Source organism: Erinaceus europaeus, chromosome X (assembly GCF_950295315.1).
Source record: "Erinaceus europaeus chromosome X, mEriEur2.1, whole genome shotgun sequence".
NCBI classification, from domain to species: Eukaryota; Metazoa; Chordata; class Mammalia; order Eulipotyphla; family Erinaceidae; genus Erinaceus; species Erinaceus europaeus.
This window is the reverse complement of record NC_080185.1, coordinates 1,727,082-1,863,401: the sequence shown is the minus strand read 5'-3', so window position 1 is coordinate 1,863,401 and position 136,320 is coordinate 1,727,082. Positions and strand designations below refer to the sequence as shown.

Sequence of the window (136,320 nt, the reverse complement as noted above, 5' to 3'; positions counted from 1 at the left end):
AGAGGGCAGAGAGAATAGAATCTATGAGGCTGAAAACAGAATTAGCAAGATTGAGGATGAATTAGAGACAACTTAAAAAGAAGTAAGAGATCTCAAAAAGAGATTAAGAGATGCTGAAAACAACAACAGAGTCCTATGGGATGACTTCAAAAGAAACAATATACGCATTATTGGCATACCAGAGGAAGAAAGAGAAGGAGAGGAAGAAAGCATTCTCCAGGCCATAATAGCTGAAAATTTCTCTAGTCTAGACAACACCAAAGACATACAGATTCAAGAAGCCAAGAGGGTCCCAAACAGAATTAACACAGACCTAAAGACACCAAGACATGTCATACTTAGATTGGAAAGGAATAAGGATAAAGAAAGGATCTTCAAGGCTGCAAGAGAAAAACAAAGAGTCACCTACAAAGGAAAACCCATAAGATTAGCAGCAGACTTCTCCATACAAACACTACAGGCCAGAAGAGAATGGCAAGATATCTATCAAGTGCTCAATGAGAAAGGCTTTCAGCCAAGAATACTATATCCTGCTAGACTGTCATTCAGACTAGATGGAAGCATCAAAACCTTCTCAGACAAGCAACAGTTGAAGGAAGCAACCATCACCAAGCCTGCCCTGAAAGAAGTTCTGAAAGGTCTCCTATAAACAACCAGACCACCACAAATAGGACATATATCAAAACACTCTAAAACTCTACAAGAATGGCGTTAAAATATCTTCAATCTTTGATATCAATAAATGTCAATGACCTGAATTCACCTATTAAAAGACACAGAGTAGGAAGATGGATCAGAAAACACAACCCAACAATATGTTGTCTACAGGAAACTCACATAACTCAACAAGACAAACACAGACTTAAAGTGAAAGGATGGAAAACTATCATACAAGCCAATGGCCCACAAAAAAGGGCAGGGACAGCTATTCTCATATCTGACACGATAGACTTTAAAATAGATAAGATTTAAAAAGATAGGGATGGACACTACTTAATGCTCAGAGGATCAATCAATCAAGAGGATTTAACAATTATTAATATCTATGCACCCAATGAGAAGCCATCTAAATACATCAAACTTCTACGGAAAGAGCTACAACAATATATTAACAGTAACACAATCATAGTAGGGGACTTCAACACCCCACCCTCTCAACTAGACAGATTATCCAGGAAGAAAATCAGTAAAGGCATAGGGAGCTAAATGAAGAGATAGATAAACTAGAATTATTGGACATTTTCAGAGTCATTCATCCCAAGAAACTGGAATACACATTGTACTCAAATCCACATGGGTCATTCTCAAGGATACACCATATGTTAGGCCACAAAGACAACATCAGCCAATTCAAGAGCACTGAAATCATCCCAAGCATCTTCTCAGACCGCAGTGGAATTAAACTAACACTTAACAATCAACAAAAGATTAGTAACAGTGCCAAAATGTGGAAGCTCAACAGTACACTTCTTAACAACTTCTGGGTCAAAGAGGAAATCAAGGAAGAAATCAAAATGTTTCGAGAGTTCAATGAAAATGAAGACACAAGCTATCAAAATATTTGGGACACAGCTAAAGCAGTCCTAAGAGGGAAGTTCATAGCTATACAAGCACACATTAGGAAACAAGAAAAAGCACAAATAAACAGCCTGATTGCACATCTTAGAGACCTAGAACAAGAACAACAAAGGAATCCTAAAGCAACCAGAAGGACAGAAATCACTAAAGTTAGGGCAGAAATAAATAACATTGAGAATAGGAAAACCATACAAAAAATCAGTGAAAGTAAATGTTGGTTCTTCGAAAGAGTAAACAAAATGGACCCACCTTTAGCCAGACTCACAAAAAAAAAAGGGAGAAGACCCAAATAAATCGGATAGTAAATGAAAGAGGAGATATCACAACAGACATTGCAGAAATTCAACATATCATGCGAGGCTTCTATGAACAACTATATGCCACCAAGCTAGAGAACCTGGAAGAAATGAATGATTTCCTAGATACCTACCAACTTCCAAAACTAAGTCAAGAGGAAGTGGATAACATGAACAGGCCCATCACAGCTAATGAAATTGAAACAGTTATCAAAAATCTCCCCCAAAATAAAAGTCCTGGACCAGATGGTTTTACAAATGAATTCTACAAAACTTTCAAAGAAGAACTAATACCTCTACTTTTAAAAGTCTTCCAGAAGATTGAAGACACTGGAATACTCCCTGCCAGCTTCTATGAAGACAACATCACCCTGATACCAAAAGCAGACAGGGACACAACCAAAAAGAAAACTACAGACCAATATCTCTGATGAACATAGATGCAAAAATATTGAACAAAATTCTAGCCAACCGGATACAGCAGTCTTCTTCTAGCTTTTGCCCGGCTAGGGAGGATCGTCAGTTTCCCCAAACAATGGGTACTCACGAGATGCACCACGGGAAGGTCGATCCAATGCATCCCGATACAGCAGTATATCAAAAAGTTTGTTCATCACGACCAAGTGGGGTTTATCCCAGGCATGCAAGATTGGTTTAATATACGTAAATCAATCAATGTGATCCACCACATCAACAAAAGCAAGACCAAAAACCACATGGTCATATCAATAGATGCAGAGAAAGCCTTTGACAAAATACAACATCCCTTTATGATCAAAACACTACAAAAAATGGGAATAGATGGAAAATTCCTGAAGATAGTGGAGTCTATATATAGCAAACCTACAGCCAACATCATACTCAATGGTGAAAAACTGGAAGCATTTCCCCTCAGATCAGGTACTAGACAGGGCTGCCCACTATCACCATTACTATTCAACACAGTGTTGGAAGTTCTTGCCATAGCAATCAGGCAGGAGCAAGGAACTAAAGGGATACAGATTGGAAGAGAAGAAGTCAAACTCTCCTTATTTGCAGATGACATGATAGTATACATGGAAAAACCTAAGGAATCCAGCAAGAAGCTTTTGGAAATCATCAGGCAATACAGGAAGGTGTCAGGCTACAAAATTAACATTCAAAAGTCAGTGGCATTCCTCTATGCAAACACTAAGTTAGAAGAAATTGAAATCCAGAAATCAGTTCCTTTTTCTATAGCAACAAAAACAATAAAATATCTAGGAGTAAACCTAACCAAAGAAGTGAAAGACTTGTATACTGAAAATTATGAGTCACTACTCAAAGAAATTGAAAAAGACACAAAGAAGTGGAAAGATATTCCATGTTCATGGGTTGGAAGAATTAACATCATCAGAATGAATATATTACCCAGAGCCATCTACAAATTTAATGCTATCCCCATGGAGATCCCAAGCATATTTTTAGGAGAATAGAAAAAATGCTACAAATGTTTATCTGGAACCAGAAAAGACCTAGAATTGCCAAAACAATCTTGAGAAAAAAGAACAGAACCGGAGGCATCACACTCCCAGATCTCAAACTGTATTATAGGGCCATTGTCATCAAAACTGCTTGGTACTGGAACATGAACAGACACACTGACCAGTGGAATAGAATTGAGAGCCCAGGAATGAGGCCCCACACGTATGGACATCTAATCTTTGACAAAGGGGCCCAGACTATTACATGGGGAAAGCAGAGTCTCTTCAACAAATGGTGTTGGAAACAATGGGTTGAAACATGCAGAAGAATGAAACTGAATCACTCTATTTCACTGAATACAAAAGTAAATTCCAAGTGGATCAAGGACTTGGATGTTAGACCAGAAACTATCAGATACTTAGAGGAAAATATTGGCAGAACTTTTTTCCGCATAAATTCCAAGGACATCTTCAATGAAACGAATCCAATTACAAGGAAGACTAAGGCAAGTATAAACCTATGGGACTACATCAAATTAAAAAGCTTCTTCACAGCAAAAGAAACCACTACCCAAACCAAGAGACCCCTCACAGAATGGGAGAAGATCTTTACATGCCATACATCAGATAAGAGTTTAATAACCAACATATATAAAGAGCTTCCCAGACTCAACAACAAGACAACAAACAACCCCATCCAAAAATGGGGGGAGGACTTGGACAGAATATTCACCACAGAAGAGATCCAAAAGGCCGAGAAACACATGAAAAAATGCTCCAAGTCTCTGATTGTCAGAGAAATGCAAATCAAGACAACAATGAGATATCACTTCACTCCTGTGAGAATGTCATACATCAGAAAAGGTAACAGCAGCAAATGCTGGAGAGGGTGTGGGGTCAAAGGAACCCTCCTACACTGCTGGTGGGCATGTCAATGGGTCCAACCTCTGTGGAGAACAGTCTGGAGACTCTCAGAAGGCTAGAAATGGACCTACCCTATGACCCTGCAATTTCCCTCCTGGGGATATATCCTAAGGAACCCAACACATCCATCCAAAAAGATCTGTGTACACATATGTTCTTGGCGGCACAATTTGTCATAGCCAAAACCTGGAAGCAACCCAGGTGTCCAACAACAGATGAGTGGCTGAGCAAGTTGTGGTCTAGATACACAATGGAATACTACTCAGCTGTAAAAAATGGTGACTTCACCATTTTCAGCCGATCTTGGATGAACCTTGAAAAAATCATGTTGAGTGAAATAAGTCACAAACAGAAGGATGAATATGGGATGATCTCACTCTCAGGCCGAAGTTGAAAAACAAGATTAGAAAAGAAAACACAAGTCGAACCTGAAATGGAATTGGAGTATTACACCAAAGTAAAAGATTCTGGGGTGGGTGGCTGGGTGGGGAGAATACAGGTCCATGAAAAATGATGAATGACATAGTGGGGGGTTGTATTGTTAAATGGGAAACTGGGGAATGTTATGCATGTACAAACTATTGTATTTACTGTTGAATGTAAAGCATTAATTCCCCAATAAAGAAATAAATTATTAAAAAAAAAAAAGAAATGGATTATGGGATGTCCAGCCGAGAAGCCAGAACTTTCACCTTCTATACCACATAGGGAATTTTGGTTCATACTACTAGAGGGGGAGAAATGTTAGGAGGAGTTGACCAAAGAGCTCTGAACTCCAATTCCATCAAGACCCGGAGAGAGAAGAGGAAGAAAGAAAGGACATTTTAAAGTAGAATAGTTGTAAGTGTGACTTAGAAAAGAAGAAAAGGCAGGATCATAGGGGGAAAAAATGAAAATATATATAAAATGTAGATTGTTACAGAAATAAGAGTCAACCCCTATCTGTGACCTTTGGAGAACTGCAGTTTCCAGTGGAGGGAATGGGGATACAGAACTCTGGTGGTGGGAACTGTGTGGAATTACACCCCTGTTACTCATAATTTTAAAAAATCATAATCTTTATTTATTTGTTAGATATAGAGAGAGTCAGAAACTGAGAGGGAAAGGGGAGATAGAGAGGAAGAGAGACAGAGAGACTTCTCTAGCCCTGCTTCATCACTCGCAAAGCTTTCCCCTGCAGGTGGGGACCAGGGGCTTGAACCTGCAACCTTGTGCATTGTAACATGTGTGCTCAACAGGTGCACCACTGCCTGCCCCCCATAGTTTTGTAAATCAATATTAAATCACTAGTGAAAAATGAAAAAATAAAGAAGTTATGGGATATATACTCCATAGAATACTACTCTGCAATTAAAAAAAAAAGATGACATCATGTCCTTTGAGACAAAATAGATGTGTAGTGAGATAAGTAAAGAGATGAAAGACAACTACCAGCTGGTTTCACCCATATGTGGAATCTAGAGAACTGAAAGAAAAAAAACGAAGCAAGCAAATAAGACTTCTGAGAAGTCTGGTGGTGATATTTGGGAGACGGGAGGGTGGGGACAGGGGCTGGGGGTGGGTGTGGTGTGGGGCTGGACCCACCCTGCCATCCTACACTCTTGTAGCGCTGTTCATGACAAGTCAGAAGTGACTGTGTGGTGGGGAGGAGGCAACCAGACCGCTGCTCCATCCTTGCTCTCTCGTGCGTGTGCGTGTGCGTGTGTGGACTGTTGGCTCATGTGACTGTGGAGCTCTGGGAGTCTGCAGCAGGTTCTCAAGTACCTCTCAGGCCAAGTGGACTTCTCATGGCAGCCTTCTGCCCCTGGTGGCATAGTCCACAGTCCTTAGCAGCACCCAAACACATATCTGTCACCCTCTGCCCTGGGCCCCTGGGCCACCTATGTTCCTCTAACTGCTCCCATTCCGGCCCTATAACCCAGAGCACAGAAGTGAATGATCACCAGAGTGTACCCATCAACTCTGTGTGTGCCAGGCGGCCCAGAAATCTATACGCGGCTGGTCGCACCCAGGTGCAGCTGTGTGATGGCCTGCAAGGATGTCCCTCACAAACTGAGGTTTGTGCATGCTCTTATTCCTAGCTCTAGCCCCTACCCCATGTGGCTGCATTACAAGATGGGGCTTCTAAGGAAGTTCTGAGTTCAAATGATGTCACACGGGTGGGACCGGATCCAACAGAATCAGTGTCCTTAGAAGAAAAGACAGCAGGGACTCAAGAGGTGGCTCAGTGGCAGAGTGCAGGACTTGCAGGCACGAGGCCAGTCACCAGCACCACATGTATCAGTTGATTCTCTAAATGTGGCTTTGTACCTATCTACAGAGAGTGCTCCAGGTGCCACTGTAAGATTTGCGGAGAAAATACCAGGAAGAAACTTCACCAGAGACAGGCCCCCACCTCACACCCACCTCTATCCCAAGTGCACGGAGAGAGATGGACCTGTCAGCAGAGTTCTGTCCGGGCACTGTGCACAGACAGCCAGCAGAAACTGTGTTTGTATTGTGGGGGGGGGGGGGTCCCAGCTTTTTTTTCCCACAAAGACCCAGGCCCTGAGCAGAACAGCTGCAGAGTGCTGCCGGAGCACCCCCAGGGTGTGCCGCCCCCTCCCCACTCAGGGGCTCCTCCAGTCTGGCCCCACATCCCATTGACTTGGAAACGCAGGGAACACACACACTGACTTTCTCTCCTGAAATGTCACTGAAATGGCAGCGACTTATTTAAAGCACAAACTCCGAAGGACAGAAGCATCAGAGAAGAGATAGCAGAAGGCGATGGTGACACTGAGCAGCCCAGGTGGGGTCCGCCGCCCAGCAGAAGGACTCTGCAGGTGGCTAAAGAGCCACTCACTGAGGAACAGCTTGGGGCACCGCTCCAAACACAGGGAATACATGGCCATTCCTTGCCAGTTGCAGTGCTGGGGGCCTCTGTCTACTTGTTTCCTGGGGTGCTGGTGCCAGCCCCAAGCCCCCCACCTGCAGGGGAGTCGCTTCGCAAGCAGTGAAGCAAGTCTGCAGGTGTCTGTCTTTCTCTCCCCCTCTCTGTCTTCCCCTCCTCTCTTCATTTCTCTCTGTCCTATCCAACAACGATGACATCAATAACAACAACAGTAATAACTACAACAATAAAACAACAAGGACAACAAAAGGGAATAAATAACTAAATATTTTTTTAAAAAAAAAGAAGATAAGAGGGTTTAACAGCCACTGTGCTTCACCTCAGGGGATTGAGATGACATGAAAACAACTGTTATTTTCCAAAATTGTGAACTCTTACTAACTTACTTGTACACAAGTCCATCCAGGCAGCAAGATTAGTGGGTTGGAAAGTATTGAGGGGGGCTGGAGAGATAGCACAGTGGTCATGGAAAAAGACTTTCATGCCTGAGGCACCAAAGGTCCCAGGTTCAATCCCCAGCACCACCACAAGCCAAAGCTGAATAGTACTCTGCTTAAAAAAGAAATGTACTGAGAGAGGGACCTCATATCACACCAAATACAACGGTTAAACCAAGAAGAAGCATTGGAGAAATGAACCAGGACAAAAGTCCAGATTAAAAAAAAACCCAAAAGATGCAAGCACATAAGAATGAAGACAACATCCAAACACTAATGCTGCTATAGTTACAGGAGTGAGGAAAGCTTTTGAAACTAATGTCATCAGAAATGGGGAAACAACAAATGAGACTTTGAAAGAAAACACAAATTATCTTGAGATAATCAGAGAGCTGCAAGCTGATATAGCTGACCTAAGAGCACAGCTAGCTGAACAAGCTAACACAGTATTAGAAAAGGGTATCAAAATAGTTGAGCTACAGAAAACAACAGAAAGGAGAGAGAGAACAGAATAAGTGAGGAAGAAAACAGAATTAGCAAGATCGAGGATAAATCAGAGAAAACTAAGAAAGAAATAAGAGATCTTAAAAAGAGATTAAGACACCCCATCATCTGGGGCCCTAGTCAGGGAGTCTTGAGATTCCCACACAGACATGATGAGCCTAGACCTTGAATAGATCCCTCTCTCCTTTGTCACTGCTCATCTCCATCAGGAACAACACAATAGATTTTGATTTTTTTGAGGGACCCCATAGTACCTTGCCCTCAATGTGAATGAACAATGGTAGAGAATGTTCCATCCTCAGAAGGGAGGCTGGACAATATACTCTATGCTACACCTGAGGAAGATGGGTCCCTATATTGGGGCAGCTTGGAATGTTCCTACTCATGACCACAGAATGTGAGCTCAGACCTACAGAGATGCAGAGGTTACATAGGCTCCTAAGCTGAATATGGGCCCCAGATCAGATCAATGGGGTCTACAGTCAACGATATTTGTACACGTTTCCCATATTTGGGAGCTACTCTCTTCCCTGATCCAGCTTTCTAGCCCCATTTCCAGTCATGACATCATTTCTCCAGACAATAATTTGGGTCCACCTGCATATCAGAGGTCAGGCTCAGGCAAAAACTAGTAAGGTCATGGGCCCTTTGGAATATAACTAAAATAGGCCTACTAGCTATCTTCAAAACAGAGACTCTTCATCTGCAATATTCCAGCCTTTAGGTTCATGATTTTTTTTTAATTTATTTCTTTATTGGGGAATTAATGTTTTACATTCAACAGTAAATACAATAGTTTGTACATGCATAACATCCCCCAGTTTCCCATTTAACAATACAACCCCCACTATGTCATTCATCATCCTTCATGGACCTGTATTCTCCCCACCCACCCACCCCAGAGTCTTTTACTTGGGTGCAATATGCCAACTCCATTTCAGGTTCTACTTGTGTATTCTTTTCTGATCTTGTTTTTCAACTTCGGCCTGAGAGTGAGATCATCCCATATTCATCCTTCTGTTTCTGACTTATTTCACTCAACATTTTTTCAAGGTCCATCCAAGATCGGCTGAAAATGGTGAAGTCACCATTTTTTACAGCTGAGTAGTATTCCACTGTGTATATATACCACAACTTGCTCAGCCACTCATCTGTTGTTGGACACCTGGGTTGCTTCCAGGTTTTGGCTATGACAAATTGTGCCGCCAAGAACATATGTGTACACAGATCTTTTTGGATGGATGTGTTGGGTTCCTTAGGATATATCCCCAGGAGGGAAATTGCAGGGTCATAGGGTAGGTCCATTTCTAGCCTTCTGAGAGTTCTCCAGACTGTTCTCCACAGAGGTTGGACCCATTGACATGCCCACCAGCAGTGCAGGAGGGTTCCTTTGACCCCACACCCTCTCCAGCATTTGCTTCTGTTACCTTTTCTGATGTATGACATTCTCACAGGAGTGAAGTGATATCTCATTGTTGTCTTGATTTGCATTTCTCTGACAATCAGAGACTTGGAGCATTTTTTCATGTGTTTCTCAGCCTTTTGGATCTCTTCTCTGATGAATATTCTGTCCAAGTCCTCCCCCCATTTTTGGATGGGGTTGTTTGTTGTCTTGTTGTTGAGTCTGGGAAGCTCTTTATATATGTTGGTTATTAAACTCTTATCTGATGTATGGCATGTAAAGATCTTCTCCCATTCTGTGAGGGGTCTCTTGGTTTGGGTAGTGGTTTCTTTTGCTGTGAAGAAGCTTTTTAATTTGATGTAGTCCCATAGGTTTATACTTGCCTTAGTCTTCCTTGTAATTGGATTCGTTTCATTGAAGATGTCCTTGGAATTTATGCGGAAAAAAGTTCTGCCAATATTTTCCTCTAAGTATCTGATAGTTTCTGGTCTAACATCCAAGTCCTTGATCCACTTGGAATTTACTTTTGTATTCAGTGAAATAGAGTGATTCAGTTTCATTCTTCTGCATGTTTCAACCCATTGTTTCCAACACCATTTGTTGAAGAGACTCTGCTTTCCCCATGTAATAGTCTGGGCCCCTTTGTCAAAGATTAGATGTCCATACGTGTGGGGCCTCATTCCTGGGCTCTCAATTCTATTCCACTGGTCAGTGTGTCTGTTCATGTTCCAGTACCAAGCAGTTTTGATGACAATGGCCCTATAATACAGTTTGAGATCTGGGAGTGTGATGCCTCCGGTTCTGTTCTTTTTTCTCAAGATTGTTTTGGCAATTCTAGGTCTTTTCTGGTTCCAGATAAACATTTGTAGCATTTTTTCTATTCTCCTAAAAATATGCTTGGGATCTCCATGGGGATAGCATTAAATTTGTAGATGGCTCTGGGTAATATATTCATTCTGATGATGTTAATTCTTCCAACCCATGAACATGGAATATCTTTCCACTTCTTTGTGTCTTTTTCAATTTCTTTGAGTAGTGACTCATAATTTTCAGTATACAAGTCTTTCACTTCTTTGGTTAGGTTTACTCTTAGATATTTTATTGTTTTTGTTGCTATAGAAAAAGGAACTGATTTCTGGATTTCAATTTCTTCTAACTTAGTGTTTGCATAGAGGAATGCCACTGACTTTTGAATGTTAATTTTGTAGCCTGACACCTTCCTGTATTGCCTGATGATTTCCAAAAGCTTCTTGCTGGATTCCTTAGGTTTTTCCATGTATACTATCATGTCATCTGCAAATAAGGAGAGTTTGACTTCTTCTCTTCCAATCTGTATCCCTTTAATTCCTTGCTCCTGCCTGATTGCTATGGCAAGGACTTCCAACACTGTGTTGAATAGTAATGGTGATAGTGGGCAGCCCTGTCTAGTACCTGATCTGAGGGGAAATGCTTCCAGTTTTTCACCATTGAGTATGATGTTGGCTGTAGGTTTGCTATATATAGACTCCACTATCTTCAGGAATTTTCCATCTATTCCCATTTTTTGTAGTGTTTTGATCATAAAGGGATGTTGTATTTTGTCAAAGGCTTTCTCTGCATCTATTGATATGACCATGTGGTTTTTGGTCTTGCTTTTGTTGATGTGGTGGATCACATTGATTGATTTACGTATATTAAACCAATCTTGCATGCCTGGGATAAAGCCCACTTGGTCATGATAAACAATCTTTATGATATACTGCTGTATCCGGTTGGCTAGAATTTTGTTCAATATTTTCACATCTACGTTCATCAGAGATAATGGTCTGTAGTTTTCTTTTTTTGGTTGTGTCCCTGTCTGCTTTTGTTATCAGGGTGATGTTGTCTTCATAGAAGCTGGCAGGGAGTATTCCAGTGTCTTCAATCTTCTGGAAGACTTTTAAAAGTAGAGGTATTAGTTCTTCTTTGAAGGTCATGTAGAATTCATTTGTAAAACCATCTGGTCCAGGACTTTTATTTTGGGGGAGATTTTTGATAATTGTTTCAATTTCATTAGCTGTGATGGGCCTGTTCATGTTATCCACTTCCTCTTGACTTCGTTTTGGAAGTTGGTAGGTATCTAGGAAATCGTCCATTTCTTCCAGGTTCTCTAGCTTGGTGGCATATAGTTGTTCATAGAAGCCTCGCATGATATGTTGAATTTCTGCGGTGTCTGTTGTGATATCTCCTCTTTCATTTACTATCTGATTTATTTGGGTCTTCTCCCTTTTTTGTTTTATGAGTCTGGCTAAAGGTTTGTCGATTTTGTTTACTCTTTCGAAGAACCAACATTTACTTTCGTTGATCTTTTGTATGGTTTTCCTATTCTCAATGTTATTTATTTCTGCCCTAACTTTAGTGATTTCTGTCCTTCTGGTTGCTTTAGGGTTCCTTTGTTGTTCTTCTTCTAGGTCTTTAAGATGTGCAATCAGGCTGTTTATTTGTGCTTTTTCTTGTTTCCTAATGTGTGCTTGTATAGCTGTGTCCCAAATATTTTGATAGCTTGTGTCTTCATTTTCATTGAACTCTCAAAACATTTTGATTTCTTCCTTGATTTCCTCTTTGACCCAGAAGTTGTTAAGAAGTGTACTGTTGAGCTTCCACATTTTGGCACTGTTACTAATCTTTTGTTGATTGTTAAGTGTTAGTTTAATTCCACTGTGGTCTTAGAAGATGCTTGGGATGATTTCAGTGCTCTTGAATTGGCTGATGTTGTCTTCGTGGCCTAATATATGGTCTATCCTTGAGAATGACCCATGTGGATTTGAGTAAAATGTGTATTCCAGTTTCTTGGGATGAATGACTCTGAAAATGTCCAATGGTTCTAGTTTATCTATCTCTTCATTTAGCTCCCTTATGTCTTTATTGATTTTCTTCCTGGATGATCTGTCAAGTTGAGAGAGTGGGGTGTTGAAGTCCCCTACTGTGATTGTGTTACTGTTAATATATTGCTGTAGCTCTTTCCGTAGAAGTTTGATGTATTTAGATGGCTTCTCATTGGGTGCATAGATGTTAATAATTGTTAAGTCCTCTTGATTGACTGATCCTCTGAGCATTAAGTAGTGTCCATCCCTATCTTTTTTAATCTTATCTATTTTAAAGTCTATCGTGTCAGATATGAGAATAGCTGTCCCTGCCCTTTTTTGTGGGCCATTGGCTGGTATGATAGTTTTCCATCCTTTCACTTTGAGTCTGTGTTTGTCTTGTGGAGTTAAGTTGGTTTCCTGTAGACTGCATATTGTTGGGTTGTGTTTTCTGATCCATCTTCCTACTCTGTGTCTTTTAATAGGTGAATTCAGGCCATTGACATTTATTGATATCAAAGATTGAAGATATTTTAACGCCATTCTTGTAGAGTTTTAGAGTGTTTTGATATATGTCCTATTTGTGGTGGTCTGGTTGTTTATAGGAGACCTTTCAGAACTTCTGTCAGGGCAGGCTTGGTGATGGTTGCTTCCTTCAAGTGTTGCTTATCTGAGAAGGTTTTGATGCCTCCATCTAGTCTGAATGACAGTCTAGCAGGATATAGTATTCTTGACTGAAAGCCTTTCTCATTGAGCACTCGATAGATATCTTGCCATTCTCTTCTGGCCTGTAGAGTTTGTATGGAGAAGTCTGCTGCTAATCTTATGGGTTTTCCTTTGTAGGTGACTCTTTGTTTTTCTCTTGCAGCCTTCAGGATCCTTTCTTTATCCTTATTCCTTTCCATTCTAAGTATGATATGTCTTGGTGTCTTTAAGTCTGGGTTAATTCTGTTTGGGACCCTCTGGGCTTCTTGAATTTTTATGTCTTTGATGTTGTCTAGACTAGAGAAGTTTTCAGCTATTATGGCCTGGAAAATGCTTTCTTCCTCTCCTTCTCTTTCTTCCTCTGGTATGCCAATAATGCGTATATTGTTTCTTTTGAAGTCATCCCATAGGACTCTGTTGTTGTTTTCAGCATCTCTTAATCTCTTTTTGAGATCTCTTACTTCTTTTTAAGTTGTCTCTAATTCATCCTCAATCTTGCTAATTCTGTCTTCAGCCTCATAGATTCTATTCTCTCTGCCCTCTTCTATTTTCTGGAGTTCATCTATTTTGTTTCCCTGCTCTGATACTGTTTTAGCTTGTTCAGCTAGTTGCATTCTTAGCTCAATGATTTCAGCTTTCAGCTCTCTAATAACCATGAGATAATTAGAATTTTCTTCCATATTCTCATTTGTTGTTCCTGCATTTCTGATTACATTTTTTTCAAATTCTTTACTCACTCCTGTTATTATTTCCTTAGCTAATATTTGGATGTTGAACTCGTTATTTTTGTGCTTCACCCTCTGGAGGACTTTTAGCTGGACTCTTGTCCTAGTTCGAGTCTCCAATATTTTTTCTTGTTGTTTTATCCATTTTATATATTATGTTATGAGTTCCGTTTATCAGTACTTTTCAAATTATTGATCACTATTGCCTGGATTGACTTGTGTCTAAGTAAGTTAATTAAAGGGTTCACAGTGGTGGAAGTTAACAGTTATTTCAATCCCTGAGTTGGAGCTCAGTGGTTTAAAAGCCTCTTTCTTTTTTTTTTTTTCCTTCCCTGTAGGCTATGGGAGCCTGAGGGCTTTTAAACTATCAATAGGCTTCTTAGCTTAATCACTGACTCCTGACCAAGAGATAAAGAATGGTGTGGCAGAGATAATCCAGTGGTTATGCAAAGAGACTTTCACAGCCCCTCAGCTATGCCACCGAGGTATAGGTCTTCTGAGTTTCCTGGTTAGATCTCTGTCCCCTGGTGTCCCTTCCTGTCGCTGCTCCAGATTCTGAGGGTAGTAGCGATGGCGACTCAAAGTTGCACTTGGTGAGTTTCTGGGGAGTCCTCTCCTCCCTTAAGTTGTCCCCTTGTTGGTGGAGCAGACTGGAGGTGGTGTCTCAACTGATAAACTGCTGAACTGTTAGCAGTCACTTAATCTCTCCTTAGGCCCCTCTCTCCTCTCTGTCACCAGCCACATGTGTTTGTACTCACCGGTGATTTACTGCATTCTTGTGGTCATTCTAGTCCTGTCTTGTTTCAGTCCCAGGTGGTCTCCTTTGGTATTCCTAGTTGATCCGGTTGAGGAGAGGAGAGGAGAGAAAGCGATCTGCTGCTCGTAGCTCCGCCTCCAGAAGTCGAATCAAATCTAGGTTCATGATTAATCAACAATTTGTTCTGCATTATATCTTAACTCTTTTTTTCAGTCACCAGGTTCTATATGCTACCATGATGCCAACCAGACTTCCCTGGGCAGACAACCCCACCAATGTGTCCTAGAGTGTGGCTTCCTCAGAGCCCTGTCCCACTAGGCAAAGAGAGAGACAGGCTGGGAATATGGATCGACCTGCCATCGCCCATGTTCAGTGGGGAAGCAATTACAAAAGCCAGACCTTCCACCTTCTGCAACCCATAATGACCGTGGGCCCATACTCCTAGAGGGTTAAAAAATAAGAAAGCTATCAGGGGAGGGGATGCAATATGGAGTTCTGGTGGTGGGAGTTGTGTGGAGTTGTACCCCTCTTATCTTATGGTTTTGTCCGTGTTTCCTTTTTATAAATAAAAATTAAAAGACAAAGAAAGAGATTAAGAGATATTGAAGAAGGGGCCAGGTGGTGGCACACCTGGTTGAGCACACATATTATAATGTGCAAGAACCAGGGTTCGAGCCGCTGGTCCCCACCTGCAGGGGGAAAGCTTTTCAAGTGGTTAAGTAGGGCTGCAGGTGTCTGTCTCTCCCTCTCTAGATCCCCTTCCTTCTCGATTTCTGGCTGTCTCTATCCAATAAAAAAGATAATTAAAAACCTTCTGCACCCCATAATGACCCTGGGTCCATACTCCCACAGGGTTTAGGAATAGGAAAGCTATCGGGGAGGGGATGGGATACGGAGCTCTGGTGGTGCGGACTGTACCCCTCTTATCCTATGGTCTTGTCAGTGTTTCCATTTTATAAATAAACTAAAATTTAAAAAATAATTTAAAAAGGGATATTGAAGACAACAACAGAGACATATGAGATGATTTTGAAAGAAATAATATACGCATCATTGGCTTGTCAGGGGAAGAAGGAGAAGAAAGCATTCTACAGGACATAATAGCTGAGAACTTCCCTAATCTAGACAACATAACAGGCATAAAGGTTCAAGAAGCCCAGAGGGTCCCAAACAGAATTAACCCAGACTTCAAGACACCAAGACACATCATAGATTGAGTGGAAAGGAACATGGATAAAGAAAAGATCTTGGGGAGTCAGGCAGTAGCGCAGCAGGTTAAGCGCACGTGATACAAAGCACAAGGACCGACCTAAGGATGCCGCTTCAAGCCCCAGGCTCCCCACCAGCAGGGGAGTCACTTCATAGGTGGTGAAGCAGATCTTCAGGTGTCTGTCTTTCTCTCCCACTCTCTGTCTTCCCTTCTTCTATTTCTCTGTTCTATCCAACAATGATGACATCAGCAACAATAAAAGAACAACAAGGGCAACAAAATGGAATAAACAAATAAATATTTTAAGATAAAAAAAAAAAGATCCTGAAGGCTGCAAGAGAAAAACAGAGTCACCCACAGAAGAAAATCCATAAGATTAGCAGCAGACTTCTCTACACAATCACTACAGGCCAGAAGAGAATGGCAAGATATCTATGGAGTTCTCAATGAGAAAGGCTTCCAACCAAGACTTCTGTATTCAGGTAGACTGTCATTCAGACTAGATGGAGGCATAAAAACCTTCTCTGACAAGCAACAGTTGAAGGAATCAACTATCACCAAGCCTTACTGAAAGAAGATCTGAAAGGTCTTCTATAAACAATCATATCTCCATAAACATGCCATATATCAGAACGCTCTAAAAGGCTACAGTAATGGCATTAAAACATCTTCAATCTATAATACCAATAAATGTCAATGAACTGAATTCATCTATTAAAAGGCACAGAGTAGGAAGGCGGATCAGAAAACACAACCCAACCATATGTTGTCTGCAGGAATCCCACCTAATTCACAAGACAAACACAGACTCAAAGTGAAAGGATAGAAAACTATCATACAAGCCAATGGCCCAAAAAAAAGGGGCAGGAACAGCTATTCTCATATATGACACGATAGAACTTAAAATAAATAAAAATAAAATAAGGTAGGGATGGACATTACTAAATGCTCAGAGAACCAGAGTCAATAAAGAGAACTTAACAATTATTAACATCTATGCACCCAATGAGAGGCCATCTAAATACATCAAACATCTACTGAAAGAGCTACAGCAATATATTAACAGCAACACAGCAATAGTATGGGATTTCTTTTTCTTTTTTAAACTTTCTCTTTTTTAAAAAAAGATTTTTATTTATTTATTCCTTTTTGTTGCCCTTGTTGTAGTTGTTGTTGGATAGGAGAGAGAGAAATGGAGAGAGGAGGGGAAGACAGAGGGGAGAAAAAGACAAACACCTATAGGCCTACTTCACCGCCTGTGAAGCAACTCCCCTACAGGTGGGGAGCCAGGGCCTCGAACAGGGATCTTTACACCAGTCCTTGTGCTTTGTGCCACATGCATTTAACCCACTGCGCTACCACCTGCCGGCCTAGCGTCACCGGCGAGAGACAGACAACCAGGGACTCATGGCTAAGCGGGGAACGCAGTCCAATCTTTATTGACGAGCGGGGAATGCAATTCAACAGTCTAATCTCTTCTAATCTCTCTTCATTAGAAAGCCCTGTCTCCAGCCGATCGCAACCTAATCAACACAATGATTGCCACCTCAACATGCTTTAGCTCAGACTGTGTCCAGAGACTTCACGTGTGGAATGACAACCCTTCAGCTTCATTACTCGGGTGAGACCTTTCCTTTCATAGTATTCTCTAATTCCATCCCAGGTGGTTCACTTTCTAACAAAGTCCCAAAACCTAGATATAGACCAGGTTCTGTGAGAGAGAGCATATGCTCACACGTATCCATAAACTACTGCAAAATATATACCTGAAAGCAGAAGTACACTGGAGTTTGCAGTGAGTACCCCCCTAACACTTCCTCTCCACTATTCCAACATTTGGGTCCATGATTGCTCAACAATTTGTTTGGCTTTGTATGTCAACTCTCTTTTCAGCCACCAGGTTTCAGATGTCATTAGGATGCCGGCTGGCCAGGCTTCCCTGGACTGAAGACCCCACCTGGAGCTCCGCCTTCCCAGAGACCCACTCTACTAGGGAAAGAGAGAGGCAGACTGGGAGTATAGACTGACCAGTCAACGCCCATGTTCAGCGGGGGAAGCAATTACAGAAGCCAGACCTTCCACCCTCTGCAACCCACAACGACCCTGGGTCCATGCTCCCAGAGGGATAGAGAATGGGAAAGCTATTGGGGAGGGGATGGGATATGGAGATTGGGTGGTGGGAATTGTGTGGAGTTGTACCCCTCCTACCCTATGGTTTTGTTAATTTACCCTTTCTTAAATAAAAAATAAATTTAAAAAAAAAGCCCTGTCTTTTATATCTCCTGAGGCGGAAGTGCCAGTGCCAGGAAGAGGAAGTACGTAGTATAGGGGGTGGGGAAAAGGAAAATAGCTTGCGAACCAGTGGGGATTAAACCAATGAAAACAATGATGATGTAAATAGACTACAACGTCAAGCAATGCAACAGAAGGGGTCTTAGAAGCAGAATTTAGAAGCAGACCAACAACCACCCAACTCCCCACTAGTATGGGATTTCAACACACTACTGTCTCAACTTGACAGATCATCTAGGCAGAAAATTAAGAAACAAGGGAACTAAATCAATACATAGATAAACTAGAACTATTGGACATTTTCAGAGTCATTCACCCCAAGAAACTGGAATACACAGTCTATTCAAGTCCACATGGGTCATTCTCAAGGGCAGATCAATATCTTGGGCCACAAAGACAGTGTCAATAAATTCAAGAGCATAGAAATCATCCCAAGCATCTTCTCAGATCACAGTGGAGTTAAACTAACACTACACAACAAACAAAAAATTAGTAAAAGTCTCAAAATACGGAAACTCAACAGTACACTAATTAACAACTACTGGGTCAAAGAGGAAATTAAGGAAGAAATCAAAGTGTTTTGAGAATTCAATGAAAATGAAGACAGGAGCTATCAAAATATTTAGGACACAGCTAAGGCAGTACTGAGAGGGAAGTTCATAGCCAACAGCCAAACATTAAGAAAAGAGAAAAAGCTCAAATAAACAACCTGATCACACACCTTAAACACTCAGAAGAAGAAGAACAAAGGAACCCTAAAACAGCCAGAAGGACTGATATAACTAAAGTTAAGGCATAAATAAATAACACTGAAAATAAGAGAACCATAGAAAAGATCAATGGAAGTAAATATTGGTTCTTCGAAAGGGTAAACAAAATAGACAAACCCTTAGCCAGACTCACAAAACAAAAAAAGGGAGAAGACTCAAATAAACAGGATTGTAAAAAAAAAAAGAGGAAATATAACAACAGACACCACAGAAATCCAATGTATCAGGCGGGGGAGACGGCATAATGGTTATGCAAACAGACTCTCAAGCCTGAGGCTCCTAAATCCCAGGTTCAATCCCCCGTACCACCATAAGCCAGAGCTGAGCAGTGCTCTGGTGTTTCTCTCTGTCTCTCTCCCTCTGTTTCTCTCTCTCTGCATTTCCCTCAAAAATAAAATAAATAAAATATTTTTTTAAAAAAGAAATCCAATGCATCATGTGAGGTTTCTATGAACAACTATATGCCACCAAGCTAGAGAATCTAGAAGAAATGGACAAGTTCCTAGATATCTACAAACTTGCAAAATTAAATAAAGAGGAACTAGAAAATATGAACAGGCCAATCATAGCTAACGAAATTGAAACAGTTATCAAAAACCTTCCCAAGAATAAAAGTTCTGGACCGGGAGTTGGGCGGTAGCACAGCGGGTTAAGTGCGCAAAGCGCAAGGACCCGCATAAGCATCCCAGTTCGAGCCCTCGGCTCCCCACCTGCAGGGGAGTCACTTCACAGGTGGTGGGTGAAGCAGGTCTGCAGGTGTCTGTCTTTCTCTCCCCCTCTCTGTCTTCCCCTCCTCTCCATTTCTCTCTGCCCTATCTAACAATGACGACATCAATAACAACAACAACAATAACTACAACAACAATGAAAAGCAACAAGGGCAACAAAAGGGAAAATAAATAAATAAATATTTTTTTGAAAGTTCTGGACCAGATGGTTTTACCAATGAATTCTATAAAACCTTCAAGAAAGAGTTTATACCTCTACTTTTAAAACTCCTTCAAAAGACTGAAGACACAGGAATACTCCCAGCTTCTATGAATCCAACATCATCCAGATACCAAAAGCAGACAGAGATACAACAAAAAAAGAACTACAGACCGACATCTCTGATGAACACAGATGTTAAATATTGAACAAAATTTGAGCCAAGAGGATATAGCAGTATATTAAAAAGATTGTTCATCATGACCAAGTGGGGTTTATCCCAGGGATGCAAGGTTGGCTTAATATACTTAAATCAATTAACATGATCCGCCACATCAATAAAAGCAAGACCAAAAACCACATGGTCATATCAGTAGATGCAGAGAAAGCCTTTGACAAAATATAACATCCCTTTATGATCAAAACACTACAAAAATAAGAATAGATGGAAAATTCCTCAAGATAGTGGAGTCTGTATATAGCAAACCTACAGCCAACATCATACTCAATGGTGAAAAACTGGAAGCACGTCCCCTCAGATCAGGTACTAGACAGGGCTGCCCACTATCACCATTACTATTCAACATAGTGTTGGAAGTTCTTGCCGTAGCAATCAGGCAGGAGCAAGGAATTAAAGGGATACAGATTGGAAGAGAAGAAGTCAAACTCTCCCTATTTGCAGATGACATGATATTGTACATAGGAACACCTAAAGAATCCAGCGGGAAGCTTTTGGAAATCATCAGGCAATACAGTAAGGTGTCAGGCTACAAAATTAACATATAAAGTCAATGACATTCCTCTATGCAAACACTAAGTTAGACGAAGAAGAAATCCAAAAATCAATCCCTTTTACTATAGCAACAAAACCAATAAAATATCTAAGAATAAACCTAACCAAAGAAGTGAAAGACTTGTATACTGAAAATTATGTGTCACTATTCAAGGAAATAGAAAAAGACACAAAGAAGTGGAAAGACATTCCATGTTCATGAGTTGGAAGAATTAACATCATCAAAATGAATATATTACCCAGAGCCATCTACAAATTTAATGCTATCCCCATCAAGATCCCACCATGTCAACATGTGTGTCATAGTTTGGGAGGGTCTCAGCTCTGGCCAGGGGACTGTCACATAGTGACAGGAGCTAGAGATTGTGGAACAGGCTGGGAGGCTTCATGAGGTACATGTGGGGTTCTCTGGGAGCTGAGACTGTGTAAGTGGTGGCCAAAGACCAGAAAGGCAAGTGCCCCGCTAACAAGGCAGCAGCCTTGGCAATCAAAGAGCCCTTCTGCCACCTTATGATAATTACAAACAAGTCACAAGGCTGCCCAGATTATCAGGGGGAGGGTTCAATTCCACCTCTTGATGGGAAAATGGCGACGTTCCAGGAGAGCATGTGGGTCGGGAGATATTGTTGGGGCTACCCTTGAAAAGCACAATCTGCTGCACAGCCCAGTTAAAAGACAGAGCCTGTGAGCCTAGATCGACGGCTGTGTGTTATTTACAAGATGCATGCTTTAGCACGGAGACAGAGAGAATCTGAGAGGAAGAGGATGGAAAAAGAAGCACCAGCATAAGGAAGCTGGACTCCTTCTCAACAGAAAGATAAGAAGAATAGACTTGAAGAGTGGACTTGAAGACAAAGAGTATTAGCAGAGCGAAAGAACAACAGCTAAAAATGGAAACAAAGAATAATCCAAAAGACATGATCATTCCAAACACCTGATAACAAAGCTTCCAAATATAAGAAACAAGAACTAGCAGCGCCAGAGGCCTCTGGAACTAGACAAATATCCATGTAGGGCTGGACACTAATGTCCTTTTCTAGGAAACAGAGAAAATACATGAGGGCAGGACTGGGGAGACAGCTTAATGGTTCTGCAAAAAGACACTCACTCATGCCTGAGGCTGCAAGGTCACAGGTTCAATTCCCAGCACAACCATCAGCCAGAGCTGAGCAGGGCTCTGGTCTTTCTGTACCTGTATCTGTACCCGTACCTGTATCTGTATCTCTCTCATTAAAAAATAAATAGGGAGTCGGGTGGTAGTGTGGCAGGTTAAGTGCACATGGTGCAAAGCGCAAGGATCGGCATACAGATCCCAGTTCGAGCCCCCACCTCCCCACCTTTAGGGGAGTCACTTCACAGGCGGTGAAGCAGGTCTGCAGGTGTCTGTCTTTCTCTCCCCCTCTCTGTCTTCCCCTCCTCTCTCCATGTCTCTCTGTCCTATCCAACAACGACGAAATCAACAACAACAACAATAACTACAACAACAATAAAAAAGACAACAAGGGCAACAAAAGGAAAAATAAATAAGTAAAATTTAAAAAATATATAATAAATAAAATACCCACCTTCAGGGTGGGATACTGCACGACTGGTGATGCAAGTCTGCAGGTGTCTCTCTCTCTCTCTCTCTCTCTCTCTCTCTTTTAAGATTTTTCCTCCTCCAGGGTCATCGCTGGGCTCGGTGCCCGCACCATGAATCCACCTCTCCTGGAGGCCATTTTTCCCCCTTTTGTTGCCCTTGTTGTTGTAGCCTCATTGTGGTTGTTATTATTACCATTGTTGATGTTGTTCATTGTTGGCTAGGACAGAGAGAAATGGAGAGAGGAGGGGAAGACAGAGCAGGGGAGAGAAAGACAGACACCTGCAGACCTGCTTCACTGCCCGTGAAGTAACCCCCCTGCAGGTGGGGAGCCGAGGGCTCAAACTGGTCCTTGCACTTTGTGCCACATGCGCTTAACCCACTGCACCACCACCCGACCCCTCTTTTAAGATTTTATCTATTTTGTGAAAAAGATAGAAAGAGAGAGAAAGAACCAAACATCACTTTGGTGCATGTGCTGCTGGGGATTGACCTCAGGACCTCATGCTTGAGAGTCCAATGCTTTATCCACTGCGCCACCCCCTCAACCATATCTCTCTCCCTCTCTCTCTCCCCTTCTCTCTCAATTTCTCTGTCCTATCAAGCATAGATAGGAAAAAAAAAAGGGGGGGGACAAAATAGCCGCCAAGAGTGATAGATTTGTACTGCCGGCACAGAGCACCAGCGATAACTCTGGTGGTAATGAAAAATTTAAAAATAATTCAAAATAAGCTCTAAATAAATAAACAAACAAGAAATAAACTAAATGAAGGAAAACCGGGAAGCATGTAAAGACTTGGGAGCAAGGAGATAGCTCAGCCAGTAGAGTATGCACTTTGTCATACACGAGAACCCAGGTTCGAGCCCCCGGCCACCACAAAGGAGCACCGTGCAAGAGGGAAAGTTCATGAGCAGTAGAGCAGCGCTGTGCTGTCTCTCCTTCTCTCTTCCTCTGTGTCCTGCATCTTAAAAAACAGAATCCAGGGGCTGGACGGCAGTGCACCTGGTTGAGTGCATGTTATAAAGTGCAAAGACCCCCGGTCCCCACCTGCAGGGCGGCGGACAAGGGCTACACACATCTCTCCCCCTCTCTGTCTCCCCTCCCCTCTCATTTTCTCTCTGTCTATATCCAAAATAAATAAAGAAATAATATTAAATATAGAATTGGGGGTGGAAGCTGGGCAGTGGCGCACCTGGTGAAGTGCACATATTACTGTGCTCAAGGACCCGGGTTCAAGCCCCTGGTCCCCACTTGCAGAGGGAAAGCTTCACAACTGGTGAAGCAGTATTACAACTGTCACTCTTCTCCCCCTTCCCTCTCAATTTCTCAATCTCTCTCTCTCTCTCTCTCTCTCTCTCTCTCTCTCTCTCTCTTCCTCTTTTCTTTACCAAAACAGTACTCAGCTCTGGCTGATAGTTATGTGGGGGACTGAACCAGGGACTTTGGAGCCTCAGGTGTGAAACTATCTTTGCATACGCATACTATGTATCTACTATCTACCCCACCCTTTCGGGGTAAATAAATAAAATTGGGCAGGAGTAGATAACATAATGCTTATGTAAAGATAAAGAAAGAAAGAGAGAGAAAGAAAGAAAGAAAGAAAGAAAGAAAGAAAGAAAGAAAGGAAATTTAGAAAAAAGAAAAAGGTCTCAAATCAACTAAGTTTCTCATTTAAGAAACTCGAAAAGGAAGCAAATCCAGTTCAAAATAAGTGCAAAGAGAAAAATAATCTTCAGGAGAGCAGAAGGAAATCAATAAAAAGAAAAGGCAGAAAAGCAGTTCAGGAAACAATGGACCTGAGGCCTGATCTTTGAACAAAGCTCTAGCCAGGCAGATGAGAAAGCAAACGGAGAGGAGTGCCACCATCAACAAATGGAAAGAGAGCCTAACGCGGTAGGTCTTGCATGTTAAAAAGATAAGAGCAGCTTGTAGACACGTGTGCAGACACATTAGACAACTAGATGAGATGGATGTAGGCCAGGCAAGCTACAGGCAATCAGGCTCATTCGAATGGAAACTGATCATCGGAATTGCCCTCTGACTACTTAAGGAGTCAACTTTGCAGTTACAAATGTTTCCACTAAGAAAACCCTAGGTTGATATAAATTCACTGGTGAATTCTACCGAACATAATGGAAGAAATACCAATTCTATTCAGCGCCTCCAGAAATAGCAGAGGAGGGAGCACTTCACAACTCATTTCACAAGGTAAGCATCACCCTCACACAAAAAGCAGACATTATGGGGGTTGGGAGGTAGCCAGCGGGTCAAGTGCACGTGGCGCAAAGTGCAAGGACCGGCGTAAGGATCCCGGTTCGAACCCCCGACATGAAGCAGGTGTGCAGGTGTCTGTCTTTCTCTCCCCCTCTCTGTCTTCCCCTCCTCTCTCCATTTCTCTCTGTCCTATCCAACAACGAACAACATCAACAACAACAATAATAACCACAGCAAGGCTACAACAACAAAGGCAACAAAAAGGAGAAAAAAAAAAAAAGGCCTCCAGGAGCAGTGGATTCATGGTGCAGGCACCGAGCCCCAGTGATAAATAACTCTGGAGGGGAAAAGAAAAATGATTACACAGTAGCTTCAATAGATGTAGGAGAAAAACAGCAACTGGGAAAAGCCCAGTGAAGCCCAGCGTCAGGGCAGCAGGCTGGCAGGGCCAGGCCACTGGTGATACCCACCGAAGCCCTGTGAGCCCAGGCCAACGCAGCAAAGCACGGGACAAGAGACAGGGCACACGTGAAAAGAAAAAAAAAGTCTTTTCCCAAAGGTGACTTGTTTATTATTCTTTCCACTGCTCAGCTCTGGCTCATGGTGGTGCCAGGGATTGAACCTGGGACCTCAAGCCTCAAACATGTGAGTCTGTTGCATAAACCACTATACATCTCCCCTGCCCAAGATGGCAAAACACCTGGGCCATGGAGGGAAGTAGCACTAGTAAGTGAGTTTGGCCCCAGCCCCACAGGGAAGATGGGCAAAGACAGCTCCCTGGGTGGCAGTGCGTGGTGCCCTCCCTCTCCGTATGCATGGCTTGATAGCAAAGTACATGTGAGAGACCCTGGATACAATCTTTGGTATCACATCAAAATCAAGACTGTTTCTTTTTCTTTTCTTTACTGTTGTTGTAGTTATTATCGTTGTTGTCGTTGTTAGATAGGACAGAGAGAAATGGAGAGAGGAGGGGGAGACAGAGAAGGGGACAGAAAGACAGACACCTGCAGACCTGCTTCACCGCCTGGGAAGGGACTCCTACCTGCAGGTGGGGAGCCGGGGGCTGGAACCGGGACCCTTATGCAGGTTCCTGCGCTTTGCGCCACGTGCGCTTAACCCGATGCGCTACCGCCTGACTCTGCATCAAGACTGTTTCTATACACTAGAAGCAGAAAACCAGAAACGGACATCTTAAAGTCCAATTTGCTTGAGGTCCTGAATTCACTCCCAGTGAGTATGCTGGAGTGACACGCTCTCTCATTTACATTAATGAAAAAATAAAAAGTATGAAATCTTAGGGATAACTTAATTACATCTGTGTAAAGCCTGCACATTGAGTATGGAATTAAAGAAACTTAAATATATGTGGGAAAAATACCTCTGACAGATTGAAAAAGTCATCACTGCTAACATGTCAGTCCCCCCCCTCCCGTGTCTTCGGTAGAGATTCAGTGCAAACCTGGCAGGCTTCTCCTTCTTCAGGAACTGACAATATGATTTCTAGTTTTATCTGGAAAGGCAAATCACCTAGAAAAACCAAAAATGGTTGTGAGAGAACAATCAGACTAGAAGACTTTTGACTGCACCATCTCCACGCTTCTTAGAAATCCACAGAAATCACACCACTGACTGGCTCTCCAGGTGCCACCTAGAGTGAGCCTAGGGGCTGAGGAGACAGCCTAGTGGGTATGCAAAAACCTCTTCTGTCTGAGCCCCTGAGGTCCCAGGTTCAATACTCCAAGACCACTTTATTTCTATTTTTATATTATTTTCCCTTTTGTTGCCCTTGTTGTTTATCATTGTTGTTGTTATTATTGTTGTAGTTGTTAGGACAGAGAGAAATGGAGAGAGGAGGGGAAGACAGAGAGGGAGAGAGAAAGAGAGACACCTGCAGACCTGCTTCACCGCCTGTGAAGCGACTCCCCTGCAGGTGGGGAACCGGGATCCTTACGCCGGTCCTTGCGCTTTGCGCCCCGTGCGCTTAACCTGCTGCCTACCGCCCGACTCCCCCCAAGACCACTTTAAACAAGAGCTGAGAAGTGCTCTGGAAAAAAACAGAAGGAGTGAACCTAGACACCGATCGCATGCACAGAATTTACCTCAGGGAGCCGGCTGTGGCACACCTGGTTAAGTGCACATGGTCCTAGGCTCAAGGACCTATATTCGAGCCCCCACTCCCCACCCACAGGAAGGAGGCTTCACAAATAGTGAGTACTGCATGCGTCTCTCTGTCTCTGTCTCTATCCCATTCCCCTCTCAATGTCTCTGTCCAAACAAGCACAGGGGGGAAAGGTGGGGGTAAGGGGAATGGCCACTGAGAGCAAAGCGTTATTCATTGCGCTGGCCCACAACAACCCCGGTGGCAATAAAAGTTAACTCAAAGTCAACTACAGACTTAGACGTAAGGGTTGAAATGTCAACCCAGTAGAAAGCATAGAAGAACATTTCTGTGACACTGGTTTTGGCAGACTTTCTTTCTTTCTTTTTTTTCTTAATTTCTTTATTGGGGAATTAACGTTTCACATTCGACAGTAAGTACAATAGTTTGTACATGCATAACATTTCCCAGTTTTCCATATAACAATACAACCCACTAGGTCCTCTGTCATCCTTTTTGGACCTGTATTCTCCCCCTCACCAACCCCAGAGTCTTTTACTTTGGTGCAATACGTCAATTCCAGTTCAGGTTCTACTTGTGTTTTCTCTTCTGATCTTGTTTTTCAACTTCTTGGCAGACTTTCCATAGTGCGCATACACACACACAGGAAGAAAAAAATTAAGTTAGAGGGCAGGGGTAGATAGCATAATGGTTATGCAAACAAACTCTCCTGCCTGAGGCTCCAAAGTCCCAGGTTCAATCCCTTGCACCACCACAAGCCAGGGCTGAACAGTGCTCTGGTTAAAAATAAATAAATTAAATAAGTTAGACTTCATTAAAACCTGAATTTCTTCAAAGCCACACAAGCAGCAGGGAAAGGCAAAGGACACCGTGGGAGAAAGACAGCTGTAATGACGCTTGTGGTGAAACATCCACCTGAAATACACCACAGACAAAAACTTCTCAATGACTGAGAAAAGTCCCTTAAAGGGTGTGGGAAGATAGCATAATGGTTATGCAAAGAGGCTCTCATCCCTGAGGCTCCAAAGTCCCAGGTTTAATTTCCTGTACCACCATAAACCCAAACTGAGTAGAGTTCTGGTGGAAACAAAAAATCACAGAAAGAAAGAAAGAAAGAAAGAAAGAAAGAAAGAAAGAAAGAAAGAAAGAAAGAAAGAAAGAAAGAATGAATGAATTTGGGACCAGGCTGTGGTGCATCTGGTTAAGTGTCCACATTACAGAGCATAAGGACCCAGGTCCAAGCCTCCAGTCACCACCTGTAAGGGGGAAGCTTCGTAAGCAGTGAGGCAGGGCTGCAGGTGTCTCTCTGTCTATCTCTCCTCCTCTTGATTTCTCTGTGTTTCTATATAAATAAATAAATAAATAAATAAATAAATAAATAAATAAATAAAACAAAATAGGGGGCTGGGCAGTCTCGCGGTGAGTTAAGCACACACGGCGCAAAGCGCAAAGACTGGAGCAAGGACCGGCATAAGGATCCCAGTTTGAGCCCCTGGCTCCCCACCTCCGGGGGGGGGCGGGGGTCACTTCACAAGCGGTGGAACAGGTCTGCAGGTGTCTGTCTTTCTCTCCCCCTCTCTGTCTTCCCCTCCTCTCTCCGTTTCTCTCTGCCCTGTCTAACAACAACAACAGCAATGACAACAATAATAATAACAACAGCGGTAAACAAAAAAAGGGAAAAATAAAACAAAACAAAAAGTTCAAAAATGATTTTAGGGGCTGGGTGGTGGCGCACCTCGTTGAATGCACGCATTACAGTGTGCAAGGACCCAGGTTCGAGCCCACGTTCCCCACCTGCAGGGGGGAAAGCTTCACGAATGGTGAAGCAGTGCGGCAGGTGTCTCTGTGTCTCTCCCTATCACCCCCTTCCCTCTCAATTTATGGCTGTCTCTAGCCAATAAGTAAATAAAGATTTTTTTTATTAAGAAAATTATTTCTTTCACATGAGAGAGACTTTCACGCCAGAGAAGCCAGGGCAGCACTCTAGCACATGTGGTGCCTGGGATGGAATCAGGAGCCGCGGACACACAGTCCTGCACTCTCCCCGTTGAGCTAATTGCAGCTGCTGCTGCTTTGTGGAGGGAGAGGTGTGGAGTGAAGCAATGCCGTAGTGCTGGCGGCCTCACTGAAGCCTGTGCAGTCAGAACCTGAAGCTGCCCAGGGGGCAGCCACAAGGGGGAGTGAAGTGGAGGTACGGGGGCTGGGGGTGCTGACAGAGAAGGACAGCTGTGGGGGCCTGAGGGACTCTGGCCACAGAGGAGAGGCCTCCAGCCAGGCTGCCCCCCCAAACCAGGAGCCCTGCCAGATGGGGCACACGGTTCTCCATGGCTCGTTAGCCTTCTATGCCCAGCGCCACAGCCCAGAAGGGGTGCACCCCAGTGCACACTGCCCTGCCCCACCCCCACCCTGCACGCCACTTAACGCACTGACCCCCCCCCCCCGCCTGAGGCTGCCCTTTCTCTGGCTTTCACTTCCCCCAGGGTCCCCAGTGGGGCCCTTCCTCCCTCCTTCTTGGAACCCAGAGAAAACCACTGAGGAAGAGATTCCTTCCCCAAGAATCCGAGAGAACCAGGAAGCAAGGGGAAACACGGGGTCCAGCCTGCACCTGCTCCCTGCAGGGTCCAGCCCTGTGAACCCCAAGACTTCCCACTTTGCAAGGACAGCCAGGGGTATCCCTCCCAAGTCTACCGTGGCGGGGGGGGGCAGTCCCTGGACCCCTCACCTGCAAGCCCCACCACTGCTCAGCCTTCCACAGAGAGGTCGAGGCCCAGCACTGGGCACCCAGCCAGGAGGGGGCAGGTGGAGGAGGCTTTGCCCTCTCTCCTTCAGCTACCACGGTGGTTCTAGGGAGAAGGTGGGCCGAGGGCGAGGCCAAGGCAGGGTGTCAGGGAGGGCGGTGCTGGCGCTCTGCACGCACTGGGTGGGGGAGACAGACCAGGGGGTGGGCGGGGGTGCTGTGCAGCTCTGGCCAGGAAGGAAGGTCTTGGCCTTGGCACTCCCGGCCTGCTCATTTCGAGGCTGCTCTGGTATCCAGCCATCAGAGAAGACGGACAAACAGGAAAAAGGGCTGTTCTCTGCCGAGGCTGGCCTGGCTGCCACGCCGGCCTCAGCTGAGAGTGCCTGCAATGGGGACAGGCCTTTAGAGGAAGGCGGGATGGCGGAGGCAGTGGCCCTGAAGCTCTGCACATGGGGCTGTGTGTGCGGGTGTGGGGAAATGCCCCTGAGTGCAGGGCTGGGAAGCCCCCTTAGAGGGCAGGTGCTGCAGGTAGCCAGGAGGAAGAGGGTGGGGTATCCGTGGTTCCCACAGGCCAGAGGGAGGAAGCGGGGTCCCAGGGCCCAGGCTGATCCCCTGCACACCCTCCCTTCCTGCCCCTCCTCCCCTAATTGAGGAGGGAGGCGCCCTGCTTCTGTGTGGGCTCCTGAGTGCTCATCCTTTCTGTGGCCAGAGGGGAAGCCAGAGCTCTGAGTGGCTCCAGGCCAGTCTCACCCAGCTGTGCCTCAGTTTCTCCCCACACAACCGGCAGCAGAATTGAGCAGAGCAGCGTTTCAGCTAGGTGGGCCTGGGGGGCAGGTCATGGCAGTACAGCTGGGGAAATTGGGCGGGGTCCCTCTGGAGCTGGGGAAGGAGTCCTGGGAGGCCAAGGCTCAGAGCCGACTTCCCGGTGCCCCAGGCAGGGGGCGGGGGAGGAACGGCCTCCTGGCCAGGTCACTCTGGGTGGGGCGGGGCGGGCGATGGAGAGCAGATCTGAACTCCTGGCCACCTTCTCGCTGCCGCCATCCAGCTGCCCGGGAGTCCGGAACTGCGGTCAGGTAAGGGCCTCCCTGAGGCCCCCCGCCCGGTCCCCAGCCCCCCAGCCCCGCAGTGTGCGCCTGTCTTGGCTGCATTCTGCCCGGGGCGGGTACATGTACCGGGCCCTTGACTGCAGGTGGGTCGTGGACGCCGCCGCTGTGCCTTCTCTCCAACCGCCCTTCGCTGCCTCCCCTGGCCAGCCCTGGGAGGTGAGGAGCTGTGCGAGGTCTGTGAGTGTGTCAGCAAGGTTGCCTCCCACCTTCTTCAGCCTAGAGGCGCCCTGGTGCCCCACTGCTGGTGCAAACACACGCAGCACAGGTGCCCTGGCGCCCAGACCCTCTCGAAGGGCCCTGTGAGGGCAGTGGGCAGCTGAGCGCCCCTACCATCTAGCCCAGGTGTTCAGGACAGCTGCCCGGTCCCACCACACTCATGGCATCCACCACCTCTGGTAAGGCTCCCCACACCCCCCTTTTGCCCAGTGGGGAAGCCAGGCATGTGATGGGTGGGGCTGCATGGCTGGGGTGCCCCTCTGCTGGCCCGTAGGAAGACAGGGAGACCCAAGCCGCTGGCTGCAGCTATCCAGGGAGAAGGGTCCACTGGACACACCCCCTGACCCTGCCCTCTTCCCACCCTGCCCAGCTGTGCCCAGGCCCCTCTCTCGTCCGAGCCCGGCCCACAACAGCAGCGGGAAGGCGCCGCTGGACGCCCGGGATCCGCTGCTGGCGCAGGCAGAGGTGGCCCTGCTCTCCACAGTCTTCGTGGCCGTGGCGCTGAGCAACGGGCTGGTGCTTGGGGCCCTGGCCAGGCGGGGACGCAGGGGCCGCTGGGCTCCCATGCACGTCTTCATTGGCCACTTGTGCCTTGCTGACCTGGCCGTGGCTCTGTTCCAAGTGCTGCCGCAGCTGGCCTGGGACGCTACCGACCGCTTCCTGGGCCCCGATGCCCTGTGCCGGGCCGTCAAGTACCTGCAGATGGTGGGCATGTACGCCTCCTCCTACATGATTTTGGCCATGACGCTGGACCGCCACCGTGCCATCTGCCGGCCCATGCTGGCCTACCGCCATGGAGGTGGGGGGCACTGGAACCGGCCAGTGCTGGTGGCCTGGGCCTCCTCGCTCCTCCTCAGTCTGCCCCAGCTCTTCATCTTCGCCCAACGCGACGTGGGGGATGGCAGTGGGGTCTTTGACTGCTGGGCCCGCTTCGCCGAGCCCTGGGGCCTCCGTGCCTACGTCACCTGGATCGCCCTGATGGTGTTCGTGGCACCGGCCCTGGGCATCGCCGCCTGCCAGGTGCTCATCTTCCGAGAGATTCACGCCAGCCTCGGGCCAGGGCCGGGGCCGGGGCCAGCTGAGAGGGTGGTGACAAGGCGGGGCAGGGCCCGGGCAGGTGGCCCTGGGGAGGGGGCCCGGGTATCCGCAGCCATGGCCAAGACCGTGAGGATGACGCTGGTGATCGTCATCGTGTATGTGCTGTGCTGGGCGCCCTTCTTCCTCGTGCAGCTGTGGGCAGCGTGGGACCCCGACGCGCCCCTGGAAGGTGGGTGTGGCTGCCCTCGCCCCTGTCCCCTTGTGGCTGGCACGCCCCCGCCCAGCCCGACTCCTGCCCCTGCAGGGCCCCCCTTCGTGCTACTCATGCTGCTGGCCAGCCTCAACAGCTGCACCAACCCCTGGATCTACGCCTTCTTCAGCAGCAGCGTGTCGTCGGAGCTGCGCCGCCTGCTTTGCTGTGCCCGGAGGAGCGCCACGCCCAGCCCAGGGCCCCCGGACGAGTCCTGTGCCACAGGCAGCTCCTTTCTGGTCAAGGACACTTCCTCCTGAACAGCCTCCTGAAGTGCTGTGGCTGTGCCAGGTGTGCCTGAGCAGGGGTCCCCAGCTCCCTGGCACCCAGCGCAGGGGAACGGCAGCGTCAGGGTGGCATGGGCCTCCGCCCTGGCCGGTGGTGCCCACTGAGATGGGGCTACAGCCAAGGAGGAAGGAGAGGGAGTGGGCAAGGGGTCCCCCCTTCTCTGCTCCCTTCCCGATCACTCTCTCTGCAATAAAAGCCGCAGCTCACTGTCCCACACGAGCCTCCATGGAGCAGCACGACGTGTGGGGTCCTACCACACCCCAGACACAGGCACGCCACTTTCAAACCCCACAGCCCTGGCACGGACAACTCTGGTCCAAGGACCCCTGCCACAGCTTGGCCACCCAATCTATGCCATTGCTAAGCACCTGGCCTCCCGCAGTGGGGTTGCCAGGGGTGGACCTTGTACCCACTCGCCCGGCCCCTCGACACTCACAACTAGACAGACGACTCCAGTCAGGTGGTGAGTGCACAGGTCTTTATAAGGCCGCCAGGCTGCTCAGCCACCACACTAGTGCCTGGGCCGACGCAGACAAGCCTAGTGCTACAGCTGTCCTCCTCAGCACAGGGAACAGGCACCCAGGGCAGGCTCCACCCAGCGGAGTGAGTGGAGAGCAGGTTCCAGGGAGAAGCAGGGTGCACCCAGGGTGGGGCCCTGCACTGGGGTACACACCTCAGTGGGGCTTGAGACTCGAGTCCAGGCCCGGAGGATGGAACTCTGAGGAGGGCGAGGCCGGAGAGCCAGGGCTGCGAAAGAAGCCTTTGTTCTTGCCCAACCGTCCCAGAGGCTTCGGGCTTCGGGGACTGGGGCTGGGGGAGCTGGCCGGCGTGGGACTGAGACCCTGGCGGCTGGCAGTCTTCCCCAGAAGCTCCTTGAAGACTGAGTCCATGGTCTGTGCCACGGCCTGTGAGGGAAGCAGGGGTGTGGGGACCCCACTACTCTAGGGATAGCAGCCTTGGGGCCCCCAGCAAAATCTAAGGCCCCCTCTTCTGTTCATGACCACTATCTCCCTGGTGGAGAACATACTGAGACCCAAAGATCTGGGGACGCTCAGGTCAGTGTCTACCAAAACCCTGCCAGACCCTCATCTCACCCCCTGTCCCCTATTTCAGGCCCTGGAACATATCAGGCCCTGTCCCCTCAAACCATGACTAATTCAGCCCTTGCTGCCCTCAGCCCCTGCTCCCCCACAGCCCCTGCCCCCCACTCAGCAACTGCCCCCCCAAACCCTGACCCCCCCAGCCCCTGCCGCCCTCAACTCAGTCCCTGGCCCTAAACTCACCCCCGCCCCCTAGCTCACCTCCCCACCCCCAAGTTCACCCTGTGTCCCCCAGCTCACCCCTACCCCCCAACTCAGCCCTCTCAGCCCCTGCCCCCAGATCACCCGCGGTCCCCTTGCTCACCTCCACCCCCAGCTCCGTCCCCGCCTCGGGGCCACACTGGGTGTGGCATCCTATCATGTTCTCTCCCAGCCCATTGGGGGGGCTAGGCTGGGCCCTCGCATCCGTTTCCCCAGGCTGCACCCCCTGTGGGGCCCAGTCCCCGCTCTCCCCCCCGTGGTCTCTTCCATCTGTCCCTCTCCTCTTCCCTGGCCCGCCGAGCCCCCACCATGTCACCACCTGTCCCCTAGCCTGGCTCAGGATGCCAGTCAGGATGTACACAGAAGCCCCTTGAGCTTGCAGCCAGCTCTCAGCCGCCTTTCCCCACTCAGGACCCACAGGAACCCGGTGCCCTTCTCGCCACACCCTTGCCAGCCACCCCCATGTGTGGCCAGCTTATCAGGGTCCAGGAAAGGAAGACTGGAATCGGGCGCTCCGTCAGGGAGCGAGGCCCTGGGCGGCCCGCCCCTTGCCGCCCCACAGAGCCGGTTCTCACCCTGTCCATCTCCACGAGGCGCTCCGGGGAGGTTGGGACCAAGCAGTGCCGCCTGTGCCCAGAGGGTCCCCCAGCCTCAGGGGGAGTGTACAGCTCTGGCCTGTAGGGCATGGTGAGGAGTGTGGGCCCAGGGGACCAACAGGGGTCTCCCATCCCAGGCGGGTGGAACGGGGAGCCACCCGTGGGTCTACACAGACGGACCTCCTTGCCATCCCAGCCAGGCTGAGGGGTGCTGGCAGGGGTCTCCCCGAGCTTACCGATGGGTGAGCTCCACGGCCAGAAGGCCCTCCGGACTGCCCAGCGACTCGCCTGTGGACCGCTGCCTGGAAGCCTGCCTCTCCGCCCTGGGGGTAGGAACAGGCCGGCCTGTTTAGAGCAGACCCCCTGTGTCTGTGGCAGACCAGAAAGCCATGGGGCAAGAGCGGGACTGACCCAGTGGGCAACATGATGTACTTGTGCGGGATGAGGCCTCTTGCGCCCCCCAGCTCGCCCCGCCACCAGTCCCCAGAGGCGCGTGCATGTAGCCGCAGCACGTCCCCACGCTGGAATGACAGCTCCTGGGCAGTGCGGCCTGTGTAGGCAAAGCAGGCCACAGCCTCCATGACACCCTCTGGATCTGTGACGAAGAAGAGGTGCAGGTGGGGCACAGGGGCCTCAGAGCGGGATGGGCCGCAAGCCTCCCACCTGCCCCCTCACCATCCTCCCGGGTGGTGCTCCCAGCTTCTGCCTCCAGTGGCTCGTTGTCCCCCATCAGGCCCTCCAGCTGGGCATCTCTGAGGGGGAAGCAGGTTGGCAGGTGAGCGATGCGAGGGTCCCCCTGCCGCTCCCCTCCCCGCCCCCGCTCCTGGGCAGCACCACGCATACCCCAGGCAGCTGGCAGCCGGTGGTGCCATGCATTTCTCGTACACGGGCCCTGGCAGCTGGCTGAGGGCCGGGAAGACTCGTGCAGGCTGCAGGATTAGGGTCTGCACGAGCTGATTCACTCGGCCCTGCACAGCTACTGGGTCCTGGCCGGCAGGCACCGGCAGCAGCGTGGGCCCGAAGCACACAGCCAGGTTGTAGGGGTCCATCATGTTCTCATCACTGTACTGGGCCAGACTGGGGGGCGAGGGAGGGAGGTCACCGCAGGAATCGGCCCGGCCCACCCACACGCCCAGCCCTGGGGCACTCACTGGCTGAGGAAGGTGAAGAGATAGCGCAGGACCACCAGCACCGGGCCGGGCAGCCGGGCCAGCAGGCGGCTCACCTGCTCCACGCGCTCACTGGTCTCCTCCACCTCTGCGGCCAAAGTCACCACGCCAGAGTGAGTGACTGCCACCCCACCATGTCTGGACACCCTTCACCGCCCCGCCCAGCCCCGCCCCGCCCCGGCTCACCCACAGCCGCCAGTAGCTCCCCGAACAGCTCTGGGGGAAAGAGTGGGGCCTCCAGGCTCCGGAAGTAGAGCTTCAGCACCCCAGCCACGGAGTCCAGGTCGTGAGTGGAGCAGCCCTCTACCAGCGGGTCCTCCCCTGGGGGCGTGGGGCAGGAGGCTTGATCCCACTCAGCCCCCATCCCACCCACCCTGCCCCGCCTGCCCCGCCCGGCCCGCCCATCCAGCACCTCTCTCAAAAGCTTCTCGGATCTCCGTGACCCGGGGCTGAGCGCCTGACACCCGGAAGATGCCCTCGTGCTGCAGACCTAAGGAGGACCAAGCGAGGGTGCTGGCACCAAGTCCCCACCGCTGGCCCCCGGGGTGGGGGAGGGGTGGCAGGACAGGGACATCCTGGCTGAAGGGCTCCTGCTTACCGTGTAGGTTGATGAAACGCACGCAGCTCTCCACCACCAGGGGCACCGGCTGGCCCGAACTCTGGGGACAGACAGGCCTTTACTCCCGGGGCCACCCGGCTCTCTCACCCCCAGCTGTACGCTGCGCGCTGTGCGCTGCCCTGATGGACACACAGCCTGCGGCTGTCTCTCCATGCTAGGGCATGTGAACATGCAGCCTCGAGCCAGGATGTGGCTCACCCAGGCAAGCTCAGGCCCACCATGCTTGAGGCCACAGGTTCAAGTCCAGGATCCACAGGGGAGCATCATGGATGGCACCAGAGGGCAGTGCTGCATGTCTCTCCCTCCCCTCTCTCTTTCTCTCCCCGTCTACAATAAAAAATGAGAAACCCAGCCAGGGAAGGCTGGTCGGTGGTTCAGTGGTAGCTGTGAGGCCCTGGGTTCAGTCCCTGGTGCCACAAAGATACAGTGTAGTGGGCCGGGCCGGTCACTCTGGAACGCTTACCTCCAAGGCCACGCAGCTAAGGACAGCAGGCCTTCTGCTTGTCCCACTCTCCATGTCACCTGCAAGTCTGGTAGCCTCGCTCTAGCTCTAACTCACTCTGTTACCCCTAGTACCCCACCCCAAAAGGACAGTCCCCACCAGCAATGGGGGACAGGGCTGGCCCAGCACGGCGGGGCGCAAGGCAAAGCAGGTACCTGGATAAACTTCTCCATGCCTCCTCCAAAGAGCTTCTGGTTGTACTGGGAGCTGGGGCGGGGGAGGCAGCTCTTGGGGAACTTCCTTTGTATGTACTGGGCCCTGTGGCGACAGGGGCTAACTCTGAGGGGAGCGGCCTGGAGAAGGAATGGCCAAAGCCTGGCCCAGCCCCAGAAGGCCTTGGAGCTCCTCTTCTGCACCTACCCCAGGAGACCCAACCTCCAAGCGTGAACTCACCGAGCCACTCCGGTCGCCTCCTTGTCACCTGGGGGAGAAAGGCTGCGTGACAATACTGACAAGCTTGGCGGCCCTGGGCCAGGTCCCCTTCCGGGGGACTTGTGGTGCCCACCGGTGTCTCTTGGGGCAAACGGCATGTGGGCTGGGGAATGGGCTCCAGACAGGGGAGCACAGGTGGCAGGGTCAGAGCAGGGGCAGGGCAGTTAAGGGCAGAGGCGGGGCCCACCTCGCTGAATGGCCTCCTGCAGCTTCTCGTGCTTGGCCTGCAGCTTCGCCAGGACGCTCCGCCCATTCAGGTACTCCTGCAATTTCTGGAGTCCAGGTGAGAGCCTGAGGGTCAGTCCCCGCAGGCCCATACACCCCCGGCCCCTGGCCCTGGCCCTGGCCCAGCCCCGGCCCTGCCCGACACACCGTCAGGTAGAAGGTCTCGGTTTCTTGCTGCTGGCCCCGACGTCGGCCAGCCTGCCGGACACCGGGGTCCGAACTGGTAGACTTGAGGGACTCAGTTGAGGGGCAGGCCTGGAAGGCGTCCAGCGTGTCTCCGTCGTCGGAGGCCACCACCTCCAGCAGGGCCTGCAGCGTGGCCTGCAGCGTCTTGTTCACCTGGGACACGCCAGGGTAGGAAGGTGGAGTCAGGAGAGGAGAACTGAGAGGAGGCTCCCAGCCCCATGTCTCCGTGTCCCTGTCCGTCGCCAGCCCTGTGTACAGCAGACCTCCTCAGTCTCGATGGTCTGTCTGTCCAGGCGGCTCTGGATGTTCCGGGCTCGGGGCAGAATCTCGTCCCGAAGCTCCAGCTCCACCCGGATGTCAGCCACCTGTGGAGGGCAGTGACAGGGCATGAGGACTGGGCATGGGGACAGAGCGGGGGCACAGCCATGAGCCCAAAGGCAGGAACAGCGTGATCTGTAGCTGGTGTGCAGACATGAAGGGCGAGACTGCCCGGGTCTTGCGAAGCGGGCAAAGCCCCGCAAGTGGCCACAGCGCTGCCGAGTGCAAGGGGCTGGAGACCAAAGGCCACAGAGCATGATGGCACCACCTTGAAAGGCCCGGAGAGTCAGACAGACAGAGCCACTGGCAGCAGCAAGGAGAGGGGGAGGCCGCACAGTCTTGGAAGTGGTCTGGAATTCTCAGTGGGCGAAGAGCAGAGCGGGGATGAAACTTCACGGACTCGGGCCAGGAAGGGCTGGGTCAGGCCTCTCCAGAGAGGAACAGACACCCAGCTCTGTGCACAAGGACAGAGAAAGTAGCCCACAAGGAGGGCAAAGCTTCAGGGACAGAGGAGAGAGGATGCCGCGACACAGCCACGGCCTGGGGCCCAGGACACGGTGCTGTGTGGGAGGAGCCAGGCATTCACAACAGACACCCCCACAGGGGCGGGGGGTGGGGTGGGGTGGAGGTAGAGAGCGAGGATACAGGAGGCTTCCCAGGACAGGAGCCCAGTGCAGGGACCAGCTGGCAGGGATGGCTTTGAAGGCCCTGTGGGTGCTCCCTGGCCACGCCCCCACCCCCACCCCCAGCACGTAACTGCGGGGGCCATTCTGTGGACGGTACAAGCATGGACAAGCCCCAGCCCCAGCCTCCCTGCCACAGAGGAAGTGCACAGCCGCCACCATCTGGGGCTGGCCTGCATGCTCAGCAGGGCCCAGCGTGGTCCTCAGAAACAGAAGGTGTGTCACAGAGCATCACCATCAGACAAGGCCACTCTTGTGCCCATGGCAGGTGGGGACAGAAGCAAGACCACCTCATGATCACTAAGCACAGACAGAAACACAAGCTTGGGCCAAGGCACAGAAAGAGCCGAATCTCTCCACACCTGGGTCCCTGTGAGTGACTGCTGTGCCCTTCCCCCCAACGAGGGATCAGCAACTCCATCACTTAGTCCCGCTTCCCAAGTGTGCCTCCCAGATCCCAGCCTGCTGAGCCAAGGCCTATAAGTCCTTCTAGAATCTTCTTCCTGAGACACCTCTGCTTCCCCACAGCAATGAGCTGAGGCCTGAGAAGCATCTTAAAAGGGGGGCGGGGGGTTGGTAGAGTGGGTTAAGCACACATAGTGCAAAAGCACAAGGATCTCGGTTTGAGCCCCTGGCTCCCCACCTGTGGGGTGGGGGGTCGCCTCACAGGCGGTGAAGCAGGTTTGCAGGCGTCTCTCTTTCTCTCCCCCCTCTGCCTTCCCCTCCTCTCTCCATTTCTCTCTGTCCTATCCAACAACAGCAGCAACAACAATGGGAAAAGATGGCCTCCAGGAGAAGTGGATTCTCAGCGCAGGCACCAGGCACTGAGCCCCAGCAATAACCCTGAAGGCAGGGGGATGGGGGGGGGGGGAGGCAGACAGGAACGCCAGGAGTACAAAAATGAGTATCTCAGGGGATTCTAGAAACAAGAACAAAGGATTATTCTAAATTGGAGTTTTAAGACTGTGTCTGGCTCTCCTCTCTCTCTCTCTCTCTCTCTCATAAGAACAAACAGGTCTGGGGAGAAAGCATAATGGTTCTGCAGACTTCCCTGCCTAAGGCTCCAAGGTATCAGTTTTAATTCCCAGCACCACCTTAAGCCAAAGCTGAGCAGGCCTCTTGTCAGGGTCTCCTTCTCGCTCTCTTGCACTAAAATAAAATAAATATTAAACATATAAATATGCTGGCGTATTGCACCAAAGTAAAAGACTCTGGCATGGGTGGCGGGGGGGAGAGAGTACAGGTCCAAAAAGGATGACAGAGGACCTAGTGGGGGTTGTATTGTTATGTGGAAAACTGGGAAATGTTATGCATGTACAAACTATTGTATTTACTGTCAAATGTAAAACATTAATTCCCCAATAAAGAAATATATATATTTATATATACATACATACATATATATATATTTATTTATTTATTTATTTATTTATATGTGCAAAGGTCCAGGGAGATACACCATGGATAGCACAATAGCCTCTCCTGCCTGAGACGCCAGAGATCCCACATTTGATCCTTGACACCCTCATAAGTGGTCTGGCCAATGACAACAAGAATAAACTTCTTAAATGCAGCCTAGAAAGGTCCAGTGCTAGAACTTGTGTGTAGGAGGCCCCAAAGGTCTCAGGTTCAATTGCCGGCACCACCATAAGCCAGAGTGAGCAATGTTCTAGTCTGCTCTCTCCCTCTCTCTTATAATAAATAAGTCTTTCTAAAACCATTTAAAAATAAAAATTCAAAACATGGAAATTGCCTGGGGGTGGTTTAGTGGGTAGAAGGCAGAACTTGTGTGAGGTCCTGAACTCAATTCCTGGTACCACATAGGCCCAGAGTGATGTCTGGTTCCCTTTTTCTTTTGTTAATAAAGATTTTCTTGAAAACATAAAAGCGCAATTTTTGTTTTCAAAAGATTAGTTTTTAAAACAACGAGGTCAACAAAAGGGGAAAAAATGGCCTCCAGGAGCAGTGGATTCGTAGTGCAGGCACCAAACCCCAGCAATAAACCTGGAGGCAATATATATATATATATTTGTTTTTACCAGAGAAACCATAAGGTGGTAGCAGCAGTGATTGAACCTGGGACCTCTGGGGCCTCAGGCATGCAAGTCCTACTCTCTAGTAGGCTGAGATATTATACATTCAATATATATCTGACCTCAAAGTAACTTTTTTTCCATTAAGGTTACTGCTGGGGTTCCATACCTGCAAGACTCCACTGTTCCCAATGGCCTCTCTTTGTTTTAATTTATTTTCTTGATAACGGGTGACAGAAAGATGCCACCACTCATGAAGCTTTCCCATACAGTGATCCTACATGGTGGACAGAGCTTCAAAATAGGGTCCTCACACATGATAATATGTGTGCTCTACCAGGAAAACTTTCTCTAGCCCCCTGAAAGCAAACTTTTTCTATTTTCAATGCTGGGAAACAAACCCTGGCCCTCACTGCTGACCTGCCAACCTAGCCCTGTTTGGTTTTTGTTGTTGTCCATGATGCTCAAGTGCAGTGCCAGGAATGGAACCCAAGGTCGTGTGCTTATCAGGAATGCTCTCTATAACTGAGCCACCTTCTGGGTCATGAGACTAGTTTTCCAGTGCCACAAGGCTTGAAGATATAGTTAAAGAAAATCTCTAAGGAAGCAGAAATAAAAATTACAGAGACGACGAATAAGGAAAAAGATTAGAGAATCAACACATGAGGTCAAAGATTTTACTACAAGGATTCTTGAAATTGAAAGAAAATAAATGGCGGCCAGCAAAGGAATAAGATGAGCTGCAGGCCTCAGAACTTTCCAGACTGGCAGGGGCCCCTGGTCACCCAGTGCTGTGAAGGGGAAAAGGCACCCCAAGGAAAAGCAACTTCAGAATTTACAAGCAGGGGGAGAAGGTGCATAAGAGCTTTAGGGAGAAAAAACACAGCTCACCTACAAAGGTCCCCACATTATAGTGGCGTGGGACTTCTCCCCCACGTTGCTAAGAGCTGAAGCAACGGGTGATGCTGTTAACACTCTAGCAGATATCTTCCACCATGAATTTTTTTTAAATATTTATTTATTTATTTAGAAGAGGGATAGGAGGAGAGAGAGAAAGAACTAGACATCAGTCTGGTACATTCTTTCTTTTTTTTTTTAAATATTTATTTATTCCCTATTGTTGCCCTTGTTGTTTTATTGTTGTAGTTACTATTGTTGTCGTCGTTGTTGGCTAGGACAGAGAGAAATGGAGAGAGGAGGGGAAGACAGAGAGGGAGAGAAAGACAGAGCCTGTGAAGCGACTCCCCTGCAGGTGGGGAGCCGGGGCTCGAACCGGGATCCTTACGCCGGTCCTCGCGCTTTGCGCCACCTGCGCTTGACCCGCTGCGCTACTGCCCGACTCCCTCCACCATGAATTTTACACCCAGCAAAACTACCTGTCAAGGTCCAAGCACAGCACCTCCACACATACCAGAGCAGGAAACTCCTGGAGAAGACATCTATCCACAAAAAAAAGGGTTGCCCCCCAGAGAGAGGGAGACAGGGGTCCATCCTAGGGTGCCCACAAGAGAGAAAATGGGGTATTATGTATGCAGAGAAGGAGAGCTTCAGGCAGGTCTGCAGGCCCAGAGATCCCTCAGCTTCGACAAGAGGGAGTTAAGACTACTCAAGGGAGACAGTGGGAACTGAGCCTTTAAGTGTGCACTGGAGAAAGTTGGCAGAGCTGACTGGAAGTTGAGAAGCATCCGGCAGCCTGCTCTGTTATTTGCAACATTAAAGGATGCACCTGAGACCGCCTAGAGGAGTCACGGCTCTCAGGGCGAGCCACAGAAAGGCCGTGTAGCATTCTAAGCCCTTGGGGAACATTTGACATTTACAGCTACAGCTTCAGTCAAAACACAGGCCACATAACCCCAAGTTATGCACATGTGACACCCACTAGGCCAACTCAGCAGAGGACAGACTAGCACGGAGCCAAGTGGAAAGAGGCCTCCTCATGGTCTCTGCTCACAAGATCCGTCCCCAGTGTGCACCAGGAAAGCCCTCCGCTGCTGGGGTCGGCCGCGCGCTCACCCACTGGTGCCATCAGCCCTGGAATGATCCTGCTGACATGACCATAACCAGCCAAGGGCCAGCTGCTCGGCTGAGCTGCAGAGGCTTTCTTCCTCAAGCGGGGGAAACTCCAAGTGAGGCTCCTTTGCCACCAACGAGCGTCTGAGCACTGAGCGGCGCACAGAGCCTGAACTCCTCAGCAAGCGGCAGGCGCTGGCTTCCCCTCCACCCCTGGGGACCAGCGGCAGTCAGGCGGGCAACCTCACCTCATCACCATCATGGGGGTGGTAGTCAAAGCGCAGTGGGGGGCAGAAGGCCACCGCATGCACTTCCAGCACCTTGGCCTTGTCCCCAGGCGGATCAAGGGCCTCCACTGCCTCCTCCAGGCTGCCCAGGGCCTGCACCTGTGATGCCTGGCTGCGGCTCTCAGCGGCCGCATAGCTCCGCAGCACCTGCCCCAGGGCCAAGTGGAAGCCGGTATCGCAGCACTGGGAGGAAGCGAGGGCAGGGTTAGTCGGATCCCTGAGCGCTGGGCCCCCACCCGCCTGCCTGGGGTCCGCCAGCACTCACGTCCATGAGGTCCAAGACGTCATGCAAGTAGTAGTTGCTGACAGCCGCATTGGCGCTGGCCAGGCTAAGCAGGTACTCATTGCGCGCCTTCGTGCACTTGAGCCGGTGCTCCGTGAACTTGGCCTGACGCTGCTCCAAACCGTACAAGCCAGGGTCCCCCACGGGCCAGGTCCCTTCTCCACCCATGGAAGCCACACCTCCACTGCCCCCTGCCCCTCACCACATCATCAGCAACAAAGATGCCCCCTAGCCCTCTCACCAACCCCGTTCCACCCGAGCCGCCCGGGACTTGCCACTGCTCCTGCCAGCCTGCACCTCCCATCTCCCCAGGGGCCACGAGAGCACCCTTCTCCCCCGCACAGTAGTCACATGCCTGGCCCTCCCCCGTGTCTCCCTGTCTCCTTGCTGTGTGAGGCCTCGCGGCCTCATGGAGATGGGGACAGGAGAGGGGGGAGAGGGGACAGTCAAGTTGTCCTCCTCGGAGCTGGGCAGTCCCAGTGACTGCTCTCCCACACTGACCCTGGGTCTTCCCAGCTCAGCAGAGCCAAAGGCCAGGCGCCTCACCTTCTCCACCAGCCGCCCTCCCTTCTTGACGGAGCTCTTACGCAGGGGCCCTGCCTCAGGGGTGGTGGCAGGGGCGGCAGTGGCGGTGCGGCCTGCCCGCTTCTCCTCTTGCCGCTCAGCCTCCCGCAGCTTGGCCTCAGCATTCACGCTCTCTGTGTGGTACGCTTGGTATGTCTTCTTGGCCTGCAGGGAGGCCCGAGGCTAGGCAGTGTTGCTGAAGGCCATGGCAAGCCCCCCCGCAGGAGCACAGGGCTGCCCACCCCTCCTCCCAGAGCCATGATGGGTGGCCCATCCTGGCCTCACCGTCTGCAGCTCAGACACCACCTCCAGGAGCTCCTCCTGAAGCTTCTGCTCCAGGTCCTTGCTCTGCGGAGGGTGGTGAGGCTCAGCTCGGGCCCAGATGCCCGAACCCACCTGCCCCCTGGGCCTGGGGCCTCACCTTTTTGACGATGCGGCCCACGTCCTCGGCGATGTGGCTCAGGCGCTGGGCCAGGGACCCGGCCAACACATCACTGAGTACCGCGCTCTCCCGGCTCTGCTGGCGCGTCTGTTGCAGCAACACGGCCCAGCAGTGCAGGGGAGAGAGCAGGGCTGGCTCCTTCCTGGGGGGCAGGCCTAGGCACTCAGAGGAGGGAGGCGTGGGCCGGGGCCGGGTAGCCCGCAGCAGCCCCCGCGCCTACCTGAAGTTCTGGTGCTCCCGGCTGCCCCCCAGGCGGGCGCTGCGGCCCGAAAAGCGCTCTGCCAGGCGCTCTAGGCCACGAGAGTACTCGAGCTCCACTTCGGCCCGGCGCCGCATGAACTCGGCCAGCTCCTGCAGCAGCTCCCGCCGCAGCTCACCCTGCAGCTCCAGGCACCGCAGCTGCTCGCTCAGCTGCCAGCGCATCTCTGGGGATGGGGGGCAGGAGGGCTGTGGCTCGGGTCGGGTGGACCAGACCCATGGCTCCACCCGAGGGGGGGAAGGGAGGAGGGGGCTGCCCCAGGAAGCAGGCTGCACTCAGTGCAGACTCCTGGAGGCCCAAGCCAGGGAGAAGCAGCAGCCTGGGGGAAGAGGAGCAGGCAGGGCACCGCCAGGGGCCCTATGGCAGCGGAACGGAGGGCTGGAGCAGCAGCACCGGTGGAAGACACCGACAGCGCCCCGTCCACCCCCAGCCAAGGGGCCCTTCCTCGCCCTCCTATCACACCCAGTTCTTGAACAGCCTCCTACATATTTCTCTGGCATTCCCCTCTGGGTCTCAGCAGCCCGCAGGACTGTCTACTCAGCAAGCCTCTGCCCAACGCCCAGTCTTCATTCCCTGTCACCCTCCCCTGGGCACCCCATCTTCCCCTCCCGGCCAAGAGCCACACCCAAGCCCCCACCCCCACGGGTTTTTGACATCTTATCTCTGGCCCGGTTTGGCAACACCTTTCCCCACACAGACCTCAAGCAGAGTCTGGGTGACAAGTTTAAGCAACCCTCAACATGCCACTGCTAAGCGCCAGGCAGCCCAGTCCCTGGCGAGCAGTGCCCTTCTCCTGCCGTCTGCCTGGGGGCCCGGGCAGGACCAAGACTGGTTTCTCAAGTCAGGAGATAGCTCAGCACTAGAGCACAGGACGTGCACACTCAAGGCTTTAAGTTCCATCCGCAGCACTAATACTCCAGAGCTGAGAAGTACTCTGACTATCCCCCCCACCCCCCCACGCCCCGCCAGTAGAAAGTGATGCATGTTTGTTTGTTTGCTTTTGCCACCAGACTTACCACTGGGGCTTGGTGCTAGCACTGCAAATTCACCTCTGCCAGCAGAGCCATTTCTTCTCCATTTGCTTTCTACTTTATATTTGATAGGACAGAGAGCAATTGAGAAGGAAGGGAGCTAGAGAGGGAGAGAGAAAGAGAGACACCTGCAGACCCACTCTGCCGCCTGTGAAGCGACCCTTCTGCAGGTGGAGAGCGGGGGCTGGAACCCAGGTTCCTGCACATAGTGACGTGTGTGCTCACCCGAGTTCACTACCATCCGGCCCGTAAATATTTTGAAAAGAGAAACCCATTTCTTCATTCAGCAGACATTGGTCACCTGCCCACTGAATGTCACGCACATCCCTGGCCTGGAGACAAGGTGGTCCAGGCCTGTCCTGCTGGAGCCGGGCCGGGGCCAGGGGCCACATGCCAGAGTGTGAGGCCAGAGGCGGTCCAGCAGCAGAAGCCCTGCCTGCCTGCCTGCCTGCCTGCCTTTCTTACTTGTGCAGAAAGTGCTGGACAGCAGCCGGGGCTCAACAAGTGCGACTCCATGGATGGCGGAGTGCTGTTCCAAGCCTCCCCCAAACCTAGAATAGCAGCCGCCTGGAAGGTGACACGGTGGTGAGAACTGCACCGGGCTGTAAGGCATGAGGTCCTGAGTTTGTTCCCATCTGTGAAAGTGGTGCTCTGGTTCTCACTTCTCTCTCTCTCTCTCTCTCTCTCTCTCTCTCATACGTAAACAAATAGAGCTTTTTTAAAAAATTGTTTTGGATAGAAATAGAAACAGTGGGGCTGGGCGGTGGTGCACTGGGTGAAGCACATGTAGCAAAAAGCACAAGGACCGCTGCAACCGGGATCCTGGTTCGAGCCCCTGGCTCCCCACCTCCAGGGGGGTCGCTTCACAAGCGGTGAAGCAGTTCTGCAGGTGTCTGTCTCCCCCTCCCCTCTCAATTTCTTTCTGTCCTACCTAAAAAATAATTTTAAAAAATGACTAGAAGAGCAGTGGACTTGTAGTGCCAGTACTGAGCCCCAGTGATAACCCTGGAGGAAAAGAAAGAGAGAGAGAAAGAGAGAGAGAGAGAGAGAGAGAGAAGGAAAGAAAGAAAGGAGATCGTGGTCCGGGAGGTGGCGCAGTGATAAAACTTTGGACTCTCAAGCATGAGGTCCCAAGTTCGATCCCCGGCAGCACATGTGCGAGAGTGATGTCTGCTTCTTTCTCTCTCCTCCTATCTTTCTCATAAATAAAAATAAAATATTTAAAAAAGAAAGAAAGAAGGAAATGGGGAAGAGAAAGCTGCAGCCCTGTTCCACTGCACATGAAACGCCCCCTGCAGGTTCAAGCTGGGTCCTGGTGTGCTATTATGTGCACTCAGCTACATGCGCCACCACTTAGCTCCAGAAGTAGATCTTATAAAAGTGAAATAACAAGATAAGTCACCTAGGAGGGCGCCTACCAGAGATGATGGCCCTGTAGATAGCTTCAGCACTATCCTCTCTCTCTCTCCCTCCCTCTAAATCAGCCCAAAGTGCTCAAGCCCCAACAATGGCATGGCAACTATAAACAAGTAATAAATACCAAGAATGAGTGTCAGGGAACACAGGGCAGATGGGGGGGGGCACTGCAGTGCCAGATGGGGGTGGAAGACAGAGCAGACGTCAGGAACCCGGGACACTGTAGACTGGATGAAGGGGGGTGGGGTGGCACACCTGGTTGAGTGCACAAGGATCCAGGATCAAGCCCCTGGTTCCACCAAGGAGGAAGCTTCATGAGCGGTGAAGCAGGGCTGCATGTGTTTTTCCTCCGCCCCCCACCCCCCACACACAAATCAACAAGTAAAACTATTATTAAGAAGGGAAATGGAGGGCGCAAGCGGACACCTGGGGTAGAGTGTTCAGGCATGGGAACAGTCTTGGGTCCGAGTGTCTAGACCGAGCTGTGCCAGCAAGTCTGTAAGCCTGGGGGTGGTGCTCAGGCCTGTGGCCCTCTGGAGCAGGGGGGCTCGGCCTCAGTGCCACGCAGGGTCTTCAGGAGGAGCCGAGAGGAACAGTGCCCAGCTGCTTGGCACCTACAGGGCCACCCAGGTAAAATATGGGAGGGGGGCTCAGCCCAGGGAGCTGGCCTGGGGGTCACCAATGTCACTGCCCTGTGAACAGCTCAGAACCAATATTCCCTGGGCTTCTGTCCCCGGGGTGGCTTCCCAGGGGGTGGTGGGGACAGCCAGAGGCCACCAAGTGGCCATCATCCAGCCTCATCTTCTGGTTCTTCGGAGCCAAGTGGGAGCAACCGACTCCTGGCTGTGTGAGAACAGCCCTCAGACCTCAGCTCCCACACACACGCCAGGGCCCCGCTCGCAGGCATCCTCCACACGCCGAGCCCGGCGATCAATGGCCGGTGAGCACACATCTCTGGGCACCACCGACAGCCGAGAGGGAAAGCTGCCTCGCCATGCCCCAGGGCCCAAGACAGACTACAATGTAGATAAAAAGTCCAGAGGAGCCCCGTGCAGGCCTGCAGCAAAGAGTGGGGCCCCCAACACTTCCTGCGAGCCAGGCTGGCGGTCTCACTTCTGCTGACGAGCAGGGCAGAGAAGGTGGCTCCTAACCACGACTCTGCTGACCTTTCAGAATGAATGCGGCTGCCAACATGGCCGTGACCCCACTCCGCTAGCTAGCGCACCAGGAAGTAAATCACTCTGGGGGAGGGGAAGGAGGGGACAGGGGCTCCAACTGCCAGAGACCCAGAGCAGGTGGGGGCGGGGGGGGGGCAGCTCTGGAAAACAGCCTCACCCGGACCCCAGCCGCTGCCTGTGCCGTGCTGACAGGGCAGTTTGTAAAGCCCGCACCCAGGGCATTTGGGGAAGCAGAATGGTGGCCACTCTTGTCAACTGAGAAATGGCCGAGATGACCAGCCCAGGTCCTGGGCTGCCTCCCAGACGGGGGTAGGGTAGGGGCGATGGCCCAGCTGGCTGGGAATGGATAGCAGAGGCCGACCGACCACAGGGAGACCTGCGCCTCATCGTCGTCCCCCAGGGGCTGTGGCCCTGTGTTGCTCTCACACATTGTCACTGCCCCTCCCTGCACTGGGGGTCCACCACCAGTGAAACAGGATGACAGATTGGTGGGGTCCCACGGGAAAGAACTGGAAACTGTCAGGCTGAGCGCTGGTGTGAGGTGCAGCCTCCCCCTGGCAGCCCTGGCAGCCCTGGCAGCCACCACACTCTGACGCAGACCGCGCAGCAGTGGAGGCACCGGCCCTCACCTCATAGCCACCTCGGGGAAGGGGGCGAGGCAGGGGCTGGGCTGCAGGGTCTCTGGTGGTCTCAGGACAAAGCCGTCACCAACCCACCAACCTACAGGCCAGACTGTGGTGCACCCAGTACAGCACACACTTCACAATGTGCAAGGACCCGGGTTCAAGCCCCCAGTCCCCATCTGCAGGAGGGAAGCTTCACGAGTGGCGAAGCAGGGTTGCAGGTATCTCTCTGTCTCTCTCCCTTTGTCTCCACCTCCCCCTCAGTTTCACTCTGTCTCTATGGAAAAATCCACCAAGCTAGGCTCTGACCCCTGCCCAATCCCCACCCCGTTCAGGAGTTCCAGCCCACTCTGGCTCAAGTGCCACTTCGTTGGGGGGGGGGGGGGCCTGTCCCATCCCCATCACTCCTCTGGGTAAGGCGCAGAAGAAGCGAGGTGGGAAGGGGCTCCAGAGGAAGAGAGTCGGGGAGGAGTACAGAGGGGGCAGAGGCGGCAGGGGTCTGGGCGCCCGCCCCCAGAGGCCAGTGGGGAGGCGGTGGGACCCGGCCGGCCAGCGTTGGAACTTTGCCCCCGCGACATCAGGGGCCTCCCGGCGCCCTCTCACCTTTGACTTGCGCCTCATACTCTGCCTGTGGCCCCCGCTCCCGGCGCAGCTTCCCGTGCGTGGCCATGGCGACCGGGCAGCCGCGCCGTCGAGCCCCACTGCTCCCACGCGGCCACGGCGCTGGGACCGGGGGTGCCGCCAGCAGCACCCCGCTTCGCCCCGCCCCGCCCCGCCCCCACTGCAGCTCCGGGCCCTGGGGCGGGGCAGCCCAGGCCTGGTATTGCTGGCGAGGGGCTGGGGGGGGGGGGGTCCCAGCAGCCTGAGCCTGACCGCCCCCTTGTGCTGGGCGCAGGGCACCACACTTGAGCCGCCTCCTGCTCCAAGCCGGACCAAGCAGCCAGAGCCAATGTGAGTCCTGAGGTGCCCAGCAAGCTGGCACCCTTGCCCTAGCCGCCACCTCCACCCAAGGCTGGGGTTCACAGAGCACACCCTGCCAGCGAAGCCGCTAGCCCTCAACGCCAGGACCAGTGAGCAGAGAAGCTCCAGACCCCAGCGTGCTCTACCCGCCAGCCTGGTGCCCCAACCCGACTCCCAGGACAGCACGGGGCACCAGCCTTTCCTGGCAGAGTGGGGGCAGGCACGGGAGTCCATGCAAGGGGTGGGAAGGGAGGTCAGCCCTTGCTCTCAGGGTGGCGGTGGTGAGGGGTGTGTTCAGCCAAGGTTCCCCTTCTGCTCAACCCTTTGGGGAGCGACAAGCCTCCCTCGTTTCCCCATAGGTGGTTACCACTTCCTGCTGCCGGAAGAGATGCTTCTGCCCCCTCCTCTTGCAGCCTGCACCTGCCCCATCCTGCCCTGCAGATAAGGCCTTCCTGAGTCTCTGCCCCAGTCTTGGGGGCCCCCCTTACCCAGAGCTACTGGAGACTCCCCCACCCCCGCTACCAACTGACAGCCAAAGAGAAACAGCTTTTCTCCAGGAACTCAGAGAGACAGGGCAGGTGACAAGATGGGCAAAGCTCTTCATCTTAGTGAGGTTCTCAAGGTGCAAGTGGGGGCAGAAGGAAAGAAAGGCTCGTGCCAGGGGTCCCTGTGCCCGTGGGGGGGGTAGCCACGGCAGGCTCTTGCAAACATAGGCACATGTGGCCGGAGGGCATCAGAGGCTGGCAGGTACTTCCTGCTTTCAACTCTGAGCATTCTCCCCTCCAAGCACTGCTCGGCTCTGGCATATGGGGGGGGGGGTGCCAGAGATTGAACCTGGGTCCTCTGGGGCCTCGGACATTTAAGTCTGTTTCATAAACCACTGTGTTATCACTGACCTGAGCAAAACCCTTGTTCAGAAGTGACAGCGCTACCTTGGCTCTCTGCCTGGCCCCAGTACCAGTACTTCTCTCAGATGCCACGTGTCCCTGGCGCCTGGGTCTCGGAGGGTGGGAGCTGGACTTCAGCAGCTCGGCAGTCACACACTGCTCACGTCCTCCACGGGGGCCAGGGAGTCTCTTTTCTCTCCAGAAGTATGCACAAGTGTACCACCACCTGCGCCCGTCAGGGGCCTGTGACCCCTCACCAGTGAACCCCACACCCTCTTACCAACACCCTGACCGCCCCTTCAGTTCCATATCCACATAGTAGAGTGCTGGGAGAGGTTGTGGGCCTGGGCCGGTCCCTATTTTCAAATGCTCGCCTGGTTTGAGTGTGTGGGGTGTGTGTCTGAGTTGTTGTCTGTCACCAGGGTTATTGCTGGGGCTTGGCGTTTGCACAACTAATCCACTGTTCCCAATGGTTCTTTTTTCCTCCCCCCCCCTTTTTATTTGATAGAACAGAGATTAAGGAGGAGGAGAAGGAAGGAAGAAAGAAAAAGAACAGGGAGAAATTGAGAGGGTAGGGGCAGAGAGGTGAGAGATACCTGCAGCCCTACAACTTCCCCTGGCTGCAAGTGGAGACCCAGGGCCCTCACCCAGGTCTTTGGGCACGGTAGCAGGCACGCTTAGCAGGGCGCACCACCGCCCGGCCCCTCTCCTGAGTCCTTTTGTGGCTGCCGATATATCTGTGATGCCCCACTCAGCCACCGCTGAAACCCTCGCTAGCTTTGGCTCCGAGAACACTTGGTTGCCATGTGAGACCCTCTTGTTCTTTCCTCTGCCGCACTGTCTCCGGAGATCTAAACGCCACATCCCACAGGGAGGACGGGGCTGCAGGGCCTTGCCAAGCCCGCTGACAAGTGTCCACTGTCCCGAGGGTGGCTGCAGGGTTGCTGTGCCCACGACTGCTGCATGGGGCAGACCAGAGGCCGAGGGACGGCGAGGCTGCTGCAGGTCAAAGCAAGGCCAGATAACCCGGGTGGCGGACCCCCCCTTCCCGCAGATCCGCGACACACACGCGCGCGCGCGCGCGCACACGCACTCACAGAGCACGCACACACTCACAACACGCGCGCGCGCGCACGCACACACTCACAACACGCGCGCGCGCACGCACACACTCACAACACACGCGCGCGCGCACATACACACACACCCGAGGTGCTGGGCCGCAAGGGCCGCTGGGGCCCGCAGCCTCCCTCCTCCCCCTTCCCTCTGTTGCCCCCGCAGCTCCCTTCTCCGCCCAGGAAACCCAGCAGCAGCGGGCGGCGCGGCCGAGCTCAAGGCGCTGAGCGCAAGAGGCCCTCCACAGACACGGGGCGCGGAGGGGGCGGGGGCGGGGCTGAGGAAACCGGAGGCCCCACAGCCTCCACGAGCGGCTTCCCACCGGGGCGGGGTGCGGCCTAGGCACTGCGCATGCTCGCCTGAAACACCGCGCATGCTCGGCCGCGCGGGCGCCTGACCAATCAGAGCCTGGGAACAAAGCTAGCTCAGGCCTGCGAACCGAGAGACTGGCGCATGCGCGGAAGGGCGGAACTCCTCCCCCAACCGCGGCGGGGATCTTCCGGGCCTCTCGGGTCTCCGCTCCCGCAGTTTGTTGGTCACGTGGCGGGCGCTAGCCAGAGCCGCCGAGCTGCAGCGCTGACAGGACAGCAAACGCTGGAGCTGGGAGTGCTGCTCTCTGCCAGGAGAGGGCGGCACAGGCCACTGCCCGCAGCGACATGGGGCCAGTGAGGGCTTTGTAGGGCAGCGAGAGCAAGCCGGTGGCAGCTTCTCCCAGTGCTCCTTCTGCAGAACGTGGAATGATGGCACCTGACGCTGCGCTTATCAGACCCCGCGGCCTGTGCAACATAAAGAGGGAGCAGAAAGTTTCCACTAGGGGCCAGAGAGCTTACCAGCTAGGGTTACACGGAGCACAAGGAGTGCTGTAGCATCAAGCAGCAGCTCTTCCACTTTCTTTTTTGTTATTTTTAAACAGAGCCCTGCTCAGCTCTGGCTGGTGGGGTGGGGACTGAACCTGGGACCCAGCCTCAGGCATGAGTCTCCTGGCTTCACCATTATGCTATCTCCCCACCCCCACCAGCAATGTTGTCTTTGTCAGAATGGAAAAGGAGCCTGGAGTTGTCAAGTCACACATGTTCAAGATTGATCAGAAACAAAACACTGTACTCAGGAGGTGGTGCAGTGCACAAACGCACTGGACCTTCAAGCATGAGGTCCCAAGTTGAACCCACATGTGCCGGTGTAGTGTTCTGGTTTTCTCTCTCCATAATAAATCTGTTGTTTGAAAAATAGATCACCTACCGGAAACAGATCTCCAGAATGAACCTCTAGCACACAATGTACCAGATTTAATAGTAACGTCTCCACAGTGGCTCATTAATTTTAATATACCACTGGATTCAAAATGTCAATTAGGGAAAGAGTGACATGGTATTCTGCTAAGTTTTCCTGCAAACCGAAAACTACTAAGACAGGCTGCCAGGGTGGGCCCACAGCAGCTCAGAACATTGGGACTAAAGACACGAGGCCCTGAGTCCAATCTCTGAGCATCGCATGTGCAGCAACACTCTGGCTCTCATGTTAAAAATGGGCTGGTAAGGAGTTGGGCAGTAGCGCAGCGGGCTAAGCGCATGTGGCATAAAGCACAAGGACCTTGAAAAATTCATGTTAAGTGAAGTAAGTCAGAAACAGAAGGATGCATATGGGATGAGCTCTCAGGCAGAAGTTGAAAAACAAGATCAGAAGGGAAAACACAAGCAGAACCTCAACTGGAATTGGCGTATTGCACCAAAGTAAAAGACTCTGGGGTTTGGGTGGGGGGGGGGGGGCGGAGGGGAGAGAACACAGGTCCCAAAAGGATGATAAAGGACCTAGTGGGGGTTGTATTCTTGTATGGAAAACTGGGAAATGTTATGCATGTACAAACTATTGTATTTACTGTCGAATGTAAAATACTAATTCCCAATAATTAAAAAAAAGAAAAAGAAAAGAAACGAAACATTTAAGACTAACACCTGCCTGGCAGACTGCTCAAGAGTAGAGCACAGGGCTTGCGTGTCTGAGGTCGAAGGTTTGATCCCCAGCACGTCGCCAGAGCAGAGCAAGTGCTCTCATCCCTCTCATACAGAATTTAAAAGCCAAGTGTGTGAAGTGTTCCAGAAACTCACGCAAAATCTCGTGATTACTTTCAGATGTGGACTTAGCTCTGGGTGCAGCCGTGAGCGCGTGTGACGGCACGCGTGGCACAAGACTCCTAGCACCTGGGCCGGGGAGGAGGCAATGGGACAGCCCCAAGCCGAGCAGCTTTCAGAAGGCAAGGCCCCAGCCTGGGAGCCCGCATCAGTCACGCCAGGCTCTTCCTCCCCACTGGGTACCCCAAGCAGGACACCCGCGCCAAAGGCCAGCCGTGCGGCTCACACCCACAGGGCCCAGAGGCCAGGAGAGGACGCCCAGCCCCAGCCCCAGCCCCAACACACACTGCTCTCGCAGACGGACAGGCCGACGCCTCATGTGCTTTATTGGAAAGCTCAGGCAGGGCACGCCACCGCAGGCAGAGGATCTCTAGGAGGCCGAGTCGGAGGCTTCCGAGCTGTCCTTGACGTCGGTGCTCTCTGTGGCCTCGCTGACCTCGCTGAGGTCTTTGCTGTCCCCACCGCTATCCTCGGCGGCCAGGCCCTTCTCCTCGCGGCAGGCGTCTCCCGAGCCTGGGAGCACGCTGCCCTTGCTCTCCACCTTGTTCTCGATGGAGCTCAGCATCACGTGCCTGCCCTTCTCCTTCAGCTCCAGGTGCCGCCTCAGCTGCCGCCAGGAACCCAGAGTGGCGCAGGAGGGAGGACACGGCAGCTAAGTCCTCACGTAGGCCCTCTCCCACTCTTGCCACCCCAGGGTGGAGCCGGGAGCAGGCGAGGCACGATCGGGCCAGGGTCTGGCCCTGCCCCTTCCTGCTGGCCGGCCAGTGGCTGCAAAGCCATCTGGTGCGCAGGCCCCGTGCTGCCTCCCCAGCCAGGCCAGGGCTGTCCCACCCTTGCTGCCCTCGGGCCCAGTTCTCTCAGAGCACCCCGGGACTCCTGCCGTCTCTCTCTCGTCACCCGTCAGGTGCCGCAGGGGACAGCCAGGGGAAGGGAGGCCTCCGCCGTGCTCCTCGATTCTGTCGCTGCCACCGACTCACCTCGTCAGCCATCTGGGTGAGGTCCCGCTTCATGGCGTAGGCGTCCTCCCCATCTGCATAGTACTTGGGCTCGACCTCGCTGATCCTGGGAAGGGGGCAGGCTTCAGTCGCCTGGCACCACACATTAATGGGCGCGGGCCCCTCAGAGCCCCACTTTGCTGGGCCCACCTAGAAGCTGTCTGTGCAGTCACCCGTGAGTGCAGCCACACCCTCCCGGCCCTGTTCCTCTCACTCACCGAGCACGTGCAGCCGTGCAGCCGTGCAGCCGGGCCACGGGCCTGGGTGCAGGCAGCTCAGGGCTGAGCCCGCGCCAGGGAGGTCTGAGGCCCGGGAAGGGTGGCATGCCAGAGCCACCTGCATCCGGGCCAGTGCTCCTCCGTCCACAGGCCCGTCCCTGCACTCAGCACCAAAGCCGGCCGGGCCCAGGCTCCGTGGGCCCTCCCGGGGCGGCCCACTGCACACTGGCCCGGCCAGGGCCCCGGCGCCTCCCCTGCCCTTTCTGCTCAGCCTTCTCCAACGCCGTGCTCTCGCCTCTCCCCTTCCCTGGAAGGCCTGGGCCCGTCGGGCCTCAGCCGGCAGAGGAGTCCCGGTGCCCCCTCCCAGTCACCGCAGCCGGCCCGCACAGGAAGCCGCCGTACTCACTGGAAGTTGAGAGTGTTGGAGTAGAGGTGTAGTGCGGCCCGGTTGCTGCAGGGAAGAAAGCGGTGGGTGCCAAGCTGTTGACACCGGCTGGGCAGGGCCCCGGCCCAGGCCTCTTCCCAAAGCCAGGCCCTCGTGCCCACCCCCAGCCACACGCGGGGCCCACCTCTTCCGGACGTGCAAGGACACGTATTTAGCATTGAAGTTTTCGATCATGGCCCGAGAGGCCTGGTCCATCAGCTTCTGAGCCAGGCCGAGGCGCCGGTGGGAACGCTTCACGGCCTGGTGGGACACGGGCAGGGTGGGCAAGGCTGCCACCCTACTCCCATCCCAACCTGGTGCACTGCCACCCACCCCAGAGCCCGGCCATGCCCTACGCACCAGAGAGGTGATGTGTCCATGCGGCACGTCATCTGGGTCCTCTTCCCTGGTGTGAGAAGGAAGGAGGGGCTGCCCTGGGCCGGTGTCTCCCCCACCCCGCCAGGGGCCGGTCGAGCCGGGACCCTCCAAACCCCGGACAGCAGCCACCCTGTCTCAGGGGGACCTTCTGTGTGCCCCACTCGGTAAAAAGTGGGTCGGGAGTGGTCCGGGAGGTGGTGCAGTGATACAGCTTTGGACTCTCAAGCGTGAGGTCCCGAGTTCGATCCCTGGCAGCACATGTGCCAGAGTGATGTCTGGTTCTTTCTCTCTCCTCCTGTCTTTCTCATAAATAAATATATATATATATATATATATACATATATTTATATATATTTTTTTTTTTAAAAAGTGGGTCGGGAAAGGCTACGCCCTCTCTGTCATTCCAGGGCTGTCTGGAACAAGCACCTTGGAGTCCGTGGCTAGATGCCATGGGCCTCAACGTTGGGGCTGGGGCGGGGTGGTGTTGAGGATTGGGCCTGCGCCACTGGAGCTTCAGGCACAGAAAGAAGTCTTGTGCCTAGCCACCACCAGGGGAGCAAAGACCGAGTGAACCGAGGCGGGTTTAGTGCCTGCCACAGAGGCAACTAGAGGAGTCGGCGGTAGCACAGCACGTTAAGCGCAGGTGGCTTAAGCGCAGGTGGCGCAAAGACCGGCATAAAGGTCCTGGTTCGAGCCCCCGGCTCCCCACCTGCAGGGGAGTCCCTTCACAGGCGGTGAAGCAGGTCTGCGGGTGTCTGTCTTTCTCCCCCTCTGTCTTCCCCTCCTCTCTCCATTTCTCTTCATCCTATCCAACAACGACGACATCAATAATAATCACTACAACAATAAAACAACAAGCGCAACAAGAGGAAATAAGTATATATATATATTCTATATATATATATATATAGAATATATATATAATATATACATATATAGAATATATGTATATAAAATATATAATATATATATATATATATAATATATACATATCTAAAACTTGGGCCAGGGAGGCCATTTGCGGAATCGCACAAGCACTAGACCGAGACTGTGCTGGCGGGCACTATGGAAAAGCGCTCTGAAAGCCAAGGACGGCCCGCACAGCCGCCCGACGAGGGGGCGGCACACGACCCCACAGCCCGGCAGGCCCGAGCTCCGCACGGGTGACTCACATTTTGGCCAGGACGTAGCCCACGATCTTCCCGTTCTCGTCCTCAGCGATGTAGGAGAGCTGGCGACGGGGACAAGCAGAGCCGCTCGGGGTCAGCGTGGCGGTCGCTGACTGCTGACAGCTTCGCCCCCCTCCCCGTCGCCGGGAAGGCCTCACGGCCCAGCGTGGCCCCCGCCCCCGGTGCCGCCCCCGCCGGCAGCCCGCGCACCTGAGGCCACGAGAGGCCGTGGTAGAAGTAGTACTTCATCTGGTAATTCTCGGGCAGGCACAGCAGGTTGCAGTGCTGCATGTTCATCAGGTCCTCGGGCTGCGGGGACCGGCGTCAGGCCCCACGCGGCGCCCCCCGCGCCCCCGCCGCCCAGCTCCCCGCGCGCGCCCGCCCGTCCGCCCAGCCCGCGGCCTCGCCGCCCGCGCCCGGGCCTCACCCTCGCGTTGCGGATGTTCATGGCGGCGACCGGACAGCAGAGCGACCCGGCGGCGCGCGGTACCTGAGGCCGGCGGCGGCGCGCGGCGGCGGAAGGGGCGGGGCGGTGGCGCGCGGCGGCGGAAGGGGCGGGGCCCGCGGTTGGCTCATGCGCACAGGGACCCACAGAGGCGTGCAGTCGCGGTTGCGGATTCGGCTTTATTGAGGCGCGGGCGGGGGCGGGGGCGGGGGCGGGGCCCGGGCCCGCAGCAGGATGGTCAGCATCTCCTCGCACAGAGCCAGGCACCGCGGGACGTGGAAGCAACCTGCGGGCACGGGGCGCGGGTTGCGGTGTCGGGGCCTGGGCCTGGGCCTGGGCCTCGCCGGTGCTCCTGCCTCCCGCGCCGGTCCCCGCTCACCTTTGAAGGGGCCCCCCTTGATGGTGAGGGCCACCTTCCCCTCGCGGCTCAGGTAGCCGAACCACTCCCCGTGCTCGGGGTCGCGAAACTGGAAGAGGGACGAGACCTGGCAGGCCGCGGGCAGGGAGGGCTCCCGGAGCCCCGCAACCGCCCCCCCCCCCAGGCACAGCCGCCAGCTAGTGAGGCCCCACGGCCAGGGCTAGAAACGCGAGGCCTCGCCCCGCTCCTCTCGACAGGGCAGGCGCTGCGTGCGGTGGGCAGCTGGGCAGCTGGGCAGCCAGGCAAGGGGACCCCCGCCCCCCACCCCAGGGCAAGACAAAAAGGGCCTGAGCGCCAGCGCGCACGCGCGCACGCGCACACGCGCCTGGGGTGACCGGTCTGTGGAGTTGGCTGGTCTTAAAAGGCAGCGGTGCCGGTGCCGCCACTGCAGAGGACACTGCCTGGCAGCAGATGGGGTGGATGCCACCCAGGCCGCGGGTAACGGTAACGCCAGCCCGGAGCACCACCCCACCCAGAGGCAGCGCCCCTCCCGCAGCTCTGCGTACCCCTGCGCTTCCAGCCTGGACCGACCCCCACTTGACACCTGTCCCAGCCTAGGTCTTATCCTTAACACACACATGCCCGTAGGGACTCAGTGACACTGACGGCCACTGTCACTGTCATTTCAGGCTGGGAACTGGCTGGGCCATAGAGCACCCACCCCGTGGAGGAGGCTCCTTTCCATCAGTGAGGCTGCTGGGAGACTCCCCCCCCCCCCAGGGAGGAGCCAGGCCTCCACCTGCTTCTCATTGTTTTGGGGGTGGGGGGAGGGACAGGCAGAAGGTGGCTTGATGGCAACCTGCACACCCCGGTGATGGAGTTCCATCTCCAGCACCACAACCGTGCCAAGCAGGCTCTGTTCTGGGTCTGCGCCACCGTGGAGCCTTGCTTCCTGTCCAGGGCTGACAGTGCTGTGCTGCCTTCGCCTCCCGTTGTCCACACCTTGCTGGGGCAGCTGCAGCTTGACCCTGTCCACAGGGGCAGGTCAAGAAGAGCTGAATCCTTGCCTTGCAGCTCAGCCTTGGATTTCAGACTGTTTGCTTTTTCTGTTTCATGCTGGTCAGTGCATGACAGTCTGCCTGTTGATTATAACCCTGTGAATGTCTCTTTGTTGGCACCAGACTTCCCACCGGGGCTGTATTTTTTTTCCTGTTCTTTTGCTTCTGATTGAGTGTGAGAGACAGAAAGGGAGACAGAGAGAAGGAGAGACACCCACAGCACCGCGCCCCACAGCTCATGCGGGACTGGGGGCTTGAACTCAAGTCCTTGGGCACAGGTGGTGCTGTGTGCTTTCTGCCTGGTGCACCACCACCCAGTCCCAACCTGGTGATGGCTGCACGCCGGCCATTTTCATCTTGTTGAATAGCACTGTGGTTCGTAGAGTGACATCGGCTGACCCATGACTTGGGACTGCACTCCGTCCTGTGTTTGCTGTGGGCTGGTAGCCAGTATGGGTGGCACCTGCCAAGTGCCTGGTCACAGTTTCACACGAGCAGTTTGGACTGGTTTTTGACACAGCACCGATGTGCATTCACTCACAGGCACAGCACAGCAGCCGGCTGAGCAGCCACACACGGGGGGGGGGGGGGGGGGGGCTCCTGGGGTCTTCCCTAACCCCTCCTTCCTCCCAGCCTCCCAGCACTCCCATCTGGGCCTGCCTGTTCGCTGTGTCGCCACTGAGCTGAGCTGGCACTCACCTGGCGGAAAGTGTATTCAGCCACCTGGCTGAAGAGGCGCAGCAAGACAGGGTCCCCACTGTCACTGTAGCCCATGAGGAAGGCCACCATAGCCTCGCTGTGCGGCCACCACAGCTTCATGCTCCACTCCAGCTGTGATCATGGGGCCACATCAGTGGGGCTTCAGCCCCAGCCTCCCTTCAGGCTGCACACACATGGCCCGGGCTGGAGCTGAAGGGCGGGGGGGGGGGGGCGACTTCCTGACCCAATGCAGCCCCTACAAGGGCAGTGGCGGGGTGCGCTCCCTTGAGCCTTGAACTCGAACCCACCTGTGCCATCCCATCTAGAGCCCTCTGCACACAAGGGCCTGCTGTGTATGTGTGTGTGTGTGTTTAAAGTTTGGTAAACATTAACTTTAAGGTTAAAAATGTAACTTTAAGGCTACATTCTTACCAGGCAAAGTTAAATGAAAAAGGTTTTCAACACCTGGTGCCTGAACGTGGGGCTCCACCCGCCCAGAGGCGGGTAAGTATACAGCCACTTGACCCTCTGCGGACATGGGACAGGCTTTCTATCTCAGAGACGTTTCACTTGGGGCTGCACGGTGGATTCTCTTGACCATGATGGCAGTGCTTGGGGGATGTGCGGGGTCCCCTCCCGTGTCTCCTTTAAGGAGCACTGACTCTGGCCTGAGAAGCAGCCGTAGTCTACCTGACCATGAGGCTGTCGCCCAGAGACGCCTATTTTGGCAGACATGCCTATTTTGGCAGACATGCCTTAGGCTGCCGCCACAGCTTCTGCGGCCCCTCCCTCTGCCACTTTTGCCAGAGGCAGGACGCCCTCCCGGACAGACTCCTGATACAAAATAGCAGAATCTGAAAAATTAGTTCACAGAGCCCCCCAAACAAAACTTCCCTACCATTTCTTTCTCCCCCCCCCACTCTCTAAATATCTTAAGCCTGCTCCTGCCTAACCTCTCTGCTTTCAGTAGTCTTAAACCGTGTGAGTAAAAATGGTTCAACTAAGACGGTTCAGATCTAAATTCGTGTCTAAAATGACATGTCTTCATAACAAAAGTTTTTCTCCTTGTGTATCGAAGACCATGTGTATGTGTGTGTTTAAAGTTTGGTGAACATTAACTTTAAGGTTAAAAATGTAACTTTAAGGCTACATTCTTACCAGGGAAAGTTAAATGAAAAAGGTTTTCAACATTAGTTCTCAGCAGACCACAAAGCTGCCATCTGAAGCACTGCTCTTCCCCTACAGGCACAGACGCCTCGCGGTCTCTCAGGAGACCAGGGCTCCCTCCCTGTGCCCACGTCCACAGCCCGGGCTTCACACCTGCGGCCCCACAGCTGACAGCACCCGGCCCCGCAGATAGAAAGCCTGGACAATGGCAAGTACAGCACGGGGCACCACCCTACCTGGGTGGGGCACAGGCCATCGGCATCCTGGAAGTAGAAGAGCCCCCCGTGCTCCGGGTCCCAGCCCGAGCGGAAAGGCAGCAACAGGAACTTGTCGATGACATGGGCCCGAAGTGCAGGGTCACCTTTCCGGAGAGCATAGCGGAGCAGGAACCAGCCAGCTTCCAGGGCGTGACCTGGGGGCGGCAGCCGGGGGGGGGGGGGGGCTAGAAGTAAGGCAGGTGGGGGCTCCTATACCCAAGCCCCTGAGGGGGGCTGCTCTGCACCCCCCAGCCACACCCTGCAGAAAGCTCCTGTGGGTCCTGGAAGGTGCAGGCAGAAGGCGGCTCTGCCACTCACCAGGGTTCTGGTGCCTCCCCAGGCAGCCGGGAAGCTCGCGGCCATCCTCAGAGATGTTTTCCAGCACCGCCTGCCCATCCCTCTGTAGAGGTAGCGGGGCAGCCCTCAGGCCCCAAACCAAGCAACGGGGAACTAACTGTCTCCCTCCTGGGACGGCAGGCCTGGCTGCAGAGGTCATCCAGCAGGGAGAGGGGGAGCCTTGACGGGGGCGGGCAGGCAGTGGGTGGACTCCGAGTAGACTCAGGGAGCTGGTGTTCCTGTCACCCTCAGTCTTCTCGCCCCCCCCCCCCACGACTCTCCGCTCTGGAGAAGACGTGTGTTGACTCCCTGCCTCCCCACCTTCCTGGGGCTCTAGGCCACCTGTGGGGGCCTGTTTCTCTAAGGGAGGGAGGCCCCTGCAGCCTAGAAGACCCCCAGCTCCCCACCTGCACGTGCTGCAGGATCCTGTGGGCGCACCAGTCCCCCAGCTCCGCATAGTGCCGTGCCAGCCCCTCATCCTCCTCCCCGAGCTGCTCCACCAGGCCGAGCAACATCATGGGAATGGCCATGGGCTCCGAGGCTGGTGTGCCCGCCAGTTGAGACCGACCCAGCCCGGCCGGGTCTTCTTGCACCCAGTGCACAATCTGCGCCATCATGTCCAGTGCTTCACCCTGCGGATGTGGGAGGCCAGGGCCCGGGCTGCAGCCCAGCCTCGGAGGTCTAGTGGCCCAGGGCCTGCCCTGTGCAGGGCCCTCAGGCCCAGGGGAGGAGGGTGGCTGCTCCCAGGCGGCTCGGCTTCAGGAGGTGAAAGGCACTGACCTGGTAGCGGGCATCCCCCGTGACCTTCCACAGCTCGTCCATAGCCATGGTGTAGAAGCACTCGCTGAAGATGGTCCGCTGCACCTTGACCGGGCTGCCGGCCCGCGTCAGCACAAAGGCGCACTTCTGCCCAGGCGGTGCCACTCGGGCAAAACGCAGCAGAAACTCCCCCCCTGGTGGGTGGGAGGCTGGTATGTAGCACTCAGGTGAGGACACCCTGCGGCCCCCACCCTTCCCCCAGGCCCTTGGCTGCTGCTAGCCGTGTCGAGGACGCGGGGCCGGCTCATTGGGCCAGCGCGGCTTGGGGCAGACACCTGCTTTAGCGGCCTCCAGGAGCTCCGGGCGGCGGAAGCGCTCCAGCTTGCGGTACAGGTGGCAGTACATCCACACCTGTCGGAGGGGGTCGGGAGGGGTGCGGCTGAGGCCCCTGGCCGCAGCAGGGGAGTGAGAGGAGGAGCCTGTAGCATGGCTGATCCCTACCTGTCGCCCCTGCAGCCAGACATACTTGAGGTCGTCGTACAGCTGCCCACCGCGGCCCAGGCAGGAGAAGAAGCCCCTGTGAGACTGGGTGTCAGCAGAGGGCCGGGGGCTGAGGACTTGGGCCCACACCCCCGCCTGCAGGAGCCAGCAGCTGAGCCTTGCTATCCTGCTGAGGGCCCCCCCAAAGGTGAGGCGCACCCGTGCTCGTGGTCGTGGGAGTGCTCCAGCCAGAAAGCCATCACGCGGTCCAGCTCCTGCTCCACGCGCCCCTTCCAGGCCTGCAACGTCTCCTGCGCTTTCTCCATGTCCCGGGGAAACTTGGCACTTGGGAGTGCCTCTGGCTGGGGCCCCAGGGTCTCCCTAGGCCTCAAGTCTCAGCTCCCAGAGCACCCCCAACCCAGCAGTGGGCTGCGCTCGCTCTTGGAGTCCTCCAGAACAACACTCCCCCCCCAGCCTCACTACTGGTCCGTCGCTCCCGGAGACCCCAGTGCACCCTCCTGCACCCTCCAGGAAGGCAGGCAGGCAGGGCAGCCTGCGGTCCCGTGACTGTCACTCAGCTGACCCAGGCAAGCCCCACCCACCCCCCTCCGGGGGTTCCACAGGGCCTGGGGCAGGCACACAAAAGGGCGGGGCCTGGCTGGTGCGGCTCCGCCCCCAAGATCAGCTGGGCTGAGGCCAAGGGGCTGGAGTTTCTCTGGGTCTCCAGGAGGTCCGAAGGGTTGGGTTGGGGGGTGGCGGGCTGGGCTGGGCTGGGCCAGCTCCTGTTGGTGGTAAATGCCCGGTGAGCAGGTGAGCATCCAGGACTGGACAGGACTGACCCGACCCGGACCGACAGCCGGTGTTGTGACCAACTCACCACCCACCCCGCCACCCCTCCCTGCCCTGAACTGGGGCCTGGGCAGCATGGGCACAATAGACAACAGCGGGAAATGCCTGAAGCCGGGGCTCTCTGACAATGTGACCGACTCCCCCCGGGGTGGGCTTTGCGGGCCGGCTGGATTCAAGTAAGTGCTGCGTGGGGTGTCCCCGCCCCCAGGTCCCCAAGTTCTGCAAGCCTCTTTCCACCTCCCAGATACGGTCAGTGTGGCTCTGCTGCTCTCTCCCCGGTCTGATGCTGAGGGTGGGGTGGCTGGCTCAACTGTGCCCCCTCTGCCCTCAGTGCTGGGCTTCTAGAGAGGGGGCGGCCGTCTGGGTACCAGATGCTACCAGATTTCAGGGCACTTGGCAGCCCGGGAGTGGCCAGACTGGCACAAGGTTTGGGCTTAGGCAGGTGGTCCTGCAGGTCTTCAGAGGTTCCGGGAGCTGTGCTCTGGCCCAGCCTTGACCCCTGTACCCTGGACTTCCTGTCTAAGTTGGGGAAGGTGCCTGCCCTCCCCCTACCCCTGCTTGAGGGGGGCTACTTTAACCAAGGATGGGGGGCGGGGGCATCAGAGGTTACGGGTGGCCCCTTGGGAGGGGACACCAGCCCCATGGCCCCCTCAGGTGGAGGGCTGTACTCTAGGCCTGGGGCTTTACCCTCCAGGGGGCAGGCCAGGCCCCCAGGGGCTGGGGGCTAGGGAGCGCTCCAAAAGCCCCCCCACCCTGGGCTCCGAGTCGGGCCAGAGAAGGATACAGAGCAGGTATGGGATGCAGGGGCACCCACTGCAAGTCTGGGCGGGAGTGCCCTGTGAGGGTGAGGGCTCCTGGCTGGTCCTTCATCCGTGCGCGCATGCTCCAAGGCCAGAGGTGGGGGGAGTATTGGGAACCAGAGTCACCAGTGAGAAGGCAGCTCATCTCCTGGCGCGCCCTGCAGCCGTGGGCTGCTCTCCTCTCTGCATTGCTGGCACCAAGTCCATGTGAGCTGATCCCCAGGCACTCCAACAGCTTGGCCATCACTGAGCCGCCAAGCTGTTCTGAGGTGGCACTCCGTGGAGGGAGCCCAACTCGGCCACCGACCCCACACCCAAGGGAGCCAATAGCTAGCAACCTGCCAGGCCTTTGACCCAGTCCCGTCCTCTGCTCGGGAGGCAACTGGGTCTCTAGTCAGGAGCAGCTGCCCAGAGCCCCTTGGCCAGTGCCATCCTGGGACCTTGTGTGACAAGCCTGGGCCCTGCCAGCCTGCAGGGTGCCCAGAGCCCTGGGGGCAAGAGGACAGGTGAATGGGCCTGGGAGCAGACACGCACACACAGCAAAGAACTATTTCCAAAAAAGTCCTTTTTAATTGTTCAAAATAGCACAAAACGACATCGCACTATGGTAATATTGAGTCACGGGGTTAGTCTACGGTAGATGAACAGGCGGACTCTTCTCCGAAACGAGAACTCGAAGGGCGCTCAGGAGAGGAACGGGAGACGACGGGACCAGGCGAGTGGGCTCCAAGGTGACTAAACGTGACATCTTCCACAGCGAAATCTACTATAATACAACAGACCAGAGGCCCACGGGGCAGACTGGGGCGAGCTAGCGGAGGCCAGGGGAGTGCGGCCACAGCTGAGTCCTGGGGCAGAAGGGGGCGGGTGGGACTGCAAGTGTGTGTGTGTGTGTGTGTGTGTGTGGGGGGGGGGGGTGGTGGAGCCCCAGGCGGCCCTCCTGTGCTGCGCCCAGAAACTGCAAGGCCCTCTCTGTAACCCCCCACCCAGCGTCACCCCACATCTTTATGTCAACTGCACAGCCCAGCTGGGTGTTTTGACAACCTGACTCCCTTGGGTCCAGCAAGGAGTATGCGCAGCCTGGCCCGCCACCTTCCTGCTGTGGCTTCCCCAGACCCCCAAGCGAGGTTCCCAGGGCTCACTACCTTCCGCCTTGGAGGCGGGGGGGGGGGGGGGGGGTCGGCGGGCCCAGGGCCCGAGGTAACAGCAGGCCACACACCTCTCCTGCTCTGGCCACCTCCAGAAAGATCCCTGCCAAGGCTTAGCCAAGGGGAAAAAAAAAAAAAAAAAAGATACACAGTCTGTACACAACTAACAACAGAAAAGGGACAAAACCCCACACACTAAGGCTAAAATTACAATAAAAATGGTAACTCCATCAGTTTCAACTTAAAAAAATACAATTGCAGCAGTTGGCGCTTTGCCCCCCGGCCCCAACTAGGGGCTGCTCTCGGCCCGTCGGGCGTCAGGGGGTTCACAGAACACTGCTCAGGCCACCGTGGGGCTCCTCCCTCCCCCTTCCTTTCCTTTCTTCTCACGTACTGAAATGGGAAAGAGGGATGGGGAGAGGGGTGTAGTACGAAGGCCTCTGAGAAAGGGGAGCACGGGCAGAGCTGGGGTGGGGGTGAGCCAGAAATGCCAAGGGAACAGAGAAGTCCAGGAGCAGAGGGGCCCCAGCACAGGCCCCCCTCCTTGCTCCTGCGCCCACCCCACCCAGCCTGCGGTTCCAGTCAGGCCAAGGGTGACGCCCAGCTGAATAGAAATGCCTCTTTCGTCCTGTCTCTGCATGGGACTTCCTGCTCGTCTTTCTCGAGGTCTGCTTGCTCCGGTCTGCGGAAGGCACCCGGCCAGGGCGGTGTAGGGAAGCGCCGCCCTCACCACCTGCCGCCGCCGCTCTTCCCGGCGCACCTGCCGCCTCCTCCCAGCAGCCACAGGAGGTGATGTGCTTTCTTCCGAGAAGTTTAAAAACAGCGAGACAGGGAGGATGAATAGCAGCCAGTGGCTCATGAAGGGAGGTGTGAGCGCCGGGCGGGTGGGGTGGTGTTCCTGAAGCAGAAAGGGGTTGAGGGCGAGTTGGGGGCCGCAGCTGCCGGTCGCTCACTGACCGTCTGCCTTGGACTTCTTTGGAGCAGATTTCCTAGGAAGAAGGACGGAAAAGGCAGCGTCAGTGTGGGTCCCGGGCAGGAAACCAGCCTGAGGAGGGGCCCCGCACAGTGTCGTGGCGGGGTGGGGAGGTGCGGTGTGTACGTGTGTCCTCCGAGCCACACCCTCCAAAAGCAGTATAGCTACGAGCGAGCCAGCGAGCGAGCGAGCGGCGACCCTGGCGCGCTCGACCCAACCCTCAGGCACAAGGTCCCATTAATCTTCTCCTCCCGAGGAGGAGAGTCCTCCTGCCTCCAGGGAGGGCCCCGCCCCGCCCCCGAAGGCCCCAGAATGGGGAGCGCTACTTACATTTCCGGAGAGGACATGGGCCGCTTGCTGGCCGGCTTGGCGCCAGAGCTATCTTTACTGGTTTCTGCGAGGAGAGACGAGACCCGTGAGCAGAGCCGGGGAGGCACCCGCACCCACCCCAGCCTCCCTGCCCCCGCCGCCTACCTTGCAGCCACCTCACTTGGGTGGCGGGGCCGTAGCCCTTCTCGTTGCGAGCGGCAATGCGGAAGATGATGGCGGGCTTGGTGGTGTAGTCAATGTGGGCATTGGAGAGGCTGGAGGATTGCACGAGGCAGGACGGGCTGGGCCCACAGTACACACGCATGAAGGCCAGCTGCGTGGGAGTGGAGCTTTTGGGCTCCCCGCCGGCCTGCGAGCTCTGGATGGCCAGGTACACCGAGTACTCGATGATCTTGCCTGAGGTCACAGAGGGTGGCTCCCAGGTGAGGTGAGCACCGTCCGGGCTCTAGAGACAAGGGGCGACAGTCAAGCTGTGCGCTGGCCCCAGCCACTGGGAGGACTTCACCCAACCTGTGCCGGGGAACCGCGAGGGCCTAGGAGGCTGCGGGGTCAGCAGAACCCGCAGTCCGCAGTGAGAAGATGAAATAAAAAGGAGGGGCACTCAGAGCAACGGCCACCCAGCGTGTGGCCTATCACGAAGCCCTGGGATGCTTCAAGGAGTCGGCGTCCCTCGGGCTTCACACCAGTCAGCCACCATCCCCGCCTGCCCCGACCCTGACTCACTTTGCTGATTTTAATGGCACAAGGGGCCCCTGGGAAACCGGGCAGACACGTTTTGAAGGCAGAGATCTCGCTGAAGGGCCCCCGGCCACAGGCATTGATGCCGGCCACGCGGAACTTGTAAGCAGTGCCGGGCTGCAGCTCCTGCTTCTTCAGCTGGGTGTAATCCGGTATCACGCCCGAGTCATCCTGGAGGAGAGCAGGCGAAGTGAGAGAGATGCCAAGGCCACTGCCTGGTACCCATCTCCTGGGCCTGCCTGGTGTGGGAGGCAGAGCTCCTGAGGCGGCCGGCTACCGGGAAGCCTTACTTCAGAGGGAACAGCATCATCAGGAGGCAAGAAATAGTGTGTCACCATCACGTTGGTGCCCTTGATGACGCCCACATCGAACCACTGGTTCTCCTTCTTCACCGGGGCCTTGCTGGGTGGGGGTGGCAAGTCTGGCTTCTGAAATCAGAGGGGAGAAGCGGTCAGGCGGGCCTCCCGGGATCCCTTCCAGCCCGCCGGGTCACACCCACTCACCACACCCAGGGACTCAATGCCATTGGCCACTTCAGTCAGGGTGGCTGCGGCCTGCAGCTTTGCCGGGCTGGCCACCACCACCGGCTGGGGGGCCACAAACGTATTGGACGGAGCCAGGCCTAGAAGGACAGAGGGTGTCAGAGGCAGAGGCTCTGCACGGACGGACCTGTCCTGGGTGGAGCGGGCGGGTGGGCGGAGGCTTACTCTCAGTGGCTGTGGGGGGCAGCAGGGCCACGGTGCTCGGGACAGCCCCCGCCAGCTCACTGAGGCAGTTGCTCTCAATGGCCGGGTCGTTCAGGCTGTCGGCCGGGGCCAGGGCCTCGGTGGGGAGGTGGTGGTGCTGCTGGGCCTGGGCCTCCTGCAGCTGCTGCTGCTGCTGCACCAACGCCGCCAGCTCCTGCTGCGTCAGCACGATGGGGATGGTGGTGGCCTGGCCCTCCTGGCCCTCCGCCGCCAGGTGTCCCAGCTCGGCCTGCGTCACCGCCGCTGCCGCCTCGGAGGTGTCCATGGGCTCCCCGGTGCCTGCTCCAGGAGGAGAGCGAGGCGACTAAAGAGGAAGGCCGGCAGGAAGGCCTCGCCCGCTGCCCAGGGCTCCCTGCAGCCAGAACCCCCCCTAGGAGGCCCGCCACGCCACAGGCGCCCAGCCCGCAGTCTCCGTCTCTTCCCGGGCAGCAGGCCTGCGTGCCCAGAGTCCGTCCAGCCATCCTCCCCTGCGTGTGTCGCTTAGGCCCCCCTCCTCGAGCGGGCCACCAGCAAGGCAGGTCAGCGGCCGCATCTGCACTCCTAGTAAGGGAGGGTGCCTGCCCCAGCCGCACCTACCCATGACGGCTTGCTGCGCAGCCTGAAGCACCGCCTGGATGGCCAGGGCCTGAGCTTCCTCGGTGGCTGCAGCCTGGGCAGCCGCTTCGGCGGCAGCGGTGACCGCCAGCTCCTCAGGAGTGAGCCCCGTCACCATGAGGGTAGTGGTGCCTGCCTGCGCGTCGGCCATCAGCTCCTGGGGCAGAGACAACTGCTCCACCTCGGACTGTGTGGGTGGGGGCGGCTGGACCACCACAGTGGCGACCACCGCAGAGCTGGTGGGCTCCTGGCCTGAAGATGGGTCCCCTGCACTGCTGAGATCCACAGCGGCCTGGAGCTCAGGGGCTGGGGGCGCTGACAGGACTTCGGCAGAGTCCCCCATCAGGGCCGTGGCGGTGGGCTGCAGGAGTTGCCGTGGGGGCAGTGGCTGGCGAGGCCCTGGTGAGGGCTGGAGCTCCTCCGGGGGCTGCGGGGTGTCAACGGCAGAGAAGGTATGTGTGTCAGAAGTTTCTGTGTTGGCTCCGGTCACCGTTATTGTGGCCAGAATAGGGACCTCAGTACTCAGAGCCCCCAGGGCAGCCTCAAGCATTGATGAGATCTTCTAGAAAGGGAGAGAGGCCCGTCAGAGGGGAGAGGGAGAAGCTGAGAGCAGGGGGCCGCCATTTCTCCCTGCGGAGTGGATGTGCGTTCTCGGCAGGCCCGCAGGACCCGGTGGGACGGAGGGAGCGTGGCAGCGGAGGCCCCGGAGGCCTGTGGGTACAGCAGAGGGCAACTGCCGCCCCTCCCACGGAACTTCCACCCTGTACGGCGGAGTGGCAAGAGCCAGGCACAGCTGAGGCCTCACGCAGTCCGGCACGCTGGCTGTCCTTTTATGGTTTCGAAAGGGACCGGGAGGGGCCTCGCCCGGTGCAACAGTGACACCTGGTGTCCGGCTCTGGAACATCGTGCTCAGACACATGGCAGGCAGCAAGGAGCTGGGGCCCCTGGGGCTCTTACCGGCACAGAGGGGCCTGGGACTGGTGTGGACTGTGTCACGGTCGTCACAGCTCTTGTCAGTGTGGAGGGCACACTTGCCGGGATGGCACCGGAGCTGGTGACGCTTACGCTGTCACCCGGGGCGCTCTCGGAGTCTCCCTGATCGCTGGCTGCTGGTGGAGGATCTGTGGAGGCAGGCAGAGTGAGGTAGTGGGCAGCAGGGTCCAGGGGTAGGTCTGGAGGAACCAAGGTCCCTCACTCACCTTGGTTGGAGCTCATGTTGGAGGTGACAGTGGTGGCTGTGTGCGTGGTGCCCGTCTCGTGCGTCTCACAGGGGGGGTTGGAGCAGACCCGCTGAGTGGGGAAAGAAACCAGCATCGATGAGGTGCTGCCCTGGGAGGTGGTGGCAGGGGCCGCCGCCTCCAAGCCGGACTCCAGGGTCCTGTGGGCAGCGGTGGTGTCAGCGGGGAGCAGGGTGCCAACGCTGACCGACATGGTGGTGCCAGTGGAAGTGGTCTGGTGCGTCTCACAGGGACGGCTGGTGGCCGGCTGCTGCCCGCCCTCCGGCTGGCCTGCCCCACTGGAGGTGGCGGTGGTGGGCGTGTGGGTGGTGCCCGTCTCGTGGGTCTCGCAGGGCGGGTTGGAGCAGACCCGCTGGGCGCTGCCTGCATTCGAGGTAGTGGCAGTGTTGGTGGTGCCCGTCTCGTGGGTCTCACACGGCGGGTTGGAGCAGACTTGAGTTACGGCGGCCGAAGGGAACAGTAGCGCCTCCAGGGCTGCGACAGTCACTGCGGCGCCGGGCGTGGCTCCGAAGGCAGGCATGGGGCTGGCGCGGGCACTGCTAGGGGTGCTGGCGGCGTGGGTGCGGCGCACCTCCACGGGGCATCCTGTGGACACCAGTTGGCTGAGGCCTGCCGTCAGGCCACCGGGCCGAACCTGCCCAGCAGCTTCCAGGGTCGGGGTCGGCCCGAGCAGCTGGGCCCCAGGTGCCATCACAGTCATGGTGGTGCTTGTGGCGCTGGTCTGGCGGGTTTGGCACAAAGGCTTGACAGAAGCCTGGGCAGCTCGGGGCACCCCACCGGCTGGACCGACACGGGCCACCGTGGAAGCAGGGCTGACTTCACAGGTTTGCCGGCCGGCCGGCGGCTGCCCAGCACCCATGCTGGACATGGCGGTGGTGGCCGTGCTGGTGGTGCCCGTCTCGTGGGTCTCGCAGGGCGGGTTGGAGCAGCCGTGTTGCCCAGCCATGTTGGAGGTGGCGGTGGTGGCCGTGTGGGTGGTGCCCGTCTCATGGGTCTCGCAGGGCGGGTTGGAGCAGACACGCACCACGCTGCCATTCTGTTGGCTCACTGTTGAGGTCACCAGAGAGGCAGCTGCCTCCTGTCTATCACAGACGAACTGCACTTGGGGGGGCTGGGGGTGTCCCCCCAGGTTTGCCACAACGGTGGTGGTGGCGGTGTTGGTGGTGCCCGTCTCGTGTGTCTCGCAGGGCGGATTGGAGCACACCAGCGTTACGGTGCCAGGCTGCACATCTCCCTGGCCCGAGTCGGCGATAGTGACCGTGGCCGTGGGCTGCTCGGTCGTCGGTGAGGCCAGGATGGACACGGGGAGGTCATGCACAGGCTGGGCTTCGACCCCACTGGGCGCGGTGATCAGAGTCACTTGCGTGGGCTGGGAGACGGGCTGAGGGAGGCAAGAGGTGGAAAGTCGGTGCCCCGTGTCCAGGACATGAGCTTGGCTACTAAAGCAACAGCACCCACGTGACCTAGGGCCATGTGAATGCTCCAAGGGCCACCTGAACCAGCTCAAGGCTCAACTCAAGGTGAGGGGCCTGCAAGTGGCACAGGATAGAGTGCAGGTCTCACAACATGTGAGCCCCCGGGATGCTGTGGATAGCAGACAGAGAGAGAGAGAGAGAGAGAGAGAGAGAGTGTGTGTGTGTGTGTGTGTGTGTGGGGGGGGGGGTCCTCCTGGAGGATGGATCAGTGCTCTGGTATCTCTCCCCCCTCCAAAAAGCACAAACTAAGAACTGGGCCAGAGGCAGCTTGTGGGTATCATGCATTTGTGAGGCCCATGTGACTGACACACACACACACACACACACACACACAGAGCAACACACGCACAAGGACTGTTCACCTGCACTGACATCAAGAACAAAACATCACTCCACCCGGGGTGAGGGGTGGAGGATGCAGTTGCAGCACAAAGGCCCTACACACGAGAGCTCCCGTTGTTACCATGGCACCGCCCACAGCCAGAGCTGCGCGGTGCTCGGACCCGGACCCAACACGGAACACAAGCATGTCGTGTGCTCCCGGGGCGGCGCAGCGGACACGCAGGCAGGAGGCCTGAGCTCGACCGGGCAGCACACACACGCACCAGCCAGTGGCGCCCCCTTTCTCCTCCTCTTGTGAAAGAAACCGACAGCAACAAAAACCTTTGCAGGCAAAAACTCAGGGCTCCAGAATGACACGGGGAAGAGCGGTAGAGTTCAGGACTCACAAGCTGGATGCTCTGGTCTGAGCCCCAGCATCGTTTCTGTGTGCCCCACAGAAACCAGTGAGTCTGGTCCAGCGGATGGAGTAACTGGCGACAAGCCTGAGATCATGAGGTGGATCCCTGGCATCACCGACGCCAGACACGACCTAAGTTCACCCCGCTAAGTAAATGCTCACTGAGAGACAAGAAGGCCCGGAAAGCAAGACAGCTCTGTCATCTCATCCAGGTGACACTCACCCTCGGCGAGGGGAAGGGCCACCTACCTGCATGGTGATGGTGGGCGTGGTGAGCCCGCTGGCCGCTGTCAGTGTGGTCTGTGCGGCAGACACGGTGATGGCAGCGGGGTTGATGACCTGGCTGGACAGGGTGGCTATGGTGCCCAAGGTCGTGATGGGGGTGGCCAGGGAGGCACTGGTACTGTGGCCCCCAGCTCCAGCCAGACTTGTGGACACTGTGCCTGTTACCGTGCCAAGGGTCGTGACACCTGGAGGCAGAGGGCAGGGCCGTATGAAGCTAGTGGCCCCTGTGAGAGCTGGGTGCCCATGGGACCAGGAGAGCTGTGGCCACATACCTGTAGTGCCCTTCACAACCAGTGTAGTGACAGCCGGCTTGACAGCAGAGACGGTGACGGGCGTAACCAGGCGGACGCCCCCCATGGGCACGGTGCGGAGGATGGTGCCGGGCTGTCCCGGGGCCCCCTTGAGCACCACCTAGAATGGCAGAACAAAACCCATGGGGCTCACTGTCAGGCTGCCCCACCCCAGGCCCCTCCAGACGACACTGGAGAGAGAAGGAAGGACCTGACGGCCGCACCTGGGTCACTCCTTGCTGTCCATGGCCAGTGGCGATCTTGGGGACAGCTGTGATGATTTTAGCAGGTGCGCCAGTCCCAGAAGTCATCACCTTGGTGGTGATGATGGTGATGGGGGACTTGATGCCAGGACTACTCGTCACACCTGGGTGGCACAGAAGGGACGGTCAGGCCTCGGGCCATGCTAAAGCAGCCTGAAGGCCCTTCCAGAGAGCTCATCTCCCCACCCTGGGCCCAACCAGAGCCCTGCTGCCTTGCCCCCATCCTGAAGCGAGCCGAGCAGGGGTGTGTTAGGAAGGGGGAGCGGGAAGCAGCAAGTGGAGACAGCTCTACTGCCAGCACAGAGGAGGCCCCTACCAGTGGCGCCAGCCTGCGTGATGATGGCTGACATGGGGATGGTTTTGATGATGGTGGTTGTGCCGGGCTTGGTGGTGCTGGGGGACACGCTGCTGATGCCCAGAATGGTGGGCTTGGTGCCAGCCCCACTGGCCTGCGTGGTGGTGATGATGGTGGTGGGCTTGCCATCCGCAGAGGTCACCAGTTTCAGGATGGTCCCAGCAGGAAGGGGCCCTTTGGTCTGTATGGGGCAGACAGGAGGTGGCCAGGTCAGTGGGCAGCACCCCAGGGCAGCAGAGTAGCTCAGGCCCCTGGGCAGCGGGAGAGCGGCAGGGCGTTGCATGCCCCCAGCTCACCTGGATGATCTGGGTCACTGGGCCTGTGGACGCCTGGCCAGTGACAGCCGAGGTCTGAACTGGTTTGGTCTGGACCACGGACATCACCTTGCCCAGATTAGAAATCTGGAAAGGAAAGGATGGAGCGGAGAAGTGATCTGGAAGTCACTCAGGGAGTGGCTCTGCCCAGCAGCTGGCGCCCACAGCCCAGGGCACTGGCACTCACCAGGGCACTGCCACCCGGGACAGAAATGGGGCTCTTCACCAGGGTGATGGTCTTGGTGACACCACCCACCACCGTGGTCACCACCTGGGCTTGCTGGGCCACCGTCACAGTCCCTGACTTGTGCACCGTGATGATGGGGCGTGTGGATGTGTTAGCAGCAGAAGAGACAGACGTCCCCACCTGGGCAGCTGCAGTCTTGAGCATGCGCGTAGCAGGGTTGCTCACCTGCGGGGGGAGGCCAGGTCAGAGGGGCAGCTCAGCCTGGCATGCCCCTTCCCACCCGCCCGACGCCCTTTCCTCTTCTCCATCCATCTTCCTTCTAGTGCGGCAAGGAGACTGAAGGGCCGGGTACCTGGCCTCAGGCTGTCACACCCCTTGGGTGACAACCTCTCGTACAACCCGAAGGAAGACTGATGACCGCTGTCACCAAAGCTCACCATGACCGGCGAGGAGGCCACCTTCACTGTGGCTGGGAGCGTGGTGGTGCCCGGGGTCACGGCCACAGTTTTGACGATGGTGGTGCCGGCTGGGACACTCAGCACTGTGGGCGCCGAGGAGGGCGGGATTTTTTGGGTGGCCGCCGCCGCGGCAGCTAGGGCCGCCATGCCACTCATCTGGGGATTGCTGCCAATCACCTGGGATGGGACATGGGGCGCGTGAGCCACGGAAACAGGGGCCACTCCCGGACTGGCCCCAGACAGCAGGTTTTCGGGGCGGGGGCGGGGGGGGGGGGGGAGACCTCAGGTGAGCCGAGCCCCTCTCACTCAGCAGGGGCGTTGCTTCGGGGGAAGGCTCAGCATGGTGGCCGCCCCCACCACCCATGCCACTCGGCTGCTCACCGTCCCCTGGGCGCTCTGTGTAGGCACGACCATGCGCACGCCTGCAGGGAGGGAGGTCACCGTCACGGGGGCTTTCCCAGCCTGACTGGCAGGCCGCATGGTGACCAACGGGGTTCCTGCTGTGGCCTGAGGGCCAGTCACTTTGAGAACGGCAGGGACACCTAGCAAGAGACAGGACAGCCACGGGCAGTCTGGCCGCTGCGAGGAGCAGGTGGCCCTGTGAGGGGCCCCCAGGCAGGACTGAGCCCCACAGCCCCAGGCCCCGGCTCACCTTGGGTCCTGGCGGCAGCGGGCACGGAAATGGAGCTGCCAGGCACTGACGGCAAGACCTGTATGGGGGTGGTAGTGGGAGGCGCCGCGGTGGCGGCGGCAGAGGCGGCCGCCTGGGGCAGGAGCGTGATGCCTACCTGCGTCAGGGGCTGCACGGCAGGTGCGGCAGCCGCTGGGGCGGGGCTCTTAGGAGGGTTGGCAGGCACAGACGGGACTGGGGTGGGAGTGGGGGACGTGGCAGTAGCAGCCGTGGCGGGAATGTCATATTTCTGGAGCTGTAGAAGGTAACTGTCGGCCGTGGCCACTGCCCCCCAGCTCACCTCCAGGGAGTTGGTGTTGGCACGCACCAGCTGCACCCGGGCCGGGGGTGGGGGCTTTTCTGGAAGAGAGCAGGGGGGCCCGGAGGCTTCAGAGGGGGAGGGGCAGGAGGCGATGCCCTCCGGCTCCAGCAGCCCGCAGCAGTCCCCGGTAGCCCCCCTGCGGCCTCACCTGTCTCCAGATACCAGAGGTCCTTGCAGCAGACTTGGTTGTTCCAGGCCTTGCGGTAGCCATCACGCCCACTCCAGATGTACAGGCGGGTGTTGATGGCGACAGCACAGTGGCCGGCGCGGGCCCGGGGGATGTTGTCCTCCAGCGTGTCCATCAGGATGGTTTCCCAGGCCATGGTATCTGGAAGAGGGAGGGGCGTCAGCGGCGGGTGGGCGGGAGCCGCAGCCCCAGGGTCCCTTGCTTTTTCGATCTCATTTGAGGGCAATTCAAGTCCAGAGTCACCACAGATGATCAAATTCAGAAAACAAAAAAAAGAGAAGGAAGGACCCAAACCCAACAGGGGTGGGTGTATATGTGTGTGTGTGTGTGTGTGTGTCTCCCTCTGTGTGTGGCCATAATGCCCAAGAGAGACCGAGAAGGCCAGAGCTATAAGCTGGAGGCAGCCTGACCTGTCAAGGCGACCTGGAGAGAGAGGGTGCGGAGCTGGAGGCACCTCCCCGGGCTCAGCTAAGACAACAGCAAGCCCCCAGGGCCAGGCACCCGGCCTGCCACGCCTGCTGCGAGCAGCTAGGGCTTTAGCAGGGGTGGTGGCCGAGGGCGTCGCCGCCCTGGCCTCTGCCGGGCAGGTCCGTCCACTGTACCCTCCAGCTCCTGCCCCTCCCTCCAGCTCCTGCCCCTCGACATGCTTGCACGTGGGCAAGGACAGCACGCGGACACTCACGGAGCAGCGTCTGTGCGACGCAGGACAGCGAGAGAGCGATTGGAAAGAGCGCGCCGGGTACAGGTGGCGGCAGATTAAGGCGGCTTCGCCTGCCGACCAGGCCCTTCAGAGCGCCTGCATAGCGGCCACCCCCTGGATCTAGAGGCCCGGGCCCTCGCTCCCTGCATAAGCTGCAGCTGGCAGGGCCCCGCCCGGGCCCCTCCAAGCCCGAAAGGGCCATACCCAGGTTGAGGCAAGCCAGTGTGTTGGTACACTTCCACTCCTTCTCATGTGTGGCCACTTTGACGTCATCCATGACGAGAGGCACCCAGCCACCAAAGACGTACATTCTGGGACGAGGGAGGGAAGAGCAGGAGAGGAATGGAGAGGAGGCGCCAAGCTAGAGGCCACCTCTTCCATCCAGAAAGCTCCACATGCACTCGGTCTGCTAGCTCTCCCCAGCGGTGCCCTCCCAGGACTGCGGGACTGCAGCCCCTTCCTGCTCAGCAGCTCGCCCTCACCAGAACCGCATACCTCGGGGCCCCGCTAGGCTGCCGCTCACCACAAGGCCGTGGCTTGCACCCTCCACACCACCCTGGTCCCTCAGCAGGGTAGGGCCCTCTGGCAAGAGGCACGCAGGCCTCAGGCACCGATGCACAGGCTGACCCGGGGCCAGGCAGACAGACTCACTTGTTTCCGATCGTCGTGGCTGAGTGGAGACTGCGGGGGAGAGGCGCCACCCCACTGAGACTGGGCTTGTTCCATGTCAGAGTCTCTGTGGAGAGGCAGAGAAGGGTCACCCCACAGACAGACAGCCCGCGCCTCTGATCCTAAGCCCACACACACTTCCCGCAGGGCCAGCGCAGCAGCGAGCCTGGACCCACAGTCACCCCTGCACCGATACCCAGACGGCTGTGCACGGGGCCGAGCTCCGCAGGTCAGAGCATGGCTCCAGCCTCAGATGGACGACACAACAGTGCCCACCCCCCCATTCGTCTGTGACCAAGTGCATCCTCTCGGCCAGGGGCCGGAAAGCCAGGTCCGGGTAGACGCCTGCCCTACCATGTATGCGGCTCACGCGGGCACCACAGGGGCGTCCGTGACACCAGAAGCTCCAGCACTATGGTGTCCCTCATCTTGGGGGAAAGGCTTAAAGGATGATCCCGGGAGCAGAGCACAGGCCCTGGCTGGGGGTGGGGTCAGACGTTAAGCCCCCCCCCCCTCACCGATGTCCAAGGTCCACAGGTCCCCCAGCCGACAGCCGCTCATGCCTCCGTAGATGACCAGCTTGGACTTCTTGTTGTCCTTCTCAGTGTACACCACAGCAGTGTGGGACTCCCGGGGTGGCGGCAGGACCCCGTACGTGATGGGGATGTCCCAGGCCACCACCCCAGAGCCAGGCCGCAATTCCAGGATATACAAGTCATTCAGGTACCTGGCGGGCGGGCACAGGGTCAGCCACCACCCGCCCCTAGCTCCCAGGCCAGCACAGTGGGGCCCGAGCAGCAGGGGCGAGGTCAGCCCCACCCCGTGGGCTTCCAAGGCAAAGGGCACGAAGCCTCACCTCGGAATGTTGTTCTTGGGGTCCTCGCTGTCGTTGGCCAGACCCCCAAACAGGTAGCATTTGTTGCCCACCAGGGAGAAGCTGTGCCCGAGGCGAGGGCACGGAGGCGGCCCATTTTTGGGCGTCTTTGCCTTCAGTCTCTTCCACTCCCACCGACTCGCCTGTAAAGCCAAGGCGGGCGGGCATCGGCCGGGGGCAAAGAAGCGGAGCGGGGCGAGCGGGGCGGGCGGGGCGGGGCGGGGCGCACACCCACCTGGAGCTCGTAGAGGTCGTTGCTGTACTTCCCGTACTCCACCATGCCGCCGAACACCAGCAGGCGAGTGCCGTCGCACACAAAGCCGTAGGCGGCACAGCCCGGGGGGATGTCCCCCCTCACGGCTGGGATGAACCACTGGTTGGTCGCTGGGATGAAGAGGAGGAGTGGTCAGAACACCTCAGGAGCTGAGTCCAACCAGAGCCCGAGGCCCTGCTCCTCTCACTCGCACGAAAGGCAGGGCCGGGGTGGTGAGGGGCTGCCTTCTCTGCCCCGCTGTCTGTCTGCCGGCCGGCCGGCCGCAACCTCCTGGAAAATTTGTCGCCACTCTCTCCCCAACAGCTCGCCGGCCACCGGAAAGACTGTGAACACCCCAAACGGCCTCTGGGTGGCCCCCTGCACCTCCTTCCAGCGAGGCAGGGTCCACACGGCTCCGCCCCACGCCACACCCACAGGGCTCCAGAACATTCTCACAAGCTGAGGAGGCCGCGACCACGGCTTCCGGACCAGGGCAGAGGCCTCCCCTTCTGAGGGCCGCTCACGTGACTCGCTCACTCGTTATCTACGGGGGTGCTCCCTTAAGCGCGTGCCCCACTTCGGCGCCCTCGGCCCAGCGCACCCTCAGCCTGCGCCTTGTGTTGGCACCCCAAGGCAGAGGCGGACTTTCCTGAGGTGGGAGTGCCCCCCTCGCCCGCCCTGTCGCTTTCCGGTCAGGGTGCGAGACCACAGTGCGCACTCATGCGCTATCTCTCTCCCTCTCTCTCTCTCATCTCTGCAGCATCCGCACGTCTCGTGTATCGCCCACCCCAAGTAAGCCCGGGAATCCCCTCACAGCTGCACCCACACTGCCTCGTCGGGTCCCCCACACGAGGGGACTGCACCCTGCAGTCAGAGCCTCTCTAGTCCATCCAGAGTGTTGCGAGGCCCCGTATGTATCACTACTACTGAGGGAAGGAGAGACGCTCGCTCACGGGGGGGGGGGGGGGGGGGGATGATGGAAGGAGGGCTCTGCCCACTAGGCCACCTCCCCCGTGTCACACTGACGATGCCCTAGTTCACCACTGCTCTGACTGAGGAGTCTGAGGCAAGGTCAACCAAAAACGTTCTCGGTGCACCCCCCCCAGCGGTCCCGCCAAGCAAGCTGTGGTGTCCCTGTGGCTGGGGTGCCCTGGAACGCCCCCCCGCCCCCCCAACTTGGCAGGCAGGAAAGCCCTGCTTCTGCCCAGCCCCGGGCCTCGGGTGGCATCGCAGCTGAGTCTGCGAGAGTGAACGGGATTTCCCAGCGGGACTGGTCAGCAAGCGACGGGGAGGCGAGAGAGAGAGGAGGACCTGGGAGGGGGGCAAGGGGACAGAGGGGGGACAAGCTCCACTCAATGAGCAGCCGGCTCGGGCACAGAGGAAGGGGGCAGTGCCAGTCAACGGAAGGGAGAGACAGCACAACAGCCTCCTGGAAGGCGGCCGTGCCACCAGCTGGCCGAGCACCCCTGTAACTGGCCACCTCTCCGCAGGACCCCGATTTCCGCATCTGTGCGGACAAGGAGACTGCTCAAGATGATGCCAGGCTCTTGCCAGGTGGGACGCCCTCTGGACTTAGCCACTGAGGCAGGGCGGACCCGGGTCGGGGGCCCCCCACGGCCCAGGGAATCCCGCTGATGTCTGAGGTAATCTGCTTTGCCACAGAGAAAGCAAGTTGCCCCCAGGTCAAGGACGGCAGATGCCACTAAGAAGACACCAGACACAAAGGCCACCTGAGCGTCGCCAGGGAAGGAGGACCAGCACACCCGCGGGCCACCCTGGCCCCTCAGCCCCGGGAGCAGCAGGGGTGGCTTCCGGGACAGCTCCTCTCCCAGGGGCTCTGCCCTCACTGCCCAGGGTGCCGGCCCCTGCGGGTGGCTGACCCCACAACACCGGAGCCGCACAGGTCCGAGGGCCCCAAGGGAGCCCCAGTGGAAGCAACTTCCGCCCATCAGAGGGCACCCCCGAGCTCGGCGGGACACTGGCCGGGCCTCTTGGCGGCGTCACTCGGGGGGGCTGCCCGGACAACCTCCAAACCGCTGTGCTGGAGAAGCCCGGGACCCCCGAAGGCTGCCCCCCACTCCCACCCTGCGACGGGGCTCCCTCGCAGAAGGAAACAAGTGACCGCCCAGGGGCTCAGCTCATTTCCGGGCGCTGGCGGGCCCACCGAGGTTGCGAGAAGCCGGGGACTGCTCGGGACTGCTCGTGATTAGGCCCCTGGCCTGCTTTCTAAAATCCTATTTCCCTGCCGCTCAGCCCGGCGCAGGTGCCCCCTCTCCCCTCCCGAAGCAGCCCTGGGCCCCTGCGGCTGCTGCGCCCGGCACAGGGCACCGCCGCTCAGCCCGGCCTTGTGGAGGCAACAGGTGCCCAGGCCTGCAGTCCCAGGTCACCCACAAAGCCACCGGCCCGGGCAAGTCAAGCCAACGGGGCGAAAACACCCACTCTGCCGGGCAGGCCGGGTGGGTACAGCGCCCAGCCAGGAGCGCGGCTCCGCGCCAGCATCTCCCCGGGGCCAGCCCCAAAGCTGGCAGTGCGGACGGGGCGGACCGGCGTGCGCTCCGGCGGGTGGCGGGTGGGGAGCGAGCCTCTGCGGGTGGGTCCACACCGCCGCTCAGACTCCAAACTCCCTGGCTTCCCGGGGGGGGGGGGGGGGGGGGGGGGGGGGACCCGGCCTGGGGGGTCATGGGAGGGGGCCCTCGGTCCAGCCTCCGCGAGCCAGACAAGGGGCGACCGGAGACGCCGCTGCCGCCACCCCGACTCCGGGTGCCCCCAAGTCCTGCACACCGCACAGCCCATGAACCCCCAGGACGACGAAGCTCCACCGGGCCGGGTTTCCAGAAGTAATGGCCAAGTCGCCACTCCTCCCCAGCCAGAAGCCGTGCGCGGGGCAGGCGCAGGAGGAGGAGAAGGGGGGTGGGACTCTGCAGCACCCAGGGACCAGGGACCAGGGACGGGGCGCAGCGGGGCAGTGACCGCGGCAGTCCGGAGTCACCCTCCGCCTCTCAGTCCGACGGGAGGGACCCCGTCCGGCAACGACAACCGAGCGTGCACCGCGGGAGAGACAGGGGCGTAAAGGCGGGAGACTGGAGTGGGCTCCGATCCCCGCACCGGGTCGCAGAGGGGAGGGGCACGCAGATCTGTGCCCGCGGAGGGAGGGACGGAGGGAGGCGAGAGCTGGCGGAGGCAGGGCAACGGAGGGCAAGGGAGAGGGGGCGGGCGGGAGAGAGGGAGCCGGAGGAGGGGCAGGGGGGGGGGGCTCCGCACTCACCCGTGTTGTACACGTGCAGCTCGTCCACGATCCCCTCGTTGCCGCCGCCGAACACCACGATGAGCTCCTTGATGGCCACGGCTCGGTGGCCGTGGCGGGGTCGGGGCACGGGACCCGACCAGCCCACCACTCGCTTCCAGCGCGGCTGCAGCAGCACCGCTGGCGAGTTGGCGGGCGACACGGCCGAAGCCATAGTTCCGAGGAAGGGTGCAGGGGGAGAAAGCCACCGGCGGGAAGGAAGCCCCCGGTTCTTCCCCCACACAGACACACACAGACAGACAGACAGACAGACACACACACACACACACCCCCTTTCGACCAGGGCGGTCCTCACGGAGAAGCAGCGCCCTACGCCGCCGTGGAGAGCTCCATGGAGGCCGCCATCTTAACTACCCTCCTTCCCCTCGGCTCGCTCCCTCCTTCCCGCTCACCCCGTCAGCTCGGGACCCTCCCGGGGCCGCCGAGCGCCTCAGCCAGAGGAGCCGGAGGCCGGCGCGTCCCGCCGCCCTGACTGCTCGCCCAGGCGCCCCCGCTTACGAGCTCGGGCGGGAGGCCCTGGGAGCCGCCATCTTGAGCCGCCTCTCTCTCCTCCCTTCCTCAGTCGTAGCCCTCCCCCGCCGGAAATGGCGGAGCCCCGGCCCGGTTCCCACACCCCCCCGAGTCCCTGCAGCACTGGCCGGCTTCCGGGGCGGGTGGGAAGCAGCCGCGAGCTCCGCGGCCGTCTCGGAACCGCCGGCTCTCAGACCGCAATTGCGGGAGCCGCCATCTTGCGTGCGTCCCGCTTCCCCGCGCGGAGCTCAGTGCGGCCACGGCCCGCGGCAGGCTGGGCGCTCGGCCGGGGCGAGCTCGGACCCCCAGGAGTCGCTCGGGGGGCTCGCGCTGCGCCTCCGCCGGGGCCTCGAACCTCCGCCCTCAGCGCGCCGCTGCGGCTCAGGCTGCGCCTGCCGCCCTGGGAGCCGCCATCTTGAGACTAGCTGCCCCTGCCCCCTGCTCTCCTCCTCCTGGCTCGCTCCTTCCACCGCGAACCCGGCCCGAGGCGGCGTCCCGCGCTCGCTTCCCTCCTCAAGGCTCCTTCCCACAGACGCCGCCCCAGAGAGCCCGAGTCAGGCCCCGGAGTGGCAAGTGTACGGCAAGCGGAGCGGTGACGGCAGGGCGCTCATGCCTCCTCCCTGGGAGCCGCCATCTTGTGTGAAGAAGTAACAACTAAACATGGCGACGGTCGGGCGAGGGGGCGGAGCCGGGCGACGTCATTGCCCGGTCTCCCGCCTTCGCACCGTCTCGCCCCGGGGCAGGGGCTTCCCGCAGGAGCTTCCCCCGGCCTGGCGACTGGGACCCGGGGCCGCCGCGCGCTCGTCAGGCGCAGGCGCGCCCGGCCCCGCGGCCCCCCCGGCACGCCCCCGCCCTGGGAGCCGCCATCTTGCCGCTCCTCCGCGCCCGGCCGTCCGCGGGCGTCAGAAGCCAGTCGGCACAAAACAAAGATGGCGGCCGTGGCGGCCGGGGAGTGCCCGGATGAGCTCGTCGGGGGCCGGGCCGGGCCGGGCTCCGCCCCCCGCGTGGGAGCCGGCCCCGAAGAAACGCTCGGGAGAGGCGGGCGTCCCCGCCGGCGGGGCCGGGGACGTGGGCGGCCAAGGGGACGCTAGGCCGGGGGGACGGGCGTCGCGCCCAGGGCGGAGGTGCCGGGGCCCCACTCCGTCCCCTCAGGAGCCGCGAGGACGCCGGCCCGGCCGCACGCGGGAGGGGCTCGGGCGGGGCGGGGCGGGGCGGGAGCGGCAGCGGCGGTGACGCGAGGGGCGGGACTCCGTCCGCTCCCAGGCTCCCGGGCCCCGCCTCCGCCGGCCCCGGCCCCGTCCCCGTCCGGGCGCCGCTCCAGGGGCCGGGCAGGGCGTCCCGAGCCCCCCGCGCGCGGGGCCGCCCCTCTCCCCCGCCATCCGCGGGGCGGGCGGCGCGCGGACTGCGGCTCCCGAGCTGGGCGAGCGCGAGAGCGAGAGCGAGAGCGCCCCGCGCCGGGCACGTGACCGCGCGTCACACCGCGCCGCCCGCTTCCCAGAGCCCGCGCCCCGCCCCGCCCCGCCCCGCGCGTGCGCACAGCGCTCTTTCGCGTCCGCCCTTTTTCGAGATTTGAATTTCCCCCAGCCGAGCCCAGGATAGGCGAAATACCCGGATGGTGAGCACTGGGCCTTTTCGCGCCAATATTGTAAGTTACCGCAGCCACCTCGAGAGGTGGGTGCCTGCCTCGCCCCGCGTCTTCTTCCCCGCCGGCCCCGGGCGGAACTGCGGGGCTCCCGCGGTAGTCACGGGCTCGCAGCGCACACCGCCGGCTTCCACTGGCTCGCACCTCCGTCTGCGCCCACCTCTCGGCAGCCTCTGGCCGGCCTTGCCTGCGAGTCCCCCGCGGGCGGCACAGGCCAGGCTGTCGGTCGGGCCGCTCGCCACCCGCGGCAGGGAGAGGCCGTGCCCACGCGCGCAGCGTCCCCTGCACATGCGTGGCCTGCGCTCGGCAGCTGCGAGCAGGGGGCTGTCGGCGGGCGACTGCGGTCATTCCTGCCGGCCAGGCCGCTGGGGAGCACCGGCGGCACCACGGCACGCATGTTCAAAACACGTTAACGGCCTTTGACATATTAGAGTCAGCTTCCTGATCTGATCTTGGTCTTTGGCTCGATGCATCTGGAACCTTCCTGAGAAGGGCCAAGGCAGCCGAGGCGTTCGTCACCGAAGCTGCCCTCCCTGCCCACCGACTGTCCTAGGCTACCTTGCCTGCCCACCGTAGCTCTGCCTGGCGCCTTTTCCTGCAGAGGAAAGGCGCCGCCGAGCCCGTGCTTTGCAGGGTCCAGGGCCCTTCTCACCGCAGCACGCGGGGACTGCCAGTCACACCGGGCTCCCTGGGGGGGGGGGGATCCAGCCGGCCCAGACTGATCGACTGCTGGGCTCACAGGCCTCCAGCTGGCATGGCACGTGCAGAAAGGCGCCACGGCCGGTCGAGGGTGCAGGAGATAGCTCTCATCAACATTAAAGGCTGCCTGTGGCTGCCGTTGAAACGCCCGTGCCCCCGGAAGTTGTGCTCAAACAAGGGTCTTGGCAGTTTGGGGGGTCCAGGGGACCCATTCCGGTACCCAGTTCACTTCCTGGTAGCCTTGGGAAGTTGGCACAGCCACATGACACTCCCTGCTTGTGCAAGGACCTGGGTGGACTCTGCCCAGCGGCCCAGAGAAGAGCCACTGTGCTCTCCAGCCCAGACCTCCTCTCTGCCAGTGGCAAGTCTGTCCACTGCCTCCTTGGGGTTGTGGCCTGGTACCCTGGGAAGCCACCCCCGAGGGGTACTGAGAGGGCTGGCTCCGTTGGCCCCTGAGCAGCTTAAAGGGTGTGGCGGGCTCTGCTTTGCAGAGCCAGCATGGAGGTGGGAATGTCAGAGTGGAGAGCCACAGCTGAGAGGGGAAGCGCAGCCCAGGGCTGGCGTGAAGGCCTTGGTTCATTGGGGGAGGGGGGGGTCCCAGGTCACCTCTCGCCCCTCGGAATTGCGCTGTCTACAGCCTTGCAGACTGATTCCTGAAAGCACCCAGAAAGCTATGGTCTGAGCAAGGCCAGCAGGTAGGGGAGGTAGACTTTTAGGCCGGCCCCAGCCCGCCTTTCCCCCAGGGCGACTGTGAGGGTACCGAGGTGCCTTCTCTTCACTGGGACCCGCAGTTCTTGGCTGCTAGGCCGAGGTCTCCATACCCGCCACAGTTGAAGTCACACGTCCACGGTGTTTGAATGCTGTCTGTCAGCTTCTGTGACTGCAGCTGTGGAAGGGTCATCGTGGGCACTTTGAGGCTGGACAGCAGACCAGGGACAGCTCCCAGTGTGCCCTGACCTCCCGTGTGGTATAAGCGAAGGGGAGCCCCCTCCGTCCTTTTCCCTCCCTTCACTTCTCTTTCCCTCCCTACTCCTCTCCTCGCCCCTTCCTGCTCCTCCATCTCCCGCTCCTACTCTTTTAAAAAATTATTTGCTTTATTTATTTTTTTCCCTTTTGTTGCCCTTGTTGTTTTCTTGTTGTAGTTACTGATGCCGTCCTTCTTGGATAGGACAGAGAGAAACGGAGAGAGGAGGGGAAGACAGAGAGGGGCAGAGAAAGACAGACACCTGCGGACCCGCTTCACCGCCTGTGAAGCGACTCCCCTGCAGGTGGGGAGCCGGGGGCTGGAACCGGGATCCTCACGCCGGCCCTTCGCTTTGTGCCACCTGCGCTTAATCCTCTGTGCCACCACCCGACCCCCTCCTGCTCCTATTTTTGCCCCTTCTTCGTCCCCTCCTCCAGAGCTCTGCCACTCCTTGTCTTGGGTTCCAGAAGTCAGATCAAATTTGATGGTCTCTTAACTGGGTGTTTGGTCAAAAGGACCCTGGGTGTGGCCTGGAAGCTTTACCTTTTGTGATACTGAGGCAGAGAGCCTGTTCTGTGCCGTAACAGTAGACCTCAGAAGGGGCTCATCTAGCCACGACACAGCATGGTGGTTCTGCAGAAAGGCTCTCATGCCCGAAACACCAAGGTTCCAGGTTCAGTCGCCAGAGCAGAAAGCAAAGCAAGACAGTGGTTCTCGGGGAATCTGGGCAGTGAGCAGGGTTTTTATATAACACACAGCTAAGTGTCAGGAGAAATAGATTTGAGACCCCTAGGCAGTAGAGCCTTCTGGAATCTTCTGGAGGCCACGTGTACAGAAGTGAGCGTGTAAGGAGGTCTGCTTTGCTTTCGTCTCTGTGCATCTGGAGGCTTGGGGGGGGGGGGCGGGCGTTTTTTCTAACCGTGCTCTTCTCGTAAGCACAAAGGAAAAGGGTAGAGCGCGTTTCCGCTTGAGCTGGCCAGTCAGCAAGACCCTGCCCTCCTCTAGCCTGCCACTCACTTGGGCGACAAGGTCCCAGTGTCTTCCCTGGAAACCACGAGGACTGCTTCCTGCTGGCTCAGCCTGGAGGCCCCGGAGGGCTTTGCGAAAGTGAGCTGTCTGAGTTCCAAAGTGCCGCCGTCTGGAGTTCCGGCCCACCATGAAGCTCTGCGCAGGCCAGGCGTTCCTCCACGTGGCCGCCGCCACCTGCCTCTTGGCGGCCACGGTTGCCCTGGGGGTCTTCGAGGGCGTCCTCGTGGAGGTGGGCTACGAGCACTACGCAGAGGCGCGGGTGCCACACCTGCCTGTATTTGTGACCATGCCCTTTAACTCGCTGGTGAACCTGGCTTATGGGCTCCTAGGACTGTACTGGCTGCAGAGCGGCAGCCCCGGGGGCCCGGCCACCCAGGTGCAATACCTGAAGGATGTCTTCGCCGCCATGGCCCTGCTCTACGGCCCGGTACAGTGGCTGCGCATCGCGTCCCAGGCGCGCGCCGCTGCCCTGCTGGACCAGTGGGTCACCCTGCCCATCTTCGCGTGGCCCGTGGCCTGGTGCCTCTGCCTGGAGCGCGGCTGGCGGCCGCGGCTGCTGCTTGCTGTCGAGGGTCTCTCGCTCTGCAGCTACGGCGCGGTTCTGCTGCACCCGCGGGGCTTCGAGGCAGCGCTGGGCGCACACATTCTGGCGGCGGTGGCGCAGGCCCTGTGTGTCCAGCGCCACCGCGGCAGCCCCTCCTCGGGTGCCTACTTGGCCCTGGCCGTGCTTTCCTGCTCGGGCTTCGTGGGCCTCAAGCTCTACGACCACGAGCTGGCGCGCTGCCCTCTCTTCCGGCGTCTCACTGGCCACTTCTGGTCCAAAGTCTGCGATGTGCTTCAGTTCCACTTCGCCTTCCTGTTTCTGATGAGTGTGAGTGCCCGCCCGGGGCCGCTGACTGAGGGCAAGGCCCGCTGACACGGCCCGGCACACGCGGGGCTGGGACGTGCTCTGCTGCGGTCTGGGAGTGGGCACGGGCTCATCTCACCCTGCCACCCTGTGACATGTTTCATAATAAAGTGCGAGCAGGGGGTGCCACCCAGCCTGTGTGCGACGCTTTCAGCTGGCTCTGTGCCCTCGCTCTCGACGCGGGGTGCGATCTGGGCCGTGTGAAGTCTGAGATCATGGGAGGCTAGCACCAGGTGTGACCACCACCGCCGCTGTCCGGCTGCCCTCCTCCCCGCAACCGGAGCGTAGCAGAGTAAGGTTGAGCAGACGACAAAGCTCCGGGCGTCAAATGCTGAGGTGGCTGGGGGGTGGGGGGGATGGCAGCACACGCCCTGAGCTGCACTCTCAGCACCACAGACAAGCGAGAAGGGCAAAACCGAGTAGAACATGCTGTGACAGGCAGAGCTGACTTGTCTCATACACGCCATGCACACACGAAGGCACACAAACCTGGTGGTCCAGGAGGTAGTACGGTGGCTAAAGCCTTGGACTTGTGGGCACGAGGTCCTGAGTTTGACCCTCAGAATCACTTGTATCACAATAATGCTCTGGTATCTCCTCTCTCTCTCTGTCGAAAGGAAGGGAGAGAGAGAAAGAAAGAAAGACCAGCTGAACATTGGACCAGAGAGGCGACTTGCACACACAGGGCCTGGACTCACCTCTCTGCACTGCATAAACCCGGAGGGAGGTGGCACAGAGGACTAGGCTGAGTCCTGCGGAAGGTGGCCTGGCAGGGCTGCTGGCACAGCAGGTGCAGCACTGAATCCCCTCGAACTCCCTATCGGGAGTGCTGTGCTCCTCTGTCTCTCTCTCTCTCTCTCTTTTCTTCTTTAGGGGATAAATAGTTTACAGTCAACAGGAAAATACAGTAGATTGTCCATGTGTGACAGTTCTCAGTTTTCCACACAATTCAACCCCCACTAGGGCCTCCTCTGCCATCCTGTTCCAGGACCTGAACCCTCCCCTCACCCCAGAGTCTTTGACTTTGATGTGACACACCAGCTTCAGTCCAACTTCTGTTTTGTGTTGCCCCTTCTGTTTTTATTTTTCAATTTCTGTCTGTGAGTGAGATCATCCCATATTCATCATCCTGTTTCTGACTTACCCCACTTAACACGATTCCTTCAAGCTCCATCCAAGATGGGGTGAAAAAGGTAAATCCACCGTCTTTAATAGCTGAGTAGTTAGTTTTCCATTGTGTGTCTAGACCACCACTTGCCCAGCCATGCATCTGTTGTTGGACACCTGGGTTGCTTCCAGGTTTTGGCTATTACAGATTGTGCTGCTGAGAACATAGGTGTACACAGATCTTTTTGGATGGGTGTGTTTGGTTCCTTAGGATATATCCCCAGGAGAGGAATTGCAGGGTTATAGGGTAGGTCCACTTCTAGCCTTGTAAGAGTTCTCTAGACTGCTCTCCACAGGGGTTGGACCCATTGACATTCCCACCAGCAGTGCAGGAGGGTTCCTTTGTCCCCACACCCTTTCCAGCATTCCCTGCAGTTGCTATTTCTGTTGTATGCCATTCTCCCAGGAGTGAAGTGGTGTCTCCTTGTTGTCTCTATTTGCATTTCTGTGACCATCAATGACTTGGAGCATGAATTGCCACACCTCTTTCTACTAGGGAGCCTCCTGCATCTCTCCACCAGCCTAGGTCCTCAGGAGCCGAGCTGTCTCTGAGTTGCCAGCGTTTTTGTGCAGGTGACAGCTGTCAAGGCCACCTTTGGGTGGCCGCTGCAGCCTCTCTGTTCTTCATGTCTCCTGTAGATGCCTCCAGCATCGCGTGTGGCCTGGAGGGCGCCTGGCCTTTATTCTTTTATAAAGATTTATTACTAGTTATTTATTTTAAAAGATAACCCCAATTGCTTCTTTCCTTTTTTAAAAAGTTTATCTTTTTATTCTGGATAGAGACAGAGATCGAGAGGGAAGGGGAGATAGAAGGGAGAGGGACGCTGACACCGCTGAACTGCCGCTCGTGAAGCTGCCCTCCTGCAGGTGGAGACCAGGGGTTGGGACCTGAGTCCTTGCACGTGGTGATGTGTATGCGCTACCAGTGCGTCACGGCCCGACCCCCTCTGAAAAATCTTTAAAAAATTATATATAAGGAAGAGTTTCACGTGAGGGCTGGGAAAGAGTTCACTTGGATAGTGCTATACCTTGCTATGTGGGAGACCCGGGTTCAAGCCCAGCCCCCACTGCACTGAAGGAAAATTCAGTTCTGTGGTCTCTGTCGCTCTCTGCCTCTTTGTCGATCTAAAACCATGAGACAGAGGAGAGAAAGAAGTCAGGCACACTCTGCACATACGGTCCTGGGGATTGAGCCTGGAGGGAGCCTCTGGCCTGCAAGCCCCCTGCCGAGCCCCCTCTTGCTCAATCCTCAGCACCCAAAGGTGCGGGCTCTGGACAGCATGCAGGGCGCCCGCTCATCCTGCATCCTCAGGGCTGTGGCTGCCAAGACACTTTGGAAACCCAAGGAGCCTGGTTGGACTTTCCTTTCCTGCTGGGCCCTGTCCAATGGGGGGGGGGGCTTCCAGAGGTACTAGGTGGGGGCAGCCCAACCCAACCCGGGGCTGAGTGGAGGAGGGAGACGGCCGCACGTCCTCAGCGTTGTCTCGGAATCCCTTTAGGAGGCAGGCTCTGCTTCTGGGGAGGCAGCATAATGGTTCTACAAAAAGATACTAACGGCGGAGCCTCCAACATCCCAGGTTCCACCCCCGACACCACCATCAGTCAGGGATATGGTAGAAAGAAAGCTTGCTTCTCCAGAGTCCCTCCTTACCTCAAAGGTTGGGGGACCCAGTGCTCCATTGGGTGGTGCAATGAGAGCTGGGGCTGGTGCAGGAGTGGAGTGCCCCTCACCAGCTCTGTGAGTGGCTCCTCCTGCCCTGTTACTAGCACGTAGCTGCTTCCCTCAAAGCCAGAGCAGGTGCATCAGAGCCCCAAGCCCCAGACCCCGTCTTCACTGTTGCGGCAGGGGACGGGCCCAGGCCCTTGGCCTGTGGTGCTGCCTCCAGGGCCCAGTCTTTGTCCCGTAGCCTGCAGGGCAGTGGAGACAGCCAGCTTCCCCCAGCACAGTCCATGGCACTCCCCAGGAGTACTGCAACCGGAGCCCAGGGTCTCCTGACGCATGGTGAAGTGTGTGCTTTACCTGTGGAGCTACTGCCCACTCTTCAGTGATCTAGTCAGTTTATTGTGTGTGTGAGGGAGGGAGAGAGAGAGAGAGAGAGAGAGAGAGGTCGAACCCAGGGCTCCATCTTGTGAGCCACACTCTCCTGCTGAGCCAGCTCCTGTCCTGCTTCACTTTTTTTTTTCTCTGCTGTCAGGCTGGTCCCCACAGGAAACAGGTGGCAGGCTCAGAGCAGGGTGGTGAGGGTGGTTTCATGGCGGGGCTCACACACTGCTCTTGAGGGACAGGGCCCAGGAGGCTCTGGACTAGGTGGGCCACACCCGACAGAGGAACCTGGGACAGGCTGAAGTCTCTGGAGGCGAGTCCTGTCCCAGGGGTTGGCCAGTTAGGAGGCAGGACAAGAAGGCGGAGGGCAGTTCCTGCTGGTGAGGTTCCCAGCTTGCCACCAGGCTTGAGGAGACCCTGCCGGGGTGGGGCAGGAGGGAAGGTGCCAGGCCTAGGGCTACACAGACTCAGGCTACAGCCTGCACCTTCCCTCCGACTCCTGCCTCCGCAGGGTCTTCCCAAGCACAGTGGGGCCCCTTCCTGCAGCCGTGACCGGCTCTGTGCACAGGAGGGAGGAGACCATTGACCTCCAGCAGCTCGGAAGAGGGGGGCAAGCGGATGGGCCCCTCCTGCGCCCTGCGAGGGATCTTAGAAGCCATCTGTGCCAAAGCCTTCATGTAGAAACTGCAAGTGGGGCTTGGCTGAGAGTTGCAACACTGAGCATCAGAATCCGGTGTCCCCTCTCTGGGCCCCGCATCCCTGTGCAGAGGTGGTGGCAGTGTTGCTGCCTGACCTCTATCTGGGGACCTTGATCTGCCTGGAGAGAGTGGGAGGACGGGAGAGGAAGCACATGGGCCCTGAGGCCCTGCGCCGTCTCCTCCATGCTCCTGGGCTCTGGTGGCTTCCCTGCTGACTCCATGAATCCTCCCGCTACGGCTGCCAGAGAGCTGACCTTCGTTCTGTACCCTCCGGTATGAGTGACCAGGCCTCACCTCATGTTCTCAGCCATGCCCCCTGCGCCTGCCTGCCTCTCCCTCCCTCCCTCCCTCCCTCTCTCTCTCTCTCTCTCTCTCTCTCTCTTGCTCGCTCTCTTGCTCTCTCTCTCTCTCTCTCTCTCTCTCTCACACACACACACACACACACACACACACAGCTGGCAGGTGTGCATTTGTCTGTTGGAAGTTTAGGTTTGATCTGTGAAGTGTGTTTATTTTCTTCCCTCTGGGCTGTTTTCTCTGCTCAGTTAGTAACTGTTCTCTTCCCCCCCCCCTTTCCTCTCTCCTTTTCTCTCTCTCATAAAAATAAAGTGGCCTGGGCAGTGGCACAGTGGCTAGAACACTGAACGAGCAAGTAAAAGGTCCCAAGTTTGACCCCTGGTATTGCATGTGCCAAGGAGTTGCTCAATCTCTCTCTCTCTCTCTCCTATAATAAATAAATAAATAAAATATATTCAAAATGAGATAGCAGTTTCCTCAAAGGACTGTTGCTGCCGTAGAATCTTACTTCCTCACAGCTCCCGTCTTTCTGTCTGACTTTCACTCACTGGTCCATGAATAAACACTTTTTACCACAATAAATAAATAAGTAAATATAGATTTTTTAATTTGGAAAAAAAAACTGGGCCATGGAGGCAGCTCAGTGGAATCCTGCAGACGCAAGTCTCTGTGTTCCGTCACTGGTACTGCAGCTGAGAAGCAGAAATAGCTCCAAGCGCAGGGACCGGTGAAAGGATCCCGGTTCGAGCCCCCGGCATCCCACCTGCAGGGGAGTCGTTTCACAGGCGGTGAAGCAGGTCTGCAGGTGTCTGTCTTTCTCTCCCCCTCTCTGTCTTCCCCTCGTCTCTCCATTCCTCTCTGTCCTATCCAACAACGACAACAACAATAATAACTACAACAATAAAACAACAAGGGCAACAAAAGGGAATAAATAAATAAATAAGAATCTTAAAAAAAGAAGAAGGGAGTCGGGCGGTAGCACAGTGGGTTAAGCGCACGTGGTGTAAAGCGCAAGGACCAGAGTAAAGATCCCAGTTCGATCCCCCAGTTCCCCACCTGCAGGGGAGTCGCTTCACAAGCGGTGAAGCAGGTCTGCAGGTGTCTGTCTTTCTCTCCCCATCTCTGTCTCCCCCTCCTCTCTTCATTTCTCTCTGTCCTATCCAACAATTTAAAAAATAGGCAACAAAAGGGAAAAAAATAAATATAAAAAAAGCAGAAATGGCTGTAGAGACAGCATCACGGTTCTACAAAAGAATCTCATTCCTGAGACAACAAAGGGCCCAGGTTCAATCCCCAGCACCACCATCAGCCAGAGCTCAGTGGTGTCCTAGTTAGACACACACACACGTTTACACACACCCCAGAAACTAACAGTCAGTGTCCTGGAGCAGGTGTCTAGAGAGTCACGTGACTGGAGAGCACTTCCTTCCGGAGTGGAGACTTAGGCTCCCCCAAAGGTGCCCCTCAAGCCCCTGCCGAGTGCCTGGGCGCCACGCCTTGTACGGCTTCTCAAGTTCTCCTGCCTGTGGTCTTTGTCCTCTGTGCCTCTGCAGAACCTCTGACTTCGGCTTCTTCTGTCTGTCCCTGCCTGTCTGCTGCCAGGCCCTCTGCCAGCACCTCTTTGCTGCCGCCACCTAGCTCAGCTGCCAGGTCACTTCCTCAGAAGACTTGAAAGCTCATGGGCAGCATGCGGCTGCCCTCCCTGCCCACGGTCCATGCCAGCTACGCACCCAGCCCTGCCCCTGCAGCCAAATCAACCGGATCGCCCCGCAACTGAGGAGCCCCACTCTGGGTCAACATTGCATAGAAGTGAAAGCAGGAACAGGAAAAGAGCCCTCCCCCCAAGCCCTCATGTTCAGAGCAGCTCGCACAGTGGCAGCCAGAGGCGGAGAAGAGCAGAGCAGGCCGCAGGTGCCAGTGGCTCGGAGAGCAAGGACCATATGACGTAGTGGCTCCGGCCCGCATGCGCCGCTAGGACATCGGTCCTGTTAAGTGTAACCAGACAGCCACGTCAAAATCAGTCCTGCACAGTTCCACTCGTGCCAGGACCGGAGCACCCGACTCACAGATGGAGCCATGGTGGGTGGGGCCGGGGACAGAGTTCAGTCAGGGCCATGGGACGCCCTGGAGGAGCGGGGGCTGCCCCCTGCACTGTGCCACAGAGCCACACATGGCCCCAGGGTGCAGGCAAGGGAGCTGTCTGTCTCACGGGCTCAGAATGTGCCAGCTTCTGCTGCCCAACAGCTGGTCACCCTGGGTGGGTCTCCAGAGTTCTCTGTGCCCCACAGTGGCACAGGGTAGAACACCTGTCTCCGTGTGTGAGGTCCTGGCTTCTGGCCCTGGCTCCACGTGGGAGCACCAGAGAGCAATGGGGGATGGTGCCACTGCAGTAAAATTAAAAACAAACAAGGACAAGGCCACACGCCCTGACCCTGCTCTCGGCTCTCAGTCCAGTTGGCTGTGAGCACTGCTGCCCGCTGCCCCTGCAAGGCCACTGCACACGTGTCTGGCACTGTGATGGCCAGGGGGCTGCTACCGTGGGCCGCAGTGGGCAGCGCTGCAAGTTCGTGAAGACAGGACACGGCCAGGGCACAGTGGAGCTCACACTGCTGGCACCCCAGCGTTGTCCGCACTGGGAATCCTTGCCACCCAGCTCTGGATCCAGGTGTCATTCTAGAAATGCATTTTAACAGGTGTAATTACTTACCTCATGAGGGAGCGATGGAGCGAGAGAAAGAGTGCAAATGTGGGACAGCCACTCAGCTCTCATGTATGTGGTACTGGGGACCGCATCAGGAACCTCACACATGCAAACCAGCAGTGAACCTGAGACTTGGGAGCCTCAGGCGTGAAAGTCTTTCTGCAGAACTACTATGCTGTCTCCTCTGCCTCAGAAATGTGTGTTTTTCCCCTCCAGGGTTATCGCTGGGGCTCGGTGCCTGCAGCACGAATCCACGGCTCCTGGTGGCCATTTTTTTCCGTTCTGTTGCCGGTGTTGTTGTCGTTGCTGGAAATTGAGAAAGGAGGGAAAGACAGAGAAGGAGAGAAAGATAGACAGACACCTACAGACTTGCTTCACTACTTGTGACTATAAATAAATAAATAAATATTAAAAAAAGATTGATTTTTAATATTTATGTATTCCCTTTTGTTGCTCTTATTTTTATTGTTATTGTTGTTGGATAGGACAGAGAGAAATGGAGAGAGGAGGGGAAGACAGAGAGAGGGGGAGAGAAAGATAGACACCTGCAGACCTGCTTCACCGCCTGGGAAGCGACTCCCCTGCAGGTGGGGAGCCGGGGGCTCGAACCGGGATCCTTCCACGAGTCCTTGTGCTTTGTGCCATGTGTGCTTAACCTGCTGCGCTACCCCCCGACTCCCCCCCCAAAAAAAAAGATTTCTTAATGAGAGAGAGAGAACCACATCATCACTCTCGCTCATGTGATGCTGGGCATCAGACTTAGGAGCTCATGTTCCAAGTCCGATGCTCCAGTCAACACGCCATCTCCTGGGCCATTATCACTCCTCTTCTTCCAACGTATGTGCCAGTGGTCTTTACTCATTTCTCTATTTTGTTTATTTCTTGGATAGGACAGAAAGTAATTGAGAGGGGAGGTGGGGTGGGGATAGAAAGGGAGAGAGAGAGAGACACCTGCAGACCTGCTCCACTGCTCATGAAGCTTTCCTCTAGCAGCTGGGGACCAGGGGCTTGAACCTGGGTCCTTGTGCATGGTAATGTGTGTGCTTGACCAGGTGCGCCACCATCCAGCCTCTCCTGCCAGTGGTTTTTAGAGTGGTCACAGAGTCTCTCGCTGCAGCCGGCATCGCCCTTCCCCGGGGCTCACTCCCTGCCCAAAGTCCCATCTGCCTACAGGTCTCCTTCCACACCCAGACCGACGGCACGGCCTCAGAGGCCTTGCTGCTCAGCTGTGGTCAAGTCGGTGTAGTGGATGTGATATGTGATTGCTTCCCAGAGCCCTGCTCCCTGCTGGCTGATGGTGGCGCTGGGGATTCAATCCGGGACCTCGGGTCCTCAGGCAGGAGTCTGCTGTGTACACCTACTGTACTTTCTGTCTCCCCAGCTCTCACTGGGCTCGGGAAGCATGACTGATCAGCACTCTGCCACATGCACTGCCATGGGTCCAGTGACGTGGGGAGGTCCCGGGAGCCCCCCTCCCTCACCTGGCTGGGTGGCAGAGCTCAAGTAGTGTTTCCAATCCAGATGTCTCCAAAGCTTCGTAGTAGCTGCTACTTAGCTTCCATGGTGTCGCTTCTCCCTTCTCATCATTTCTCAAAGATGCCAGCCACACTGCTAGATTTTCATGTGAAAATGAAGACTCCAAATTTGACAGACTTTGTGTAAAACAGTGTCTACACTGAGCGGGGACTGCTGTAGGGACAAACACCTACGAAGACAGATGCCACCCATGAGAGGAGAGACAGTGAGGGACGGCGGTCACTGTCACACTCGCTCACAACACCTCCTCCAGGTGGATGCTGTCACTAGACACCCCTCAGATGCATGTGTGCACACGTGAAGGACACCAGCTCCACCGGGGCAAGACCCAAGAGATGCTTGTCCACACCTCTCCAGGCCCTCCCAGGCAGGCCACTGCTGCACGTGCCCAGCGAGCCGTGTAGGCAGCCCCTACTTTGCCAGGAGAGGTGCGGGTCATGGCAGCGGGCTGGAAGCTTCTCTCAATGAGTGGAAAGCCGTGGTCGGTCACTGCATAGGACTGGTGGCTGGAAGCTCTGCTTCAGTCCTCACTGCTGCATGTAGAGGGTATGCCCTGACTTCTCTGTCATGTGAAACTCTTCTATGAAAAAAGTAAATCAGAGGGAGAGGGAGAGGGAGAGGGAGAGGGAGAGGGAGAGAGAGGAGGGCAGGGGAAATTGCACAGTGTGTTTGCATCAGACTTCTATGCCTGAAGCCTCAGAGGTGCCAGGTTCAATTCCTGAACTGCTCTGAGCCAGAGCTGAACAGTGCTGCAATCTCTGTCTCTGTCTCCATTTCTGTCGCTCTGTTATGTTCAGTTACACCTGCTGCTATACAGCCATGCACATGTATACACCTCACTTCACAAAGTTTAAAAAGTTATTGTGATTGGTCCAGGAGGTGGCACAAGGATAGGTCATTGGACACTCAAGAGGGAGATCCCAAGTTTGACCCTCAGCATGCCAGAGTGATGCTTTGTTCTCTCTCTCCCCAGCCCCTCGTGACGACGTATATGTATATGTATATGTATATGTATATGTATATGTATATGTATATGTATATGTATATGTATATGTATATGTATATGTATATGTATATGTATATGTATATGTATATGTATATACATACACACATTATTATATAATCATACGGAGAGGGCAGAGGAGATAGCATCATGGTTCTGCAAAGAGACTCTCATGTTTGAGGCTCTGAAGTCCCAGTTCAATCCCCTGCACCACTATAAGCCAGAGCTGAGCAGTGCTCTGGAAAAAAATCATGCTGAGAATTGGAAAACACTTATAACCACATCAATTAAGACAACCATACAATAAAACTGGTGTGTGCGTGTGGGGGGGTTAAAGTAAAATTCATGCTTTCAAAGCTCACCTGTTTAAAGTGACCCCACTCCACTGTGTCTGGGAAGGAGCCAGCGTCAGGCAGGTTCTAAGCAGCTCCCAGGGGCCGGTGCTCTATTCCTGAGTAGTGTTTCCAAGTGTTTCCAGATGTCTCCAAGCTTCGTCGTAGCTGCTACCTAGCTTCCATGGAGTCGCTATATCTCCCTTCTCATCATTTCTCAAAGATGCTGGCCACACTGCTAGATTTTGAAGACTCCAGATTTGACAAACTTTGTCAATTACCAACATTTGAAAGTTACTTCCCACATTACCTAGTTACTGTAAAGTAATGTGTTGTGAGGGTAGGCTCCCAGACATTCCCCCTTTGGTCTCTATGTGCTTAGGTTGCAGCTAAAGAACATGTTATCAAAATAATAACAATAACAATAATAATAATAATATAAATTAAAAATTTAAAAGAACGTTATCAAAAAAATAAAATAAAAAAGAACATGTTATCATTTGTCAGTAACCTTTAATCAAAATGTGCTTAGAAGATTTCTTTTTCTGTTTCAGGATCTCCTTAAATTAACAACCTCTTGGGAGTCGGGCGGTGGCACAGCGGGTTAAGTGCACGTGGCGCAAAGCGCAAGGACGGGCGGAAGGATCCCGGTTCAGGCCCCCGGCTCCCCACCTGCAGGGGAGTCGCTTCCCAGGCGGTGAAGCAGGTCTGCAGGTGTCTGTCTTTCTCTCCCCCTCTCTGTCTTCCCCTCCTCTCTCCATTTCTCTCTGTCCTAGCCAACAGCGACATCAACAACAGCAATAGGAACTACAGCAATAATAATTAAAAAACCAAGGGCAACAACAGGGAATGAATGGATAAATATGAAAAAAGAATAACGAGGACCAGGTGGTGGCGAACCTGGTTGAGCACACATGGTGCAGTTCACAAGAACCCCACCCTCTTCATTCCCGAGTGGCGGCCGTGGTTGGGGATGTCAGCAAGGCTGGTGATGAGATTTGGAGCCCGCTCCAGTTTGAAGCTGTTCTCAATGAAGCAGCCCTGACACTCACTCTCCTACCGTTGCACTGAAGCATTTCTCTCTTTTCAGTTTACATCTAGAGTGGGGCGGGCAGACAGTACAGTGGCTTTGCAGAATTACTTTTATGCCTGAGGCTCCAAAGTCCCAGGTTCAATCTCTGGTGCCACCATGAGCCACAGCTGAGCAGTGCTCTGGTAAAAAAAAAAAAAAAAAAAAAAAAAAAGTAAGTCAATAATGGTTAAGTAAGGAAGTAGTTGTCTTTTATCTCTTTATTTATCTCATTCAGCACAAATACCCACCCCCCCAGCTCCATCCATTCTGTTGCAAATGATACAATTTCATCTTCATTGGTTGCAGAGCTCTGTGTCCCACAACTTCTCTAGCCAGTCATCTGTCGATGGGCATCTAGGCTACCCCCACCCTTGGGCCATTGTGAATAATGCAGCTGGGAACATAAGGCTGCATGTGTCCCTTTAAGTCTGTAGAACGATGCAAAATCACCTAGGAAAACTTTTCTTAAAAAGTAGAATTGCCATGGTCCGGGAGGTGGCACAGTGGATAAAGCATTGGACTGTCAAGCATGAGGTCCTGAGTTCAATCCCCGGCAGCACATGGACCAGAGTGATATCTGGTTCTTTCTCTCTCTCTTCCTATCTTTCTCATAAATAAATAAATAAAATCTTTTTTTAAAAAAAAGTAGAGGGGGTCAGGCGGTAGTGCAGCAGTTTAAGTGCAAGTGGTGCAAAGCACAAGGACTGGCATAAGGGTCCTGGGTCGAGCCCCCGGCTCCCCACCTGCAGGGGAGTCGCTTCACAGGCGGTGAAGCAGGTCTGCAGGTGTCTGTCTTTCTCTCCTCCTCTCTGTCTTCCCCTCCTCGCTCCATTTCTCTCTGTCCTAGCCAACAATAATAGTAATAACAGCAATAATAATAACAACAAAGGCAACAAATATGGGAAAAATGGCCTCCAGGAGCAGTGGATTCGTAGTGCAGGCACCGAGCCCTAGCGATAACCCTGGAGGGGAAAAAAAAAATAGAATTGCCTGCATGGGAGAAGCAAACACGAGGTCTTAAGAGACTCCCTCGGGAAGTCTATCCCGAGATTGCTCACCTGGGAGGGAGCCTGCTTTGCTGTGTGCGGCTCAGTGACAGTACTATCTGCGGCGCTGCGTCTCGCCCTTTCTCTGCATCTGAAAAGGTCAAGCCTGCGATGTGAGGCTCTGTCGACGACAGTACACACAGGCACATGCACATGCAGACATGCCTGTACACATGCTGTCCGTGGTCATCGAAAGTGCCTGTTGGGCTTTTTTTTTCCCCTTCCAGGGTTATGACTAGGGCTCGGTGTCTATGCTATGAATGCATTGCTCCTGGAGGCCATTTTTTCCCATTTTTGTTGCCCTTGTTGTTATTGTTATTATTGTTGTTGTCATTGCTGTTGTTGTTGGATAGGACAGAGAGAAATGGAGGGAGGAGGGGAAGACAGAGGGGGAGAGAAAGACAGACACCTGCAGACCTGCTTCACCGCCTGTGAAGCGACACCCCCCCCCCCCGCAGGTGGGAAGCCGGGGGCTTGAACCAGGATCCTCACGCCAGCCCCTGCACTTTGCGCCACGTGCGCTTAACCCGCTGCGCTACCGCCCAGCCCTGGCTATTGGGTTTTATACTCCCCCAGTCCCATTTCACCACTAACAATGGGCAAACCTGATTGATTGGTTGATTCATTGCCACTGGGGTTTCGCACCTGTGTGAGTTCAGCATGCCTAGTTTAGCATGCCTTTAATTTTCCACATATATACATAGACACAGAGAGAGAGAGAGAGAGAGTAGGAGAGTGACGTAGAGAGGAGGGAGAGAGACACCACAGCACTGTTTCACCACTCACGAAACTTCCCTTGTTATGCTGCTCTCATGTGGTGACTGGGGGCTCCAATCCGTGTCCTCACACATGGTGAAATGTGGCCTGATGGCCCTGATAAGCCAGTGAAAAACCACATTTATTTAGGGGCTGCAAGTTAGCCCGAGTATGAGCTCCAGCACCACATGGGAGTGCCAAAGCATCCGGGGAAGCTCCAGTGATGAGGTGTACCTTCCCTTTCTCAAAAGCCCAGAACCAAAGAATATTTATTTTAATTAACAGCAGAGAAGAGACACAGAGAAAGCGAGAGCAAAGCACTGCCCCCACCCCACCCCAATGCATGGTACCAGCACTGGGGTACCTCCTGGCCTTCGAGCTCTGCCCCCCTATGTGTGCTTGGCCCTCACAGCACCTCCAGCTGGCATTTTCCTGGGGCCTGCAGGAGGCCCTGTGAGAAGATTGGCCCCTTGAGAGGCCACCTGAGCCAGAGGAGGCTGGGAGGAGCCCGAAGGCTGCAGGGCTTCAAGGCGGGCTCACTGCCACCGGGCAGCCAGGAAGCAGGAGACTGAAGCTGGGAGAAAGAGCAGCCGAGCAGGATGGATCCAACCAACCCTTCCAGCCCCAGGCCCAATGGCCGGCAGATGGACCCTGGCCTGCCAGGGGCATAGGCGCCCGCTGTGTCTTAGTTAGGACAAAGGGTCCCCTGCTGGCGGGCATTCGGGCTGCTGGAGAGAAGGAGTGAAAGAGAGTCTGGGTTCCAGGCTCAGCTGAGGTAATGTGCCACTCACAGGAAGGGGGCACGGGCTACTGTCACAGAGAGACGTCCAGCGACATTTCTCAAAGCCTAAGCTCACAGAAGCCCGACATCTGGATGACGGCTCAGCTTTGATCCCCTGTGCTGCACGTGCCTCAGGGAGGGGGTTTCCCTCTCTCTCTCTGTGTGCCATATGTAATAAATATATTTACAAAATGGATTAGGAGGTGAATCTAGGACTCAGAAGACAGCTTACCTGGAGCGAGCACCTCTTTGCAATGCACGCCTCCCAGTGTCAAACCTGGTCCCCAGTGGACTGGTGGAAGCCTCAGTATTCTGCAGACCCCCCCCCACCCCCACCCCCGTTTCATTCACTCTATCTGAAGAAGCCGCCTTGGTGCAGTGAAGCTTCAGCCACAACAAAAGAAGCGAATCTACCTTGGCCTGGCTTGGTGGGCAGAGTAATGAACATGCAAGCATGAGGTTCCAGAGTTCGATCCCCAGACCCACATGTGCCAGAGTGATACTCTGGTGCTCCCCCCACCCCCATAAACACATTCCTGCACACATGCACACATCTGAGAACAAATGAAGCGATGGACCCAGGAGGTGGTACAGTGGCACGAGAATTGGATTCTCAAGCGTGAGGTCCCATGTTCGATTCCTGGCACCACATGTGCCAAAGTGATGCTCTGCTTCTTTCTCTCTCTCAACCCCTCTCATGTTATTAAGAAATAAGTATAGTGGGAGTTGGGCAGTAGCACAGTGGGTTAAGCGCAGGTGATGCAAAGCGCAAGGACCAGCAGAAGGATGCCGGTTTGAGCCCTGGCTCCCCACTTGCAGGGGAGTCGCTTTGCAGGTCTGCAGGTGTCTATCTTTCTCTACCCCCTCTCTGTCTTCCCCTCCTCTCTCCATTTCTCTCTGTCCTATCCAACAATGACGACATCAATAACAACTACAATAATAACTGCAATACAACAAGGGCAACCAAAGGGAATAAATAAATATTTTTTTAAAAAGAAGCGAATGTCGTAGTGATTAGTAATGTTATGTCAGTGAGGAAGGCAGGACCCCAGCAAGTGTGAGATGATCGTTGGGAGTAATGTCGCTTTTGAGTGTGTGCCCCAAAGCTGCCGGGTACACTGACTGGAGTTTGGCATGTCATCAACTGTAGCCCGACTGAGTAGGGGAGCACACAGCCACCACGGAGGGAGGCGGTGCTGGGGTGTGTCCTCATGGGGTGGAACTCAAAGGCGGGAGCCCGGTGTCACAGCTGTGCACAGCTGGCCAGAGTGGGCTTCTGCTTCTGTGAGGTCCTGTGACAGAGGAGGCAGTGGTGCCTGGGGCCGGGCCTATGCTTCCTGGGAATCATGAGAAAGTTTCGTGCGTGGATGGTGGGGATGGCTAACATGCCAGGGTGACCAGGCTGACCCTTGGTGCCAGAAGCAGTGACTTATGAATAGCCACAGTTGCAAATTTCATGTGTATGCCCCAGAACAGCAAAGGTGAAGACGGGCTGTGAGAAAGCTAGCCCACTAGAGTGTGTGCCTTGCCATGTGCAAGGTCCTGGGTTCAAGCCCTAGCAGCGCGTGGAGCAGATGGCAAGCCAGCTAACTGTTGTTGTGTGACAAACTGTCCCCAAATGGTGACTGAGAGCAGCAGTCAGCAACACTGCTCCCAGGCTGGCAGGAAGGGCTTTACCCTGGGCAAGCTCGCTCACAGCTCAGCTCAGGACTTGCGTGAATGAGGCTTGTCCTGGGCCCTGAATTCTCCAGAGTTCCCTCTTGGAACCGCATTTAAACAAAGATTCAGTAATTTATGAGAGTAAGAGACAGAGACCAGAATACCACTCTGGAGAATTCAGGGCCCAGGACAAGCCTCATTCACGCAAGTCCTGCACTCAGCCCCTGAGGGCGTCGGCACCACCTCTTGGTGGGCAGGTGGCAATGTTCTGGAAGAGTGAGGGGGTAGGGAGGACCACTGCAGCCCTCTTGGAAAGTGGAAGCTGCAGGGGGAAGCTTCCTCAGCTGCCACTTTGTCTCAGCAGAGCGCTTGCTCCCAAAGGCAGCCATGCGCAAGGCTGGTTCGCTAGCCAAGGACAAGCCAGTGGGCCTAGGAGGGCCAACCTTTATAGCCCTTTTCTCCCTCCTGTGCCAGACAGGAGGTTCCCCAGTTCCAGCCCCCCAGCACTGGAGCTCTTCACCCCCAGGGCAGCTAGGCTGGTGCAAACACTCCTACTTGGCAGGGAGGTTTTTCTTGGCTTTGCAAAGGGTCAGCCTGCCAGGCTCCCTAGTAGTGCCTGCCGAGTGGCCCTGGGACCACTTCTGTCCCCAAGGACAGGACAGGTGGCTCTCCCCGTTGAGGCAGGCTGGAGCTCAGAATGTAAGCTCTCAGGAGTTGGGCGGTAGCGCAGCGGGTTAAGCGCAAGTGGCACAAAGCGCAAGGACAGGCATAAGGATCCCGGTTCAAGCCCCCGGCTCTCCACCTGCAGGGGAGTTGCTTCACAGGTGGTGAAGCAGGTCTGTAGATGTCTGTCTTTCTCTCCCCCTGTCTTCCCCTCCTCTCTCCATTTCTCTCTGTCCTATCTAACAACAATGGCATCAACAACAACAATAATAACTACAACAACAATAAAAAAAAACAGGGGCAACAAAAAGGAAATAAATACATATCAAAAAAAAAAAAAAAAAGAATACCCAGCAGCGTTACCTAGGAAGACAGGTGGCTAGAAACTGTGGTGCTGACTTTCATATATATGATATCAGGGAACTCGTTCAACAACAACAAAAAAAAAGAAGGAGGAGGAGGAGGAGGAGGAGGAGGAGGAGGAGGAGGAGGAGGAGGAGAAGAAGGCAAGTTCTCCCAGGGAGAAGAGAAACAGGAATGCCACCACGCAGCATCAGGGCTCCTGGACTCAGCCTCACTATTTCAGGAAATTCTGCCCTAGACAGACAAAGTTGCCAGGCCCTTTATTGTCTATTTCAGGAGCTCCCTGCAATCTTTCCATCCAGACTGTGGCACGTTCCCTAGCTCAGCAGGCTTGTCACAGAACCCTTGGCTTCTGTGTGGTGCCGGGAGGAAGCCAGGGCCTGGCACAGGAGAGGCAGTGTCTCTGCACCCCGCCAGCCTCGGGCCTGGCCACACTTTGCCCTCACTGCCAGAGCTGCTTCCACAGATGGGGGCCTTGGCCACCCCAGCAGGTATGTAGCTCAGAGGTGGAGCAGAGCAGAGTGCTGGCTGGCTGGGGTGCATGGGACGAGCTCCCAGCCCATAACCACACCCTTCCAGGAAGTTTCCAGGCCTTCGGGGAAGCGGGCGTTGTCATAGTCCTGAGGGTCTCCGCTGTGCAATCGGACCTCTGCGCCACTGTCAGTGGTGGAGGCCACGGTGCCTGCCTGCCTGCCTGCCCGTGATAAGCTCAGGGGTGCAGGCTGCCCCAGGGCAAGGCCAGGACCCGCCTACCTTCCTACACCCCCTCAGCACCTGGAGCTCCCTTACCCTCTGTTGCCCAGAGTTGTGTCTCTCTGCACAGCTTTCTGTGAGTCATTCGGGGGAGCCTCAGCCTGCAGATGCCCATGGGTAAGAAGGGGCTCCAAATTGCCTCTCGCAGGCTGGGCCACACAGCGGGGGCCGTGGACCTACATGGACCTGCCCTATGATCCTGCAACACATCTCGTGGGCCAGGCCTCGAAGGAGTCCCACTGGCTGCCAGCAGTTTGTTCTTTTCACGTTTCCTATGTTTACTTCATTTTATTTCACCATCATTTTTATTATTTACTTTAATGAGGGATCCAGAGCCCTGCTCAGCTCTGGCTTGTGGTGGTGCAGGGGATTGAACCTGGGACCTCAGAGCCTCAGGCAGGAGAGTCTTTTTGTGGAATGGTTATGCTGTCTCCCCAGCTCCACTTATTTTGTTTTTATTTCATAGGACAGAGAGAAATTGACAGGGAAGGGAAGACAGGAAGAGAGATGCCTGCAGCCTTGCTTTACCGCTCATGAAGCTTCCCTCCTGCAGGGGCCCTTCAGTTTTTGTACTTTTTGAATTTTAAATTTTATTATCTTTATTATTATTATTATTATTTTCCCTCCAGAGTTATTCCTGGGGCTCGGTGCCTGCACCACATGTGAATCCACTGCTCCTGCAGGCCACTCTTTTCATTTTGTTGTTTAATCATCGTTATTAATCTTGTTGTTATTGTTTTTGGATAGGAAAGAGAGAAATGGAGAGAGATGTGGAAGACAGGGAGGGGAGAGAAAGACAGACACCTGCAGACCTGCTTCGCCACTTGTGAAGCGACCTCTCTGCAGGTGGGGAGCCGGGAGCTTGAACCGGGATCTCTACACCGGTCATTGCGTTTTGTGTTGTGTGCGTTTAACCCACTGCACTATCGTCTGACCCCTACTATCTTTATTTATTTTATTGGATAGAAATAGCCAGAAATTGGGGGTCGGGTGGTAGCACAGTGGGTTAAGAGCACATGGCGCAAAGTGCAAGGACTGGCATAAGGACCCCGGTTCAAGCCCCCGGCTCCCCACCTGCAGGGGCGTCACTTCACAGGCGGTGAAGCAGATCTGCAGGTGTCTGTCTTTCTCTTCCCCTCTCTGTCTTCCCCTTCTCTCTCCCCTTCTCTCTGTCCTATGCAACAATGAACAACATCAACAACAACAATAATAACCACAACAAGGCTACAACAACAAGGGCAACAAAAGGGAAAAAAATGGCCTCCAGGAGCAGTGGATTCATGGTGCAGGCACTGAGCCCCAGCAATAACCCTGGAGGCAAAAAAAAAAAAAAAGAAAGAAAGAAATAGCCAGAAATCGAGACAGAAGGGGAGAGAGAGAGAGAGAGAGAGAGAGACCCGCAGCATTGCTTTTTTTTTTTTCCCTTTTAACCAGAGCACTGTTCAGCACTGGCTGATGGTGGTGCAGTGGATTGAACCTGGGGTTTTGGAGCCTCAAGCATGAGAGTTTCTTTTGCATAGCCACTATGCTATCTATCCCCACCCCAGCACTGCTTCACTACTTGCAAAGCTTTACTCCTGCAGGTCGGACTGGAGGCTAAAACCCACACCCTGCACCCTGCGACACGTGTGCTCAACAAGGCGCACCACCAGCAGGCCCCACTGTACTTTCTGAAATGATTCTGGCAGTCTCCATGTTCTCAAGAAAGCCATCCACTGGTTACAGACTGCAAATGCAGGGACCCAAACCCAGAGTCAGTACTGCTTGTTGTGTTTCCTTCCACACCCCAGGTTCAAGCTGGGATGACTTCGAAGCTCCAGGGGAGCTGTGGGGAGGAGGTGAGAGCTCGGGGCTCCCCTGTGTGGAGTGGGCTGCTGACTGCATGTCCTGTTTGCTGGACAAACTTCTCTGTGTCCACCTGGCAGACCGGTGTTGACACAGAGACAGTCACACCTTGGAAGGCAACTCAGCCAAAGAGCACATGGGTGGCTGCTTTTTCTTTCTTTCTCTCTTTCTCATGATCTCCAAGTGTGGCAAGACTTCTTTAGTGTGCTACTGCCAGCAGAGGCTGGGCAGGAAGACAGCAGTCAGCTTCTGTCTGGGAAGCCCCATGCTCAGAGTCACGGCCACAGCTCCAGTCAGCACAGGAGTGGTCTCGTGGTGTGGCGAGACCTGGCTTCCAGTCCCAGACGGAGGAAGAACGACCCGGCCCCGCAAAAAGGCCCGGCGCCCCAGTGGCCGAGAATACCAGCTCTGAGCAGGCTCTGTGGGCACCCGAGCAGGACGGCTGAGCACATGGGCGAGGATGCCGAGAGTACCAGTGTGGGCTGGGGGAGGGGTAGCATGTTCGGAGGCATCCGCTATGCAGAACAGGGGCCTTCCTGGGGAAGCCTCTTCCTGCGCAGGCAGGGCACAGACAGGGTGCTGGGCGTTTGTGAAGTCACTCCCGGGCAGGGCGCCGGGCTGGGAAACTGAGCCTCATTTGCTTACTTAGTATACACTTGGACTCTGCTCTGGTTTCTTTGTAGCGAGCAGCGGTTTGTCAAAGACAAGTCTGTGTTTCGAGAAACAGACTCCAAACAGGCCAGAAAGAGCTGTGACCACAGGGCGGGCAGGGCGGCCTCACTGCTGATCCTGGGCTGGCCGGCCTGCTGCACAGTTGCCGTGGAAACGGCCCAGGACAAGGAGGGGGCTGCTATCTCCAGAGTGGAGGCAGTGACTCAGCACCAAGCCCAGCCCAAGAGGGAGGCCTCCATGCCTGCCTTCCACTCCCTTCCAGCAAAACAAGGGGCTGGGAGGGGCAGTGGCAGACTCATATCGGCAGGTGGGCGAGGCTGCCCCCTTGGCAGCCCCTCATAGGGCTCAGCCAGGGGCTTCCTCGGGATGGCCCTTTGCCATGCCCTGCTGCCTGCTCCCAGAGCTTAGTCAACGTTGCCACAGCAACTGGTGGGCTCTCGACCACAAGCATGGCTCTTTGAGATGTTGAGGACGAAGTCAGAGACCACAAGAAGCCAGCCAGCCCTGCAGTGCGGGAGGTCTAGGACAGGGACGCGTCTGGGGCCGGGGCACAACCGAGCCGGAGTCGTGAAGGGTGCCCACTCCTCGAACCGGGACAGAGACAGCTGTGCTGGCGGTGTGGTGCCAGGGTGTGTGTGAGAGCTCGGCGACTCTGGCCTTGACCGTGCCTCCTGCAAATAGCCACGCAGCAGACACAAGGTGTCTTATCTTTGAAAGAGCCTTTTGTCTGTGCCCGCTGGAGAGCAAGCGGCAAGGCAGGGTGTGTCCACGGATTGCTCCCAAGCGGGCTGCAAGAAGGGCAGAAGTGACGTGCAGAGAGGACTCCCTGAAACCCACAGAGTTGAGAATGGTAGAGGCAGCAATTGCCCACAGAGAGGAAACCGTCAGAGCAGGCATGTGATCATGACAGGCACACTGGTGAGAACGTGAGGCTGAGGGCAAGCACCCAGGGCAGGATAGGGCTCAGCATGTCAGAGCATCGTACCTCCAGACCCCAGCGTTTCCAGGGTCAAGCCCCAGCCACACTGTATGCCAGAGCCAGCAGCGCTCTGTTCTCACCCCCTCATAATGAAGAAATAGACAAGTCTGGGAGTCGGGAGGTAACGCAGCAGGTTAAGCGCAGGTGGCGCAAAGCGCAAGGACCAGCGTAAGGATTCCGGTTCGAGCCCCCGGCTCCCCACGTACAGGGGAGTCGCTTCACAGGCGGGGAAGCAGGTCTGCAGGTGTCTGTCTTTCTCTCCCCCTCTCTGTCTTGCCCTCCTCTCTCCATTTCTCTCTGTCCTATCCAACAACGACAACAGCAATAACAACAACAGCAATAACTACAACAATAAAACAACAAGGACAACAAAAGGGAATAAATAAATAAATATTCATATAAAAATAAATAGACAAGTCATGCGGCTCCAGAGAGGCAGGACTTGCAGGCATAAGGCCCCAGGTTTTGATCCCCAGCTCTGCAGGTACCAGAGGGACACTTTGGTCCTCCTCCCATTAATACATAAATCTTAAAAAATAAAATGGGGGTAGTCGGGCGGTAGCACAGCGGCTTAAGCGCAGGTGGCGCTTAGCACAAGGACCGGCATGAGGATCCCGGTTCGAGCCCCCGGCTTCCCACCTGCAGGGGAGTCGCTTCACAGGTGGTGAAGCAGGTCTGCAGGTGTCTATCTTTCTCTCCCCTTCTCTGTCTTCCCTTCTTCTCTCCATTTCTCTCTGTCCTATCCACAATGAAAACAACAATAATAATTACAACAATAAAACAGTAAGGACAACAAAAGGGAATAAATAAATAATTAAACTTAAAAAAATTTTTTTTAATGGGCGGGGGCAGCAAAATGCCTTACTTGGCTAGTCCGATGCTTTGCCACGTGCACAGCCCAGGTTCTCGCCTGGTCCCCGCTCCACTACACTCAAGAGAGTTTCGGTCTGTGGTCTCTTGTACTCTCTCTCTGCATCTCTGGCTCTTCCTAAAATGATGATGATAATATTTAAATGAACCCATCAACTCAGCCAAGTATTTTAAAACAATATTTATTTATTTATTCTCTTTTGTTGCCCTTGCTGTTTTATTGTCGTAGTTATTATTGATGTTGTCGTTGTTGTACAGGACAGAGAGAAATGGAGAGAGGAGGGGAAGACAGAGAGGGGCAGAGAAAGACAGACACCTGCAGACCTGCTTCCCCGCCTGTGAAGCGACTCCCCTGCAGGTGGGGAGGTGGGGGCTCGAATTGGGATCCTTATGCTGGTTCTTGCAGTTGGCACCACATGCACTTAACCTGCTGTGCTACTACCTGACTCCCAACTCAGTATTTCTGACAGCTTGTTACTGATTCTTCAAGAACCTATTTATTTGTGTAGTTTTTTTTTTTTTTTTTTTGCCTCCAGGGTTATCGCTGGGGCTCAGTGCCTGCACCATGAATCCACTGCTCCTAGAGGCCATTTTTTCTCCTTTTGTTGCCCTTGTTGAATTGATGTCGAATTGATGTCGTCGTTGTTGGCTAGGACAGAGAGAAATGGAGAGAGGAGCGGAAGACAGAGAGGGGGAGAGAAAGACAGACACCTGCAGACCTGCTTCACTGCCTGTGAAGCGACTCCCCTGCAGGTGGGGAGCCGGGGGCTCGAACCGGGATCCTTATACCGGTCCCTGCGCTTTGCGTCACCTGCACTTAACCCGCTGCGCTCCTGCCCGGCTCCTCAAGTATTTCTTCAAACATGAGGTGACTCAATGGGTAGAACATGCTTCTCTCATGTGTGAAGACCTGGGTTCGAGCCCCAGCACCACATGGGAGCACAGCGATTGGTGTGGGGGAGCTCCTTGGGTAGTGGAGTGGTGCTATGGCCGTTCCTCTCTCTTTCACACTCTCGTACAGATAGAAAGGGACAACTGGGCAGCAGACCTGGGCCTTACAAGCCTGAGGTCCTGAAATTGTCAGAGTGACGCCCTCATTTTTTCTCTTTCCTTCCCCCACCCATAACTCATAAAATACAAATTTAAAGACTTGGTCAGAAGTGACATAGCTTACTTGGATAGTGCACTGCTTCGCCATCTATGCCATCCAGGGTTGAACCTGGCATGCACAGCATTAAAGGAAACTTCGGTGCTGTGGGCTCCTTCTCTATCTTACACACACACACACACACACACACGCACACACGCACACACGCACACACGCACACACGCACACACCACACACCACACACCACACACACACACTCACACACCACACACACACACTACACACACACACACACACACCACACACACCACACACGCACACACCACACACACACACCACACACACACACCACACACACACACCACACACACACACCACACACACACACACACTCACACACACACCACACACACACCACACACACACACACGCACACACCACACACACACACACACGCACACACCACACACACACTCAAACACACACACCACACACACACACACTCACACACACCACACACACACCACACACGCACACACGCACACACCACACACACACTCACACACACACCACACACACACACCACACACACACACCGCACACACACACACACACCACACACACACACTCGCACATGTGCACGCGCATGCACTCACACACGCACACTCACACACACACACACACTCACATCTGAAAAATATGAGCAGGAAGTACTCAGCATACAGAGTGTAGAACTTTAAAAAAATATTTATTTATGGGAGTCGGGCAGTAGCGCAGCGGGTTAAGTGCACATGGCGCAAAGCGCAAGGACTGGTGGGACTGGCGTAAGGATCCTGGTTCCAGCCCCCAGCTCCCTTGCTTTTTAAAAAATATTTATTTATTTATTTATTTATTTATTTATTTATTTATTCCCTTTTGTTGCCCTTGTTGTTTTATTGTTGTAGTCATTATTGTTGTTGGGGAAAACAGAGAGAAATGGAGAGAGGAGGGGAAGACAGAGAGGGGAAGAGAAAGACAGACACCTGCAGACCTGCTTCATCACTTATGAAGCAACCCCCCTATGGGTGGGGAGCCGGGAGCTCGAACCGGGATCCTTACACTGGTCCTTGTACTTTGCACCACCTGCGCTACCGCCTGATTCCCAGAGTGCAGGACTTCTGAGTATGGAGCCCCGGTTTGGTTCCTGGTACCACACATGCTGGAGGGGTATTCTGGTCTCTCAAGAACGCAATAAATAACTCTCTTTTCTTAATTCTATAGCTTTCCTATACATTTTTCTTTTTTAAAACTTTTTAGTTATCTTTATTTTATTTATTGGATAGAGACAGCTAGAAATCTATAGGGAAGGGGGTGATAGGGAGAGACATAGACACCTGCAATATTGCTTCACCTCTCACAAAGCTTTCCTCCTGTAGGTGGGGACCAGGGGCTCGAACCCGGGTCCTTGCGCATCATCACGTGTGCGCTCAACCAGGTGCACCACCACCTGGTCCCCGCAATAAATAACTCTTTCAAAAAAAAAATTTTTTTTTTCATTGCAGGGCTTCACCGTTCCGGGTTGACTTTTTTTTTTTTTTTTTTTTTTTTTTAGAGAGAGAGAGAGAGAGGGAGGGAGGGAGGGAGGGAGGGAGGGAGAAAGATTTCTTTTTACAGAGAAATTGTGAAAAACTGAGCGGTAGACAGCACCTCACTGCTCCGCCACTCATGGTGCTTCCTCTCTGCATGGTGCGCCTCACGGGTGGGGACTCAAACACGGGTCCTCATACATGCTAAAGTATGCTCTGTCTAGTCAGCAGTGAGAAGGATCAGAGACTCCCAGGCATCCTGCAGTGTTTGAAGCTGGGGGGGGCAGGTACGGTGGCCTGTGGGGCCCTATCCCACTTGTGTCTTCACCCTACCTCTTCTCAGAGACACAGGCTTCGAAAAAGAAAGGCAGTGGGGCCGGGTGGTGGCACATGTTTCAATGCACAAGGACCCAGGTTTGAAGCCCCAGTCCCCAGCTGCAGGGGGAAAGCCTTGCGGATGGTGAAGCAGGGCTACAGGTGTCTCTCTGTATCTCTCCCTCTCTGTCGCCCCCTCCCCTCTCAATTTCTGACTGTCTCTATCCAATAAATAAAGATAATAAAAAGAAAAAGAAAGGCAGAAAGGGAGGGAGGGTTCAGAAAGGAGACGAAGGCCCCAAGAGGAGTCACCCTGCCCAGACTCCTCACCTAACCAGCAGCCCCAAGTGATCGCTAAGCGAGGGGAGTGTGTGTGTGTGTGTGTGTGTGTGTGGGGGGGGCTCCTGCGTTCTGAGGAAAGGCCACTGTGCCCATATTCTTTTTTGAAAAGATCAGTTTAATTGCTAATGCGAGAGAGAAACAGAGAGAGAGAGAGGAGAGAGAGAACTAGAGTGCCATTCTGGCATGTGTGGTGTTGGAGATCGAAGCAAGGACTTTCTTGCCTGCAAGGCCAGTGCTCTAACCGCTGCCCATATTCTAAGCATCCTGCAGGCCCTTCCTTCTACTGCCGGCTGGGCTGCCAGCGTCATGAGGACAGTGACACCTTTACTTTGGCCCCAGTGACTTTTTTTAACAGGAGGGAGGCAACCCCCTTCCCCCAGCAGAAGCTGGGCTCTGCACTCGGGGAACACAGGACAGAGAGTCAGGCCTGTGCAGGCCAGGAAGAAGGGTGGCTGCAGACAGCAACAGTGTGTCTTGGGAAGGGGGTGAGTGCCCGCTTGAGTGCACATGTTACAAGGTTCAAGTCCCCAGCCCTCACCTGCAGGGGGAAAGCTTTGTGAGTGGTGAAGCAGCTCTGCAGGTGTCTTTCTCTCTATATATTTCCCTCTTTGTTTCTATCAAACAAAGTATTGTCTATTTTTTCTAACTTTTATTAGATAGGACAGAGAGAAATTGAGAAAGGGCAGGGAGATAGAGAGGGAGAAAAATACAGACACTTGCAGACCTGCTTCACTGCTTGTGAAGCAGACCCCTTGCAGTTGGGGCTAAATAAAGTATTTAAGAAGTCCGTGGAAACTGCAGTGGAGGGTGGGACCTCTGGGCGCTGACCAGGTTAGCAGGAGAAAGGCCAGCCAGGCCCTGCAAAGAGGAGGCACTGGCCGCTGTCCCATGAGCTTTGTGGAGGAGACGCCCGTGTGCCCACGTCCTCTCTGGAAGTGAGTTCTGTGAAGTTGTGCCCAGAGCAGAGGGGCTGGATGGTGCCCCAACCTCGTTTCGAGCCCGGGCAGCCTGGCAGGGGCTCTCTGGGCCTGAGAAGCCACTCTTTCTATAGCAGAAGTGGGCTCAGCCTTCCCCTGCGCAGCCTGTCTGCGCTCAGTGCTCAGCCTTTGGCCAGTCAGTTGGCCGCACCTGCCTCCCCACACTGTCTGCCACATTGACTGCAGTGGCGGGGACCCCAGCCCACAGCCCGCGCAGCTGTGTGGGTCCCTTTCTGTGCATCCATCCTGGCAGGAGGCTCGGTACGGCACACTGTCTGCCCCGCCACCGAGCTGTGCTCCCCGTGGCTGTGGCAGTACAAACCCAGAAGCTGCCAGCAGCCGAGCCGGCATGCCGGGGGCTGTGGGGAGTGGCCAGGCTTGTGGGGGCAGCCCCCCTGAGATGGGAACAGGGGCCAAGTGGCATCCTTGTGGGTGTGGGCTAGCTGGGCTGTCCCGAGGGGGGACTCTGCCGTGACGCACAGCACAACAGGGAAGCTGAGTGTCCGGGAGTTGCGGGGCACCTCCTGACCTGGAGCTGTGTGATGGGGGTGGCGGCTTCTCTGGCCAGCAGATGGGGTGTAGGGCATGTGGGGCCGAGGTCAGAGTGGCACATGGTGCTGACAGCTCGAGCTGGGCCGGATGCAGGCTCCCAGCACACCCAGAGGCCCCGGGATCGATGACCCGGGAGGTCTGAATGAGCCTTTCAGTAAGAGGAGGCTCCCAGGGGCAGTAAGCCGAGTGGCCTCTGGCGTGAGTCACCAGGAAATGCAAAGCGGAAGCGGGAGGACACGCCATCTCACGCCTATCAGAACGGAGACAATGAAGAGTCCTGGGGTGCACAAGGCACGAGCGCTCAGACACGTGTACAGTCCTTAGCACTCCGGCCTCGCCGCTGGGTCTCTTGTGACCAGATTACTATTCAGGTCTGCGCACACCAGCACTGGGGATCAAACCTGGGACTCTTGCAGGCAAGTCCTGTGCACTGCTGCTGTGCTCTCCCCAACACTTTCTGTAGCCTTTGTCAAATATAATCTTATTATCTTTATTTACTGATTGGATAGAGACAGCCAGAAACCGAGAGGGAAGGGGAGCTAGAGAGGGGAAGAGACCGAGAGACCCCTGCAGCCCTGCTTCACCACTCGGGAAGCTTCCCCACTGCAGGTGGGGAACAGGGGCTAGAACCTGGGCCCTTGCGCACTGTAGTGTGTGCACTTAACCAAGTGTACCACTGCCTGACCCCCCTCCCCCCGCAGCTTTTTATTTTCCTTTCTGGTGGTGGTGCTGAGTCATCCCTCAAGGCCCAGGCCCAGGCCCAGGCGGTGTGCTTGGAGTGACAGACCCCTGAGGAGTCGCCCCCCCCCCCTGCTGTGCCGCTTCCGTGCTTCCACTTGGTGCTGAGGCTGGAACCTGGGGTCCCCTTGCAGGAGCTCTAGGGATGAGTATCTTCTTCCCCTTTGCTACAGCTTTGGGTTGGTGCCGGTCTGTGTGGGCAGTGACAGCTCCCAGAGTCCCCGCGTTCCCTTCCCAGTGTTGCCGGCTTTGGGCTGGGACCTAAGGCCTCTACCTGGCACAGGTGGGCAGGGGGAGGCAGGGAGGAGGTGTTCTGACACTCGGCAGGCTGAGAGAGGGTCAGTGGCCTCTCTGGCCTGTGCAGCAGTGCCAGTGGTCCTTCCTAGTGGCAGGCCAAGCTTGAGACCTGGGTCCCGCAGGCTGCCTGCATCTGCTCAGGGTTGGCCCCCATGCTTCCGTGTCCCATGTCCCAGCGCGCACACGTGGTGGCCATTCCAGTCCGGCCATTCCTCCCTCCATCCTCCCGTTTCCATCTGGCTGTGGGAGGGCTGAGAGGCCCAAGCAGCTCTCTGCCAGCTGGGCTCCCGGCGATGGGAGAGCGCGTGCTCCTGCCGCGTGCCAGCCTCTCAGCTTGTCTCACCCCCGATGTTGGTCTGGGGCACCTGGGCTGGTCTTTGCCGTCTATAGCTGCGCCTGTCGCGTGCAGCCCAGAGTGTGACCGACCTGCAGCACACTTCTGAATAGACACTTGTCAACACCGTACGTGCGGTGAAGGTGGCTCTGAGCCCTCCAGAGCTGGCTGGCATACCCACCTGAAATATTGGGTGCCCCCACTGACCTGCCCAGTGGCAGGGTGAGCACCGCCCGTACACCTGCCCTGCCACGTGATCCTTAGGGCGAACCTCAAATAGGCCTCACCAGGAGTGGCATGAGGACTATCACCAAGACAGACTCGGAGGTGGTTGGGGCCCCTCCACTCTTGGAAGGGACAGCGGGCTGAGTGGGTGGCCCAGGCAGGAAGGACAGGAAGAGGTGCCCCCACACGGGGTGGGGGCTGGATCAGCATTTGCAAAGAGCATGAGGCTCAGAGCAGAGCCAGATGCCGAGGACCTAGCGGCCACTAAGGTCCAGAGCCCACGCCAGCACTCAGGCCAGGAGATGGCAACAGTAGCTGTAGCGCTTACACTGGGAGGCTCAGAGTGTGGGGTCCCGAGTTCGATCCCGGGTACTGCCTGTGCTGGAGTGCTGCTGCTTTCTGCCTCTCATTAGTCAGTAGAGCTGAAAGAACGGAAGAGCAGTGGCGACTCAGTCACACCGCACAGGAACGAGAACGTGTTAATCCCCAGAAGTCAGTCCAAGGGGGTCAGGTGGTGGCACAGCCAGTTGATAGCACAGGCTATCGACTGTGCGAGTTTCCACTCCCCACCTACAGGGGGATGACTTCACAAGTGGTGACACAGGGCTGCAGACATTTCTCTTTTTCCCTCTCTTGCTCTCCTCTCTATTTCTCTCTATCCTATCAAATAAAACAAACAAACAAAAAAAGGGGGTCAGGTGATAGCACAGAAGGTCAAGTGCACATGGCATGAGATGCAAGGACTGACATAAGGATCCCGGTTCAAGCCCCCGGCTCCCCACCTGCGTGGGGGGGGGGTCGTCACCTCACAAGAGGTGAAGCAGGTCTGCAAGTGTCTATCTTTCTCTCCCCCTCTTTGTCTCCCCTCCTCTTTCAATTTTTCTCTGTCCTATCCAACAACAGCAATGACAACAATAATGACAACAACAAGGGTACCAAGGGCAACAAAATGGGAAAAATGGCCTCCAGGAGCAGTGGATTCATAGTGCAGGCACTGAGCCCCAGCAATAACCCTGGAGGCAAAAAAAAAAAAAAAAAGGGAGGCAGAGGAATTGGCTGTTGGGAGCACTGGATTCATAGTGCTGCACTGAGTCCCGGAAATGACACTGGTGGCAAGAAAACAGAAAAAAAAAAAAAAAAAAAAAAAAACCAGTCAGCCCAGTGCTGGGAAGGACCATCACCTCTGGGTTCTGGGAGCCTCAGGGCAATTTGAGTCAGTACTGCAGTCCCTTGTGGCAGATGACTCAGTGGGCAGAGCACAGGCTTCGTGTGCACGCAGTCCCAGGTCCCATTCCTACCACCTCATGTGAGGAAGCAGTGCCCTGGGGTCTCCGTAAGATGACTGTGAGGGTTGGAAGAAGGGCATCAGGCTGGTGCTCTCAGCGCACGCTTGACAGGGAGCAGCAGTCAGTGTCCTTGGCAGCCTGGAGCTTCTCGCAGGGCAAACCCAGGTACCTGGGCCGCTGGGAGGCCAAGACCTACTGCTATGTCTCAGAGGTGCTGTGGGTCTGCCTGGAAGGCTGAGGGCTCCCCTCTTGCAGAGGTGGGGGACAGGAGAGAGGCCAGAGTCACAGGAAACACCAGAAAAAGGCAGTGGGAGCTCAGGGTGACAAATGTACCATGGTGGCCTGTGGGGAGGGGCCAGGTCGAGGGAGGAGAAGTGAGAAAAGGGACAGATAGGAGCTGGGAAGTGGAGATTCTGGCCACCACGGCATCAGCCATGTGGACATAGCCTGCTGGCTAGAAAGCACCCAAGAGCCAGGCAGATCTCTGGGCTGTGGGCAGGGGAGATGAGCAGCTGGGCTGGCTGTTGCAAGGCCCTGCCCAGACCTTGGGGGGAGGGTCAGGGGACTCCTGGGCCAAGTCTGCAGTTCTTCCTACAAGTCCCCAGCCATGGAGAGAAATGGAAAGCGGAAGCAAGACAAGAGCCGGCCCATCGCAGAGAACAATCTAGAGATTGATTTTGGCATCCCTGTGAGAGAGAGAAAGGTCAGCCCAGGGCTCGCATCTATGGAGATGGGGATCAAACCCGGGGACTCAGGCAGGCAAGGGTTGTGCCCTGCTGCTAAGCTCGCTGCTCTGGGTCCCCCTTTGAAAGATTCATTTCTTAAATATTGATTTACTTAATGAGAGCGGAGAGAACCAGAGCGTCACTCTGGCAAACATGATGCCAGGGACTGAACTCAGGACTCAAACTTGAGTCCAGTGCTTTATCCACCGGGTTACTCCCCAGGCCTTTTAGTTTGTTTTCTGCCAAGAACACTGCTCAGTTTTGGTGTATGCTGGTGTGCAGGACTGAACCTGGGCCTTCGGTGTTACAGGCATGAACATTTTCCGTATGACCGTTACGCTTTCTCCCCTACCCCCAGGCCTTTTAATTTTTTATTTCAGGAAAAGAGGGAGAAAGAGAGAGAGAGAGAAAGAGAATACTGTTTTGGCATATGCAGTGCCAGGGACTGGCCCCAGGCGTGCTCTGCCACTGATGCCCCTTCCTGGCTGACCAATGCAAACGGCTTAAACAGAGGAGTTAAAGCAGAGTGGGGAGGGGTAGGCGGAGCCAAAGCACACCTGCCAGCGTACACCTGCCAGCGTACACACTACCATTAGTGCACACCTGGGTTCAATCCCCGGGCCCCCCTGCAGGAAGGAGGCTTCAGGAGCAGTGCTGTGGGTGTCTCTCCTCTCTTCCTCCCTCGGTTTAGCAGGACAATAGGGCAAAGGGAGTGATGGCAGGGTAATCTAAAAAAATAAAAATAGGGGAGGGGCTGGTGGTGCACCTGGTTGAGTGCACACACTACCATGTGTGAGGAAAGAGGAACTGGGTTCGAGCCCCCAGTCCCCACCTACAGGGGGAAGTTTCACAAGCGGTGAGGTTGGTCTGCAGGAGTCTCTCTCTTTCCATTTCCCCCTACTCAATCTCTTTTTGTCTCATCAAATATAAGAAAAATAAAATAAAGAACTTGTTTTTAAAAAGAAATAAAAAAGGGGGGTTGGACGTTAGCGCAGCGGGTTAAGCACACGTGGCACAGAGCGCAAGGACCGGCGTGAGGATCCCAGTTTGAGCCCCCGGCTCCCCACCTGTAGGGGAGTCGCTTCACAGGCGGTGAAGCAGGTCTGCAGGTGTCTGTCTTTCTCTCCCCCCCCCGTCTTCCCCTCCTCTCTCCATTCCTCTCTGTCCTATCCAACAACGAACAACATCAACAACAAAAATAATAACCACAACAAGGCTACAACAACAAGGACAACAAAAGGGGAAAAAATGGCCTCCAGGAGCAGTGGATTCATAGTGCAGGCACTGAGCCCAGCAATAACCCTGGAGGCAAAAAAGAAAGAAAGAAAGAAAGAAAGAAAGAAAGAAAGAAAGAAAGAAAGGAAGGGAGGGAGGGAGGGAGGGAGGGAGGGAGGGAGGGAGGGAGGAAGGGAGGGAGGAAGGGAGGGAGGAAGGGAGGGAGGGAGGGAGGGAAGGAGAGACAGCCATTGGATGATGTGGCCTATTTGCATGCCAGAGGATGAGGCAAGGCACAGATGGGCACAAAGAGAGGAGGTCCCCAGTGGACAGTGAGGAGCATGGAACTAATGCTGCCTGGCAGAGGGCGAGGCAAGGCAAGGCAAGGCACGGAGGGGTTCAGGCTTCCATGTCTGGGGCCCCAGAGGCTGTGGGTTCAATCCCTGGCTCCACCACATTCCAGAGCTGGGCAGCAGTCTCTCATTCTCTCTGCCCCCTCAAGAAAATAAATCAAAATTTTTCCAATAAACAAGGAAAAGACACAGGTGAGTTAAAAGCACAGGGAGCTGAGGGCTAAAGCTCAGCGGTGTGGCACCTGCTTCCCACGGTCCAGGCCCCGGGTTCCATCCTGGGCACCAGAGAGACAAAGAGGCACCAGAGGGAAAAGAACAGAAACAAGGCAAGCACACGGTCACGGTCACGGCCACGGTGGGTGGGGCCGTTTCCCTGCAGCATCGGAGCGGGGGGAGGGGGAGAGAGGACGGAGAAGCCCTGCAGATGAGACGGGCCTTTCATGGGGGTCATAGGGCGGGTTCAGCAAGAGCACAGCTCTTCAGGCCTGACCAGAAGGGAGGCAGGCAAAGTGCAGTGACAGGAGGAGACGACTGGTCATCAGGAGACTTCCGGAGGCGGAGCTACGAGCAGCAGCAGATCTCTTTCTCTCCTCTCCTCTCCCGAACAACTAGGAATACCAAAGGAGACCATCCGGGACCGAAACAAGACAGGACTAGAATGACCACAGGAACCCAGTAAACCACCGGTGAGTACAAACACGTGTGGCTGGTGACAGAGAGGAGAGAGGAGCCTAGGGAGAGACTAAGTGACTGCTAACAGTTCAGCAGTTTATCAGGTCTCGAAACCTTACATCAGGCTCAACCTGACGCTGTTGACTGGCTACGGAAGAAGGGCAAGCGCTAGAAGAAGAAGTGGAGACACCACCTCCAGTCTGTTCCACCAACAAGGGGACAGCTGAAGGGAGGAGAGGACTCCCCAGAGACTCACCAAGTGCAACTCTGAGTCTCCACTGCTACTACCCTCAGAATCTGGAGCAGCAACAGGGAGGGATACCAGGGGACAGGGATCTACCCAGGAAACTCCGGAGAAGCCCTATACCTCGGTGGCATAGCTGAGGGGCTGTGAAAGTCTCTTTGCATAACCACTGGATTATCTCTGCCACACCCTGCTTCATCTCTTGGTCAGGCATCAGTATAAGCTAAGAAGCCTACTGATAGTTTAAAAGGAGGAGCCGGTTGCTTTCAGGTGACCAGAATGGGGGGAGGCAGTGAAGCAGCAAGGACCCCAAGGTCTGGCCAGAGCGAACAGTCTCTGCCTGGCAGCAAACACACGGAGCAGTCACCCAGTGAGCTGCAGGCTTGGCCTAGAGCACATCACAGCAGTTCCCAGCGAAGTCACACAAGAAAAAATGCTCGGAGCACAGTGGAAATGAGATCGTATACTTGCTAACCCCCGACATTTGCAGACTGAACACGCCGTAGAGCCAGTCACTGGTCAAAGAAGCAAGCACAGAGGAGCGAGATCGTGCAGACTGACCAAAGACACGCACAAAGTAAACAGCACGTCCAGGCAGGCCGAGCATGCTGAAGGCTGTTCCTGGAGGGACCCTGTGCTTGAAACGTCCCACTGACCCAGGCCTTGGCCACCAGGGCTTTTGCTGGGCCTTTGTGCATTCACAGTTTCATAGCTCCAAGTCGCCTCCCTCTTAACTTTAAAAGAGTCCATTCATTTATTAATGTGAGAGGGAGTGGTAGGGAGCGAGCAAGCACGCACCGGTGAGGCGGAGCATCAATGTCTGGCACATGGTGCTGGGGGTGAACTCAGGTTGTCAAGTGTGAGTGCAGTGCCCTTTTCACTGCGCTACCTTCTGGGCCAATCATTTTAACTTAGTTTTTAAAAGGTAGTGTTGATTTGGGGACCGGGAGGTGGCATACCTGATACAGCACACATGCCACAATCAATGCACAAGCCTGTGGCCCCCATCTGCAGGGGGAGTGGGGGGGAGTCACATATGCTCCGTGACGGCGAGGCGGGGCTGCAGGTGTCACTCCCCCTTTCTAGCCCCCTCTCAATTCCTAACTCTATACAATATTTATTAAAAATAAAACCTTTTATTTATTTAGGTACTGTCCAGGGCTTCACTGCTCTGGACTTTATCAGCTAGAAAGGAAGAGAGGCAGAGGCAGAGACAAGAGACCACGACACTCAAGTTTCCTCCAATGCAGTGAGGACCAGGCTTGAACCTGGGTTGTCCACGCGGCAAATCAGCACACTGATCAAATGAACTATTTCACCAGCCCTAAAAAGATTTATTTTCTGTACTTCATGAGCGAGAGAGAGGCAGGCCAGAGCCTTTACTCCGGCATATGCAGTTCCAGGGATCAAACTCGGGATTTTGTGTGTGCAAGCTCAGAGCTGAACCAATGCCCCACCTCCTGGACCACGACTCCTCTTGTTAGAAAGAGCATGAGTTAAGAGTCTGAAAGACAACATGGCACTCCTGCTCTGCTCATGAAGCTTCCCTCTGCAGGCACCAAGCCCCAGTGATAACCTTGGTAGCAAAAAAAAAAAAAGGAAGAAAGAAAGAAAGAAAGAAAGAAAAAAGTCTTGTCTGCCACGTAAGTGCTCTTCCAGGCTTCGACACCAATAATTTTGGGCTACACACCACGCAGCTGCACGAAGACAGCAGACTGAACGTCAGCAAGCAGAGGGAGAGCACGGACCATGGGGAGGGATCAGTGAAACCAAAAGCTGGCTCCCGGCTGCCACGAGAGAGTCACCGTGGGGACAGGAAGTGTCACTGGACAGCTTAGTGGTGGCGCAGGCAGGGTTGAAGCTGAACTCCAGGACAAGCGCCTTGAAAGCTATCCTGGTGAGGCCTGGACTGGTGATGAGAAGGCCTCCTTTGCTGTCCTCAGGCCCTCAGGCAGTGAGACCTCCTGGCCAACCCGATGGTGGCGGCGTAGGGCGGGAGCGCGGAGCGCTCTCTCTCACCTGGAGCAGCCTCGCTGTCTGCTTTCTGCTTTCGCCACTTGCACCCCTGCTGCCTTGAGGCCCCAGCAGGGACAGAAGGCAGGAGAAGAACCCTGTGGGGAAAGCGGCTGCGGCCAAGCCACAGCTGAGCTGAGGGTGCAGACGGCCTGCTCGCTCAGTGCCGGAAGCGCAGGATGCGGAGAGCCGGTGCGGTTGGCCCAGCGAGCACAGCAAATAAAGCGAAGCAACTGTGTGGAAGGACACCGGGGACGGCCGGGAGCAGGGCAGGACGGTGGCCGTGCCGAGCATGGGCATTACGGCAGGTGCAGAGCCGGGCCTCCAGGAGGTGGGCCGCCTGCAGCTCCGCCATGGGCCAGAGGAGGCGCAGTGGGCAGTGTACACCGGTCGCCGTGCTGAGGCCCCGCGTTTCACCTCTGCGGCTGTGGGCAGCCGATAGCCCGGCATGGGGGCTCCGTGGATCGTGGAGCCGTGCTCTGGTGTCTCTCCTTTCCCAAAAGTCTCTGCTTCCTTCCCACTCTCTCCAAAATAAAGGACGAGTGGCTCAGGTGGTGCAGTGGCTAGAGCTTTGCGCTTCAAAGCGTGAGGTCCCGAGTTTGAGTTCTGTGCTCGCGGGAGTCAGAGTGATGCTCTGGCTCCCTCTCCCTCTCCCATGCTAACAAACATTTTAAAAGAAAAGGGCTAAAGAGACAGCTTAATGGTTCTGCAAAAAGACTTTCATGCCCGACAGCTGCAAAGGTCTTAGGTACACTCTCCAGTACCACCTTCAGCCAGAGCTGAGCGGAACTCTGGTAAAAAGGGGGGAAAAAAGGCAGGCAGGCAGGCAGGCAGGCAGGCAAGAAGAAGGGGAGAAAAAGAGTAAGCAAGATAGGAAGAAAGGGAGAAAGAGAGAGGGAGAGGAAGGGAATAAAGAAGAAGGTTCACTGAAATAGCTCACTTAGATAGTGTTTTTGGTTTTTTTTTTTTTTTTTCCATATGTGAGACCCAGGTTCAAGCCTGGCCCCTACCACAGCGGAGGACATTCTGGTGCTATGGTCACTTTCTCCCCTATCCTAGTGTTGTGGTGTCACTCTCTCTAAAATACATCAAAAACAGAGGCTAAAAGCTGGCCTGGGATCGGGTTAGTAGTGTTGCGGGCATGAGGCAGTGCGGACACCCGGCTGTCAGTGTCACGCAGCCCACAAGCACAGGCAGGGTCAGAAGGTGAGCTTTATTACTCCGGGGCCAGCAGGCTTCCCAGTGCCAAGCCTCAGGGCATGTAGTGTGACTGCTGACTATGGACGCCAGGCTGGGACGTGCCACGGCCCTGATGACTTCTAAGACACTTGGTGACGGGAGGCCTGGCTGGCTTCTGATGAGTGAGTGAGTCCCCTTCCCCTGTCTTGCTCCCACCACTCTGGGCTGCTGGCCGGCCAGAGCCCGGCCTGGGGAGGAACCCTCCTGGTGCCACAGCCCTCGAGCTTGCCCTGGCTCAGTGCCCATGTGCAGCACCTGGCCCGACGGGGTCGCTGCGGGCCGGGTGGGGCATCCCAGAGCTCTCACTTTCCTTGTGGGCAAGCTCGGAATAGCGCGCCGTCCCTTCTGTGCAGGACAGAGGGCACTGTGCCCCCGCCCCGCTCACCTCCTCTGGGTGCGGACTCAGACAGCTCTGTGAGGTGACTGCCGACCCGGCGCACGGGCCCAGCCCAGGACCGCTCCTGTGGGGAGGGCACAGTGAGAACTTTGACTTCCAGTGCAGGGTCGGGTCTGCTCGAGTGCCAGCTCAGCTCTGAAACTCATCGCTCTCCTCGGGCCGCTGTCTGCCCTCACGCTCCAGGCCCAGATCTGCAGAAGAGAGGTGCCAGCTAGAGCAGGGCCTGCCCACAGGAGCCCGGGCACACTGGGGGTCTGGGCACTCCCCAGTGCGAAGAGTTCCTGTCTCCAAGCAGCATGGCACAGGGCTGGACAATTCAGGGATGTGCATTTCCCAGCAGCCCCCTGAGCACTGCCCCCCCCCATCAGGGTCTGGGCCTGGCTGTCAAGGCCCCGAGGCCCAGGGGTGGCTGGCCTGCCAGTGCTCAGGGCCCTCGGGTCCCTGGGGCGGAGCTGGCGCAGTCCTGGGCCCCGGTACCTGGCAGGGAGCTGGATGAGAGCAGCTGCAGGCTGTCCAGGACCCCGTCCTCATACAGGGCCAGCTTCTGCAGCATCTTCCGCCGCGCCGGGTTGATGACGATGCGTGGGGCCGAGGGACTGCCCGGGAGGGAGCCTGGGGGGTGGGGACCCTTGAGAGCCGGCTGGCGAGCCCGCCCACCCACACCCACACCCACACCCTGAGGGCAGAGCCGCGACAGACACTTCCTGTCATCATCCACCTACGGGCTCGGCAGACCCCAGCTCTCTCCTCCAGGTGGCCGGGGGCAGGACAGCCCGGGACCATCCCCAAGGGAGACGGTCCTTCTGGGGCGTTTGTCCCTGTTACCTTCCACAGCCTGTGCAGCGCCTCCTGGCTCATGGCTGGCTGGCCCGAGGGGTGCCGGGGCCCACGGCGAGGTGCCCTGCCCAGGGCTGCCTGGCAGGGCAGGGGTAGGGGTGCGGCTGGGACCCAGCCGCCAGGAGCGCAGGGCTGTGAACAGGCCGGGTAGGCTCTCGTCGCTCTCCTCTGGCTGGTTGGGGCCTTTCTGGAGCCGCGCTGTGGTCGGGACCTCTGAGGGCACAGTCAGGGGCTGCTGTGGGCTGGCAGTGTTCGGGGCACAGCTCGCGGCAGACACATAGGAGTTCTCCTGTGGGGACGGGGGCCCTCTGAGGGCTGCCTCTGGCTCCTGGGACGGGCCCATCAGGGCTGCCTGCAGCTGCTCCAGCCTCGCGTACACCTGTGGGAGGGGCAGCTCTCAGCAGAGTATGGGGCTCAGGGAAGGCTGTGCCCCACCCTCCAGTCACAAGCAGTCTCCAGAGGGCATACCCCACTGCCTGCGGCCCTCGTACGCGGCTCGACAGGGACCATGAGTAGCAGGTGCTTTGGCTGGCAGCCCCGGTAGGGGCACGGCAGGCAGAGCCAGCTCCCAGCCCTGGTGGCTGGAAGGGAGGGGCCTGTGGCACCCCCCAGCAGAAATGAATGGAGTGTGAGCCAAGGATGGAGACTCAGGGCCCAGCAGATACCTGCGTCATGGGCGGTCTCTTCTTGGCCCGGCGCTGCAGGCAGCAGCACAGCAGCTGGGCCAGTGGCAGGCCTAACTCGCGGGGGCACGGCCCGGGCCTAGGGTCCACGTGCTTCTGGCAGATTCGGGCAGCGATGGGGGCGGCCCAGCCATCTGCGGCCATGCCTGCCTGCTGTGTGCTTTTCAGGGTCAGCCCGGCCTCCTCGGCTTCCTCCTCAACCAGGTCCTTCTGTGGGATGAAGGCCAGGAGTGAGGGCCCTCATGCGCCCAGGGTCTTAGGGCTAGGGTAGTGGCCCCGTGCCCCAGAGCTGCCCAGGTAGCAAGAGCCTGGGGGCGGTCAGCCCACAGCACCGCAGCCTGCCTTCATTCGGTCTGTGAGAACGCATGGTGGAGGCCTGCTCAGTCCACGCCAAGGGCACCAGGCTGCCAGAGGCCAGAGGTGCCCGGGCAGAGGGCAAGGCTCATAGGCAGGCCCTAGCACAGGTGGCAGGGAGCTGGCTAAAGAGGGAGAACACAGGAAGGGACCAGGCTGTCACCCAGTACAAAGGCAAAGACACAGCAGAGGGTGCGCAGGAAGCAGAAGACAGACCCCGAGGAGGAGACAGGATCACGTGCCCAGGGACACCTGTTCCCACGGCGTGCTGAGACTGGCCCATGAGAGCCGGGACGAGGCTCCTGGTGGACCCCTGCCCCCTGCCCAACATAGGCGGGTCTGGGAGGGCCGAGTGTCTGCAGGAGAAAGGCGGCTTTGTCCTGGGCGAGGAAAGGGAGCCTGGCTTCTGCAGGACTGTCTCCAGATCACTCCACTCTCCAGGCGGCGCCTGCCGGGCCCAGGTGTGACGCCTCCCTCCTTTCGCCACTCCCTGGAGGCTCACCAGGTACTTGGTCTTGGTGCCCTGTGTCAGCACTGCCCTCTGGCCAGCCAGGCACTCCAGCACCACCTACAGGAGCAGACGGAGAGTGTGGCAGTGGTGCCCAGCTCAGGGAGGATAGGGAGGCCTGACCCAGAGGCAGGGCTCGGCGGTGACTGAAGGGACCCTCCGGGCGCAGAATGCCACAACACACACGGGAGATGGGGTGGATGGCAGGGGCGACGCCAGGCTCACCACGCCAAAGCTGAAGGTGTCTGTGTCCACAGCCAGCCGGCCCGTCTTCACATAGTCCTCGGGCAGGTAGGCCAGGGTGCCTCGCACTGAGCGGGTCCGCGCCACAGTGCTGCTCTGGCCGGGGGTGGCCCCCGAGAAGCGGCTCAGGCGGGCCAGGCCGAAGTCCCCCAGCTTGGGCAGCAGCTGCTCATCCAGAAGAATGTTGGAACTTGGGGACAGCAGGGCAAGTGTCAGGCCCTCCTCGGCCCGCCTGGAGCAAGCAGTCCCCGGCCATCTGGCTCGAGACAGGCCCGCCCTTCCTCAGTGTCTACATCTACCCAGAGCCAACCCTAGCGTTCAAAGCCCAAAGCCCAGCTTCGGAGGGCCGCCGCCTGATCACCGGGAGGTGGCAGCCCAGCGGGGGCTTGTGCAGAAGCAGAACCACGCACCTCTTGACATCTCCGTGGATGAGGCTGGGGCTGTCCTGATGGAGGAACTGGAGGGCCCGGGCGGTGCCCACAAGCACGTGCAGCCGCTGCGACCAGGACAGAGGGCCATGGGCCTGGGACAGAGACAGAGCAGAGGGCGCAGGGAAGCTGGGCCACAGTTCCGTCAACCCCAGCCTTTTCCCGCTACCTCACAAGAGGGCAGATGCAGCCCAGCTAGACTGAAGCAGTTGGGGACTCACACAGAGAGAGATGCACCCGTGCCTGGCATTCATGCACTCCCCCCGGGCTGTCTCTGGTGGCTTTCTCTGTGCCACCCGACACAGTGCTCGAGTGCAGATCAAGGGTGTGTGTGCCGGGTGCGGTGGCTCCAGCATCCGAGAGACGCTTACTACACGGGCTGTTCAGCCACTGTCCCCAAGCCAGGCTGGCAGCCAGATGCTCTGGCAACAGCCTCAACACCCTCCCCCATTTCAGGCAGCACAGTCCAGGCTCCTGGGCAGGTCGAGCGGCCAGGGAGAGCGTTTGTGGCATAGCGTTTGTGCCGCCCCCCCCCCTCCTCAGGCCACACCTGGAGCAAACAAAGGGAGCCCAGGCCCCGCGCCCTGCTGCTCGGGCAGCGGCCAACTACCTGGAGGTGCAGGCGGTCTTCCAGGGAGCCGCTGGGCAGGAAGCCATAGACCAGGCAGTAGAAGCCACTCTGAGCACAGTAGCCAGCAAAGTCCACGATGTTGGGGTGTCGGAACCTGCCGGAGAGCGTGGGACCTGAGTGCCAGCCCGTCTGGCTGCTCGTCCCGCACACAGCCCCAGACTCACCTCGACAGCTGTTCCACCTCTGTTAGGAAGCTCTGCCGCACAGTGCTCCACTCCAGGTCTGCATCCTGGAGCCCGGGGGAAGGGGGGCAAAGAAGGCCACACTCACTGCCAGTTATGGCCCAATGCCCTGGTGGGGGGCCTGGGCCTCCGCAACCCTGGGTTCAACGTTGAAGAAGCTGTGTGGAAGTGGGGGGGAGGGAAGGGCGGCAGACCCACCTCCTTCAGCCTCTTAACGGCGTAGACCGTGTTCCTCATCACTGCCCGGTACACACGCCCAAAGCCTCCGTCCCCAATCTTGAGGTGCTCTGAGAAGTTGTGAGTGCCCTGGGTGATCTCGTGCAGGGGCCAGCAGAACGGAGAGGGGCGGGTCTCTTGCAGGAGCAGAAGTGCCTCGGGATTCCCTGGCTGGGACTGTGGAGGAGACCCCATTAGCGGAGCCCCACACCCTCTCCTCTGGGCACCAGCGGGCGGGGGGCACCAGGTGGCCAACAGAAGGCTAGTCTCCGGCCCTTGTGTCGACCTTCCCTGGGGGCGGGACCCACCTACCTTGGCAGTGGAAGGGGCCAGAGATGCTGGAGAGGGCCTCAGGGAGGTAGGGCTGGGGCGGGGGCCGAGCTCAGCTGAGGCTGAGTCAGGGTGGGCCTGCCGGCCTGGAAGAACTTCACAAAGACAGCAGTGAGAGGCGGGTAGAGGCCGCAGGGGCATCACACCCAGCCAGCAGGCTGTCTGTCCTACCTGGGGAGAGGAGGGTGGACGCGGAGGACAGCGCCTTCTGGGAGCTGGGGGCCACAGCCTCCTCGGGGCCAGAGGCGCTGCCGGACGGCGGGGTGAGGGTGTTGCGGGGCACAGAGCGAGCGGGTGGGTGCCCTGGGAAAGCCGGGAAGAAAGCGGGGGTTAGCCCAGGTGGGGAGGCGGCCCCGACCCACCCGGGCAGTGAGCTTACAGGCGGTGATGATGTCCCGGGCCCGCAGCAGCTGCAGGTGCGTGAGGATGTCCACGAGGTCGGCCACTCGGGCGTTGCGGTTGATCCAGGGCCACAGGACGCTAGCCGTGCGCTGCCCCGAGCGCTCGCACAGCCGCAGCTCCGTCTGGTCGCGGACGATCAGGGCAGCTGTGGGCCGCGGGGCGTCAGGCCTGGCGCTGGGGGTCTCTCGCCCGCCCGCCCGCCCCACCCCGCCCGCCCGCCCCACCCCGCCGGCTGCCACTGCCACCCACCGAACTGGCACCAGTCGGCCGGCTCCAGGGCGTCCATCACTTTGTAGAAGCGGCACATGACCCAGGACGGCACCTCGTACAAGAAGTGATCGGCTCCGGGGGGCGCGGGGTCCCCGGGGCCCGGCCCCCCGGCCATGGCCGCCCCGCCGCCGCCGCCGCCGCCGCCGCCGCCGGGCCGGGCCTCTCCGGGCCTCTCCGGGCCTCTGGGGCCTGAGCCAGCGGCTCGGCGGACACTGACTCACTTCCCCTTTGAGCCGGCCTCGTGCGACACCCGGCGGGGCGGAAGGGGCGGTGCCCGGGCTGCCGCCACCGCGCTTGGCCACACGGGGGCGCCGCGGCCGCGGCCGCTTTGGAGGGGGGGCACGGCCCTCTGGAAGCCCGCTCGTATCTGGAGGCAGAGGCCCCGGCGGCCCTGGGGCCACGGCGTGTCGCCCCCGCTTGGGGGAGGCGCAGCTGCTGGACCACGGCCTCCGATGTCGGCTGGCTGGGCCCTCCCTCCCGCTGCCCCTCCGCCCTCGGCCCGCGGACGCCCTGCTGCTGTCAGGCCGTGGCCTCCGCCGCCCCCCCCCCCCCCCCCCCCCCCCCGCGCACGCCCGCAACGTGCTCCCTCTCACAGTCGCTGCCCCAGCACCCCAGCACGCACTGCGTGAAGAGCCCAGCTTCGGCCGCACGGGGCAAAGCCCACATTGCCGGAGTCCCCGTCGCGGGCCCAAGACTGCTCTTGCCCACTCTGGACAAGACGCCACCCCAGGGCGAAGCCCTCCCAGCCCCAGCATTCACCTGTCTCCCGGCTAGCCAAGCAGACCCCACAAGGGGCAGCACCTCCCTCCTTGCCCTCAAGACTCCCACCAGAAGGCTCCCCAGTGCCGTCTGCCAGGAACAGAAGGCTGTTTCCAGAAGCCAGGCCCAGCCAAAACAGGCCCCGGTGGAGCCTCCTCCAAGTGAGGTGGCCGGCCGCCGCTCTCCAGCAGGAGTCCTCCCATGCCCCGTGCCAAGGCATCCGGGCCAGCTCCTCGGCAGCCATCCATCCTCCGCCAGCCAGGGGCGCTCGGGCTCAGGGCACATGCTGGTCAGCAGCTCATGGTGGGGGCGGCGCTCCAGGCACACGCATGGTAGGCCCCACTCATGTCCAAGGCCAGAACCTCTGTGTACCTCCCGGCAGGTGTGTCCCCATGTGCACGAGGCAGCGCGAGCCGGTAAAGCTGCCTCTCCAGCAGCCCAGCAACGCCATGGGAGGGTCTATGTCCTGCAGCCAGGAAGGGGGGAGATGCACGGTCTGCAAACCCGCTGTAACAACGTGGCCCCCTTAGGGCAGGCCTTCAGCATGCCTTCGCCCAGATGGGGCAGGTCTGCCGAGGCCAGGGGACAATCCTGGGGACTAAGGTCTGGGTCCACCTGCTTCCCACAGGACTGTGGGCCTGGGGAGTGCTGGCCATGGCCAGCCAAGCAGGCCGTGTGGGGCCTTCCTCCTGAGCAGCTGGCTCTCTGGCTCGGGACAGCCGCACGGGACGGAGCCACCACCTCGGGAGCCGCCACCGTGCTGGCCTGGGAGCTGACAATGAAAGCCCAGACCCTGAGTCACTTTCACAGAGAGGTTTATCGAGAATGCTAACAGCACAGGATACAGTACTTCCCAACAAAAGGTGCAAACGCGTCACTTAGAAAGGCATGCTGAGTATTCTTTGCTTTCACACGTGTTAAAAAACTTATAAAAAATAAAATCAAACTGCGTGCTGCCCATCTTTTCAAATAGTAAAAGAACCTTAGGAAAAAATCACTTGATTTCACAACAAAAGACACAAACGGACATTTTTATGTAAATTTATAAGGCAAACTCTTTATATAATAAATAGGTTACAGGGATTCAGTGGGGTGTTTCTGAAACGTATACAGGTACATTCAGACAGGTTTACTGAAATGGTACAAATTTCCTTAATAAATTGCCTTTTGTTTTTAAATATATCAGTGCTTTCAGTCATTTGGCTATACACAAAGAACCTTTTTTGAACACTACAAAAAAGCAATCAATATTTTTTGTTTTTAAAACGACCTACTAATTTTCTAAAGTAATTGTCCCAAAACACAAAAACTGAAGGTGAATGCAATAGAGGGCTTTTTAGAGACATCCCCAGCAACTCTGGCCTGCAGCTCCCTCTGTGCCCACCTCCCACCACTCTTGCTCGGCTTTCAGATGGAGGCCTCCCTTTGCACAGGCCACTGCTGCCCGCTCTTCCCGCTCCTCAAGCCCTCGTGAGCGTCACTTATCTGTTGGAGGGGCCCCGGGCCCTACGGGAGACATGTCTGGCTCTGTCCTCTGATCCCCTGAAGCCTAACAGGGTCATGGGCCTCTCTGCCAGGGGTCTGGTTCTGTCACCCGAAGTGAGGGGTTTTTTTTGTTTGTTTGTTTGGTTGTTGTTGTTGTGTTGTTTTTTTTTTTGTGGGTCTCGATCAGCCTGGGGATCAGAAGCATGACTACGGAGGGAGTGTCTCTCTCCATGCTTAATTAACATGCTGTGCACCTTGGGAGCCAGTGGGAGGTGACAGAAATGCCCTGTATGGTGCTGCCACCAACTGGTCAGCCTGGGAAGAGTTGTGCCAGGCGACCTAGCAGATCCGCCCTGTCTGCCAAGTTCTGACCTGTGTCCGCTGCCCACACTGTGGCGACATGCTGGCCCTCCGTCCAAGACGCCAGGGTGAGGTGGGCTCTGCTCACACCTTTCCTGGCTCCTCTCCAGGAACATCAACCTAGTCTGTTCTTAAAAACAATGAGGATGGTCACAGTCTCAGGGAAATGGCGAAAGTGCACTGGGTGGAACAAAACCTGATTTTGCGCCGACTTCACACAATGGCAAGACATCAGGATTTGCTCTTCTGGCTCCGGCTTACTTCTCTGGGTGGGGGCAGTTCTCAGGCTCCCCGCCTTGGGAGAAGGGACACCCTGTCTTCCTCACCACCCCCTCTCCCAATTCTTTTGTTTGTAAAGAAAAGGTGTCTGGAAGCATTTGTCTCTGGAACAATTACTTTAAACATTGTAACAATACAGACTTCAGTTCAAACACAGAAGAAATCTTACTTAGCAAAGTTCCTTTCACCCACCAAAATTACACAAATAGAAGCCTCAACACCACAGTAAAGAAGACCAGGAGAGAACCTCATGATTGGAACACAAACGGAGAAATAAAAACCAAACTAAATCCAAACAGGACGACCCCAGAAAGACGAGGAGGGTGGGGCGGGTGCAGAGCACACAGCACGCGACAGTGTCCGGTAGGCAGGAGCCCGCAAGAGGGCTCTCTGCACACTGAGTAACAGTCCTGGTGATATTTGGTCAGATATTCATCATCTATGACTTGGGAGCGCTGTCAGTGAGCGAAGCAGTGGCGGATCAAATGGGAAGGGCCGGCTCTCCACACCCCGGCCGGCCCAGAGCTCCCTGAACAGTGAACCGGTGGCCACTCGTCCAGGGCTCGGAGCACATGGAGGGGCTGCCGGGAGCGCAGAATGGAAACTTCAGAAAGCGTGCAGGTGGGCACGCGTGGACACCCGCCCACAGTGGCCTCCTGCTCCCCCTCCCCCCACCTCCGGGCTCCGCTAATACTGAAGCAGGCTGGAACCGCCCCACCTAGGCCCGCCATGCCCCAGTGGGGCCAGGACAGACACCCAAAGGAGCCACGGGCACTCCTTTTGTGGAGTCGGGCCTCAGAAGAAGTTATGGTGAGGGAACAAAGCTTTTGGCCCTGGTGATTATAATGCTCTCTGCTTTGGAAGAACAAGTTTCTTGATTTTTTTTTTTTTTTGGTGTTTTCAATTACTTAAAAAAAAACAATCAAAAAGAACTGTTACAGCTAAACTCTCGCAGATATTGCTCGTTAAGAATTACAAAAGCAAATGCAGTCACTCAGAGGATGGGCAAGAGAAAGGGCGTCTCTGGAGTCTTTCCTACGTCCTGGAGGGGCTCAGAAGAAGAACTCCCCTTTGTGGCACCGGGCCCCACGGCAGCCCACCTGGCACCCTCACACACTCTGAGGTGCCAACAGGCTCCCCTCTCCCCGGCCATGACAAAGTGGGGGTCCTTACTGGTGGGGACTGCTGAGCCCACTCTGCACACGTCAACAGCCTTACTGGGGCCTTGGAAGGGGACCAGGAGGTGCCAATGACATTCGGGCCTCTGGCACCCAGTGTGGAGTGTGGCCTCTCTCCCTAGTGTGGCAGACCAGTGCCAGCCCCCACGCAGCACAGGGGAGCCGTCAAGAGAAGCGAGGAAAGACCACACATCTGCGTGGGTAGGGCAGAAGAAGTGACCAGCAGGCAGATTTGTCTTTTTTTTTTTTCTTTTTTCTTTTTTTCTTTTTTTTTTTTTTTTTTATTTTCCCTTGTCCTATGCTATGGTTATCAGAAGTATTGTGATTAAACAGCAGGTATAATTTTAACAGGTCTGGTTTTCTGTGGAGCCACAAGCAAAATGAGTTTATAATTGTGCAATATACAGATATATAGAGAGAAATTCAACTGCTTTGTGTGTCTAGTCGGTGCAGTAAATGAAAGGGGCAGAAAAACTAAAAGCAAAACCAAAAAGCAAAACCAAAGCCCAGGACTGAGGAGACCAAGCAGGCCTAAGATACCGGATACAGTCAGGGTCACCTGACACGCAGGCGCCGCGGGGAGGGCCTCGTGTCGGTGGCACAGAAGCCAGAGCCCTGGGCCTTTGCGTCTCCTTCCCTCTGGTTGCTGAGGAGGCCCCGAGAAAGCGTACACGGGAGGCAGCTGCACACCCGTTTGCTCCTTCCCGAGGGTTTCCCTCGGCCACGGGCTCTGGTGGGTGCAGGCGAGGGGCACCCCCCACGGCCCCGACCTTCACCTCCCAGCATCACCTGGAGTGCCATGTCCCCAGCGCTCGGCCCCCGTAGAGCAGCGCAGCGCAGCGCAGAATGGGTGTGTGGGGTGGAGGGGCGCGCTGTGGCACAGGGGGCACCCTGCCCGCCCACTCACCCGGGGCCTTTCCGTTGCTTGCGGTGGGCTCGCACAAGATGAAAAACAGCAAGCAAAGGGTTGGTGCAGGGGAGAAAGGACGCCGGGCCCCAGGCGCACAGGTGAACGCCTGGCTCCGTGTCCGTGTCGGGAGCACGACTCTGGTACACGAGTCCTAGGCACTGCCCCCCACCCCACCCGGAGCGCGGGCCCGCCAGAGACACGAGGGCCCCACTCCCCCTCCTCGCGCGCAGCAAGCTTCAGGCCTGCAACGCTCACCGCACACCCCAGGCCGACCTCCAAGTATTTTTAGAACAGCAGTTTGTGCAAAAGCTGGGTCTTATTCATTCACAAACATCCAAATGCAGTTCTCTGCCAAGTGCTTTCTAGGTTTTGCTTCAGAATTGTTGACAATAGGTTCGACGCTGCCCTCCCTTCCCGTGTAGCTCTACACTCTGGGGAGGCAGGCTCCCAGGGATCCTAGCAACCTTGACTAGACCGTGCCTTTTAAAGGTGGCTGGGCCTGAGAGACAGACAGACACAGAGACTCAACACGATGCCCTCAAATGGACTGGTTTACTCAGGAAGACAGAAGGCTCGGGGCCTCGCAGCACCTGGCATGCTTGCCCCTCGCCCCTCGGGGGCCTGGCACACACCCACAGGGGCTTCACACACAGCTTGTTTCCTCTAGTCTGTGCTCTCAGCCCTGAAATATACGTGCAAAGCTCAATTCAGGAAGTAGCTTGAGGTGCTGCTACCTGCTAGGAACAGTGCCGGAAACCTTCTCAAAGAAGCAGTGGCAGTGGCCTCTCCCAGCCCAGTCAGCCCAGGTGGAAAGTTCTGGAAAGGGGGTGGTGCTGGGTGGCGGGCACAGAGCTCAGACTGCAGGCTCCTCGAGACCCAGCCTGTCCCCTGGTGATTCAGATCACACCCTCCCCCCCTCCCTGGGCTGGAGCTGCATGAGAAGCTACTGCCAGCTTCTCGCTCTCTTGCGACCGTAGTCACAGCAAGCTGGGCAGAGGAGCAGGCGACAGACAGACTGCTGGTCTCACTGGTGTGGGGACTCAGAGGAGTGGAAGGTGCTGACAGCAGGGGACCTGGTGCCTTCTGTGATGGGAACCTGGCCCCCACAGAGGGCAGGGGTGCTAGAGCCTGGCTGGCGTTCACATCCCCAGTTCTCTGCAGTGTCAGAGAAGGACGAGCCACCAACGGGAGGGCCAGGTTGGGAGCTCGGCAGCAGGGTTTCTGCTAGAAGAGGTAGCGACTAAACTAGACTGAGGCTTGGGAAGACTGAATGTGACTCTCACAGCTAGCGCTCACAGCTATCGGACAGGTCCTGTCTTCTTCCGAGACCCTGAAAGACAGCCCCTGTCTTGGTGGTCTACAAAGACACACGTGGTCAAGGTCACGCCCCCAAGTGGGCGGGATACAGCCACTGAGAACCCCACGGCTGGGGTTTTCCCCCCAGCTCAGCTAGCCTGACCCCCAAACTCGGATGGGCTGCTTCCTGCGCCTGACTCACTCACTCACCACGCCTTTCCACGGGGCAGAGGGGACCCCAGGGAGCCTCAGGCACTTGCCGGCAGCCCTGCAAGTCTGAGGGCAGGAAGCCGGGAGCCGGGCGCACAGGCAGCCGGCCCCTGACCAGACTCTCCCGGGAGGGCAGAGGGCGAGCTCAGCTCCTGACACTGGCCCCGGGAGCCACACTTCACTAGACTAGGGGACGACACACAAAACCCGACTGACCCGAGCACGTACGTGCTTGTGTGCATGTGCGTCCTGTGGGGGTGCCGGGAGTGGAGGGCCGCTGTGGGTCGGGTGCCTCTTACGGTTCAGCAGGACTCAGTCCCCTCCTCCGTGCCCCGCTCCTTCCTGGGGAGGCATCAGGAGCGAAGCCGGGAGGGTCGGCAGCTTGCAGGCTTGCTTTTGCAGCATAAGGAAGTGGGTACAAAACCTCGAGAGACTACGGCAACTAAGACGCTACAGACAGAACGGGGCCAGCTCCCTTGCTTCTGATCACTCTGAAGAGACAAACGTGGTTTTTCTCAAGCTACTGATTGGAACTGTCCACTAGGTTCCTGCTCACTAAGGACTGGAGAGGAAGGTCTAGACGGTTTCTAGATGTTTCACTCCTTCAGGGTTACACCGCAGTGAGGAAGCCAGGGGACAAAAACTGAGATACACAAGACAAACACGCACTTGACAGTTCATGGCAGCAGCTCACACGGGACGTGCTTGTGGTGTTTCTGGAAGCCGAGGACTGCCGCCTCATTTGCTACTTTGATAAGGTACTTCTCAGTTGGACAGATTTAGACATAAGAGACATCTCTGTAAACACAGAAAAGGATATACCGATATGATGAAGATACGCAGTTAGATAAGGACCTCCTGAACAGAGGCTGAAAGATGGGGCCCACACGGCGCTGACCACAGCGGCCCGGCCTCGGCGTCCCACTCCACCCACCCCATGAGGCAGAGACGGCCATGGATGGTACAGCGCCCCACCCGGTTTCCGGCAAGCAGAAAGCCGACTGGTTCCTTAGAAAAGAGCCTGCAGGCAAGGGGAGCAGAGGAGTGGGGGCCTGGGCGCGGGTCCCGGCTGTGCCTGAGGGCACCTGCTCTGCTTGCGTGTCCTGGTGCCCTGACCCTCAGTGCCGGCCAGGCCTGGCAGCAGCCAAGGTCAGACCGACACAGAGGCCCCGTTGGGCCCCTCATGACCCTGGCCGGCCCCAGGGCTCCAGGGGTGGGGAGACTGGGAGGGGGCCCAGTGTGCTTCTGGTAGCTACTCAATCCCAAGGCTGATCCAGCCCAGCTCCTCCTGCCTGCCTCTCTGGAGTGGAAGATAGAAAGGTTGAAAAGGCCCGGTGTGCAGGGCCTGAAAGGCGCCCTTTGCTTCTTCTGATGAGGGAAAGGGCCTTTTCCAGGGGAGCAAGCCCTCACTGCTCCCCTGCTCTTCAGTGGTGGAGGTCTCTGCCCGGCAGGACTCGCTCCCTCAGAGCTCAGACGGGCTGCGGCTGGGGCTGGCAGCGGGAAGACCAAGGTGGAGGGAGCTCTAGGGGGCTGAGCTGACAAGTGGCGGTGTGGGGTAGAGCTGGGCACTGCGGCTGCTGGGAACAGAGGGATGGAAAGAGAAGGGGAAGACATGGAAGGCTGAGATGAAGGCAGAAATGGAAGGAGAGGAGAGAAACCGATCAGAAAGTCCTTATAAAAGTGCAGCAAACACTTAGAGTTTCGGAGCTTCGTGGGAACCCTATGTGCTGAGCCCACTTGAAAACAAGCGCTGGAATACACAGATCCAGGTCGTTCTCAGCACCAGCAGCTCTGCTGGCTTGTGGGACCGTCGCCAGCGCAGTTTGTTTTGAAGTGGGAACATGAAGACTCACTAGTGCAAATAGTTCTGAGCTGTCCCTAAAGGCGTAGAATTGGAAAGTTTTGGAAGAACATTTCCCCTCCTCCCCCCAGCACCTGCCCTGCCAGTCTGCCGAGCCTCCACCTACAAGTCGCGGGCCGCTCTGAGCCGCAGGGGCTGCCCCTGCCCGTGGCGCCGGCCTGCGCCGGGCCTGCCGCCTGGCCCCTCTCCCTAGCGCCGCTGGCTAGGGAAGGCCAAGGCCACCCTCTCTTCTGGCTCAGGTCGGTCTCTGCTGGGCAGCTCAAAGGACTCCTCCCTCGCAGCCAAGCCAGAACCGGGGTGAGCAGGTGCCGCTTCCCTGGCCTATGAGATGTCCTTGTCGGTTTGGAATCGGGGTGGTGCCGTCACATAGGATCGAGTGGGTGTAGCCACAGGCCACGTCTGTCTTCTTCTCCAAAGGGTCCGGCTGCCTCTCCTGCCTCACACCTCCTCGTCCCGAGAGGGTGGGTGGGAGTGGGAGAGCTGGGGGTGGGGCTTAGGGGGAAGAGATGAAAGTGAGGCATCAACGGCACCCAAA

The 136,320-nt window shown here is 56.2% G+C and overlaps 7 protein-coding genes across 27 annotated transcripts; 2 read left to right on the top strand and 5 right to left on the bottom strand.

The window, feature by feature from the left end:
• The first annotated feature begins 29,822 nt into the window (after positions 1–29,822).
• Positions 29,823–32,013, top strand: AVPR2 (arginine vasopressin receptor 2). Of its 12 annotated transcripts, none has more exons than XM_060182580.1 (5): positions 29,823–29,944; positions 30,173–30,200; positions 30,317–30,389; positions 30,576–30,628; positions 30,820–32,013. In XM_060182580.1, the coding sequence occupies exons 4-5, from the start codon at positions 30,610–30,612 to the stop codon at positions 31,995–31,997; spliced, it is 1,197 nt and encodes a 398-aa protein (XP_060038563.1). In that variant the 5' UTR covers positions 29,823–29,944; positions 30,173–30,200; positions 30,317–30,389; positions 30,576–30,609; the 3' UTR covers positions 31,998–32,013. The 12 variants fall into 12 exon arrangements, with proteins under 12 accessions (XP_060038563.1, XP_060038561.1, XP_060038567.1 ...); XM_060182587.1 differs by having other exon boundaries at positions 29,920–29,944; positions 30,317–30,406; XM_060182578.1 differs by having other exon boundaries at positions 29,831–29,944; positions 30,173–30,406.
• Positions 32,014–32,488: 475 nt separating this feature from the next.
• ARHGAP4 (Rho GTPase activating protein 4) lies at positions 32,489–48,945 on the bottom strand. The gene is made up of 22 exons (XM_007534863.3): positions 48,786–48,945; positions 43,896–44,100; positions 43,655–43,817; positions 43,519–43,581; positions 43,216–43,398; positions 42,652–42,780; positions 42,348–42,569; positions 37,319–37,420; positions 37,017–37,208; positions 36,832–36,916; positions 36,606–36,633; positions 36,368–36,470; positions 35,690–35,750; positions 35,504–35,581; positions 35,278–35,412; positions 35,074–35,179; positions 34,766–34,999; positions 34,598–34,674; positions 34,334–34,517; positions 34,159–34,245; positions 33,902–34,001; positions 32,489–32,930 (listed from the first exon to the last, which is right to left on the bottom strand). Exons 1-22 carry the CDS (start codon positions 48,850–48,852, stop codon positions 32,700–32,702), a joined length of 2,835 nt encoding a protein of 944 aa, XP_007534925.1. The 5' UTR covers positions 48,853–48,945; the 3' UTR covers positions 32,489–32,699.
• Positions 48,946–53,577: 4,632 nt separating this feature from the next.
• NAA10 (N-alpha-acetyltransferase 10, NatA catalytic subunit) lies at positions 53,578–57,019 on the bottom strand. Its single transcript, XM_060182903.1, has 8 exons — positions 56,886–57,019; positions 56,669–56,767; positions 56,462–56,520; positions 55,272–55,317; positions 55,057–55,172; positions 54,894–54,938; positions 54,252–54,336; positions 53,578–53,881 (listed from the first exon to the last, which is right to left on the bottom strand). The coding sequence occupies exons 1-8, from the start codon at positions 56,904–56,906 to the stop codon at positions 53,645–53,647; spliced, it is 708 nt and encodes a 235-aa protein (XP_060038886.1). The 5' UTR covers positions 56,907–57,019; the 3' UTR covers positions 53,578–53,644.
• Positions 57,020–57,049: 30 nt separating this feature from the next.
• RENBP (renin binding protein) lies at positions 57,050–62,410 on the bottom strand. Of its 4 annotated transcripts, none has more exons than XM_060182898.1 (10): positions 62,237–62,410; positions 62,039–62,114; positions 61,873–61,948; positions 61,559–61,731; positions 61,186–61,410; positions 60,761–60,842; positions 60,422–60,597; positions 59,019–59,150; positions 57,283–57,388; positions 57,050–57,189 (listed from the first exon to the last, which is right to left on the bottom strand). In XM_060182898.1, exons 1-10 carry the CDS (start codon positions 62,341–62,343, stop codon positions 57,083–57,085), a joined length of 1,260 nt encoding a protein of 419 aa, XP_060038881.1. In that variant the 5' UTR covers positions 62,344–62,410; the 3' UTR covers positions 57,050–57,082. The 4 variants fall into 4 exon arrangements, with proteins under 4 accessions (XP_060038881.1, XP_060038882.1, XP_060038885.1 ...); XM_060182899.1 differs by having other exon boundaries at positions 57,283–57,370; positions 62,237–62,399; XM_060182902.1 differs by lacking the exon at positions 57,283–57,388 and having other exon boundaries at positions 57,091–57,189; positions 62,237–62,395.
• A 1,806-nt stretch (positions 62,411–64,216) lies between these two features.
• Positions 64,217–81,458, bottom strand: HCFC1 (host cell factor C1). Of its 5 annotated transcripts, none has more exons than XM_060182563.1 (26): positions 80,740–81,458; positions 77,457–77,605; positions 77,204–77,364; positions 76,866–77,074; positions 76,330–76,414; positions 75,883–75,989; positions 74,940–75,119; positions 74,452–74,856; positions 74,181–74,341; positions 73,779–73,976; positions 73,342–73,566; positions 73,137–73,241; positions 72,802–73,021; positions 72,447–72,589; positions 72,205–72,343; positions 71,897–72,117; positions 69,395–70,814; positions 69,153–69,316; positions 68,178–68,622; positions 67,563–67,883; positions 67,359–67,477; positions 67,146–67,283; positions 66,841–67,026; positions 66,262–66,562; positions 66,118–66,181; positions 64,217–65,803 (listed from the first exon to the last, which is right to left on the bottom strand). In XM_060182563.1, the coding sequence occupies exons 1-26, from the start codon at positions 80,930–80,932 to the stop codon at positions 65,764–65,766; spliced, it is 6,099 nt and encodes a 2,032-aa protein (XP_060038546.1). In that variant the 5' UTR covers positions 80,933–81,458; the 3' UTR covers positions 64,217–65,763. The 5 variants fall into 5 exon arrangements, with proteins under 5 accessions (XP_060038546.1, XP_060038549.1, XP_060038544.1 ...); XM_060182566.1 differs by having other exon boundaries at positions 69,395–69,485; XM_060182561.1 differs by having other exon boundaries at positions 68,178–68,757; positions 74,452–74,829.
• Positions 81,459–82,796: 1,338 nt separating this feature from the next.
• TMEM187 (transmembrane protein 187) lies at positions 82,797–86,658 on the top strand. 3 transcript variants are annotated; one of them, XM_060183311.1, is made up of 2 exons: positions 82,797–82,933; positions 85,537–86,658. In XM_060183311.1, exon 2 carries the CDS (start codon positions 85,750–85,752, stop codon positions 86,536–86,538), a length of 789 nt encoding a protein of 262 aa, XP_060039294.1. In that variant the 5' UTR covers positions 82,797–82,933; positions 85,537–85,749; the 3' UTR covers positions 86,539–86,658. The 3 variants fall into 3 exon arrangements, with proteins under 3 accessions (XP_060039294.1, XP_007534956.1, XP_060039295.1); XM_007534894.3 differs by having other exon boundaries at positions 82,839–82,933; positions 85,599–86,658; XM_060183312.1 differs by having other exon boundaries at positions 82,869–82,959.
• A 33,369-nt stretch (positions 86,659–120,027) lies between these two features.
• IRAK1 (interleukin 1 receptor associated kinase 1) lies at positions 120,028–127,652 on the bottom strand. Its single transcript, XM_060182574.1, has 14 exons — positions 127,427–127,652; positions 127,155–127,322; positions 126,947–127,078; positions 126,758–126,870; positions 126,428–126,622; positions 126,212–126,276; positions 126,027–126,141; positions 125,399–125,511; positions 124,971–125,178; positions 124,740–124,805; positions 123,866–124,093; positions 123,189–123,579; positions 122,841–122,975; positions 120,028–122,554 (listed from the first exon to the last, which is right to left on the bottom strand). The coding sequence occupies exons 1-14, from the start codon at positions 127,560–127,562 to the stop codon at positions 122,493–122,495; spliced, it is 2,127 nt and encodes a 708-aa protein (XP_060038557.1). The 5' UTR covers positions 127,563–127,652; the 3' UTR covers positions 120,028–122,492.
• Positions 127,653–136,320: the final 8,668 nt, after the last annotated feature.

Bases quoted from the DNA above. Each gene is read 5' to 3' on its own strand.
- AVPR2 (XM_060182576.1), top strand. From the start codon at position 30,123: ATGGAGAGCAGATCTGAACTCCTGGCCACCTTCTCGCTGCCGCCATCC. The intron at 30,407-30,575 runs GTCTGTGAGTGT...CATCTAGCCCAG, and splicing joins GAGGTGAGGAGCTGTGCGAG to GTGTTCAGGACAGCTGCCCG. The intron at 30,629-30,819 runs GTAAGGCTCCCC...CACCCTGCCCAG, and splicing joins CATGGCATCCACCACCTCTG to CTGTGCCCAGGCCCCTCTCT.
- ARHGAP4 (XM_007534863.3), bottom strand. From the start codon at position 48,852: ATGGCCACGCACGGGAAGCTGCGCCGGGAGCGGGGGCCACAGGCAGAG. The intron at 36,917-37,016 runs GTGTGTCGGGCA...CCTGGACTCCAG, and splicing joins CCGAGACCTTCTACCTGACG to AAATTGCAGGAGTACCTGAA. The intron at 34,246-34,333 runs GTCAGTCCCGCT...TCCTACCCCCAG, and splicing joins TACATCATGTTGCCCACTGG to GGCGGAGAGGCAGGCTTCCA.
- NAA10 (XM_060182903.1), bottom strand. From the start codon at position 56,906: ATGAACATCCGCAACGCGAGG. The intron at 56,521-56,668 runs GTGCGCGGGCTG...CCCCGTCGCCAG, and splicing joins ACGGCCTCTCGTGGCCTCAG to CTCTCCTACATCGCTGAGGA. The intron at 55,173-55,271 runs GTGCGTAGGGCA...GTGTCCCACCAG, and splicing joins ATGGACACATCACCTCTCTG to GCCGTGAAGCGTTCCCACCG.
- RENBP (XM_060182898.1), bottom strand. From the start codon at position 62,343: ATGGAGAAAGCGCAGGAGACGTTGCAGGCCTGGAAGGGGCGCGTGGAG. The intron at 60,843-61,185 runs GTGGGGAGCTGG...CTACCTCTACAG, and splicing joins GGATCCTGCAGCACGTGCAG to AGGGATGGGCAGGCGGTGCT. The intron at 57,190-57,282 runs GTGAGCGGGGAC...CCGTGCCCGCAG, and splicing joins CAAGGGGGGCCCCTTCAAAG to GTTGCTTCCACGTCCCGCGG.
- HCFC1 (XM_060182561.1), bottom strand. From the start codon at position 80,932: ATGGCTTCGGCCGTGTCGCCCGCCAACTCGCCAGCGGTGCTGCTGCAG. The intron at 77,075-77,203 runs GTGAGGCTTCGT...CCCGCCCGCCAG, and splicing joins CCCAAGAACAACATTCCGAG to GTACCTGAATGACTTGTATA. The intron at 73,567-73,778 runs GTGAGCTTTGGT...CTCCCCCCGCAG, and splicing joins TGGCCTCCTCGCCGGTCATG to GTGAGCAACCCTGCTACGCG.
- TMEM187 (XM_060183311.1), top strand. From the start codon at position 85,750: ATGAAGCTCTGCGCAGGCCAGGCGTTCCTCCACGTGGCCGCCGCCACC.
- IRAK1 (XM_060182574.1), bottom strand. From the start codon at position 127,562: ATGGCCGGGGGGCCGGGCCCCGGGGACCCCGCGCCCCCCGGAGCCGAT. The intron at 122,976-123,188 runs GTAACAGGGACA...CCCACCCCCCAG, and splicing joins CGCTGCACAGGCTGTGGAAG to GCTCCCTCCCGGGCAGTCCC. The intron at 122,555-122,840 runs GTACCGGGGCCC...TCTCTTCTGCAG, and splicing joins CTCATCCAGCTCCCTGCCAG to ATCTGGGCCTGGAGCGTGAG.